At 42.8% G+C, this 144,179-nt stretch overlaps 1 protein-coding gene and 1 pseudogene across 2 annotated transcripts; one reads left to right on the top strand and one right to left on the bottom strand.

The window, feature by feature from the left end:
* The first annotated feature begins 54,918 nt into the window (after positions 1-54,918).
* LOC147430363 (casein kinase II subunit beta-1 pseudogene) lies at positions 54,919-58,045 on the top strand (annotated as a pseudogene). Its single transcript, XR_015185784.1, has 2 exons — positions 54,919-55,331; positions 55,564-58,045. The product of XR_015185784.1 is annotated as a casein kinase II subunit beta-1 pseudogene (transcript).
* A 1,141-nt stretch (positions 58,046-59,186) lies between these two features.
* Positions 59,187-134,809, bottom strand: LOC147430362 (U-box domain-containing protein 43-like). The gene is made up of 3 exons (XM_086494831.1): positions 133,340-134,809; positions 61,107-61,401; positions 59,187-61,008 (listed from the first exon to the last, which is right to left on the bottom strand). Exons 1-3 carry the CDS (start codon positions 134,648-134,650, stop codon positions 59,426-59,428), a joined length of 3,189 nt encoding a protein of 1,062 aa, XP_086350957.1. The 5' UTR covers positions 134,651-134,809; the 3' UTR covers positions 59,187-59,425.
* Positions 134,810-144,179: the final 9,370 nt, after the last annotated feature.

The raw sequence follows: 144,179 nt of genomic DNA, 5'->3' as shown, positions 1-144,179 counted from the left end.
TATGGTGATACTCCCTACGTCTGGGCTGTAAGAAGCTCTCTCATTGTGGTGTGTGGACACTTGGTTGCACAAATGGGAGTTTTAGACGCTTCTACTTTTAGCCTAACAAGATACCCTAATATCTTGCCACGCTGGCTCTCCCACATGCAGGTTGGCCCTATCACGTCAGAGAGGGGGAATGGGGGAACACATTTGCAACACAAATAGATGCCCTATAGCCCAGGATATACACAACACCGCAATCCACTTGGAAAACACCTTCAAACAACACACTCCCACAAGAAAACCTATGTTTTCACACAAACTGACACACAACTACTCGGATAGAGCAAACTTGATAGGGTACATCTAGATGACCTCGGGGATACACCCATATGCATCGAGTGAAGAAAACGGCCACCACCAAGTACCATAACAAAACTACCAAAGTCAAAGTGCCAAGTGTTGAAATGGTGTCAAACAGCTCAAAAAAAGGCCAAGTAAGAGCTAAGTATTACTTACTAGGACTATAGGACAAGTGTAGGTTATGAAAAAGCTAACTAGGGAAAAATTTTCATGGGTAGATAATAATTGTGATTATTATCTCTAGGGCTAAATTGGGCACCAGCTTGGATTTTTTCACTTTAGCACCCTTCCATATGTTGCATTATAGCCAAAAATCCATGTGCTGCACAAAATATACCTGTTCATTGACTTCAGGGCCAAAAAACACACTCACTTTGCACAAAGCCAAAATTTGACATAAGAAAACACCCATGAGTCCAAAAATATAGAAAATCACATTCAAGGCATGGTGACATGATGGCCAAACACCAGTAACAACAAAATAACAAAAAACCCAAAATTTCATACCTAGATATAATCTTCGGTGCAAAAAGGGACTTGACTTGGCAAATTTTGGTCACCATCAACTCAATCACCCTCTTGCAAAACCACACACCAAATTTCAAGCCAAATGGACATCTCAAGAATTTGCATCACCACTTTGTCATTTCCAAAAGCCTTCTAGTCAAAAACTGGCCAAAATGTGGTGTTTTTGCATCCCAATATCTCCAAAAGTTGAATCCTAGCAACTTCCAATGCCCTTTGATGCAAGTGCATAGCCAAAACCCAAAGATGAAGCAAGAATCATAGTCAAGATAACAATCACAATTATTATCTATCTATGAAAATTTTGCCTGAAATGTCTTTTTTGTGCTTACACTTTGTTTTTATAGCTTCTAGTAATATTATTTTGGCTTTCAACTTGGAATTGATCAGTCACAATTCAATTGAGGCAAAGTGCAGTAATTTGACTTTGAAATGTACGTAATTGCACATTCTTGCCTGATTGCACCCAGGTTCAATGCAAAGCTCGCCAAAAGCAAACAATGAAGCAACGACTGTAGGAGCTAACCCCCCTTCTAGCTACAAGAGGAGTCTATAGGGGTAGCTAAGAAGACTTATGTGAGAGAAGATCTCCTAGAGAAGCACCATGTTGCTATATTTCATGGAAAGTTCGGGACAATAAATGGAAAAGCTATGGAGATGCAAATGATGTCGAGGACGATGTGGCAAAGGAGCCAACTTTGATAGAAGCACATAGATGGCTAGCACTACTAGCTTACTAATATGAGATGGCACCATGTGTAGTTGATCTACAAAGAGCATATGAACTTCAGATCTCTATCCAAGAAGATGGTATAGCTATGCTCTCCGACTCAGCCGCCGCCAGGCAGTAGACATCTAAATCACCAAGGAAACCATTGCCAAATCTTTGAAGCTGGCCACAAGGGTGAATCCATGCGATCAAAAGAGAAGAAGAGGTTGGGCATATTCACTAGAAACATGGCACTGCTCCTTTTTTCGATATGATGCATATTTAGCTATAAATCTGGGCCATCTATTCCATCAACACTTCCACTTTTTTGCAAAGAAGCCCAATCGTTGCTATATCACCCCCAACCATACAGTGGCATCAGTTTTTACAATAGCCCTAAAAACCAAGCTACCTACACCACTCAATCATGCTGCCCAGTACGTGCTCAACACACTTAAATGTACCAAGAAAATCACATGCGATCCATACTTGGGACCCCCAAAAGTTCTTACCCACCGCATAGCCTACCATGTGGTGGGGATGGCAAACAATCCACCACTTGCCCCCAACCAACACACCTGACTTATCACCGGAGTTAGAAATGCAGAGGAAGAGGAAGAAGAACAAGAGGTGCCAACACCAAGACCAAGACGATCTACAAGGTGGAAGGTACTACCTTCTGAAGAGGATAGTGAGGAAAGCAACCAGGGGCCGATGGAAGACTCTGAAGAGGATAAACCTACTGAAAGTGCCTCTAAGCCCTCATACATTGAGGAAGAGAAAAAAAAGGAAAGCTAAAGGCAAGCCAAAAGCAAGAGAACCCGCTACCAAACGAAGAAAGATACCAACACAAGTTATCATTGAGGATCCATCACAAAGGGCAACATGGCTAGAAAGGGAAAAAGAAGCCTTTGAGAGGGAAAGAGGCCTTGCAAGGGATTTTAAAGAGTTCTAGAAGCCAAAGCTAGCCAAGGTGCGAAGTAAGAACCCATTGTACCAATCTGAGCAAGATCCTTTGACTGAACTTGAACACATTTGCGGCCAAGAAGAAAAGGAATGCCAAGAAGGAAGAGCTGAAACCTCCGATGTCCCCTCTCTTCTACCAGAAGTGTAATAAATTACCACACTCCCTTCACCCATCCCGAAGGAGCAAGTACATGAAAAAGCACCTATAGAGAAGGTCCAGAGACCGAACCAGCTATTTGAGAAGGAAACACAAATAAAGAGGCAACTGTAGAAGCACAAAAGGATGACAAAATGGAAGTAGAGATAGTAATTGTAGCACATCCTCCTGAGGATTTACAAACAATTTTAGAACAGACATAGAAAGAAGTTGAAGTAGAGACAAGTACAAGGTTGATAACAGAATAATCCATGGAAGTAACTACCAAAGTTGAAGTCGGAGAGAAAGCAGAAGGTTTCACGTCTAGAACGGTGGACTTAGAAGATGTTGAGGAGTATACGCAATATGTTGATCAAGGAAAAGCTGAAAAATGAAGCGTATCATTGCCATAAGCAAGTTCAACATACTGAAATCACTCAACAGATATTGGAAAAGTGCATACAAGTGGCATATGCATTTTTAGAAGGATACAAAGCTCTCCATGAGACTTTGCAAGTGAAAATTCAAAGACTCCAAGAGTTGAGCACTAAGCAGCTTACAGAACTCTCTCAAATGACAAGATTACTAGAGCAATTGGTAGATGCAAGAGAAGGCCATGAAAAGAAAATCAAGGAATTAGATACCACTATCCTTGATACTAACACACATGCCCAATGGTTGCAAATGCAACTTGATGTCGCTAACATGCAAGTGGCACAAGTAGAGGCTTAACTTAAAGGTCAAAGTGAGATGCTAAACAATCCCAAAGAAAGTCCCACAATACTCACACTCTAAGGTTCAGACCTTGCCTATCAAGCTATGGAAAAGCAGTGCAAGGATCTAGAGACAGAACTGAAACTGGAGCGGATACAAAGAAGAGAGTTATCACTCAGCTTCATGAACAAAGAATAAGACTATCAAAAGCAGATAGCTAAACTTGAAGTCGATCTCTGATTCTTGCAAAGCATAGATCCGACAGAGGCTTCCACATCTATCTTAGAAGAGGAAACCATAGATCTAGTGTCTGAAGGACCATTGTACAATTTCACTGTGGAATCTGACAAATAATTAAAGGCTCAAATAGTTCAAGAAACAACGGACATCTGGAAAGAGGCAATGGAGAGGGAAGAAACAATTCTACATTCTGCCAATGTAGCCTAGCTCACATCTCAACAAATCATAGCTACTTAGCATCAACAGTCTCTACCATATCCTTTGATTAAATATGAAGTGCTCAAGTCTCTACCATATCCTTTGATTAAATATGAAGTGCTCAAGATTAAGGATATACTGTTCAAGGATCAAAGTGCTAACACTATGGATCCACATCCATTGTGGAGGAAGACCTGGCTCAAGAAGCATCCTAGGTATACAAACATGTATACTCAAGCTCCGCTTGAGATCCATTTTGGTCCAATGCCTAGAATCAAAATCTGGGGAAGCCATCAGTAAATTTTGAAGAAACATCCTACTTGGCTCAATAATCCTAGGCTTGCTCCACCCAAAGGCTAGACAACTACAAACTATGTGTGTTGAAGATGCTCAATGAAGATTTGGACAAGTGCATACCATATTTGGCATGTATAATGTTCATCAAGATTACCAAAATGATCCTTACGTGTATACAAACTTTTCATCATGTACAACAAAGTGATGCACCATGGATGGCGTTCTTAGAGGGCAACCAAGGATTATGCTGGACAACTACAAACTATGTGTGCTGAAGATGCTCTGTAAGGTTTCCAGTTTCTGAAACCTTAAAAATTGTACAAAGATTGTAAAATTAAATTAAAAACCACTGTTGAATGATTCAATCATGGTTGATATTGGTATTTTTGGAATCATAAGCAGAGCTTTACTATGGTTATTAGTAATTTTCAAAATCAGAATCCGATAAAAACTGGAGAAGTTACGGGCCCTGAAAGGTTTCACTAGGAATTCATTTAATGAATAAAAATTGGATGGTTTCAGTAATTATTATTAACGAAGACTTTCTTATCATAAGGTTCTAGAATTAACTCATATTCCAATTTTCATCATTAGAAATCAGTAAAATCAACCAAAATCGATTCTGGAAGCTGTGGGGGCAGTGTGGAGCTGAGGGGAACCTACTAGAGACTGAAATAGCAGCATTTGGTGCCATCTTGAAGTTGGGGGCCTGCTTGGGGTGTCAAAACCTGCCAGGAACAGCCCGGGGCCTAGAAAAACTTTAAAAAGACCCCCTTTCCTTCATAAAAATTTAGGCTCGGAGCCTCGACACACTCTCTCTCATCTAGAGAGACCGCTACACAGAAATCACTAGAGATCAAGCTCTAGTTGATTAAATTAAACGGTAATTAGCCTAATCCTTCTTAATTAGCAAACCTAGGTTAACCTATTTTCTTAATAAATTAATGTTAATCCTATGTATACTAAAAAATACTCTCTTAATTAAATATTCTTTGTTGATTGTTGTAATTAAGCTTGGGGATATTAAGCTAATTTATTATTATATCATATTAGAGCTGAAATTATCCAAATTAACCCCATAAATTAATGGGAAATATACTAATTAAGTTTAGATTAAGTTGAGATAATTATTAGAGCTGCATTAGATAGTCATTAAGCTAGGAAAATTATCTTATAATTTCTTGAGTAATTTTTATAATTAATTAAGTAGAATTACACAGTTTTTTAGAGAAAATAAAGGGGAAAATAATCAAATTGATTCAAAATGCTTTGACTTATTTATTAGAGGTTAATTACATGCTAGGAAACTCGTGATAATTATTTTAATCTCAGATAGTTAATTTACCTAATTACTATAGCAAAATTACTATGTTTTTAGGACAAAGTAAAAGAGGGAAATTAGAAAATTGATTCAAAATGCTTTGAGTTATTTTTCAAAGGTTAATTACATATTAGGAAACCCGTGATAATTATGTTAAGCTCAGATAATTAGTTTACCTAATTACTTTAGCAAAATTACTCTATTCTTAGGACAAATTAAAAGGGGGAAATTATCAAATTCATTGAAAATGCTTTGAGTTATTTATTACACGTTACTTATATGTTAGGAAACCTGTGATAGTTATGTTAAGCTGAGATAATTAATTTACCTAATTACTTTAGCAGAATTACTCTGTTTTTAGGACATATTAAAAGGGAGAAATTAGCAAATTGATTTTAAATGCTTTGAATTATTTATCAGAGGCTAATCACACCTTAGAAAATCTATGATAATTATTTTAAGCTCAAATAATTAGTTTATCTAATTATCTCATTAAAATTATATTAATTTTAGAGGAAAATAAAAGAGGGAAAATGGTAAATTAATCCAAAAACCTTTAATATAATTATCAAAGGTAGAACATACCTTGAGGAATCCATGATAAATATCCCAACCTCAGAGAAATAGTTTAAATATTTATCTTCAATAAAAGTAACCGATTTTGCGTATAAAATAGAGAAAGGAAATTAGTAAATGAATTTATCTAATTACCAAATAAATACCTGAGGTCCAAAATCACTATTGAAGGGTGGAAAAATTACCTGAACATAAATAGTTGGTATAACAAATTACTATCAGCAAAATTTTGCCTAAATTAGACCGTAAGTATAGGAGGGAAAGGTTATAAATCAAATTTATGAAAATTCCAAGAGATAGAACATATCCAATTACAAATTAGGGTGAGTAATCCATTAGCCGATAGAAATTTATAATTTACTAAGGCTAAAATGAAATATAGACTAAGGATAAACCTAGTTAAAGGGCTTTCCTGATTAAATGGTAAGTATGGGAACTATCAAGGATACCTACTTACTCCAAAACTCCTTATTTTTGGGTAAAAAGGAAAAAAAAAGAGAGATTACTCAATTAAACTTCTAATCGATTAAGTCTTTTTATAAGGCTGCTGACATGGCTCCAAAGAGAACCAGGGGAAATTTTCTTACTAAGGAAGAGGATGTTAGCAACAAAAGAAATAAAGCCACTAATGACCATCAGGCTGTGCCTAGCCATAGGTAAGTGACCTATTTTTCCTCTCAGCAACACCATTTTGCTAAGGTGTATAAGGCAATGTACATTGGTGTTTTTTCCCACGACTAGCCAAAAATGCATTAAATTCATGAGACATATACTCCCCTCCTCAATCAGACGGAGGGTGCTCATAGTACATTTCGATATATTTTCAGCCATAGCCAGAAATTTTTTGAAGCACATAAAAACTTCGGACTTTGCTTTAAGTGGAAATACCCATGCATGTCTGAAGTAATCATCATTGAAATTCACGAAGTAAAGGTAATTGCCCAAGGACGAAGTTTGCATGGGCCCACAAAAATCATTATGCACAAGCTGCAATCTGCATGTGGTCCTAACTGAACCATCCTTTGGAAACTTTGAACGCTGCATCTTATCCAAAATACAGCCTTCACAAACATGTTTGACGAGTGCTTCAAGAGGCGGCAAAAAAGCAACCATATCAGATTTCTGCAAACACAGTAAAGTGGAAAAATTCAGATGTCCAAAACATGCATGCCACAGTTTTGCATCTGAAACAGCCCTTGAATCTGCAACTGCATTTGCAAAATTTGTCCACACTTGTCATACAGCCATGGCACAACCTGCGCATCCTTTATATCCCAACGAGCTTGTTCTGCCGTAGGCAAAACAACTAATAGCAGCAATCCTTGTAGCAAGACCTGCAACATCCTCAACATTTCCTACATCATCAGAACCAGGACATACATCAATGCCCTGGAGAACATGTTGCATCATGTAAGCCCACATAGGGTAATTGTCCCCATCCAATCTGTCCTCAGTAGCAAACATCTTGAACAAATCTGTGTCGTTGTCAGCCATGGAAAATGCCTGCACTTGATGTGAAAACGTCTCAAAATGAGGAGAAACTGAGTGAGACCAGCACATGCGATATAGCCCAACCCGCAGTAGACTGTATGGGACCTGTTATGTAGTAATTAGCAATGACAAAAAATTTGCACAAAATGATGAAATTGCCTGTACAGACTTGCATGTAGTGGAAATGGAGGTCAAAATGAGCCCGAATCAAAAATTTGAGCAGACTAAGCTCTACGAGCTTTCCCAAATTTTTGTCAACCTGCGAACGCTCGCCAAAGCTCACACAAATCGGAGGAAGTGAGCAGGCGTGTGCTGGAGCTGCTGGCGACTAAGCCCGAGAGGACGCAACCTGCTCTGATACCAATTGTTGGAGCTAGGGTTGCAGAGAAACGCCCATAGCTCAAGGCACACAATAGAGAGTGTGTTACTTAGTGTACAATGAAAAGATAGTTAGCCCTAGAGTTATGGGCGTATATATAATGCACGGGGGGAAAAACCTCCTAAAGAGGGAAAAAATGCCTCAGCAGTCCTAGTGTGTTCACACACATCAGTACCACATGTATATGGTAACATGCCTGTTGGAGCATACTTGACAAAGGGTCAAGAAATGTAGATATTATGACTTTAAGTCTCTGGTTTCCTAAGTGCTAATAAGAAATTCATTCATACATTCAAAGTGATATACCTTGGTTTGGTAATTCTTCTTTGATTGATCTTTAAGGTAATCCCAAGTTGTTGTGTTTGGATTGACAATATTATCATCACAATGATCCACCCACTAATGCTTGGCCATCTTTTCAAGTTTGAACCTTACAATGATAGCCTTGTTCTCGACATATGAATGAGCCAAATCAAATTAATCACCCATACATTCAATTTAATCCTCAAGAACCTTGTCTGCATCTTTGCCTTGTCTGCTAAAGTTCTCGGGTTGTGACTTGCAAATCATAGCATTGATTTCATGTTCAATGATAGTCGGGTGAGGTGTAATTGGGATATTTTCATTAATAGCCACTCCCTTTCCTCTAGGAGGCATGATTGATTACTACATCATGTCAAATTCAAAAGTCTATATTCAGTAATCTATATGAAAAGTAAATGGTTGACAATATACTACATTAATCTCCGTGCACTATAGGTCAAAAGGATAGGCGGGAGGGAAAAACTTTAAACCGAAATTTTCTAAGGAATCAATAGTCATTTATGCCTAGTCGAAAGACAAGATCTAGTTGTGAGGCATCAAAAGTTAGTGATACTATCGTGAAAACCTCCTATCCTTTTGCTAAAATAATCAAAGTCACCTTAGGAGCCATTGCTAACTACAAAACAAGTATTCATAAATCCTTTACACAATTGTCTAAAGTCTAATCAACTCATTGAAATTCAGTACTATGCAAATTCTCACAAGAAGACAATTCAAGTAGGTATCACCAATCAATATCACTCATAAACGCTCATGAGTATAGTATTCTTTTTCAAACACCATGCATGAATGCATGCATGATGCATGACTAACCAGACTAGTATCAAGTTTTAGGATATCTTCATAACCTTAGGCTCTAATACAAGGTGAGAGATACCCCTCCTAGGGATCTATGCAAAAATTACACAATTTACACTTTTAGACAATTTCAATATACATCAAGGTTGTGAAAGTGTTTGCATAGGGAAGGAGTTCTCAATGCCCGACCTAGCATGGAGTTTAAGCCATGAGTCGGATTGCATGTAGAGGTACCTAGCAACTAGTGATACCCCTAAATGTGTATGAATGAAAGCATACTTAAAAAGTGACCAAGTGGAGGGTGAATATATGTGTACACCGCATTGTGGAAAGAGAGAGAGAGAGAGAGAGAGAGAGAGAGAGAGAGAGAGAGAGAGAGAGAGAGAGAGAGAGAGAGAAAGAGAGAGAGAGGGAGGAGTGAGGGTGAAGTAGAGTGCATAAAAACATAGCAGTACATGCATGCACATGAGACATCCACATCTTGACACATGGGCTCAATGATGAAATAATCTTTCGGCCAATTGAGATGACACTATTCACGAGTACTCTTGGAGCCTCCAAGAAGAGGCAACCACTTCAAAAGCCATCCAAAACATAGAGGACTACATAGATAGAATCATTGAGGTAAAGATAGGGAATGTGTTGAACATGATAGAAACTCTTGGAGTGTAAGAATGTTCTATTTGCAAAAAATACCATCTGTTCATAGCATCTCTCTCTCTCTCTCTCTCTCTCTCTCTCTCTCTCTCTCTCTCTCTCTCTTTGTGTGTGTGTGTGTATTCCACCACTCTCAATTAATATTTTTCTATAAATTTTGCCTAGTACCAAACAAGTGTCCGCTAAGAATGCTTGCCAAAAAATGGCCTACAATTTAGAAGAGTATAGATTTGATTATATTCTTGGGTTTAATTCTCATCAAGCCACTAATCTTTGATCTTTTGATTAATTAAGAAATAGGCGTGACTAGTCTTTCTCATAATTTTATTTAACAATAAGGACCTAGATTAATCTCTTGATCACTGTCAATGGATTACATTTATATTACATTAAAGTGATTGATTGGTGTCTTGATTAATTGGATTAAGCATTGGGTCCTTAGCAAATTTTATGTGTGTACAGAGTTGCATTGTTCCTACCTCGCATCACACTTTGGATTTCATGAAATCTCCATTTTCTTGCATTATTCATTTCATCTCAAAGCGTCTGCAAACACCTTTCATTTGAGCCCTCAACTCTACAATTTGGGTTTCATTAGACTCTCCCCAAATCCTTAGTATAATAAGGTATGTATGCACCCATAGTCAAACCAAGTTCAACGATGACAAAAATGTCTTTACCCCATGTGGAATCTCCTAAGGACTTGTGGATAGCTCACCAATTATAGGGCGTGATTCTAATGTATTGGGCTCCATACTTGTGGAGCTTTTGAAAAGGGCATCTCAGGCATATGCGAGTCAGGTGGTCAAATTTATCTTATGAATAGGTTGGGTCCTACAGAGGAATTTCACATGAGCTATAAGAAGCATCCTTTTTTAAGCTTGGAGTTGGACTTCAAATTATTCCAATTGGGTTTACTAAATGGTCAAGTACAACAATGAGTAGTCGCACGGCCTTCCATCTTTGAGGCTTAGCACCTAGTGCAATTTCTTGGTATAAGGAGGGATTCTCCAACAAGGTTGGTGCCATTTCTTGAAAATAGGGGGTTTCCCAAAGGAAATTTATAGCAGAGAATAAAACTCTCACATGTACAAGGGAGAAGCCCCACACACAATGGCATTTTAAGTGTGCCTTGACAAGAAAGGATCAAAGCAACATTATCTAGTCTCTTCAAGGCTCACCAAAGGGGTTTCAAGAAAAGAGCATAATCTCTCTCTCTCTCTCTCTCTCTCTCTCTCTCTCTCTCTCTCTCTCTCTCTCTCTCTCTCTCTCTCTCTCTCTCTCTCTCTCTCTTTTTGATGTTATAAGGTTGAGTTGTCCTTTCTTCTTGAAATTGCTACTACTAAGTCTACTTTCAAACTTGGATGGTGGGTGTCCCTTTCTACCACAATGAATACAAATTTGTTTTTGTAGCAATCTTTGGAGAAGTGTCTAGGCTTGCCACAAACATAACACTTCTTTTTGTTCATTGAACTAAATTATGATTCAAGTGATGTAGATGAAGATGCAACTAAACATCCTCCACTTGAACCTGGCTTCTTTAATTGCTTTCTCTCTTCCTTTTGTAGTGAGCTCACAACATAGGGTTGAGTGGAAAAAAATGTTGAGTGATTACAGTGACAGTGATGTGCTGTAGAGGATATGAGTGATCTGTGGCCTCTTAATCAAGTATATTTCTAGGACATCTTGATAACTTGGTCCTAGGTGATTCATTATTCAAGGGGAAGCAACTTTAGTCTATGTGATACGATGATCTAGTGAGACTTCTTTTGTAGCATGTGTGGCATAGTTTGTGTGACTCTATTAGCATGTGGGACATTACAATCTCTATGAAATTTGTTCACTAGTCCAAAGCCCAAGGGGAGGTTTGTTGAGCATGTGGTCTTTGGCTTATACACCACCATGTGTTGTATATCCTCTTTAGTCCTATCATCAGTCTATGTGGAACATTCCAAGTCACCTTTATTTGATGTATGTGGAGTGTGTACACTTTCAAACGAGTTGTACTAGCTTCCAACCCTATACATGAGCTTCATGGGTCAACCTCCCTTTAAAGGGGCTGATTTGGGGAGATTTTTAGGCCATGGACCCACACACTTGTACTACACCTTTTTCCTTCTATTTAAGTACCCTACTCTTGTGCACACTTCGTGTGTGACTTTTAGTATCAATAATCTAGATTGTTTCATCTTGATGATCTCTTGTGTGTTGTGTCATTGATTATTTCTCTAATTGTTATGAATGCTTCACTAGTTCACTAATTAGGCCTCCATAAATATAAAAATTTGTATGAACATCACAAGCTAGATAATAAGTCAAAGGTTATGATGAGAGCTACACCTATTACAACTATGCCAAGGTTTCAGCATGCCTATAGTCTATAGATGACACCTTTCTGTCCCACATTTAAGAGGCATGACTACCATCCATAAATTACTCAATATAGTATGAGACATGACTAATAGCTTGTCTTGTGATAAATACCTGACTAATTGGGTCCACCATTCCATAGACATAGTTAAAATTAGATACAAGTCTCTCACTTTCAACACCACACTCACCCATTCCTCTCATTTTCTAGTTACTATGACATTCCTACCACATTTTTTTACATATACAATGAGAGAGTAGGCTTTATTAAGTTCCCACAGGGTTTCATTCATATAACCCTTCAAGCATCACCCAAACACTTCTTTCACAAACAAAGTCTAACAAAAACAGCACTAACTTTTAAACAATGAATTATTTGCTATCATAAATTCTCCACTACTTGCATATTTTCTCTATCCCCAACAAAGTCTTTTTAAAGTTTTTCTAATTGCAAAACAGACATTCTACTGAGAACCCCGCGGGGTTAAACACGTTTCCAGAGGAATAGTTTCTATGAAAAAGCAACATTGTAATTATGTTGAAGATGTGCAATAAGAATCATGATTATGTCAAGATAGTATGGTGTGGTTTAGATCAATTATCATTACATTGGTGGCCCAGATTTATTTTTATTGAATAAATTAGACCTAGAATTGGATGGTTAAGGGGTAAGAGTTGATCAATAAAGGAAAAAGCAAAGCTAGGCTTGTTTTTAGAGAGAGAGAATTGTGTTTCTAAGATTATGGCTAGATTTTTGGGGGGAAATTAGGCACCTCGTTTTTTGCTTGGCTCCCACTCCTCATGAGGGAAACCTATATAAGGAGCATGTGTGCTCTCACACAGGTACATACAATTACTTATGAACACAATAAAACTCTACTAACTACTTACCAAAGGTGAAGCAAGCTCACCATGATCATTTCTGTTTTCTACATACAATCTCTCACTCGTCATACATGAGAAGAAGAAGCTCTCTCTCTTCTACTTCTCTTCTCATTTCGTGGTGATTTCACTATTCATAGTGTAAACCTCTACATAGCTCTCATCAACGTCGTCGTTCTCCTGTGGCAATGAAAATAGCCTTCCACAAACCAAAACTATGCTTTGGATTATGATAAGAAGCTCTACACTCCATTGACATCACCTCCTTTTCTCTACTTTCAATTTCATTCCGTGCATGGAAACTACACTCTTGATTGGTGCTTTTGTGTGTATGCGGGCATGTATAGGCTTTCCAAAAGTGTATATTATTGATTCATACTTCTCTAATCATGTTTAGCATGATTATGTATATGTATGGCATGTATACACTCACAAAGGCACGTAAAAAGCATGCTCTTCTCTTCAGTCATGTATACGATAGGGACACTATTGATCGTATCTCCCCCACTGCTATGAATTTGGTCAAACCCTTTGAGTTGATTATGGATCACATTGTTTAGATCTTTTTATCTCACATGGTTCATGTCAACTTTTCACTTATGTGAAGAGTTGTGTCAATATATAGCCTATTGTTTTTCTATACTTGATCAGAATTTGGACCTTAGGCTCCTTGATGGGCTACCATATGTCCTCATTGAATGGAGGATCCCACTAGAGCAAGTCAAGACCTTGATTAGGTATGCTAAAATAATTATCTAGACCACCATTATCATGTCATGGGTGTGAGTTATTAATTGCTTTGTGTACAGGATTGCCCACACATATAGTGTGCTACCAAGGTACCCAAAGAAGTCATGAGTTTGACATGACATTCATGTATGTTTTATGGTTTCTTTTGGTGATTTGATTCCACTTGTTTTCTGTTCATAAAGATATGTGTTGATGTATGGTTACCTACACTGATGTATGGTTTTTTTTTTTCCATAAAATGGCTTTCTTTTTGCATCATAGTTGTTGAGATGAGCTTCATACCTACAAAGTGATGTGATAAGGTGATAGTGTCTCTTATAGGGTTGACCTTGATGCATTATTTTGACATCAAACACGCTTTTGTGTGTGTTATATATTCTTCCAAAAGTAGAAAAAAACTATTTTGTACATAGGAAGTTATGGCATATGCTTACCCAAAGTGATGGGGCTGTTTTGTATCATGGTTATGGTTATATGGTGATTTCATATTGTGGAATGGAACCTCAAAAAACATATTTGAATGTCTCATGTGCATATGTGCACTACTTTCCATCCTTCTAGTCAAAACTAGCTCTATATGGAAGAGGGATGAGGTCCACTTATAGTACTTGCATGTGATAAAAAATCATTCAAATTGGTGATTTGAGAAGATTTTTACTTGCTGGTTGGAAAATTTTCATGCATAGAATATTTGGGCTTAATGATCATATGCATATGGTGAGTTTCCTAACAATGGGTGCAGCTAAACTCCAAGTGTGGGAGTTTCTTTCAAAGATGGTTACAAGTTTCTTTCAAACATCATTATAAGTTTATGGTTAAGGACTAAGATTCCCTTGTGGTGATATGGTTGTGTTTTTTGGTTGTGAAAATCAATGTGGATCTTTGATTATTTTTTGGATACAATTGTGCTGCAAAATTTTTGCAGCCATGTGATAGGCTATGGTTTATGGTTTGGTTCTGGTTTATGGTTTGCAAAATTTTTGCAGCCATGTGATAGGCTATGGTTTATGGTTTGGTTCTGGTTTATGGTTTGCAAAATTTTTGCAGCCATGTGATAGGCTATGGTTTATGGTTTGGTTCTGGTTTATGGTTTGTCTTTTGGTCATAGTCAAAGTGAGATGGTATATGTTGTGAGAGCCAAACCTACAGTTTATGGTTCATGCTAAGGGTAGAGGCCCAACATGATTGATTGTCTTGGAAGAAAATGTTTAATGCATATGTGGTTGCATAAAGAGAACTCATGTTTATGTTGATATGTAGATTCATTGAATGACCACCTAGAAACCCACACTACACATCAATAAAGGGGAGACTAGTAGGGTCGTCTCCATTGTGCCCATGCAAGAGGTTGCATAAAGAGAACTCATGTTTATGTTGATATGTAGATTCATGGAATGACCACCTAGCAACCCGCACTACACATCAATAAAGGGGAGACTAACAAGGTCGGCTCTATTGTGTCCCTGTAAGAGGTTGGCTAAGGTGGGAATTTCTAGGGGACTACACTACTAAGTTGACCAAAAAGATTTGTGTCAAGTTTGTACGGCTCAGTTTATGTTTAGGGGGTTTGAACTTGCACCCAACGTGGTTATCGACGAGGCATAGAACCAAAACTTGTTCCATTGGTATCAATATTCTACATTTGTAGTGTGTCATGGGATGGATATGTGTTCTGACTTGCTCCTAAAATAGTGAGATTCTCTCCAAGTTTGTACAAGTCAGGTTATGTTTAGGGGGTTTGAACTAGCACCCAACGTGGTTATTGAAGAGGCATAGAACCAAAACTTGTTCCATTGGTGTCAATGTTTACATTTACAGTGTGTCAGGGCATGGATCTATTCTGACTTGCTCCTAAAAAAGTGAGATTCTCTCTATTTGTAGTAAATGTGGGTGGATGGGTGGAGCAACTAATCCCACATAGGGTCCAATGCTCTTATAAAACCTTTTTTTGTTTGAGGCTATAATGTACTTATTATTTATTGCATAAATTCATGATTCTATGTGTTTCATTTTAGTTGTGACATTGCAATTTCTCTCACATATACTCTTGTGCCGACCTATGCACTCTATTTCACGCTCCATTGTTCTCTCTCTCTCTCTCTCTCTCTCTCTCTCTCTCTCTCTCTCTCTCTCTCTCTCTCTCTCTCTCTCTCTCTCTCTCTCTCTCTCTCTCTCTCTCTCTCTCTCTCTCTCTCTCTAAAAAGACTTCAAAGGGTGGAGAGAAGTAGTTTTGTAGCTCATACACAAGAGATGACTCTTTCGATGCATAGCTTTGAACCACTTTGTTTTGCCACAGGTTCACTACACGATATGGTGTATCTTGCATGTTTACATGTGTTTCTTACATGTTTTCCCAGGTTGACTTGCCTGTCCAAATGACCACAAAAGAATGCATCAATGTATTATACTATACATTTTATTAATTTATTTAAAGCTTGAGTAAATATTTAATACATTTCAAATATTGTATTCTCTCTATATATTAATAAATGTATGAGAATATATTATTTATAAATCAAAATAATATGTATATATATATATTATTTAATATAGAAATATCATTATATTATTTATAACATATACTATATATTATACATTAAATATTATATTCTAGACTATATATAACATATAACTATAGCTATATTTTATCATATATATAGCTATACTATATGTATTTATACTATACTATATATAATTATATAATGTATAGCCACATATATCTATATATAACTATATTATATATATATATATACAGTTATAAATATATAATGTCCTCTCCTTCCCAAGGTGAGAATCCAAAAATTGTAATAGCTAGCAAACCAAACGTTAACAGACATAATATGTGCAAACACCTACCTAACATAGTGCGGCATGAGTTGCATGATGACCATATGCACATATGCACAAACCCAAAGGCATGATGACCATATGCACATATGGCCAAATCCAAACGCAATGGCTGATAGTCTCATCCACATGTAAGGTGTAGTGTGAAAAAGTTTGATCATAGCCAACATTGCCAATCTGTGCCTAATAGTTTCAGCCACATGTAAGGTGTAGCGTGAACAAATTTGATCAAAGCCAACATTACCAACCCATTGTCCCCATTGGCAAAGCAATGAAAAAGCTTGGAATAACACACTAAGGCCTTTGAACATTAAGCTTTTCTTGCGAGCAACTCTCTCTCTCTCTCTCTCTCTCTCTCTCTCTCTCTCTCTCTCTCTCTCTCTCTCTCTCTCTCTCTCTCTCTCTCTCTCTCTCTCTCTCTCTCTCTCTCTCTCTCTCTCTCTGACCAAAGAGAGAGAGGAAAAACAAATTGGATGACACGAGGAGGCCTTTGAACATTCAAGCTTTTGTTGCCAGTGGATCTCTCTCTCTCTCTCTCTCTCTCTCTCTCTCTCTCTCTCTCTCTCTCTCTCTCTCTCTCTCTCTCTCTCTCTCTCTCTCTCTCTCAACACCTGTCAGACACATGCAGTGTTCATTTTATTCTCTAAATCGCAGCAATTTAAGCTTTACTATATGACCAGCCAGACACATGCAAGGTTCTTGTTATTATCTAAACCGCACCAATTAAGCTTTTTTTTTGAACTTGAAAAAACAAAAATAAATATATATATATATATATATCTATATATATATATATATATCTATATATATATATATATCTATATATATATCTATATATATCTATATATATATATATATATATATAGAGAGAGAGAGAGAGAGAGAGAGAGAGAGAAAGAGAAAGATTTTTTAATGATGAGGTGCATCTTATCAATAATAAAATCCCAATTTATAGAAAGTGTCAGATATATATATTTTTTTTTTATTTTTATTTTTAATGATGAGGTGCATCTTACCTATAGTAAAATCCCAATCTGTAGAAAGTTTCAGAGAGAGAGAGAGAGAGAGAGAGAGAGAGAGAGAGAGAGAGAGAGAGAGAGAGAGAGAGAGAGAGAGAGAGGGGGGGGGGGGGGGGGGGAGGGAGAGAGAAAGAGAGAGACAGAGAGGGGGGGGGAGAGAGGATGTCGTCTCTTAAAATGTATGGATTGTGGGATATGCCTAACTTGTGTAGGGCCAAGAAGCTCTCAATTATTTTGACGGAAGCGAAGCGAGGGTGTCTCTCCATATGCAATCACATACGCTTTCATCTTGAAGGCAAGGGACTGTGTGAGGAAGGTTGGAGCTATTTTTAGCAAATGCAAAGAGGGAGAGCATCTCTCCAAATGCAATCACGTACATTTCTCTTACATTTGCACCTTGAAGTCATGTGACATTACACAAGATGTCGGTGGGGTGGTGAGGGCCACATAGGCACCTCCAAAAGTTGTGTGGTTGTGCTAGTATGTTATAGCTATGTAGAAAGTCGGAACAATACCTAGGCTTGAGTTCTGACTGGCGACTAAACTGGTAATTATCAAGCTAGGTACTATAGTAACTACACAATGGACACTTAATCAGAGACTTGATTCGGCAATAGGGCACTAGGGGCCATTACTTCATTTGACAGGGAATGCTTTGTGGACTTTGAGTGACACTATCTTGTTGTGTTCTTGTACTATTTTTCTTATAATCCTAGAGCAACCTTTGGCTCATTGTGGGCTCACTAAACTTTTTCCAATTGTATTGATCTGATCAAAATACAATCTAGTTCCAGTATATGTGTCATTTCCATTTCAGTTACAAATTTCCAATTCCATTCCAGTATTACTGTCTATGTCTAATCTATTGTCTAAAGTCTAAAGTTTGAACTGACAACTAACTCTTAACCTAACATTGGAATGGTTGTCTGAAGAGACCAACTCATTCCGTTTTGGCGATCACGATGGCTGGAAGTGAAGTGCTCTTGAAGAGGGTCGGAGAGTTCGAGTTCTTCATGATGAGTCCTAGAGAGAAGAGGACTTCTACGAGACTTACTGGGAGTTCCGGATCGAGCATCTAATACTAAAACAAAGTCTCGATATGATCTAGTTCAGTCACATGAATACATAATTTGGGTGGAGCTAAGAGATGTAGGTTGAATAAGTATCAAAGACCAGATTAGAGCATAAAGAAAAATGGAGGGATAATGGGAACAAAGATTGATCAATAGTTTGCTCAACAATGGATTGATTTTGCATCTGAGTCTTTTAGGAAATGTTAGTATTGTCATTCCAAATACCACTTGAAGTATATAACATTGTTCTACAAAATATACTAACTAAGCTCCTTTCAAAGGTATCATGCTTGTTGGAATGCATATTGGAACATGTGAAGGAATGGTGACAACAATCTCTCCTCTAGAATATTTGACCACGCAAAAGGTGTGATCATTCTGATGGTGACAATTGTCCATATCTTATTCTTCAAACCTTGGTGGATATCCAGATGGAAGTTCAAAATTAATTAGATGATAACCTACAAATTCAAGCAAAATTTCTTGAATTATTAAAAATTTCTCGTGAAGATGTCAAAATATCCAAATTTTTGGGGGGAAAAAGGGGGGGCAAGAGCTTCCCGATCATCCACGTGCACGTGTATGAGCGAGGGGCTCCTACCCCCTTTTATTTTTCAAAAATTTGGATATTTTGACCTCTTGACCTACTTGAAATATCCAAAAAAAAATTTGGGGGGGGGGGGGGGGGGGGGGGGACAGGGGCAAAAGCCCCTCGATCATCGGTGTGAGCCAAAAATTTGGATATTTCAAGTACGTCAAGAGGTCAAAATTTCCAAGTTTGGGCCCCTTGATCATCCGTGTGCACACGGATGATCGAGAAGCTCTTGCCCCCCTTTTTTCTCCAAAAATTTGGATATTTCAAGTACATCAAGAGGTCAAAATATCCATTTTTTTGGAAAAATAAAAGGGGGTAGGATCCCCTCGATCATCTGCGTGCACGTAGATGATCAAGATGCTCTTGCCCCCCTTTTTGTTTCCAAAAATTTGGATCTTTTGAGTAGGTGAAAAGGTAAAAATATTTAAATTTGAGTAGGTGAAAAGGTCAAAATATTTAAATTTCTAGAAAATAAAAGGTCTTCATGTACTTGAAGGCACTGCTTGGTACTGCTTGGGTCAACATGTGGCAAATAAAATAAGTTGTGTGCTCTTTTCAATAAGTAACAAGTGAGGGTATATCTCCAAATGCAATCACCCATGCTTGCATATGGACGACACTTCGAATGATGTTTATGTGTGTGTGACCTTTCACATTGGCACACACACAACATTAGTTCACACCACACATGCAACAATGTCGGTTGTTGACTAAGCACCATTGTCATTCTCTTTTTATAGTATATTGAACAAGGCCGCCACTAATTTACCAAAATGGCGGGACCTAGAGAGAGAGACGTCAAGCAAATTAGGTTTTTTAATGCAAGTGCTATATTTGTTGCAAGAATGGCTCCAAAGGAATGTTGAAAATCATGCTTCAAAAAGCCTATAAATTATGTACAACATTCATAGGCAATGCCAATAAACAATGCTAGTACTCAAAAAATAGGCTACTGCATATGATAAGAGTATGTGTAGAGAACACAGTAAGTGAAAGTTTTGAACAAAAAAAGGGGAAGGGGGGGGGGGGGGGGGTGGTGGTGGAGCCCTCCCATCGTTCGTTCATGCACGGACCATGGGAGGGATTCCCCCTTATTTTTTAAAGCTCTCAGAATGCTGTGATTGCAAGTTTTCATAATTAGGCTTTATGGGGTGTGTACACGCAATCACGCAGGCACATGCCCACACACACACATAATAGTTCCTGCATTTTGTGTCAAAAAGAGATGAACATGCAGACCATGCCTTCCACAAGTTGTCCTTCACTTGAGTCCCCTTGCTCCTGAGCTCCTTAAAGTTCCCATCAAGAAAATACTGCCCCATGATGAGGATGGTAAGGCCCATCATAACATGCATAACAAAGAAGGAGAGACGCCACGCAGAGAAGTCAGGAGAGGCAATACTAGGTCCATGAATGAGGTCATAGACAAGCGGCATGATGAGTTGTGTGGCCCCTCCATCCAAATTCCCCCAGCCTGTTGTGATGCCATTCACGGAGCCAACGATCTCAGCATTAAAGAAGGAGCTCATCCAATACTGGCATGACACGAATGTTGTGAGCAAGAAGCCAATGAAGAAGCCAGAGAGAAAAAATCCAATGGATGTGGAGACAATGGCCATGCAAAAGATGACAGAAGTGCAAAGCATGACAATGAAGGCACATCCGTAGCATGGGCCGATCTTGAGCAGACGCAAAGTGATGGATCTTGTTAGAGAGGGAGTCCTTGCGTTGCCAATGTCATGCTTGGTTAGGTTTCAATTTTCATGGATAACAGGCAGAAGTGGGGCGGCAGTGAAGCTGGAGACAAAGCAGATGAAAAAGGAGATCCATGAGAGGTGGAATGTGCACATATCTAGGTCTTTGAAGGACCAAAGCTTGATTTTCTTGGCCTTATTCTCAAAGTCGAGAGGGAGGTTGAATTTGGGCTTAGAGCGGGTGCCATTGGGGTCTTGATCCTGGCTGACGAAGGCAAGTGACACCATGGAGGGAGGCGTCAAGCTCGTCGATAAGACCCTCTAGTATTGCATCATCATGGACATCCGCCCCAACAAGAACTATGAGGTTGAAAAGGAAATGCTTGATCTCTTGCATGGTAAAATTACCATTATGTCACCCGACGCAATGACGATCTGCGTTCTAGAAGTGAAACATTGTGTCCACACTTAGAGCAGCTCAAAGAACACATTGTCCAAATGATGTAGCTACTCAAGGGCCTTATGCAAAGGGGGTGTTCACAATTTGAAGTAATCTCCATATTTTGCAGTAATTTATTTTTGAGAGGTGAATCCTATTTAACCACCAATAGTAAAACCTCTTTGTACATTGTACACCAATTACTATGGAGGCCTCACTTGAAATTATCAAGAACTATTGGATAGAGAATTCTAATTAGTGCCAAATGGAAAGCTAATAATGACAAACCTTTTTTCTATTGCTCAAGATCCCTTTGAGCGTTACAATGCTCTTTTACATGCTGCATCTCCCCCCATGCAACAGCATCAATACAACACACGCCCTCCAGCTAGTCTTCAACTCATGCATTATTGTGATCATGGATCCCTGCAAGTGGAACAATACTTCCTTTGCTATAGCTGAAATTCGCACACTTAAAAATGAGACTTCAAGATTTGAAAGCTCCATATACTTTCACAATCTCTTGGCACACACAACAACAGCTCCATGTTCACATGCATTCCCACACCCCACATCAGAATTGTATAAGTAACACCGCTCCTTGTGAGAAGTTCTAGAACTTGGAACCTAAGCTCTACAAAAAATTGTCACCTTTCATCCCTTTGGTGGATATTAAAATTTCATACTTGTATGTCAGGTACAAAAGTATTGCATCATTTAGCTTCTTTTGCAAAGGCCATGCTTTTTATTGTTGAGAATTAGCTGCTTTTTCAAAGGTCATGCTTTCAATTACTGAGAAGAGGTATCATTTCACTTTTGGGGCCAACGAGATAGATAGTAGTGCTCTAGACATCAAAGACCAGATAAACCAAAAGCATGGCCTAGCTATGTTTCCTAGATCAAGCCTGGAGCAAACCAAAAGAAAGATTTCAACAGGCAACAAGCAGTGTGTTGGAGATGCTTGGCCTCACAACTCCCATGCTATTGGTGAGAGTTGCAATTTATGATCAATTAAAACTCATGATAGATAGTAGGGCTCTGGACATTAAAGACCAGATAAACCAAAAGTGAGGCTTGGCTATGTTTCATAGAGCAGGTTTAGAGCAGACCAAAGAAAGACTTCAATAGGCAACAAGTAGTGTGTTGGAGATGCTTGGCCTCATTGCTCTAAGAGGAACTCAATGCATGGACAGTGTACTCTAGGATATGTGCATGTGACTCTATCTCTGTGTGTGTCCAAAACCGATATTCAATTCAATGACTGTATTATATTCAAGCTACCTTCCAAAAATTATGACTCAAAATTCACAATTTTGTTTGATCCATTGCCCAAGTAAAAGATTAACCACACCATTTTATGTAGATGCAAAGATCCTACCTAGTGATTCTTCCTTTGTAAGTATGAGGGATGAGCCTGTGTCAAAAGGTTGTATGCTGCTAGGTTGAGAGCACTTTCTATGGCAACAAGGTATAGACTATATGAGCGGGAATAGCAACACAAGGGGTTTCCAATTACCATGAATCATTAAACTATTGTTTATTCCTGTATAAGAATACAATTATCCATGATTTTGTGGCGATGAATCGACAACAGAATGGTGAGATGCTTCATGTATGTATCTGTGTGTGTGTGTGTGTGTGTGTGTGTGTGTGTGTGTGTGTGTGTGTGTGTGTGTGTGTGTGTGTGTGTGTGTGTGTGTGTGTGTGTGTGTGTGTGTGTGTGTGTGTGTGTGTGTGTGTGTGTTCAAGAGATGTGTGTTTTTGAGAGCACGTTCTTGTGAATGAGAACATTACCATGCAAGGTCAAATATAGAACCTCAAGGGCATGGTACTCCAGATGCGAGCCATCATGGTTAACATTCAGCAACAAAAGTATACATGCATGCTTTTGTGACATCCAATATAGTTATGACAACCATGTATGTGTGCATGTGTGTGTGTGTGTGTGTGTGTGTGTGTGTGTGTGTGTGTGTGTGTGTGTGTGTGTGTGTGTGTGTGTGTGTGTGTGTGTGTGTGGAGTACAGTACCTTGTGTATATCGGTGTGTAGCTAAAGATCTTCCCAAGGGATTGTGAGTAGCATGATACAAATGTTGGAATTAGGGTTACAGACAAACGCACACAGCTTGGAGAAGACAAAGGAAGCTCAAGGCACATAATAGAGAGTGTGTTACTTAGTGTGCAATGAAAAGATAGATAGCCCTAGAGTGATGGGCATATATACAATGCACCGGGGGAAAAACCTCCTAAAGAGGGAAAAAATGCCCCGACGGTTCTAGCGTGTTCACACACATCACTACCACATGTATATGGTAACAAATCCCCCCTGAAGTGATGCGGTGAATGAGAGCTGGCACATGAGTAAAGGGAAGTGCCATGCCCTGAGGACATGATCAGTCCACAAAGGGGAGTAAGCCTAAACCTTTGCAGAAAGCTTCGAGCTTCTCACAAGAAAATGCCTTTGTGAAAAGATTTGCAAGGTTGTCATGTGTTGGTACATAAGCCAAGATGATCTCTCCTGTTCAGAGCCTCTCCCTGACATAGTGGTAATGCACCTCAATGTGCCTTGTGCGAGCATGAAAAATTGGGTTCCTCGCAACTACCAATGCGCTCTGACTGTCAGTGTAGCTAGTGTTGGCCACTTCATGTCCAACACCCAAATCATCCATAAGGCGTATGAGCCATACACACTCAACCATAGCTGTGAAGATTGCCCTGTACTCAGCCTCACAACTTGAAGTGGCCACAGTAAGTTGCTTCTTGCTCAACCATGATATACATGAACTACCAAGCATGAAACAAAAACCACTAGTGGACACTCGCGTGTCAAAACAACCAACCCAATCTGAGTCCAAAAAGCCTGCAAGTCTGGTGGAAATGACCCCCCCTTGGGATAAAACAAGCCAAGATGTAAAGTGTCACTAAGGTAGCAAAAAATCCTTTTGACATCCTGCCAATGCTTAGACCCTGGGCTATGCATAAATCTGCTGACTTGTGAGACTGCAAACTACATATCCGGCCTCGTGTTGCATACATAAATGAGCCATCCAACCAGCAGCAGTTTGGTAAAGCATGAAATCAGCAGGATTTCCAGCATCATGTAGACTCAACTTCAAACTTGTTTCCATAGGAGTGGCAATAGGTTTGCAATCCTCAAGTCCAAACTAACATAGCAATGTCTCTATATAACTTTTCTGACACAAGGCAATACCACCATCACACTGTTTAAAATGTATACCCAAGTAATGATGCAACAGCCCCAAATATTTCATCTTCAAAGTACCATTCAAATCAGCCTTAAATTCAGCAATATGTACGTCATTGGGACTTGTGATCGGCATATCATCTACATAAAGAACAACAATGAGAAGTACATTACTCTCATGCTTTACATACAATGTGCTTTCTGTTGGACTGAGATGAAATCCTTATTTGACCAAATAAGTGTCATCTTTCTCATACCAAGCACAAGGTGATTGCTTCAACCCATACAAAGCCTTCTTACATCTGCACACTTTGTCCTCTTGTCCTTTCTTGACAAAACCGAGAGGTTGCATTACATAGTAAACTTCCTCAAATATGTCACCATTCAAGAAAGTAGTAACAATGTTTGATTGATGTACATCCCAACCAAAATGAGCTGCCAATGCACATAGATAACGCACAGTAGTCATACGACAAGTGGGAGCAAAAGTCTCTTCATAATCTATGCCTTTTTTATGTGCATAACCCTTTGCAACAAGTTGAGCCTTATGGCGATCAATCTCACCATCTGGCTTGTGTTTCAACTTGTAAACCCACTTCGTACAAATGGCCTTTTTTCCAGGATGCAAATCACATAAAGTCCATGTGTCATTTTCTATAAGTGCATCAAATTTTGATTGCATGGCAGCCATCCAATTTTTTGAATTTTGTGCTTCATCAAAAAACAGAGGTTCATCAACATCATGTAAGCTAGACACAGCCAAAGCATAACAATCCGATGCATAAGATGCATGGTGAGAGCCTGAACGAGTACGACTAGACAAAGGTGCATCCAATTTACTGTCACGCAATGTATGCACTAGCCATTTTGGCATACCTCTAGCGTGCTCATTTTCAGCCCTTTCCTCATCAAGTACATCATGTACATCTACATCAGTAATAGGCTGATCTATAACATTTTTTGAAAACTCCATAGGCTTTACATTTGTCTCATTGGAATTAACATTCGTATTTCCACCATTGAAAAGAGGCAACAAAGTGTCATAAATGTCATGTGAGCTTACATTACTATCTCTAGTACATGACAGCAAGGGCTGAACAGAATCTTCCACAAACACTATATCTCAAGAAACCAAAATATGCTTTGTTTGCGGATGATACAACCTAAAACCTTTGCTTTCAGCACTATAACCAACAAAAATACATTTGATAGCCTTATCATCCAATTCTCTACGTTGTGTTTGTGACACCAAAAGCATATGCCAAATAGCCAAAAACACGCATGTGCTCAATAAAAGGCTTTCTATCATGCCATGCTTCATAAGGAATAATAGACTGCAAAGTTTTTGTAGGACACCTGTTTAGTACATAAGTGGCACGCATGATGGCCTCAAGCCAAAAAGAATGCAGCAAAGCTTGACTTTTGACCATACATCGTGCCATTTCCGTAATTGACCTATTTTTCCTCTCAAAAACACCATTTTGCTAAGGTGTATAAGGCATTGTACATTGGTGCTTTATCCCGCGACTAGACAGAAATGAATTAAATTCATGAGACATATACTCCCCCCCTCAAATGGAACGGAGGGTGCCCATAGTACATTTGGAGACATTTTCAGCCATAGCTAGAAATTTTTTGAAGCACATAAAAATTTTAGACTTCACTTTAAGCGGAAATACCCATGCATGCCTGGAGTAATCATCAATGAAAGTCACGAAGTACAAGTAATTTCCCAAGGACGGAGTTTGCATGGGCCCACAAACATAACTATGCACAAGCTGCAACCTGCATGTGGCCCTAACTGAACCATCCTTTGAAAACTTTGATCGCTGCATCTTACCCAAAAATACAGCCTTCACAGACATGTTTGACAGGTGAGGCGGCAAAGAAGCAACCATATCAGATTTTTGCAAACGCAGCAAACTGGTAAAATTCAAATGATCAAAACGTGCATGCCAAAGTTTTGCATCTGAAATAGCCCTTGAATCTGCAATTTCATTTGGAAAATTTTGTCCACACTTTTCCTACAAAGCGAGCTTATACATGCCACGATCCAAAAGCCTAGATGTAACAATTTCATCCCCAAAACTAAGATCATGAACTGTACATCTGTCATCCACAAATTTGACTACAAGTCCAAGTCTAGCAAGTATAGATATAGACAAAAGATTCTTCTTGATCCAAGGTACATAAAGTGCATCAACAAGTGTGAAAGCACTGCCATTTGCAGCAGTAAGCACAATCTTTCCCACTCCTTGAACCGGACAAGAGGCATTGTTGGCACAACTGACTGAATTCCCATGAGGGACAGATTCGAGAGAGGTGAACAATTCACGATGTGAGGTAATGTGCTTTGTAGCACCACTGTCGAAATACCACACATGTGAATCTACAGCAACTGACATGCATGCATCATGGACAACACGATTGTAAGTGCACTCTACACTAAAAGCCCATTCTACATCAACATCAGCATCACAGTCTCCTTTCGCAAAAGACTCAACAATGGCTGCATTTGTAGTGGAATCAACATTTGCAGTGGAACCACCCTCTTTCTTCTTAGCCTCTTTGGCCTTCAACTTAGGACACTACTTGATCAAGTGATCATTAGCTTTACAATAATGGCAACTCATCTTCTTTTTGCCCTTATCACCAGAATCGCCAGACAAAGTGTTGCCAGCAAAAGCATTGGGAACAGAAGTTTTGCCACTTGCAGCAGAACCATAAGAAGTAGCTGCATTGCTGTTACCACCCTTTCTTTAAGAAGCAATAAAATCATGTTCAACAGCACATTGTCTAGTCTAGTTTTTTCTAGAAAGTGACTCTTGCAACAGCAATGTGCATAATGCATCAAACTTGACAACTGTAGGATTTCCTTGGGTCATAAGTCTCCAACTACTAGCAAAAGTCAGGTAAGAATCTGGTAAGGCATCAAGAACAGTCTGCACAAGGGAGCTGTATGAAATGACTTCACTTGCATAAATAAGTTTCTCATTGATATCCTTGACACCAGCAAGGAAAGTGTCCATATCATCTTCCTCATGCATAATCTTCGACTCCAACTCTCGACTCCAGCTCTTTACGCAATAAAGCAATTTTAGCCTCATTGCGACTTGCATAAAGACCAGTCAAAATATCCCAAGCCTGTTTTGCTGAACAAATGTGAGGAACAATGGTGCACTTCAGAGACAATGCAGTCAATGCATGCGCTTGTGCATCCTTTACATCCCAATGAGATTGTTCTGTCGTAGGCAAAACAACTCTAATAGCAACAAGACCTGCAACATCCTCAACATCACTTGCATCCTCAAAACCAGGACGTACATCAATGCCCTGCACAATATTCTAGACGCCCTTTGATGCAAGAACATATTGCATCATGTAAGCCCACATAGGGTAATTATCCCTATCCAATCTCTCCTCAGCAGCAAACATCTTGAACACATATGTGTTGTTGTCGGCCATTGTAAATGTTGCACCTGATGTGAAAACTGCCCAAAAAGAGGAGAAATGAAGCGAGAACAACACGTGCTATATATCACAAACTGTAGAAGACTGTGAGGCACCTGTTATGCAAAAAACGGCACTGACAAAAATTTTGCACAAAATGACAAAATAGCATGTGCAGTACTGCTTGTAGTGGAAACGGAGGCCGAAATGAGCCCGAATCAAAAATTTGAGCAGACTAAACTCAGTGAGTGAGCTCTCCCAAAAAATTTGTCGACCTGCAAATGCTTGCCAAAGCTCACTGAAATCGAAAAAAATGAGCAAGTGTGTGTTGGAGCTATTGGCGACTAAGCCCGACAGGATGCAACCTGCTATGATACCAATTGTTGGAATTAGGGTTGCAGAGAAACGCACATAGCTTGGAGAAGATGAAGGATGCTCAAGGCACACAATAGAGAGTGTGTTACTTAGTGTGCAATGAAAAGATAGATGGCCCTAGAGTAATGGGCGTATATACAATGCACAGGGAGGGGAAACCTCCTAAAGAGGGAAAAAATGCCTCGGCGGTCCTAGTGTGTTCACACACATCACTACCACATGTATATGATAACAACAAAGATGTTTGCAGAGGCTGAAAATGCCAACGTGTATGCAGCTCGCAAGAGAGAGAGAGAGAGAGAGAGAGAGAGAGAGAGAGAGAGAGAGAGAGAGAGAGAGAGAGAGAGAGAGAGATGGAAGTCGTATATAGCTCAGTAAGGGGGGATCTCCCAAATTCAAGATAGGTAGATGAGTAGGGATGGCACGTTACTTTAAACTTAGGTATAATTCGTCCATTTTTTTTCGCTTGAAGATGGGGCAGATTCACAATTCGGATTCCTTATATAGTCGGGTCTCTTCAACCAAAAAAGGTTTGTATAGGCCTACCCACATAATCACCTGCATGTGTCTATATTCCAGGTGGATAAAAATGTGATAGTAAGTGAATGGGTCATCCTGCATGGGTCTCGATGGGCTAGAGAGAGAGAGAGAGAGAGAGAGAGAGAGATAAGGCCTTGCCCGAACCAGAATAAGAAATTGCTAAGGATATGATTTTTGTTACTTGGCAAGTGACCATGGCTGTAGTGTGTATAAGTTTAAATTGGCTCGGTACAGCAGCTTACACGCAAGGGAACTCCTGTAAAACCTTATATTATTAGGAAAGTGTCCAATTTAACCTTGCCAGAGGATAGCTACTATGTGTGTGTCTAATAATCTAGCCATTGCCTGTCATCTAGATATTGTGTGTGTGTGTAGTTGTTCTATTATAGATAATAAGACATAATTGAACTTATCAAAAGACAGTTGGCTTTAGAACAAAGGAGATGATAATTACAAAACAATTCGATCTTAGAATTAATGTTGTACAATGATTGTAGGAATGAAGCACCATTCCAATATACAATTTAATAAAAGAAATTCCCAAACAATAGGTATGTGTAATCCAGTGTTGGACATCTTGCTAGCTAAAAAAAAAAGATAGAGTCCTTACCTTCATCCATCCAAACAAGACAACAGATATGTTAGCCTTGGATGTGTTTTACACGTATCAATGGACTATAATAGTTGTTATACATGTCCATCTTACAAACTTTTTTTAAAACTTACAAGCTAAGTCCATATTTATGAAAAAATGTTTTCTCTTTTTTACAAAAATCCCAAAGTTTCTAGTAAAGGTGTATCATTTTGATTAGAAGGCCATCACCCCTTCTAATCCAAGGGTCTAAATCCCCCCCTTTTTTTATTTATTTTTATCAGTTTTAATAGTTATGACAGCTCCATCAAATGAAGTTTTTCTTTAAAAAGTTTCATTTATAGTTCTTATCAAGTACTAAGCTTGTTTAAGTATGTTTTTTGGTCAGATACACATCATGGTAAATGGATTCTAAATTATCCCACAATCTATATTCACTTACCATATACTTCTCTTAAGCAATTCAAGTAGCAAGGAGCCTTGATACAAGCCAGGCCTTGAGCCGAATCCATGAAGTTTAAAGAAAAAATATACCATGCTGAACATCAATACCTCAAAGCTACAAAAGGAGTAACTTCCGCCCACGTGAATGCAGAAATTGTAATGTATATCCTAACCTAGTTAATAAATTAAAGACCAAGTATGGCAGCAATGTGCAACCGGGCCCAACACGCCTAAGAACCCGTTTATTTTCTTACATAACAGTGCGCAGTAGGAACAAAAAAGCACCGCTACCTATGTATGTACCCATAGCCAATCAATATCAATGCGCAAAAGGATAGAAAAACACCATCATCCATGTATGTACCCATAGCCAACCAATATAGGAGGCCTATCAAGGCTCCTTATGATAGTGCTAAAAAACCTACGTAAAAACAACAATATCAAGTAAATCGCAAGGCATTTTGATGCTCAGTAAGCCCCCAAAGTATGTTCGGTTACTACCGACAGAGTACTTGACATGCTACGTAAAGTGGCAGCACAATACCCTTAAAAAATTTAATGTTGACGTAGAGCAGTCCTCATAACCCGAAACCAATAGTAATTATGAAGTTTAACAGCAACCCAAAAACCCAGTGGAAGGGTTAAAAAAATCCAAGCCAAAATACCATCACCATATATACTTACCACCCAACAAGGACCTTAACCAGGTTTTGTTTATACAGAGCTAAAAACTCATAAAGAACCACATTATCACAACTAGCTACAGCATCATTATCATGGTGAAATTGCCCCTTAAACCAGTAGATAATGCAAGAAAACCAGTACGTATCATAGACTGCAACATCCTGTTGTTGTCAATCACGGCCCTATTTGCTAAGCCATGTAGTAACAACATAACCCATTATGATCAGATTAGTCAAATGCAGAAATGTAAACCATTCATGTCCCAAAAAGAAACATCATATCATATACTCCTAGCCCAACCAGGTTCCCAACCAAGAGCCGTTTATGTAGAGAAAAAACAATATTGCGAACTATCATACTAAAACATGCTGCATAAAGAAAAACAGTGCATTAGCACCCCCGCCTCCCATTTTTTAAATTAATCTCATCAGTCTGCAAAAACTATATGCAAGGGAAAAGAAGCAAACCTAAGTCACCTGCGTTGCAAGCTCCATTCTTCAAAGTAACACAGCTACTCAATTTTTAATGTAAGCAGAATAACCAACCAAAAGCTAAGTGAGGGGCAGAGATGCACCCTCACCTCTTTAAATAGAGGAAGGAGGATGGTCATCCGATTGGTGTGATGAGCAGAGTGCCATGAATGTAGAGATCCCCACAGCTACAGCAAGGCTGCCAATAGGTAGAACGGGAGAGCTATTCAAGGCGCCTTCACGGCAAGTAATATTATAGGCAGTAAAACCACCTTGCTTTGTTAAAAAACCCTTTTCCCAGAAGGGTTAGTTCCTTCGAAGAAGAACAAGATTAGTTCTACCTCCAATAAATGTTGGACTTTGAGCCCTTTCCTTAGAAGGGAATTTTGATAACCAATTGTGTATGTATATATATATATATATATATATATATATATATATACACACACACACACACACACACACACACACATTAGTCATTGACCTAATATGGTAGTTTCCTCATATGCCACTTATGGCATTAGAATTTGAACCTAGGAGCAAAAACATACCAACGTCACACACACACACACACACACACACACACACACATTGTCCTAAAAAAACAAAAATTACTCCTCTTCGAGAGGAAGTGTCTAGGATTGGGCAGGTACGCACACACACACATACACATACTGAGTTCATTAACAAAACCTAAGTGATAACCCCTATCACTAAAATTTTACCATGGACTCGGGGCCTAAATAAGTTTTTCTCTACCAGGTCAAATTTATTACTTCTTATAATTTTAAAAAAAATTGTGAATTAGTACGATAAATACCTGTTAAAATACATAAACAGCTATTAAATGGTTTGACTTCGTGGTTTTTGAAGTGTTGGCCTTACACATGGCTTTGGAGAATTTGCATAGGAGCAATACCCTATTAAGGGGAGATTCATTTAAATTTAAAAGTATATCGTGTTTCTCTGTTGAGCCAGGTCTAACGATTGGTGCTGAGTTGATAACTGCCCTTGGAACGACTTGCAATAGCTTTTGCATATTGCGTGCGTGCGCACACACACACACACACACACACACACACACACACACACACACACTACTGGCACCACTTAAACCTGCGATGGTATTAGCCTGGGCCAAACTGCAACATTCAGACCGTAGCAAAACTGAATTTGGCTATCCATCTCTCTCACGTTCTCTCTCTCTCTCTCTCTCTCTCTCTCTCTCTCTCTCTCTCTCTCTCTCTCACACACACACACACACACACACACACACACACACACACACACACACACACACACACACACACACACACTGTATGCTATGTGCTATATTAGAGCAGTCATCAGCACTTGGATCCTCATATACACACACATTGTATGCTATGTGCTATATTAGAGCAGTCATCACACACATTGTTCTCTCTCTCTCTCACACACTATATGATATGTGCTATATTAGAGCAGTCATCATCACTTGGATCCTCATACACACACACACACTGTATGCTATGTGCTATATTAGAGCAGTCATCACACACACTGTTCTCTCTCTCACACACACACTGTATGCTATGTGCTATATTAGAGCAGTCATCAGCACTTGGATCCTCATACACACTCCATGCTCTTCCACACTCAATTTGTGTGTTGTTGCATGTTGCGCTAGTGCTATAAGCAGTCTACCCCTTAGTGAATGCTTCAGTTGTGGCTTTACAAAGTATATATACCAGTTTCGTACAAACTCAAATCATTCTTTGCAACAATCTGTTGCACAACTGTCTACACTCGCAAAGTTGTAGTTTTCGTCAATTTTTTAGGGGTTTTCTCCTAAAAATTTAGAGCTTGCACTGCCAAATTAAGCACCTTGTCATCCCTTGCCAAAGAAAGTCACTAAGAAAACCACTAAAGGTCTTGATGCCTTGTGAGAAAGCAATCAATCTTGGACCCCAAAAAATAAAAAACATTCTTCACGCCAACTCCCACGCAGAGAATTGGTTGGATATAAAATCGTGGCTTCCTCTTCCTCCCAGGTGGACAGCTTAGTCTTGTTTATTATTCTCATTCTTTGAGATTCAAGTACATTTCTCACTAATCTAAACAACACGAGCTTACAATAGATGACCTGTAACTTTTTTTCACTTATTAAATAATAATGTGCATCTAGAGTGGGAAGATAAGAAAGCATCGGCTCTATTCATGGCATGTTTTTAAACTATATTAGTTGGCTTTCTTCAAAATCAGCTAAAGTCCTTGCTCTACATGAATATTTTCACTAAATAAATAATACTATGCTTCTAGAGTGGAAAGAAAGCGGCGTGTTTTATGAAATTTTCAAGGTTATCTTTCTTCAAACTCAGCGAAATACCTTGCTCTACATGCATTATTTCCCTAACCATGAGGGAATATGCTTCTAGAGTGATAAGAAAGCGGCGTGTTTTATGAAATTTTCAAGGTTATCTTTCTTCAAACTCAGCTAAATACCTTGCTCTACATGCATTATTTCCCTAACCATGAGGGAATATGTTGTTCCCTGCTTTGTTATTGGCTAAATATTGGAATGGTAAAAATCTTTCTTTGCTATTTGTTCTTAAAAACCTCATTTAATACATTCTAGAGGTTTTATTCCTTGAGAAAAATGTGCTCTAGCTTGTATATTGAACAGATTTGAATGCATGTATAAAAGAAACATGGATGACAACTGTTGGGGTCCATCATATACCTGCATTCCATGTCTAAACAAAAATATTGATGATTTTTTTGTTTGCATGATGGCTGTAGGTAAGAATTCCAACTTCTTTTATCAGTGAATTCAAATGTTGTTTGACCAAATTGTGTAGGGAAACTTCTACTGCTACTATTTCATTTTCACTTCTTAGATGTAATAACAAATTTCTCTTTCAAATGTACATATGTTTAATGGAAAAAAATGTATGTACTCACTTTTATTATTCTTTGTCATTTCGCTTTTTGAATTTATGATTCAAATTGTGAATAAGATATATAGTTTAATACTCCAACACACACACATACGCACAAGGGCATAAATTGATATGGCAATTTATGACCAAGAGAATGACAAAGATACATAAAAATAGATTATTAGGTTTTGACCTAGTTGTCTAATTGGGATACATGCATACAGTCATAATATCTTTCGATTGACCGGTTTAAAGGTTGTATGTATTACCATCTTAAATTTTTCGTTCACTTTTTGTCAGGTATGTCAACACTACGAGTACATTGCTTGCATTCATATCCTTAATTCCCCAAAAATCATAGAAACTATCAATAAAAATTTGAGAATGGCTCGTGCCAAATTGTACAAACATACACTTAAACGTCCTTTGTAGTACCTATGGAAAGATACAGACCTTTCCTTGCTAGAGCTGTAAAAAGAAATTAAAGTTTTGGTTGTATTTCCTTCTTATTTTCTTTTCTAATTTATGTTAACTCTCTATTTTCAGGCTGACTCCTTTGCCATCAGGATGGAATTCCCTGTCGAGCTCACTTCTTCTAATGCTAAAAAACTATATGTTTTACGGTGCATTGAGGATGAAACTGCATCTAAACTTATTATTGGTTCAACAAATTTAGAGAATTTTTCCCATGGTTCTTTACTGCAACTTCTTTCTTTTAACGAATGGATCAAGCTCTTGGAAGCTCTAGTTGTGCGGTCTTAACCCGGCCTTCATTACTTCCCCAGCTACTCCTTTTGTCAATGTGACAAATAGTATCTTTAGTCACAATCCGATGGTGCTTAAAGCAGTTAAACATTTTCAACATGACGTATGTTCGCTTAGTGAGTCCACTCTTCTGAAAATGGTTCCTAAAGTGTCAAAATGTTTCCCATTTCTTCCTCCAAAACAAGTCAAGGTAGAAGGGGCTAGTGTGGACAATCAACTTTGGACCCTTCCCAACCAAGGTTTTTTGGCGTCTATCTCACTTGAATCTTGGATTTTCTTAGCCAACTTTCATACTGCCTGCATGGATGAATGTAGGGTTCATATTTTTAAAGGCACTCAATTCTTGGATAAAGGAGAATTAATCAATGCTCCTTTTGCCATGAATTTTTTGGATTCTGCCAAATGCTCAACTAATACTAGGATCTACAAAACGCACAAAGGGTATTATGGATTTCTCTAAGCCAAATGCAGACTACTATTCAGATTATATCTGGAATATTTACAGGCCTTATATCAAATGTGTCTGCAAGTTCCTATACAACAAAGCGGCATGCGAGTCAAGCATCATTTGGTTTGATCATGCAATCTGATACATTCTTAATAACTTGGAATCATTATTCTCAGACAAAGCTGCAGAGTTTCACTTATCATTGATAGGTTCGTGGCTGGGTAGACAAGCTCGTAACTTGGTTTTAGCTCATATCGTGTTCATTCACTTCCACTATATGATGCTTGAAGTTCTCAAAGAGCTGAAAGAAGATGAACCTGGAACTTTTCTGACATACTATGGCAATTACAAAGGAGTGAAGACTCTTCTCGGTCTGCTTAAGCCCAATATGGAGGAAAAATCTACCCCATCCCTAAAAAGACCTATTTCTTTAACCAATACTCCTAATTCGTTCACTTGTTTTTTGACTCCCTCTATTACTTCTAGTTCTAACTTTGGCAGAGGTAAAATTAAAAGCTATACCAATAGAGGGAGAGCCAATAATATTCCTGGAAAACATCTTCTTGATATGTGATTGTAACATTTTTAGGTTACTACCAATCTGTCAGGCAAGAAGATCTTGAATAAAAAGGAGGCTCAAAACCAGATTTTTGTGCATTGTATTTTTGTTAACAAAATTCTAGAATTGTACCCACCTAAATCTATTTTTATGGATATCTTTCATCAATATTTTGGTAATACTTCACTACGTAGTTCTATTATGTTCGGTTGAAAAGACACATATCCACTAAAAAATAAGTTTTACAATACTGACTTCTTAAGATTACACGTCGCTCCTACCTGTAATTGCACTAATTTTACAGAGAATACGTCACATTTTGATAAATTTGGCTCACACATTTGTACTTCAAACTTAGACATTTGCGAGGATCATGAGATTTGTGCATTAGTGATGAACAAAGGATTAAATCATATTCCCCTCCCACCACTTAATCCTCACTTAGCTTTTGCCGCCCTTCTTAACTGCTTAATCGACTTGGTTAATAAACTCCAACAGGAGTCTGAGGTGATCCATACCCTCTCTCAACTACTTTTTCATGACTTTTTGAAGAAAGTAATAAAATTGAACCCACAATGGCTTAGTACGGACACTACTTGGTATACTTTCTCACAAAAATCAGAGATCTAGCATCTAAATTCTTTATTATGGGACTAGACAAGGCTTGAAATACAACTTCAATTCTCTGTAAACAACTGGTGCATTTAGCTGCTCTTGAAAGATTAAATGGAGAGGAATTCTCCATTTCTTCTCTTAACTCTATTGATACTGGAAATCTTCTTTTATCTCAACTTCAAAAAATAGGTTACAATCCTGAGAACAGAAAACTACTTGTACTTTTTTCCACTTACAAAGCACATAAGCATAAATTTAGATGGATCTCGGATGCCTCCAATGGAATCTATACGAAAATTATAGAATGAATGACCAAATGTCTTAATTTAATCTTAATTGAACTAGAACTTCATTGTGTAGCTAAACAAAAAATCACTCACGAGTTTCTCGGGTTCAATTACAATCCATTTTGGATAATTAAGAATAGAACGACCTATTTTTAAACCTCCCAAAACATATTACACATGTCTATACAACAGACATTGCACAGTGCTACAAAAACATTCCCATTATTGGACCATATGGTTTACTCTCTATCTTAGAAGAACTGATAGATATTGCCTTTAAAAATAGAGCAGAAAAACCATTACTTTGCTATTTCCCTTTTCAAAGAACCAACATGGGTTAAAAAGTATGCGCACACTTCCCCTCTTCACTTTGACCAAATAGAATTAATAATTCACCTCCATCAGCTACTTAACAATAGCTTTATCCAACTTGGTACAAACTGTTTTAAACAAAAAGGGATTCCTATGGTATTATCATGCTCTCCAGTACTTTGTAATCTTTACTTTGCATATTTTGAATATAAATCGTATATCAAACAATTACATAACTCTGTGACATAGAAAATACTCACACAATTTATACAAACTGCAAGAAATATGGATAATATCCTCATCTTAAACTATAATTTTTTTTAAGAACATCTTAGTAACATTTACCCCTTAGTTGTGCTTAAAATAGAAAATACTTATGACACATGTATTTCATTGAAGAGAGGACCCTTTACGACTATTACAATCTATCTTACGATTAAAATCACGTTATTAGAACCATATACAAAGGAGTTTACAACAAGATATAGTTGGAAAAGAGATAAATTTCAATTTACTACTATTAAATTTATCAAAGAAAAAAGTAATCGCCCGTATAAAAATGCGATTAACACTTGCTTAGGAACTCTCTACCTTATTATGTACTCTTCCAGTGATTCCTTCATAGCATTTGAAGAAATCTCTAAATTGGTAAACAAATTTATGCACAATGGGTTTCTAAAGCCTAAAAAAATGAATACCATTATTCAGTCTCTCAATAAAAAATTAATGGCCTGGAACTAAAGCCAACACAAATACTATCATCACTATGATGAGGTAGTAGGCCCCACTCTATGGATCTAGTGCCTAATAGAGTGAGTGTGCCTAGGTTTGAGCGGGAACACACACACACACATTAGTCATTGACTAATATGGTAGTTGCCTCATATGCCACTTATGGCGTTAGAATTTGAGCCTAGTAGCAAAAAAATACAAACATCACACACACACACACACACACACACACACACACACACACACACACACATTGTCCTCACAAAAACAAAATTACTCCTCTTTGAGAGGAAGTGCCTGGGATTCAACAGGTACGCACACACGCACACGCACACACATACTGAGTTCATTAACAAAACTTAAGTGATAACCCCCTATCACTAAAATTTTACTATGGACTCGGGGCCTAAATAAGTTTTTCACTACCATGTCACATTTATTACTTCTCTCCACTTCTTATAATTTAAAAATGATTGTGAATTATGATAAATAGCTGTTAAAATACAATAAACAATTATTAAATTGCTTGACTCTGTGGTTTTTCCAAGTGTTGGCCTTACACATGGCTTTGGACGTTTTGCATAGGAACAATACCCTATTAAGGAGAGATTCATTTAAATTTTAAAGTATATCGTGCTGCATTGTTGAGCCAAGTTTGACGGCTGGTGCTGACTTGATAATCGCCCTTGGAACGACTTGCAACAGCTTTTGCATATTGCACGCGCACACACACAAACACCTACTGGCGTGCACACACACATACACACACACTCACACTCACACACACCTACTGGCGATGCTTAGACCTGCAATGGTATTAGCCTAGCAAAACTGCAACATTCGGATTGTAGCAAAACTGAATTTTGATCGGCATCTCTCTTACGTTCTCTCTTTCTCACGCGCGCACACACACACACACACACTGTATGCTTTATGCTATATAAGAGCAGTCGACAACACTTGGATCCTCATACACACTCCATGCTCTTCCACACTCAATTTGTGTTCTGCTGCATGTTGCGCTAGCGCTATAAGCAGCCTACCACTTAGTGAATGCTTCAGCTCCGGCTTCACAAAGTATCTATACCAATTTCATACAAACTCAAATCATTCTTTGCAAAAATCTCTTGCACAACGTTCTGCACTCGCGGAGTTGTAGTTTTCGTCAATTTTTTAGGGGTTTCCTCCTAAAAATTTAGAGCTTGCAACACTGCCAAATTAAACACCTTGTCATCCCTTGCCAAACAAAGTCTTTAAGAAAACCACTAAAGGTCTTGACGCCTTGCGGGAAAGCAATCGATCTTGGACCCCGAAAAATATAAAACATTCTTCACGCCAACTCTCTGGCAGAGAATCGGTTGGATATTGAAGTCGTGGCTTCCTCTTCCTCCCAGGTGGACAGCTTAGTCTTGTTTATTATATTCATTCTTTGAGATTCAAGTACATTTCTCTAATTGGACAAACACTGTATTGTTAATATATTTTTTTAACAAGATTTGTAGTATGTTATTACCAATTTATCTAAACAGCACGAGCTTACAATAGCTGACGTGTAACTATTTTTCATTAAATAAATACTACTATGCATCTACAGTGGAAAGATAAGAAAGCATCGACTCTGTTCAAGACATGTGTTTAAACTATATTAGCTGTCTTTCTTCAAACTCAACTAAAGTCCTTGCTCTACATGAATATTTTCACTAAATAAATAATACTATGCTTCTAGAGTGGAAAGATAAGAAAGCATCGACTCTGTTCATGGCGTGTTTTTTGAAATTTTAAAACTATACTGGTTATCTTTCTTCAAGCTCAACTAAATACTTGCTCTACATGCAATATTTTCCTAACCATGAGGGAATATGTTGTTCCCTGCTCTATCATTGGCTAAATATTGGAATGGTAAAAATATTTTTCTGTTATTTATTCTAAAAAACCTTATTTAATACATTCTAGAGGTTTTATTCCTTGAGCAAAATGTGCTCTATCTTGAATATTGAACATATTTGAACGCATGAATAAATATTTAAACATATTTGGACATGGATGACAACTGTCGGTTCCGTCCTATACCTGATTTTATTGTTTGCATGATGGCTGCAGTTAAGGATTTCGACTACTTTTAACATTGAATTCAAATGCTGTTCGACCAAATTCTGCAGGTAAACTTTTACTGCTACTATTTCATTTTTACTTCTTAGATGTAATAAAACATCAAAATTCTATTTCAAATGTACATATGTTTAATGGACAAAAATGTATGTCCTCACTTTTATTCTTCTTTGTCATTTTTCCTTTTAAATTTATGATTTAAATTGTGAATAAGATATAATGTTTAATACTCCAACACACACATACATATATAGATATATATACACACTTATATCTATGTGTGTGTATGTATACACACACACACACACACATAGATATACATACATACATATATATGCACACACACACATAGATATATACATGCATATATATGTATGTGTGTGCGTGTGTGTGCATATATATATATATATATATATATATATATATATATATATATATATATATATATATATATATATATATATATATATATATATATATGTATGTATGTATGTATGTATGTATGTATGTATGTATGTATGTATGTATGTATGTATGTATGTATGTATATATATATATATATATATATATATATGTATGTATGTATGTATGTATATGTATATATATATATATATATGTGTGTGTGTGTGTGTGTGTGTGTGTGTAACCCTATTTTTTTAAGGTTTACCTAGTAATGAAGAACCTGGTGTAGTTTTCTGAAGCATGGGAAAAACATTTCCAAATCAAAATTGTGTAGAATTTTCAGTATAAAAATCCTAAAAATTAATTTCAAACTTAATAAATACTAAGATAATTATCCTAGGTCTTAATTAAATCCATAATCATGGGATAATTACAACAAATCATAATTAAATGATTTATTTATTTTTTTCTTTAAAAAGTGTGATTTAAAGCTAAATTTGGGTGTATATATTTATTTATTTATTTATTTATTTATTTATGTGTGTGTGTATACATATACATATACATATATATCTACACACACACACACACACACACACACACACACATATATATATATATATATATATATGTATGTATGTATGTATGTATATGTATATACACACACACACACACACACACACACACACACACACACATATATATATATATATATATATATATATATATATATATATATATATATATATATATATGTCTGTGTGTGTATGTGTATATGTATATGTGTGTGTTCCAATAACAACATAACATATACACCAAAGAATCTTTTCAGATTGCAAAACACACTAGAAACTATATCAATGAAAAGGAGGTATAATTCTCATTCATAGTACAGAACAGTCTTTATACACAAGTGTTGAAATCAAGAGCCGAAAGATATAATAGTCCGCAATGTATATATATATATATATATATATGTATGTCTGTATATCTATGTTTGTGTGTGTGTATGTATATGTGTGTGTGTGTGTTCCAATAACAACATAACATATACACCAAAGAATCCTTTCAAATTGCAAAAAACACTAGAAACTATGTCAATGAAAAGGAGGTATAATTCCCATTCATAGTACAAAACAGTCTTTATACACAAGTGCTCAAATAATAGTCCGCATCTTCAAGCCAAGGAACTTTGAAAACCATAGTTGAGAAGGTAACCTTCACCTGCACCCATGGAAACAACACAACATTTAGTTAGCATTGGTACCGTATGCAGGTGATGCATGGGTATCCCGCATGTTATAGATGTCACCGAACTAAATTTCTTTCAAAGATAAATAATAAGAAAGGTCAAGCTAATCAAATATTCAAAGATGAAATCATTTACAAGGGGGGGAAAACACATGAAGCCCCTTCTGCTTTACAAGCTCTCATGAGATAAAGTTCAACAGAAGAAGCTATTCAAGTGCCTCTACCGGCATATGTATGAGGAATACTCACAACCATCAAACAGTTTGGACAGTAGTCCATTTCAATGCCAAAAGTCACCTGAGATTGAGTTAGAGCAGTCAACTCACAATAGCCTGCTTATCCTTTCGGTTTGTCATAGATCCGACACACTGTCCCTTTGCAAGTAAAATCCTCACGGTCCTAATGTACAGACACTTCTCCCAAATACACACACCACCAATGCTAAGTGAGCATGTAAAGCTCACCTTTTTATAGGGTTTGGAGCAAGTGGCCACCTTCCTTCTTAGCCGTATGGCGGGCCCGGCTTCAAGAGGGGGATGGTGTAACAGCGCAGCCATGTACACACACACACACACACACACACACACAGAGCACTAATGAGTGCAATATCATAGACCTATCAGGAGGATCCACCTCGGTATTAAGCAGAAGACGATATCATTTACAGAGCTGGGTAAACCGCCCATGACCCATTTAGTATCTAAGGGGTAGGTACCATTAAGGTACTACCTTACAAAAATTACATAGTAAATTTAAGCAAGTTATTCACTAAGGTACTCGCAGGAGAATAGTCTAGTAGTACCAGTTTGTACCAGTACCAGTACCAATATATACAGTACCAGTACAAGACCAATACTACCAATCTAGTATAGCAGTATAGGAGTATTAGTACCAGTAGTAGTAGTACCAGTACCAGTACCAGTGCTACCAATCTAGTATAGCAGTATAGGAGTATTAGTACCAGTAGTAGTAGTACCAGTACCAGTACCAGTGCTATCAGTACCAGTACCATTACAACTACTCTGTGTGTGTGTGAGTGTGTGTGTGTGTGTGTGTGTACCCGTCCTATCCCAGGCGCCATACACAATGGGTTGCCAGTAGGCCCATTGTATATGGGCCTACTGCCTTGTGACGTAGATGAGAGTAACAGAAGTTGAGTATGAAGCATTAGCAGAGATGTGCCAAGTCAAAATGTCCTTGAAAAGGGTCAAATCAATCTTATCAACACAATATTTGAATTGTCTTCAAGGAAGACATTACTCCTGTAGGAGTTTTAAGGCTTTGGTAGCCAGTTTCAAAAAAGTATGGTTGTCATGCATTGTCTATCAACGATATATTTTATGTTTTTTCTCCTGATCCCAAAGGAATCCTCATATGTGTAGTTTGTTTAAAAATAACATGTTATTGAAATCATCAAAAGAGAACTTGGCTAACTCCCCCTTGTGAACAAGTGTTAGGGCGGGAATGTTTTCAATGAATTTAGATAACTCTGTCACCCCTTCCTTAGAGTTGTTGACAAGTTGGGCAAGGGTATGGACACATTTATCAAATGGCATGGTTTGAACCAAAGAGTTGGCTAGATCAGTTGAAGCCCCTGCTATCAATTCAGATGCCATAGGGTCCTGAAAGCATCTAAGTACTTGAACCGATGCTTTAGAAAGAGGCACCGTAAAAAGTTACTTAGAGAGATATACCACCAAAGTCCATAAAAAGTTACTTAGAGAGATATACCACCAAAGGTAAGAACCGGTAGCCTCTTCAGCCTTCAAACGACCAGGAGAACCTATAAGGGCCGTGTGAAGAGAGCCCCATCCCTCAAGGAATAGTCCCGAGGTAAAATTATCTAGGATAGACATCAAGGGATTAAAATATATTAACTAGGTCTTTGGATAGTATCAATATTATTCTTGGTGTTAAGTGGGTCTGTGTTCCAATAACAATATAACATATACACCAAAGAATCCTTTCAGATTACAAAAGACACTAGAAACTATGTCAATGAAAAGGAGGTATAATTCCCATTCATAGTACAGAACAGTCTTTATACACAAGTGTTGAAATCAAGAGCCAAAAGATATAATAGTCCGCATCTTCAAGCCAAGGAACTTTGAAAACCATAGTAAAGGTAACCCTCACTTGCACCCATGTAAACAACATAAAATTTAGTTAGCATTGGTGTCGTATACAGGTGATGCAAGGGTATCCCACATCTTATAGATGTCACTAGACTTCTTTCAAAGATAAATAAGAAGAAAGGTCAAGTTAAGCATATATTCAAAGATGAAATCGTTCACAAGGGAAAAAAAACACATGAAACCCTTTGTGCTTTACAAGCTCTCATGAGATAAAGTTCAACAGAAGAAGCTATTCAAGTGCCTCTACCGGCATATGCATGAGAAATACTCACAACCATCAATCAGTTTGGACAGCAACCCATTTCAATGCCAAAAGTCACCTGAGATTGAGTTGCAGCAATCAACTGCACAATCGCCTGCTTATCCTTGCCGTTTGCATAGATCCGACACTTAACACTACCCCTTTGCATATAAAATCCTCACAATCTTAATGTTCAGACACTTCTCCTAGATACACACACCACCAATTCTAAGTGAGCATGTAAAGCTCACCTTTTTATAGGGTTTGGAGAAAGTGGCCACGTTCCGCCTTAGCTGTATGGCGCGCTTGGCTTCAAGAGGAGGATGGTGTAACAGCGCCGCCATGTACAGAGAGAGAAAGAGGGGGAAGAGAGAGAGAGAGAGAGAGAGAGAGAGAGAGAGAGAGAGCACTTAAGAGCGCAGTATCGCATACATGTGAAGATGGAGCCACCTCGGTATTAAGCAGAAGACGGCATCATTTACAGAGCCGGGTAAACCGTCCATAACCCATTTAGTTTCTAAAGGGTAGGTACCATTAAGGTACTACCTTACAAAAATTACGTAGTGAATTTGGGCGAGTTATTCAGTAAGGTACCCCAGGCCAACATTCCCAGCAAAAATATACTAGGGAAATAGCAACACGCTATAAGTAGCTATATGTGTGTGTGCACGTACCAGTACCAATAGGTACCATTATATACATTACACTCCACTATTACTAGTACTAGTATAGCAATATAGTAGTTTAGCAATACCAGTACCAATAGTGTATAGTGTCAGTGTCAATATCAGTAAAACAGTATAGTCTCATAGTACGAGTAAGTACTAGTACCAATACAAGTATATATAGGACCAGTATAGTCTAGTAGTACCAGTAAATACCAGTATATACAGTACCAGTACAACACCAGTACTACCAGTCTAGTGTAGTAGTATAGCAATATCAGTACTAATAGTAGTAGTACTAGTACCAGTGCTATCAGTACCAGTACCAGTACAACTACTCTGTGTGTGTGTGTACGTGTGTACGTGTACCCGTCCTATCCCAGGCTCCATACACAATGGGTTGGAAGTGGGCCCATTGTGTGTGGACCTACTGCCTTGTGAAGTAGATGAGAGTAACAAAAGTCGAGTATGAAGAATTAGCAGAGATGTGCCAAGTCAAAATGTCCTTGAAGAGGGTCAAATCAGTCTTATCAACACAGTATCTAAGATTGTCTTTAAGGAAGACATTACTCCTCTAGAGTTTTAAGGCTTTGGCAGCCAATTTGAAAAAAGTATGGTTGTCATTCATAGTCTATCAAATGATATATTTTATGCTTTTGCTCCTGATCCCAAAGGAATCTCATATATGTAGTTTCTTTAAAAGTAACTTGTTCCTGAAATCATCAAAAGAGAACTTGGCTCTCTCCTTTGTGAGCGAGTGTCAGGGCGGAAATGTTTTCAATCGGAACTCAGATAACTTTGCCACCCCTTCCTTAGAGTTGTTGACAAGTTGGGCAAGGGTATGGACACATTTATCAAACGACATGGTTTGAACCAAAGAGTTGGCTAGATCAGTTGAAGCCCCTGCTATCAATTCAAATGCCATAGGGTCATAAATGCATCTAAGTACCTAAAGCGATGCTTTAGAAAGAGGCATAGTAGGAAGCTATGTCCCTTGAGATAGTGCTAAGTTTTGCAAAGTCAATAAAAAGTTACTTAGAGAAATATACCACCAAAGGTAAGAATTGGTAGCCTCTTTATCCTTCACCCGACCAGGCAAACCTATAAGGGCCATGTGAAGAGAGCCCCATTCCTCAAGGAACAGTCCAAGGTAAAATTATTTAGGAAAAACATCGAGAGATTAAAATATATTAACTAGATCTTCGAATAGTATCACTAGTATTCTTGGTGTTAGGTGTGTGTGTGTGTTCCAATAACAATATAACATATACACCAAAGAATCCTTTCAGATTACAAAAGACAACAAAAACTATGTCAATGAAAAGGAGGTATAATTCTCATTCATAGTACAAAACAGTCTTTATACACAAGTACTAAAATCAAGAGACAGAAGACATAAAGTCCGCATCTTCAAGCTAAGGAACTTTGAAAACCATAGTTGAGAAGGTAACCCTCACCTGCACCCATGGAAACAACACAACATTTAGTTAGCATCGATACCGTATGCAGGTGATGCATGGGTATCCCGCATGTTATAGATGTCACCGACCTAGATTGCTTTCAAAGATAAATAATAAGAAAGGTCAAGCTAATCAAATATTTAGAGATAAAATCATTTACAAGGGGGGAAAAACACATGAATCCCCTTCTGCTTTACAAGCTCTCATGAGATAAAGTTCAGCAGAAGAAGCCATTAAAGTGCCTCTATCGGCATATGCATGAAAAATACTCACAACCATCAAACAATTAGGACAGGAGACCATTTCAATGCCAAAATGCACCTGAGATTGAGTTGGAGCAATCAACTCCACAATAGTCTACTTATCCTTGCCATTTGCCATAGATCCGACACTTAACACTACCCTTTTGCAGGTAAAATCCCCATAGTCCTAATGTACAGACACTTCTCCCAAATACACACACCACCAATGCTAAGTGAGAATGTAAAGCTCACCTTTTTATAGGGTTTGGAGTGGGTGACCACCTTCCTTCTTAGCCGTATGGCATGCCCGGCTTCAAGAGGGGGATGGTGTAACAACATCGCCATGTCCAGAGAGAGAGAGAGAGAGAGAGAGAGAGAGAGAGAACACTTAAAATAGCAATATCGTAGACCTATCAAGAGGGAGCCACCTCGCTATTAAGCAGAAGAGGACATCATTTACAGAGCCGAGTAAATTGCCCATAACCCATTTAGTATCTAAGGGGTAGGTACCATTAAGGTACTACCTTACAAAAATTACATAGTGAATTGAAGCGAATTATCCACTAAGGGACCCCAGGCCAACAATCCCAACAGAATAGTCTAGTAGTACTAGTAAGTATCAGTACCAGTACAACACTAGTACTACCAGTCTAGTATAGCACTATAGCAGTATCAATACCAGTTCCAGTATCAGTATTGTGTGTGTGTGTGTGTGTGTGTGTGTGTGTGCGCGCGCGCGCGTGCGTACCCGTCCTATCCCAGGCGCTATACACAATGGGTTGGCCAGTAGGCCCATTGTGTATGGGCCTACTGCCTTGTGAAGTGGATGAGAGTAACAAAAGTCGAGTATGAAGAATTAGCAGAGGACTGCCAAGTCAAAATGTCCTTGAAGAGGGTCAAATCAGTCTTATCAACACAGTATCCGATATTGTCTTCAAGGAAGACATTACTCGTGTAGGAGTTTTAAAGCTTTGGCAGCCAGTTTGAAAAAAGTATGGTTGTCATTCATAGTCTATCAACGACATATTTTATGCTTTTGATCCTGATCCCAAAGAAATCCTCATATGTGTAGTTTCTTTTAAAGTAACATGTTCCTGAAATCATCAAAAGAGAACTTGACTAACTCCCCTTTGTGAGCAAGTGTCAGGGCGGGAATGTTTTCAATGAATTCACATAACTCTGCCACCCCTTCCTTAGAGTTATTGACAAGTTGGGCAAGGGTATGGACACATTTATCAAACGACATGGTTTGAACCAAAGAGTTGGCTAGATCAGTTGAAGCCCCTTCTATCAGTTCAAATGCCATAGGGTCATGAATGCATCTAAGTACCTGAAGCGATCCTTTAGAAAGAGGCACCGTAGGAAGCTCTATCCTTTGAGATAGTGCTAAGTTTTGTAAAGTACATAAAAAGTTACTTAGAGGAATATACCACCAAAGATAAGAACTCGTAGCCTCTTCAACCTTCAACCGACCAAGCGAACCTTTAAGGGCCATGTGAAGAGAGCCCAATCCCTCAAGGAACAGTCCAAGGTAAAATTATCTAGGACAAACATCGAGGGATTAAATATAATAAAAACTAGGTCTTTGAATAGTATCACTGCTATTCTTGGTGTTATGTGTGTGTGTGTGTGTGTGTTTCAATAACAATATAACATATACACCAAAGAATCCTTTCAGATTACAAAAGACACTAGAAATAATGCTAATGAAAAGGACGTATTATTCCCATTCATAGTACAGAACAGTCTTTATAAACAAGTGCTGAAATCAAGAGCTAGAAGATATAATAGTCCGTATCTCCAAGCCAAAGAACTTTGAAAACCATAGTTGAGAAGGTAACCCTCACTTGCACCCATGGAAACAACACAACATTTAGTTAGCATTGGTACCATATGCAGGTGTTGCATGGGTATCCCACATGTTATAGATGTCACCCAACTAGATTTCTTTCAAAGATAAATAATAAGAAAGGCCAAGCTAATCATATAATCAGAGATGAAATCATTTACAAGAGGAAAAAACAAATGAAGCCCCTTGTGCTTTATAAGCTCTCATGAGATAAAGTTCAACAAAAGAAACTATTTAAGTGCCTCTCCAGCATATGCATGAGGAATACTCACAACCATCAAACAGTTTGGATAGCAGTCCATTTCAATGCCAAAAGTTACATGAGATTGAGTTGGAGGAGTCAACTCCACAATAGCCTGCTTATCCTTGCTGTTTCCCATAGCTCCGACACTTAACACTACCCCTTTGCAGGTAAAATCCTCACAGTCCTAATGTACAGACACTTCTCCCAAATACACACACCTTTTTATAGGGTTTGGAGCAAGTGACCACCTTCCTTCTTAGCCGTATGTCGGGCCCGGCTTCAAGAGGGAGATTGTGTAAGAGCGCCGCCATGTACAGAGAGAGAAAGAGGGGGAAGAGAGAGAGAGAGAGAGAGAGAGAGAGAGAGAGAGAGAGAGAGCACTTAAGAGCGCAGTATCGTAGACCTATCAGGAGGGAGCCGCCTCCCTATTAAGTAGAAGATGACATCGTTTACAGAGCCGGGTAAACCAACCAGAACCCATTTAGTATCTAAGGGGTAGGCACCATTAAGGTACTACCTTACAAAAAGTACGTAGTGAATTTAAGCGAGTTATTCACTAAGGTACCCTGAGCCACCAATCCCAGCAAAATAGTCTAGTAGTACCAGTAAGTACCAATACCAGTATGTACAGTATTAGTACAACACCAATACTACCAGTGTAGTATAGCAGTATAGCAATATCAGTACCAGTAGTAGTAGTACCAGTACCATTACCATTACCATTACTCTGTGTGTATGTGTGTGTGTGTGTACCCACCCTATCCCAGGCGCCATACACAATGGCTTGACAGTAGACCCATTGTGTATGGGCCTACTGCCTTGTGAAGTAGATGAGAGTAACAAAAGTCGAGTATGAAGCATTAGCAGAGGAATGCCAAAATAAAATGTCCTTGAAGAGGGTCAAATCAGTCTTATCAAAACAGTATGTGATATTGTCTTCAAGGAAGACATTACTCCTCTAGAGTTTTAAGGCTTTGGCAGCCAGTTTGAAAAAAGTATGGTTGTCATGCATAATCTATCAACGATATATTTTGCGCTTTTGCTCCTCATCCCAAAGGAATCCTCATATGTGTAGTTTGTTCAAAAGTAGCTTGTTCCTAAAATCATCAAAAAAGAACTTGGCTAACTCCCCTTTGTGAGTAAGTGTCAAGGCGAGAATGTTTTCAATGACTTCAGATAACTCTGTCACCCCTTCCTTAGAGTTGTTGACAAGTTGGGCAAGGGTATGGACACATTTATCAAACGACATGGTTTGAACCAAAGAGTTGGCTAAACAGCTGAAGCCCCTGCTATCAGTTCAGATGCCATAGGGTCATGAATGCATCTAAGCACCTGAAGCGATGCTTTAGAAGCTCTATCTCTTGAGATAGTTCTAAGTTCTGCAAAGTCCATAAAAAGTTACTTAGAGAAATATACCACCAAAGGTAAGAACTGGTAGCCTCTTCAGCCTTCAACCAACCAGGCAAACCTATAAGGGCCCTGGGAAGAGAACCCCATTCCTCAAGGAATATTCCATGGTAAAATTATCTAAGACAGACATTTAGTAATTAGAATATAGCAACTAGGTTTTTGAATAATATCACTACTATTCTTGGTGTTAGGGGTAGGGGTGTGTGTGTGTGTGTGTGTGTGTGTGTGTGTGTGTGTGTGTGTGTTCTCCAATAACAATATAACATATACACCAAAGAATCCTTTCAGATTACAAAAGACACTAGAAATTATGTCAATAAAAAGGAGGTATAATTCCCATTCATAGTACAGCACAATCTTTATACACACGTGTTGAAATCAAGAGACAGAAGATATAATAGTCCGCACCTTCAAGCCAAGGAACTTTGAAAAACATAGTTGAGAAGATAACCCTCACCTACACCCATGGAAACAACACAACATTTAGTTAGCACTGGTACCGTATGCAGGTGATGCATGGGTATCCCACATGTTCCCAACTAGATTGCTTTCAAAGATAAATAACAAGAAAGGCCAAGCTAATCATATCTTCAGAGATTAAATCATTTACAAGCGAACGAAAACACATTGAAGCCCCTTGTGCTTTACAAGTTCTCATGAGGTAAAGTTTAGCAGAAGAAGCTATTCAAGTGCCTCTACCGGCATATGCATGAGGAATACTCACAACCATCAAACAGTTTAGACAGCAGTCCATTTCAATGCCAAAAGTCACTTGAGATTGAGTTGGAGCAGTCAACTCTACAATAGCCTGCTTATCCTTGCCGTTTGCCATAAATCCGACACTTAACACTACCCCTTTGCAGGTAAAATCCTCACAATCCCAATGTATAGACAGTCCTCCCAAATACACACACCACCAATGCTAAGTGAGCATGTAAAGCTCACCTTTCTATAGGGTTTGGAGCAAGTGGCCACCTTCCTTCTTAGCCGTATGGCAGGCCCGGCTTCAAGGGGGGGATGGTGTAACAACGTCGCCATGTACAGAGAGAAAAAGAGGGGAGAGAGAGAGAGACAGAGAGAGAGAGAGAGAGAGAAAGAGAGAGCACTTAAGAGCGCAATATCACAGACCTGTCAAGAGGGAGCCACCTCGCTATTAAGCAGAAGACGACATCATTTACAGAGCCGAGTAAACCGCCCATAACCCATTTAGTATCTAAGGGGTAGGTACCATTAAGGTACTACCTTACAAAAATTACGTAGTGAATTTAAGCGTGTTATTCACTAAGATACCCTAGGCCAACAGTCCCAGTAGAAATATACTAGGGAAATAGCAACACGCTATAAACAGCCATATGTATGTGTATGTGTATGTGTATGTGTGTGTGTGTGTGCGCGCGCGCGTACGTGCGCGTACTAGTATCAGTACCACTATATACAGTACGAGTACAACTCCAGTATTATCAGTACTAGTATAGCAGTATAGCAATATCCGTACAAGTAGTGTATAGTGTTAGTATCAGTACTAGTATAGTCTAGTAGTACCAGTAAGTAAGAGTATATACAGGACCAGTACAACGCCAGTACTACCAATCTAGTATAGCAGTATCAATACTAGTATACCAGTACTAGTGCTACGTGTACTTGTACCAGTACTCTTGTGTGTGTGTGTGTGTGTGTGTGTGTGTGTGTGTGTGTGTGTGTGTGTGTGTGTGTGTGTGTGTGTGTGTGAGAGAGAGAGAGAGAGAGAGAGAGAGAGAGTTTTGGTTGTGTATCCACCTCCTTTGCCCAAGCTTTAGCTATGGTTGGCGTTGTAGTAGAGTGTAATAAGAAGCCCAAATTCTTCCCCAAACAAGGCCATTATCAGCTATGGCCAAGAAGACACCATAGCCAAAGCCATTGAGCTCTTAGAGGCCTTTCAACCGCCCAAATGGCTGCTCCCCTTAAAGAAAATAGTGGATGCCAGGTGGGTTGAGGAGGTCTTCCCGAAGAGGATGAAGGACATCCATAGTGTGAAGACCAAGAACTTGGGCATGTGGCTGCATGTAAATCGTATAAATGAGATCTATGTGACGAGGATAGTCAAACAATATCACATTTAAGAGCATCATGGACCTCTTGCACTCCTTCCCCACTACTCACTCCATGATTGCTTCCATGGCATCTGATCTGCTCCTGCATCCATGCTACACAACTAAATAAACTTCCATGACTGCACCTACTCCCCTACTCCTTCCCTACCTTGCTGATCTCCATGCTACCCTTTGTGCAAGCCAAGCATGCATCCATACACCCACAACCTTCACTCCTCGCCCTGGTAGTGCTTCTTCAAGCTTATTCAAACATACCCTTTCTTCAAGCAAGGCATGGCTATCAATATGCATTGAGAAGAAGGTGCATTGGTGGTAGGTTCTCAAGCAGTAGGTACACATCTAGACTTTGTGTGTTGTCATCTATCTCTACTTAATTACCTTGGCTGAATGTTGGGATGGGCAGCACACCATCAAAACTACTAAGTTATGTGTTTCACACAGCTAGGTGAGGATCGATCTCTCTCTCTCTCTCTCTCTCTCTCTCTCTCTCTCTCTCTCTCTCTCTCTCTCTCTCTCTCTCTCTCTCTCTGTGCGTACACAATCAATTAGTGGTTACATTACTGTCCAAATTCTAGCAACCTGTATATTTATGTATGTGGGATACTTTACATAAACAACTCTCTCTCTCTCTCTCTCTCTCTCTCTCTCTCTCTCTCTCTCTCTCTCTCGTGTACAGCCATCGCCTCTCAATGGTGAGTATTGGTTCCTATGAAGCTCTTAGCGTCAGATTGCACCGTAGTGGTATCACTACCATTGGCATTGTACGCTACCATTTGCCTGAATGGAGGCCACGACAAAGATACCTAGCAATCCTCGACCCTCCCCTTTAAGTGCCACGCGGTCCCAAAGCATGGGATCAATGTTCCCAATTGAAAGGCGGGATGGCGATCGATCTGGATCGTTGAGCGATTAAATCTAAACTCGGGATCCCGAGTTTAGATTTCCAAAAACTATCTCGAGAGGTCAACCACATGGACCTGTGGAGATCTAATCTCGGGACGCCTCGCTTCCCCAGCCAGGTTTTGAACCCTCACCATCAACTTGAGGAACACACACCTTGACCAACATGCCCGCGTTTGATTTTGCACAAGAGCCATTGATCCCATGGTTAGGACCCCATGGCACTTAAAGTTGAGGGTCCTCGACCTTCTTATGTCCTTGCCGAAAAGCGTTCATGCCCCTTCCACCCTTCATCCAACTTCCTCAGGAAGCTATTGAAGAAAGAGATTAGTGCAAGCGAAAATCGTGCTTTTAACTGCACCAAAAGTTTCCCAATTTTCAGCTTCGGGTAGGAAGCATACCTAATGCACATTGTTGACTATAACCGACATCATATTTTCTTGAGGCATTTATATGCTTCGGGCAGTTTCGCACAAGCGGGGGTGCTACCCTCGCGACTAATTGACACCCCCCCTGCCAGGTGGGATCTACGGTCCCTATTGATTGGGAGGGTGGGATCGGTTTTGCACCGTCCGATGGCAGTTTAATCCCCAAGTGATCACCATGTCATCACAATTAAAGTGAACCCCAAGTAAATTTGATGTGAACATCAAGTGATCCCCATGTGAATCCCAATCAACATGTGATCACCTTGTGACCCCACCCATTACCAAGTGATTACAGTGTGACCCCGACTATCCCAAAGTGATTGCAATGTGACCCCATCCATCCCAAAGTGATCTCCAAGTGAACACCATGTGATCCCCACCCCGTAATGTTTGCTATATGAGTATGTTCACACCTCCATTTCAAGTGGCATGCGATAGCATAATGGGAGAGTTATGGCCTTCGGTTGTGTAAGTGGTGGGTTCGAGTCACAGGGATCAATTGACTTGAATCTTTTTATTTTTGAGAATAAATGAAAAATGAACGGTCCACATCATTCGAAGATGGTGGACCGTAGATCCCACCTGACAAGGGGGGTGTCAAATAGTCCCAAGGGGGTGCTACCCCAGCCTACTTTCTTCAACAAACTAGACCCAATTTTCTCAACTCTGCCGATTTCGGCAGAGTTGGAAAAACGTTCTTCTACCCCAGCCGCGTTGAAGAACCACGCACAAAAGTGCCGGCAACAGTTCCATGCGAAGACAAAAAAGCTGACGACGTGGCTAGGGTTCCACCCCGCCATGCAAACGCGCCCTTCCTTATGCGATGGTGCTGATGCTGTGTGTGTGTGTGTGTGTGTGTGTGTGTGTGTGTGTGTGTGTGTGTGTGTGTGTGAGAGAGAGAGAGAGAGAGAGAGAGAGCGAGATCCACTATAGCTTAGTATATAACCAAGCACTATGCTAGCACTGTGCTCGGTCGGTCGGCCGTCTTTTTGCAGGAAGAGTTTGATACATATGACCCAAAGGAACCTGGTTTCTTCAACTCAATGTTTTGTAGAGACAAGAGCGATGAATCCGAGATGTCGTCTCTTGAAATGCACTGATTGTGGGATATGCCCAACTTGGGCAGGGCCAAAGAGCTTGGGCGTTTTTCAGTGGATGCGAAGCGAGGGTGTCTCTCACTTCGCAAGGAGAAGAAGGTGCATTGGTAGTACGTTCTCAAGCAGTAAGTACACATCTAGACTTTGTGTGTCTACTATCTCTACTTAGGCTGGGTTCATACTGAACCGGCGGAAGAAACAAGCTTTCCAAAATCTTCCGTCGCCTAGTGTGAACATTGTGGAGGAGGAAAAGTGAAAAAGTGAAGGGGGCCGAGAGAGGCCATCAACTCTTCCGAGGGGGGGGGGGGGGGGGGGGGGGGGGGGGGGGAAGAAAAATGGAGGGCCCGGCGGAAGAGTGCCTCAAACTCCAACCACTTAAATTTCGCCATGGAGGATTGACTTCCCTTTCCATTTTTCTTCCGCCGCCTAGTCTGAACCCACCCTTGGCTGAATGTTGGGATGGGCAGCACACCATCGAAACTACTAAGTTCATCGTCTCTCTCTCTCTCTCTCTCTCTCTCTCTCTCTCACACACACACACACACACACACACACACACACACACACACAATCAATTGGTGGTTACATCACTGTAGCAATATTTGTGTCCGTGGGATACGTCATATAAACAACTAGAGTTCTCTCTCTCTCTCTCTCTCTCTCTCTGTGTGTGTGTGTGTGTGTGTGTGTGTGTGTGTGCGCGTGTGCGGTAGTTCTCTCTCTCTCTCTGTGTGTGTGTGTGAGTGTGTGTGCGCGCGTGTGCGCCTCTCTCAATGGTGAGGATTGGTTCCTATGAAGCTCTCAGCGTCAGATTGCACCGTAGTGGTATCACTAGCTTTGGCATTGTACGCTACCATTTGCCTAAATAATGGAGGCCACGACAAAGATACCCAGCAGTCCTCGACCTTCTTCCAGCAGACATGTCCTTGCTGAAAAGTGTTCATGCCCCTTCCACCCTTCATCCAACTGCCTCAGGAAGCTGTTGAAGGGAGAGATTAGTGCAAGCAAAAATCGTGCCTTTAACTGCACCAATGCACAGGAGAAGTTTCACAATTTTCAGCTTCAGGTAGGAAGCATACCTGATGCACGTTTTGACTATAACTTTGAGTGATAAGTAAGAAAACGAGACATCAGATTTTCTTGAGGCATTTAAAGGCTTCCTTATGCGATGGTGCTAATGCTTCAAGTGTTAGAGAGAGAGAGAGAGAGAGAGAGAGAGAGAGAGAGATCAACTATAGCTTAGTATATCCAAGCACTATGCTAGCACTGTGCTCAGTCGGTTTGGGGTCTTTTTGCAGGAAGAGTTTGATACATATGACCCAAAGGAAACTGGTTTCTTCAGCTCAATTTTTTGTAGACGATGGCGAAGAATCAGAGACTGAGCGAAAAATCAGGTGTTAGTGGATCAGATGGCGAGGACACTTCCTGGGTTTCTTGGTTTTGCGGTTTGAGAGGGAAAGAGTTCTTTTGTGAGGTCGATGACGAGTACATTCATGATGATTTCAATTTAAGTGGAGTAAGCAGCCAGGTCCCTTATCATGAGTATGCACTGGATTTGATACTGGATGCAGAGTTCCAGAATGTTGACATGTTAACTGATGACCAGAATGAGATGGTGGAATGGGTTCTTGAAATGTTGTATGGGTTAATCCATGTGCGCTATATTCTGACAAGCAGAGACTTAAATGCAATGTTAGAAAAATACAAAAACATGGATTTTGGCAGATGCCCAAGAGTCTATTGTGCCAATCAGCCTTGCTTAAATGTGGGGCAGTCCGATATTCTGCACCCCACTTCAGTAAAGATCTATTGCCCAAATTGTAAGGATATGTATTAACCACAATCAAAGTATCAAGGCTCGCTTTGGGACAGCTTTCCAAAGTGAGAAGCCATTATCCGCGAAGCCAGACTTGCCAGCAGAACAAGAGACGAAAATGGCCCTTTGAAATCGCAGCAAAGGCGCCATCCCAATGGAGAGGAAGATGATATCCACACCATCAGCAATGGCAGATTTGAAGGTAGCAAGGAGGTCAGAGTCGAAGCAACCAGTGGCCATCAGATTTGTACATGGAAAGATGGGAGTGGGAGGAGATGCCGAGTCGAAGCCATTGGCGAGGCCAGTGAGGTTGACGTTGGGTACTCCAAAGCCTGCATATGTGGAGAATGTGTGAGTGCCATGGCCTTCAGGGTCCTGGGGGTATTTAAATTGGATGATGGGGCCAGCATTGGCCTTGAAGAAGGTGTGGGCGCCAATGAGCTTGCGGTTGTAGTGAACAAAGGGTGACGTCAAATGAGGAATACCTCTCACAGGTATCTTTCCAACGAGAAGAAATGGGTGAGAAGCTGTTATCGGCAAAGCCAGAGTTGCTAGCAAAACAAGAGATTAAACTGACCTTTGAAATAGCAGCAAAGGCGCCCTCGCAACTTAGAAGGAGATGACGTCCACACCATCAGCAATGGAAGATTCGAAGGCAGTAAGCAGTAAGGAGGTCGACGCGGCCAGCGAGATTGGCATTGGGCACTCCAGAGCCTGCAGCTATGGAGTAAGTGTGGGTGCCATGGCCTTAAAAGTCTCGGGGGGGATTTAAAGTCAATTGTTTCGTTGATGGGGCCAGCATTGGCCTCATCGCTCTTGAAGAAGGTATGGGCTCCAATGAGCTTGCGGTTGCAGTAACAGAGGGGTCAAATGAGGAATCTCTCTCACAGGTACCTTTCCAACGAGAAGAAATGGGTGAGACGCTATCATCGGCAAAGCAAGAGTTGCCAACAGAACAAGTGACGAAATTGTCCTTTTGAAATAGCAGCAAAGGCACCATCGCAACGGAGAGGGAGATGACGTCCACACCATCACCAATGGCAGATTCAAAGGAAACAAGGAGGTGGCCAAGGAGCTCTCTGCATTTGAAGAGGATGCGAAGCGAGGGTGTCTCTCGGGATGCAATCACATACACTCTGGGCTGTTTTCAGCTGATGCAAAGCGAGGGTCTCTCTCCAGACGCAATCTTGTCTCAAAGAGTGTATTGATTGTAGGATATGTCCAACGAGGAGCTGTGGACTGTTTTCAGCGGATGCGACGTTGTTAACTGGCACTGCCTTGTCAAATGTGGTGCACTTCATAAAGCACAAAAAGTGCTTGATGAGCTTCTGTCCGGGATGTTATCTCTTGAAATGCACTGATTGCGGGATATGCCCAACTTGGGCAGGGCCAAAGAGCTCTGGGCGTTTTTCGGTAGATGCGAAGAGAGAGGGTGTCTCTCGAGATACAATCACATACGCTCTGGGCTGTTTTCAGCTAATGCAAAGTGAGGGTGTCTCTCTAGATATGCAATGTTGTTTGAAGGAGTGCATTGATTGCAGGATATGTCCTAAATTGTTAGGTCAGGAAGAGAGAGAGAGAGAGAGAGAGAGAGAGAGAGAGGTGTTTTCAGCAGATTGCAGAGAGACGGCATCTCTCCAAATACAATCTGTACACTTGCACCTTGAAGGAATGTGGCAGTACACGAGATGCTGATGGGCCAAAGAATTCACAATAATATTGTTAGTCATGATTGCGCTTGGCCTTCCGGGCTTGCCATGTGCTACACCACTCCTCTCGACCGCATTGCTCTTGCTACCAAGTCTGCCAACTGCCCCCATGGTCCTGCCTGCATTTCACCCCAGCTAAGTCTTCTGCCCTTGCTCGCCTGCATGGTCGCCACTTCTATCTTTCACCTCTTAGTCGATTGAAGCATCTGTCAATGGACACATATTTAAATGTGTGTAGAATCGGCACTTTATTTATTTTTCATGGAGCTCTAACTTTCTATTCACCTTTAACTACCTTCAAAAGGATGAGAGAGAGAGAGAGAGAGAGAGAGAGAGAGAGTTCTTCCTCGGGAAGGCTCACATATCCCGGTTTGCAGTGTTAATTTCCCAATGAAAATGAACAGCCCTAGTTGTAACTTTTTTGGACCTCAATTTTCAAGGTTTAAAAAAAAGTACGCTTTCTAGTAAACCAAAAAAAGAAGCAGCAGCTTTTGCAGATACTTATACTAAAATTTATGAATTTTTGCCAGTTTGCTTCAAGGCAAGCTTGGAAGTTAGCCGAGATTTTGCAATTTAGCCAGTTAAAAATACAGACAAAGCACGAGTAGCATAAAAAAGTGAGAGCAACAGAGCATCTCTTGATAACTTGTAATTAGACGGGTGCCAAGAGGGCAAGAAAACCCTAGAATGTTTATTTAAAAAAATATTAATTCTTTTTTGTTCTTGAGTGAACAATAAGTACATAAAATGCAAGTGGTGTGAAGCGAAGAAATACCTCTTCAAAGATGCACAACTAAGCATAGATCTGCGCTTATAAGCGAACCAAGGTCAGATACATAAGTGGAATCAGGGGTTCCCGATTAAATTAAAATTTATGAATTTTTCCCGGTTTGCTTCAAGGCAAGCTTGGAAGTTAGCCGAGATTTTGCAATTTTAGCAAGTTAAAAATACAGACAAAGCGCGAGTAGCATAAAAAAGTGAGAGCAACAGAGCATCTCTTGATCTTGATAATTTGTAATTAGAAGGGTGCCAAGAGGGCAAGAAAACCCTAGAATGTTTACTTTAAAAAATATTAATTCTTTTTTGTTCTCGAGTGAACAATAAGTACATAAAATGAAAGTGGTGTGAAGCGAAGAAATACATCTTCAAAGATGCACAACTAAGCATAGATCTGCACTTATAAGCGAACCAAGGTCAGATACATAAGTGGAATCAGGGGTTCCCGATTAAATTAAAATTTATGAATTTTTCCCAGTTTGCTTCAAGGCAAGCTTGGAAGTTAGCCGAGATTTTGCAATTTTAGCAAGTTAAAAATACAGACAAAGCACGAGTAGCATAAAAAAGTGAGAGCAACAGAGCATCTCTTGATAACTTGTAATTAGAAGGGTGCCAAGAGGGCAAGAAAACCCTAGAATGTTTATTAAAAAAATTATTAATTATTTTTTGTTCGAGTGAACAATAAGTACATAAAATGCAAGTGGGTGAAGCGAAGAAATACCTCTTCAAAGATGCACAACTAAGCATAGATCTGCACTTATAAGTGAACCAAGGTCAGATACATACGTGGAATCAGGATTCCCCGATTAAATTACATCTGTGGCGCCTCTCGTGCAAATGAAAAAGAAAAGCGTGGGTCTAGGAAGTGGTGACGGATGCAACACCGAAGTAATTGGATTGACTATGGAGGAGCTCAAGGTGGCGCAGGAGGCGGCCCGCCAGTTGCTTGAGGGGGGGAGGACCCCGTTGTGCAAGTGTGATGATGTGCATCTGCGCGCGCGCTGCGTACTGTGTGCGATACCGCGGAATAGAGAACAACTTCTCGCAAAGGTGGGCCGCTTTCTCCTGCACCTGCGCCGTGCTACTGCCCATCAGCCCGATTATGGCGCTCCACGCCCCTGCGCGCTCCAAGGCGCTGCACCCTTCTTCCACATCCACATCACCTTGCTCCACCAGAGTCGCCAACGCCATCAGCGCCGCCGCCTGCTCTGCGGCGCCCCCCTCACCGCTCACGACCTCTGCCAACGCCCCCACCGCATCCGCCTCTACCAGGCAGAACGTGCGCTCCACATTGCACTGCCCCCTGTGCACCTGGCACCACGACGTTCCCTTCCCCTTCCCCTTCCCCTTCCCCTTCCCCTTCCTCCCCCACCCCCCCGCCAGACCGCATGCCCACATTCCCGCTGCCGACGATGACGGCCTCGCCTCATCCACTGCTTGGCTCAGCTGCCCCGACATCTTGGAGAAGTTGCACAGCGCCCTTCCCGCCCGTTCCTTGCTCACGGCCCCGCCCGATCGCAGCAGCCCCACATACGTCTCAATTACACCTGCCTTTGCTAGCGTTGCCTGTATGGCCAGGTCTGGAATTGTAAAGCGCAGCAAGGCCCCTGCGGCCGCCTCCACCACCGCTTCATTCCTGTGATTTTTAAACAGGCTGATTAGGGCATGCAGCAGGTCTGCTTCCGACAACATGAGCCTTGTAATGTCCGCATCCTTAGTGGGAAGAGAGGCTACAAATGAAGTGGCGGCCAATAGCTCCGGTTCGCGCTGGTTGTCAAGTTTGATCAGGTTGGCGAGCCCGTGCATCGCAGCAGGATTGGAGCGTGTGGCACGCGCAGCCTCGTCTCGCGAAGAGCATGCCAGACAGGCCAGCAGTTCCAAGCAAGGGCAACGAAGGGGGAGGAGCTCCAGCGAAGAGCCGATTGCATCGAATAGGCGCAGCAAACAAGTGAACGCGTCATTGCCTTCCATTTTGCGACAGGCCTCGCCATTGCCACAAGCTAGAGCCAGAAGGCCCTGTAACATACACACCTGCACCTGCACAGGCATGGGAGGACCCAAGAGCTCCAGCAGGATGCGGACTGCATCCTCCAGCTCTTCTTCGTCGCTCATTGGGAAATCGTCGGGAGAAGCCCACAGATTGGCCAACGTGGCGGCACTTCCTCGCTTGGTAGCCTCTGAGTGGCGCACTCCCCTCATGATGGTGAGTAGCGTCCCCACAACACCACCCAAGCTACGCAAGCCTTGCCTAGCGGCAGCCACACAAGACAGATTCTCCAGCGCCATCACCGCTGCTTCGCGCTCTTCCTCTCTGCTGCTTTCTGCCATAGTGGCCAGGGTCCTCAACGTTTCCTCCGTGGCTGCCACACACTTGCTGGAGTCTGGCATATGCAGCCGACCTAGCGTCCTCGCCATTAGCACCTTGGAGGCAATGTCCTCTCCTGCTCATCATCGCATCAGTAACAGTCATCGGTTTGTACATGCTATAATAAGCTGCACGTAAGCAGCCATATAAATTATGCAATAATGCAGGACTTACCATGGTTGAGTCGTTCTATGAGGGGCTTCATTATGTTGGCCTCCGCCATAATCACAACATTCTCATCCGATTTAGGAAGATTCTCCAGAATGGCCTCAACATGGTGGGCGCACTGTTCATCTTGAATTAGCGTAACTAAGAAGAGCACCGCACTTGGGGCATGGCTGATTTTGTGAGCTATCTCTTGGTTGCCCGACAAAGTACGCATGAGCTGCACACATTGGGCAGCTTCGTCATTTTGTCGCGCCAAGCATTTCACGATGATGTCAATCACCTTCTCGTTCACCATCAGTTGCTGAAAATCCCCCAAGCTAAATTAGATATTATTAAGCCTCAGAATTATATATCAATCAGGAGCACATGATGCATGAATGTGTTGGCGATAAACAAATAATTGTTTTAATTTTAATGTAAACCTTAAATAAATATAGAAAATAAGCCTGAAAAGGCACAGCCGCTCAATCCAAAAAGGGAGAGAGTGCTTTGTAACAAACACAGCGTTTCAAAAAAAGAATCGTGTCTCTTCGCGTCTACCTGCTTCACCCTTCTCTGTGCAAGAAACAATGATAAGTAACATCGTGCCTAACTGTCTGATGTCCTCTGAATACACATACAAATAAATCTGTAGTCGTCTACATGGTATCTATCGCTGACAGCTACTAATCCTGTGAACCTGTAGCCCTCTCACTTCTTGCTGCAGATTGTGCCTCTTGACTTGATCCAGACTTGTCAAGAAGCCATGGCCGCAGCATCTACTTCCTCATCTATGTCTAAGCTTTATCACATTGAAAAGCTTGGAGGCAGTAACTACCTTCCCTGGAGTCTGCGCATAAACATGCTCCTTGAGAAAGCTGGTAATTGGGGTGTGACAGAGGGTACTGAACCTGATCCCGCTAAACAACCTGTTGCTGCTGGTGCACAACCACCTACTGACCCAGAGAAAGCTGCCTGGAAGAAGAAAGACCTTGAGGCCCGAACGGAGATCATCACCTTGGAGATCGGCAACTACAACTAGTTCGGACACTGGAAACTGCCTCCAAGATCTGGACACTACTTCAAACACAGTACCAAGTAACTAACGTTGTTTCCCATGTCTTTCTTCACAAGCAGCTAAATGACATACACATGAGCAGTTATCCCAATACAGAGGCCTTTCTTGAAGCATGGCAATCAGCAAATGATAACCCCCTAATTGCAGGATTACACCTCCCCGAGGAGGTTCAAGTAAATATATTGCTTGCTGCTTTACCTGATGCTTGGCAATCTTTTGTTTCACAGCATTCAAACACACGTAACCTGAAACTTAATTCACTGCTTTCAAATATCAGACAGGAGGATCAAATTCGACGAAGGGGCCAAAGCATAAACACATCTTCAATTAATCCTACCACAGTCCTTGTCACGAGGACGTGGCAACTGTTAACTATGTCACAAGGACGTGGCAATTGCTAACCTTAGTTGTTGGTTTCTTTCCAATGATTCTTGTTTTATTTTTGAGACCCTCTTTTTGAAGTTGCAAATGGTTGGACATTGTATGGCCAATGTGAACGGTAGTTTCACCCGCGGACGCGAAGTTGGTCGGCATTGGAATTCGTATGGTAAGACGATGTCTAGGCTCAGTTCAAGGTCATGTAGGTCCCCCCGTCACACTTAGCAAGTTGGTGGATACTAGGAAGTGAACTCAATAAAGGCACATAGTCAAGGTGGGATCACCAAAGGAAAGTATCCAACAGTTGGGCCACATTGCACTTTTGGATGCGGTCCCAATGAGGATAGATGGTCAGATGACCAGTGGGAGCCCAACGGAAGCATCTCCTAAAAATTAGGGAACTGCTATTTTGGGCCGTGAAATGTATTCGCGTCATTACCTTCGGTATGACCAGGGGAACACTTTACAACTCTAGCGCGAAGTCTGAAGATTTTTAGGCAGTAACCCCAAAACGGGCAAAAGCTTGTAATCGCGCCAAGTGGCACAATTTCATGGACTTGCGACAGACATGAAAAATGAGCCCTCCTCTCTCTAAATTCAGCGCCAAATTTTCTGTAAGAGCTATGGAGTGCTTTATTTCCACTCAATGTACAGTGTGGTGCTAGGAGTGATGCCCTGCACACTACACACTGCTCTCTCTCCCCCCTACGTGCAGTTATGTGATGCCCCACAAGAGAGCTCTTCACACAGCTGTGTGGTTTCATGCTTTTGTGCTGAGGCAAGAGCCTCCTTGAGCAGGAACAGGGGTAGCTAACTGCTACTCCAAAGCAAGCACCGGTGAGGGTCATAACCTCACCGTACAAGTGCGATTTCAGCGCTGTGTATGCACTGTAAATTGACTGTTTTTCAGCCATACGGACGCAAGAACCATTGGGAACAGTGCCCCACTGGCATAGGACAGTTCGGAAACTGTTTAGAGCTGAGAACAGGGGAAAAACCAGTAAATACAGCGTGCTGAATTTACTGTTTTAGGACAGGAATTAGAAGGTTTACGCCAGTGGAAGTGAGTTCCAGCAGGGGAATTGGTTTCGCCCAAGTTTTGGGGCTGTTATGCTGCCGAAATTTGGCCAAAACAAGTGGTATCTAGCTAGATATAGATAAAGGATTCCCAAGACTCTACTTTGTAATTTACCCTTTCAAAGTATAAAGAAAAACCGAATGGGGCGCCAATTTTGGGGTGTAACAGACTTGAACACTCCAAGTCAAGAATTAACCGCGACAGCACCAAATAACCACTTCAAAACAATTCACAGATCACAATAGATTTGCATTGGCCCGGCGGAGTTCCGTGCCTAAAGATATTGGCCCCAAAAACTAGCGCCCCTTTCGGTATTTCTTTTTATATTAATCAGATCAAAGTACAAGAGTGTGGCTAGGGTTTCACTCTCAGACTCTGCGTCCAGATCCTCTGAGAAGTGAAGCCCTCTCCACATATTTAAAGGTACAAGGGATGCCCAAAAGCAAAGCCCCAAAAGCTTTTAAAATAAAAAGCATAAGAGCTCAAAAGATTTTCTCTCTCAAGTTCTCCTTTTCTTTGTTAAAAAACAAGCATTCTCTTCAAAAGCGAAATTTGCGTCGCTCATCATTTTATTAAAAAAAAAAATTTTAAAATTCAGCCTCCGCGATTTCCAGAAATTAGGGTTTCATGTCACAAAGTGATGACGTGGTGGACAGCAGAAACCCTAATTTCTGTCAAAAACCCTGAAATTTTTGCAAACTCTAGTTTCTGCCAAAAACCCTAATTTTCGAAAATCGCGGAGGCTAAAAATAAAATAATAATAATAATGATGATGATGATGAGCGACGCGAATCTTGCTTTTTCTCCATGCCATGAAAAAGAGAGAGAACTTGTTTTTTTTTTAAACGAGACTCTCTAAGAGAGAGAGAGAACTGATGCTTTTTATTTTTAAAAGCTTTTGGGGCTCTGCTTTTGGGCATCCCTTGTATCTTTAAATAAGTGGTGAGGACTTCACTTCTCAGAGCATCTGGACGCAGAGTCTGAGAGTGAAACCCTAGCCACTCTCTTGTACTTTGATCTGATTAATATAAAAAGAAATACCGAAAGGGACGCCAGTCTTTGGGGCCAATATCTCTAGGCACGGAACTCCGCCGGGCCAATGCAAATCTATTGTGATCTATGAATTGTTTTGAAGTGGTTATTTGGTGTTGTCGCGATTGATTCTTGACTTGGAGTGTCCAAGTCTGTTACAGTGGTATCAGAGCACGGCCGATTTCTCTTCTACGGGAAAACCGATCCCCGAAATTTTTTTCCGCGGCACCTATGGCTTCAGGCAATGATCAGTCGACTCCCTCTGCATCTGGAGATGCGGGCTGGGATCACAACGAAGATTCCGGCACGGAGTATGGCTCGCCTAGGCCTACTCCAACGGAGCAGCGAGAGATGGAGCGTCGAAAATTGATTGATGATGCAACAAAGATGATGCTCAATTTTGCCAAGGACCCGAAGATGGCAAAATATATGGACATAACCTCTTTGGAAGAGGTATAGATGGAGTGGCAAAGAACCACAACACCACTCCCGAAACCCGCTCTAAAGAAACCTTCTGCCTCCAAGAAATATACGGAGAAGGAACTGGAGATCGTGGTTGATGCACGGATTGCTCAGCTTTTCGACATGCAAAAGAAAGGCAAAAAGCACGGCAAAAAGCAGAAGAAAGGCACTGACTTCCCCGGATATTTGGGTCGTCAGTCGACTTTTGACAAGGCAAAGAAACGGAAGAAGCGTGTTCGATTTGAAGGAGTACCCAGTTCTTCTTCTTCTTCTTCTTCTTCTTCTTCTTCTTCTTCTTCATCTGACAGTTCTTCTAGCTCTTCAGGTTCGAGCGAAGAAGACAGAGAAGGTAAAAAGCGAAGAAAGAAACAAAGCTTCGGAAAGGGCAAGAAAAAGGCAAAGGAGGCTACATCTCGCCCAAAGACTGACAGTTCTACTGAGGACTTGTCTACAGACAGCTCAGATTTCGATGACGGAAACTTTTATGCGAACAAAAAGATTTTTTACAAAGCCAACCAGTATGACTTTCTCGAAGATAAAAGCAAGAAAGTCCGAGAGTTTAAGGAAGGTGACCACGGTGACCACTCGATCAAGTTTGATACTTTTTCAGGATACTCAGATGCTTCGAAGGCTTTGTCTTTTATACAGCAGTTTGACATCGCTCTCGCGGGAGGACACTATTCAAAGCACTCCAAGATTCGGAGAGCTGCCTCTTACTTTAAGGGATGCTCGTACTTGGTGGTCCACGCTTCTTTTAAACAAGACTGCGCCAGTTAAATGGCTGAAATTTAAGAAGCTTTTTATTTCTTCTTGGTTGACGCATGAATATGAATGAGATACACAAGCTGCTTGGAACCATCTTCGGATGACCAAGAAAGATACAATCAATGCTTACTGTGAAAGATTATGGAGCTCTTTTCTACCCGCCTCTTCATTCAAGAAGATCTCGTTCAGAGAACAGATTGAGCGGTTTACCTTGGGTCTACCTACAGAGATCCGAGATCACTGCTTGGAATAGAAGTCAACTTCTATTTAGGAGTTGATGAGTCATGTGAAGCGCGGCTTTGCCATTCACTCTGGCAGTTTGACCTACCCCACAGATAAGGCCATGACACAACGAGCCGAACAGACTTCTGGGAATGAAAGTAGAAAGAAAAAGAGCAACCCAGAGAACAAGGATGCACGACCCAAGCTTACTCCTGAGGAGAGAGCTCGCTTCATCAGAGAGGGGAAGTGCTTTGGATGCGGGGAACATGGACATATCTCCGCGAAGTGCCCTAAGAAGGCACAGAAAGAACAGAATGATAAAGACGACGACAAGCCTGAGAGTTTGAGAGCAGATGAGGAATGTGGCAAAAAAGGCAGCTAGAAAAGCAGAACTGGTACCACATGGCGTGGGACTTGCACCGAATCAAATGAATGAAAGTACAAACTTTGCCGCTTTTTGGGGCAAAGTGAAGGATCATGAAGCTCTTTTGAAGGAGCCAAGGCCAACTTCTTTTCACTTGGAATTGGCGGCTCGATTTGGAATTACGCCCGACAGACTGACGCCACAGGCGGAGGTAGTTCGACTGGCACCCGGATGGGATGTTGCCATTACACCGAGCATTGGCAAACTTTGTTTGCAATGACAGGGGTGTTCAAGGCACGCGAGTGAGGTTCTACTCAGGATCCCTTGGTACCACAAGAACTACGCCGTGGTTGACTACCGGGCCGAGAAAGCGACTTTGATAAATGAAGGGCTTAGAGATTGTACTTGATGAACTTCAGTTTCTTACTCATTCTTTTGGGAGAGAACTGAACGATGGATAAAGGTTGAATATGTTTTGACCTGATCTAAAGAACGCCAAGATTTTTCTCCACACTCATGCCGATTGCTTTTCAGAGGGCCTGAAGATCATACCATTGATCTGATATCTGGAAGCACGTCACCAAACCGGCCACCCTATCGTGTGAGCCGAGCACAGAATGAAAAGATTATGAACCAGTGAAAGACCTCTTGGAAAAGGGTAGTGTCCAGCCTGACTGAATGCCACTGTCCACCTTTTACGGGTCACCGCGGCATTGCTACCACCATGAAAGGGGTAGAGAGATACTTCTTTTGGCCGTGACTCAAATAGGACGTGGAAGAGTTGTGCGCACTATGCGAGAAGGTCAAGTTTGACAGGCATAAGACACCGGGATTGTTACACCCTTTTACCCATACCCACCCGCCCCTGGGAAAGTATTGAAATGGATTTCATTTTTGATCTCTCGAGAACGCAGAATGATCACGATGATTTTCCGATTACATGACACGTCTGAGACGATTGTCTCAGACAGAGACCCCAGATTTATGAGTTTGTTTTGGAAGGCAATTTGGGAGAACATTGGCACGCAGTTGCAGTTCTCGTCATTGTTCCACTTGCAGACTGACGGGCAATCTGAGATTGCCAATTCAGTGGTTTTAGATTTATTGAAGTCTTGTATCTCGGATCAGAAGACTCAATGGGAAAAGAACTTACCTTTGGTGGAATTTGCCTACAATAACACGATACACTCTTCGACGAAGAAGACGCCATGTGAGATTGTTGAAAGTGCTGCGAAGGTTCTATCCTTCCTGAGCACGAAAGATTAGATATTTGAAGCGAATGAATATTCGCGAGATTTGGATACGGCTATTGCCAAGGTTCGTGTCACGAGGACGTGGCAGTTATTAACCATGTCACAGAGATGTGGCAACTGCTAACCTTGGTTGTTGGTTTCTTTCCAATGGGGTTTATTTTATTTATTTTGAGACCCTCTTTTTGAAGTAGCAAACGGTCGGACATTGTATGGCCAATGTGAACGGTAGATTCACCCGCAGACGGGAAGTGGTCGGCACTGGAATTCGTATGGTAAGAGGATGTCTAGGCTCAGAGCAAGATCATATAGGTCCCCCCGTCGCACTTAGCAAGTTGGTGGATACTAGGAAGTGAACTCAATTAAGGCATAAAGTCAAGGTGGGACTACCAACAAAAAGTATCCGACAGTTGGGCCACATTGCATTTTTGGATGCGGTCCCAATGAGGATAGATGGTCAGAAGACCAGTGGGAGCCCAACGGAAGCATCTCCTAAAATTTAGGGAACTGCTATTTTGGGCCACGAAATGTGTTCGCGTCATTACCTTCGGTATGACTAGGGGAACACTTTACAACTCTACCGCGAAGTCAACTGACGCACCAGTTGAGATATTTTTAGCAGGGAAAGCCCAAACTCGGAAACTGGGCGACGTGTCAGCTTGTGAGCGATTCTGCCACTCTGGGAGGCAAAAACGAGCTGCATATCAACAAAGGGGGCGCCATTTTCAGCCACAGGCGGATTGCAACAGGTACAGAAGCTATGGAATGCTTACCTTGCCCTCTATGCACAGTATGGTGACGGGAGTGATGCCCCGCACGCTACATACTGCTCTCTTTCTCCCCTACGTGCAGTTATGTGATGCCCCACAAGAGGGCTACTCATTTGACTGATGTACAGTTGTGTGGGTTCATGCTTTTGTGCTGAGGCAAGAGCCTCCTTGAGCAGGAACAGGGGTAGCTAACTGCTGCTCCAAAGCAGGCACTGGTGAGGGTCATAACCTCACCGTACAGGTGCAAAATCAGCGCTGTGTATGCGCTGTAATTTGACTGTTTTTCAGCCATACGGACGCCAGGATCATTGGGAATCGTGCCCCACTGGCAAAGGACAGTTAGGGGACTGTTTGGGGCTGAAAACAGGGCAAAAACCAGTAAATACAGCGTGCTGAATTTACTGTTTTTGGACAGGAATCAGAGGGTATACGACAGTGCAAGCGAGTTCCAGCAGGGGAATTGGTTTCGCGCAAGTTTTGGGGCTGTTATGCTGCCGAAATTTGGCCAAATCAAATGGTATCTAGGTGGATACACGTGAAGGATTCCCAGGACCTTACCTTGTAATTTACCCTCCTAAAGAATAAAGAAATACCGAAAGGGGCGCCAATTTTGGGGCCTACAGGTTGTCGGCGTCTGCTCGGAGAATTCTAGCTTCCGAGCCGTGTGTGTGATCAAGTGTTAACTCCCGTCGCAGGTTCTCTTTGCAAAGTGCTCTGTGTGTGTGTTTAAAGTAAAGAATTTCGGGTGAAAGCCAACGCCTACCGCCCTACGGGCCGGTTTCATGGTTCCATTGCCGGGACTTCAATCACTTTTTCCTCAAAGAGTGAGCCTGGATTGTTCAGGGTAAAGACACACAGTGCAAGAACGCGGGGATTACACTATGGCCGACAAGGGGAAGGGAATTATGGAAGAGGGTTCCTCTCCAAAGGACAGGCAGGAGATTCCTATGGTTTTTGAGATTGGCGAGAGCTCACGGCCACGTCAGTCTGTACCTCCTGTCAACGTGAATGTCCCTCCAGTAGTCCAGGGCTTTATGACAGGGCAACTTGAGGATGATGCGTTTAAGACTCAGTTAGTTGCCGCGGTGAATGTCTTTTCGCAGCTGGTGCAGAATCCGAGGTTTATGGAATTCTTGCAACCGCCACCAGTGCAACAGCAAAATAGGCAACCTACGCCGCGTACGGAGCTTGTTGAAGCTCAAGCCCAGGTACTTCATGAGGCGCAGGAGGAAAGGGAACACTCGCATGTTGCGGAGTCGGGGGCTCCAAAGCAGGTTCCTCCCGTGCTTGAACAAGTGGCTAGAACTCCTATTCCACAAGTTATGCCAGTTCAGCCCGCCACCTTTCAGAGCCAGCATGCTGTCTTGAATGGACAGGGAGCTGGATACCAGGCTATGCACTCAGTTTTTCCACCACCCACGGTACATCCTGGGTATTTCGGGGGTGGATCAATGTTCCAAAGTATGGCTGGTTATGCGTCTGGAAGTCAGCCGTACATGCTAGGAACAGTGTTTGGGGGTATGCAAGGCATCATGCCAAACCCCATGTATGGTACTATCGGCATGCAGCAAGGTTTCCACGGCAACCAGGGCCAGTTTGGGGTGCCACAGGCTCATTTTGGCATGGCTGGTTTTTCTGGACAGCAGCCAGATATCGCACCTCTGACGCAAAATGTGAATGGCCAACACGTGCCGATCATGCCTAGTACACTGCCCATGTTGCAGACCATCCAGTATGACAACTTGGGGGCACTAGAGAAGCCGAAGGCTTACAAAGAAGGTGGTGCAGCGGTAAAGTTCAGTACCTTCAGTGGTTTCGAGGATAAGACAAAGGCACTCACTTTCCTCCAGCAGTTTGATACAGCTTATGCGGGAGGGAATTTTATAGAGGCCTCGAAGGTCAGGAAAGCTGCCACTTTCTTAAAGGACAATGCGCTTACATGGTGGACGACATTGTTAATGCAAGGACAGGCACCCGCCACTTGGGTTTACTTCAAGCAAATGTTTGCATCTGCTTGGCTATCAAATGAATTTGAAGCCGATGTCCTGACAGATTGGCACCAGCTTACGGCAGCTTCGTGCAAGAGCTTGCTGGAGTACAATAGGAGGTTTTGTAAAGCATTACTCTCAGTGACCTCCTACAGATTTGTGCCATTGACAGAGCAGATAGAGAAGTATTGTTGTGGGCTGCCTAAAGGGCTTCGCGATTACTGTACAAAGAATAGAGTGGCTACCCTTACTCAGCTTATGGAAGTTGCGAACACTGGTCTTGCCTTGTTGAAAGGAGAGGACAGTGGATTTCCGAGCAGTGATAAAGGAGGGCAGCAAAAGAAAAATTCAGCGAAGAAGCCCTTTGTGAAAACGGCTCCTGATGCGTCACAGGGGTCAGAACAGGCCACCAAAGACAAGGATTCAGCCGGGACTTCTGGAGCGCAGGCAAAGAAACAGAAAAGGAAGCCTTTTGTGCGCAAGTCGCTCGAGGAAAAGAAGGTCCTAATGGCTGAGAACAAATGCTTTATATGCGAGCAGCCTGGTCATATTTCTATAAATTGTCCACAAAGGAAAAGGCCAGCTGACTCAGAGGATAAAGAAGACCAGAAAGGCAAGAAGCCTAAACCCACGGCAGGTTTAGTGCCAGACATGGTGGGTGACAAGCCCAGCACAGATGCCAGTGAGTTATGCAGGGCATGGGGTAAAGTTAGAGATCAGACGGCACTCATCTTCTTTGATCCAGGTGCCAAAGCCAACTTTATCTCACCAGAGTTAGCTATGAAGCTCGGCATCAAAGCTGAAGAAATGGGGTACACAGCAGAGGCAGGGTTGGCATGTCCTGGCCACTCAGAGTGTGTTACTCCCATCATTGGAAAACTGCGTCTGCATATTCAGTCGTATGTGGACACTGAAGAGTTTTACATCATGCCGCTGGAAGGTTGTGACGCCTTGTTGGGGATCCCGTGGATGTTCCGAGTGCATGGAGTCTTGGATGCCTACAACAAAAAGATCACTGTACAGCATAGGGGCAAAACTCACATCTTGGATGTAAAGCTTAAAGGAGAGTCAGTCCCTATTGTATCTGCTTCTGCTATCACTTCTGTAATAAAGAATCATCTTTCTGTGTACTTGATTTTTGCACGTGATGTCTCAGATAGGGATCAGTCAAATTTATCTGTGTTAGATAAAGAAAGGTCAGCATTTTTGCAAAAGTTTAGTGACTGTTTTTCTGATTCATTACCGTCGCAATTACCGCCAGAGAGACCTGAGGACCATCGGATAGATTTGGTGCCAGGGTGTAGCCCACCAAATAGACCTCCCTACAGGGTTAGTGCGGCGCAACAGAAAGAGATTATGGGCCAGGTTGAGGAGTTATTAGAGAAGGGGCTGATTCAGCCTAGTTCTTCACCCTTTTGCTCCCCAGTGCTCCTAGTGCAGAAGAAGGATGGCTCATGGCGCATGTGTATTGATTACCGTGCGTTGAATAAGAATACCATCAAGAATAGGTTTCCTATTCCTCGCATTGATGATATTCTCTATCGTTTAGAGGGTGCTGCAATTTTCAGCAGGATAGACCTGAAGAATGGGTACCATCAGATTCGTATAAGCCCAGAGGATGTGCACAAGACTGCGTTTAGAACGACATTTGGTCTTTATGAGTTTCTAGTGATGCCGTTTGGGCTAACAAATGCTCCTGCCACGTTCAACAGAATGATGGACCGGATTTTCCGCTCGCATCAACAGTTTGTTGGAACATTCTTCGATGACATGATTGTGTATTCGAAGAATGAAGAGGAGCATAGGCGTCACTTGACCATTGTGTTCGAAGAGCTGCGCAGTCACAGGTTACTTGTCAATCCTAAGAAAAGTGAATTCTTCTTGGAAGAGATCCACTTTCTGGGCCACATAGTCTCAAAGGATGGTGTTAGAATGGATCCCGCAAAGGTCGAAGCTATCAAGACATGGCCAGGCTTGAAGACTGTGCACGATGTCAGAAGCTTCTTGGGATTGTGTTCCTACTATAGAAGGTTTATCAGAAATTTTGCAGAGATAGCATCGCCTCTTCACGCATTGCAAAAGAAAGAGGTCACTTTCAGATGGACCCAAAAAGAGATTTCGGCTTTTAGTCTCTTAAAGGAAAAGTTGACTTCAGATCCAGTTATTGTTTTGCCAGATCTTAGGAAGTCATTTGTGGTCCAGTGTGACGCGTGTGGCAGTAGCATCGGAGCAGTGCTAATGCAAGATGGACAGGTAGTAGCATATGAAAGCCGAATTTTGCAAGGGCCAGAGAGGACTATGCAAGTCTATGAGAAAGAGCTCTTGGCCGTGATTCATGCGCTTTCTAGTTGGAAGCACTACCTCTTAGGTGCTGATTTTGTTGTCCAAACAGATCATCAGACCTTGCGATACTTCTTGACACAGTCAAAGTTATCCGAAAAGCATATGCGATGGGCGGACATTCTTGCCATGTTCCACTTCCAGATTATGCATGTGGAAGGCAAGAAGAATGTTGTGGCTGATGTGTTATCAAGAAAGCCACAAATTTCAGCTGTGTCAATTCCTTATCATCATGAGTTAGATGACATGAAGGAACAGTATACTGTTGATGAAGATTTTGCAAGGATCTTTGAACAGTTACAAGAGGGGCAACATCACGAGCACTACCTCCTCAGAGACGGTTTTATGATGATCCATGGCAGACTTTGTGTCACGAGGCCACTGCGACATAAGGTCATGGAAGAGAGTCATGTCCCACCGTATGCAGGGCATCGTGGCATTGATGCAACAGTTAAAGCGGTAGAGACGTTCTTCTATTGGCCTACCTTGAGGAGAGATGTGGATGCCTTTGTGCGAGCATGCATAGTTTGCCAAAAGGTCAAGTTTGACAGGCAAAAGGCACCAGGGTTGTTACAACCACTGCCGATTCCGAATAAGCCATGGGAAAGCATTGCTATGGACTTTATCTTTGATCTTCCAAGAACGCCAACAGGGAATGATGGTATATGGACCATTATCTGCAGGTTCAGCAAGCACGCCCATTTTATCCCTGTCAGGAAGAAGATAAAATCTGATCAGATGGCACGCTTGTTCATGTACAATGTGTTCAAGTACCATGGTATGCCACAATCGATTATCAGTGATCGTGATCCTCGCATGACCAGTTTGTTCTGGAGAGGATTGTTTGAGAACATGGGTACTACGCTCAAGTTCTCGTCTTCGTTTCATCCACAAACTGATGGACAGTCAGAAGAGGCCAATTCTACTGTCTTAGATCTGCTGAAATGCTATGTGTCAGATAATAAGGGCAAGTGGGAACAGTATTTGCCTATGCTTGAGTATGCGTACAATAATACGGTGCATTCGTCTACTAGCAAAGCACCTTTTGAAATTGTTGAAGGCGGCAAAAAGGTTCCTCCCATTTTGCACACAAAGGACAAGATCTTTGAGGCAGATCGATATGTTGAGAACATGGATGAGATGTATAAGAAGATTAAAGTTGCCTTGGAGAAGACTCAGGCAAAACAGAAAAAGGCTGTTGATCGTCACCGTCGTGAATTACTACTATCACCTGGTGATTGGGTTTTCTTAAGGTTCGAAAAGGCAAGGTTAAAGAAGATGAAGGGCAAGGAACGGCTGTTTCCTAAGCTCAGCATGCGTTACTATGGGCCTTTTCAAGTGCTTGACAAGATCAGCGATGTGGCTTACAGACTGAAATTGCCTGATGCGTGGAAGATTCATAATGCGTTTCACGTGAGTCTTCTAAGACCCTTCGTGGGTGATGTGCCAGAAGATATGCCAGTTGAGGATCAGCCAGAAGTTGAGGAACTTGATGAGATCCTGGTACCTGAGCAAGTTTTGGCACATAAGGACAGAAAAGTTAAAGGACAAGTTGCAAGACGCTATTTGGTGAAGTTCAAGAACTATCCGCCTATGGATGCAAAGTGGATGGAAGAGCATGAACTGTCAGAGTCACCAAATGTATTGCAGCTTTACCTTGAAGCCTTTGGGTTACAGCCTACTTATGCCCCAACCCAACGTGTGCAAAGGAGGGGTAATGATAGAGCTAGTACATCGAATGTACATATGAATTCAGTGCCATAGATAGAAATGGCAAAAGTATGAAGGCCTCATTAAGTCATTTGTATCTATGTATGTTACGACCTTTCTTGCGGATACATGCGATGATAAAAGAGTGTTGATAGCACAAGATCATCAGTGGCGTGTATTTATGGTATGCAATCGAGGACGTTTGCGATTTCAAGAGGGGGGTATGTCACGAGGACGTAGCAGTTATTAACCATGTCACAGAGATGTGGCAACTGCTAACCTTGGTTGTTGGTTTCTTTCCAATGGGGTTTATTTTATTTATTTTGAGACCCTCTTTTTGAAGTAGCAAACGGTCGGACATTGTATGGCCAATGTGAACGGTAGATTCACCCGCAGACGGGAAGTGGTCGGCACTGGAATTCGTATGGTAAGAGGATGTCTAGGCTCAGAGCAAGATCATATAGGTCCCCCCGTCGCACTTAGCAAGTTGGTGGATACTAGGAAGTGAACTCAATTAAGGCATAAAGTCAAGGTGGGACTACCAACAAAAAGTATCCGACAGTTGGGCCACATTGCATTTTTGGATGCGGTCCCAATGAGGATAGATGGTCAGAAGACCAGTGGGAGCCCAACGGAAGCATCTCCTAAAATTTAGGGAACTGCTATTTTGGGCCACGAAATGTGTTCGCGTCATTACCTTCAGTATGACTAGGGGAACACTTTACAACTCTACCGCGAAGTCAACTGACGCACCAGTTGAGATATTTTTAGCAGGGAAAGCCCAAACTCGGAAACTGGGCGACGTGTCAGCTTGTGAGCGATTCTGCCACTCTGGGAGGCAAAAACGAGCTGCATATCAACAAAGGGGGCGCCATTTTCAGCCACAGGCGGATTGCAACAGGTACAGAAGCTATGGAATGCTTACCTTGCCCTCTATGCACAGTATGGTGACGGGAGTGATGCCCCGCACGCTACATATGTCACCAGCGTGTGACTACTATCTATCCTTTTTGTTGATTTCTTTCTTATTATCTATTTACTTTCACTTTTTGGAAACACCCCTCGGGAAATCTAACTGCCCTGCATTGCATAGCTAGTGTGGAACTGTCCAGAGGGAGTCCAGGCCTGAGGGCAAGAGAGCACTAAGGTTGGACAAGGACTATGGTTAGCCAAGTGGGGTCATTGACTAGCCAAAGTGGAATCCTTTGCTACAGAGGCTACATTTCAGTTTTGGATGTGGCCGCAGTGTACAAAGAGGGTCGGATGACCTAGAAAGATACAATGGCAGCATCTCCTAAAATTTAGGGAACTGCTATTTTGGGACCTGAAAATGTCTTCGCGTCATTACGTGCAGTTTGACATGGGGATCATTTTGTTACTCTGTGGCCAAGTCAACAGAGGCTGCAGGTGAGATATTTTTAGACCCGAGGGTCTAAAGCGGGAAAATGCACAAATGAGTGACACTTGGCACTCTGAGGCCAGTTTACTACTTATAGAGAAGGCAAAAACGTGATTTATAGCTGGGAGGCTCATTTTGCAAGTCTCTGTCACAGGTTAAGAGCTATGGAGTGCTTGCTTTCCCTCTTATGCACAGTGCGGTGCCAGGAGTGATGCCCTGCACGCTACGCACTGCCCTCTCTCTCCCCTTTGGCAGTATGTTATGCCCCTCTAGTGGGCTCTTCATTTGACCAATGTACAGTTGTGTGGGTTCATGCGCGATTGCCGAGGCAAGAGCCTCTTGCACAGGTACTGGATTAGCTAGCGGCTAATCCCCCCGCAGGTACAGGTGAATTCGGAGAGGTTTCACGCCAGAAATCTCGTCCGATTCAAAGGGCAAGTAGCCCTACAGGTGCGGGAGCTCGAGGACTTGCTAGGGATGCGACCGGCACGCGAAACGGAGCCCGAAACAGTGAATTACAGCCTGCTGTGTATTTTTGCAGGTTTAGGGTTTTGGCCCTAAACGGACCCTAATACCCCCAGGAGGTTCGGGGACGCAAGGGGACCGCTGTACAGGCGATCTGGCGCATTTTCAGGGCTGAAAACAGAGAATTCAGCGTGCTGCAGATTCTCGCCAGGTTTTGCAAAGTGCCCGTATGCGTCGGGAAAGTCAGTCAATGCGTGGGAATACTGACCGTGAAAGGTTCTAGTACAGTTATGCTGCCGAAATCGGGCTGGAACAGTGGAAATTCAGCCGAGTTTGTGCGGGGCAGCTTGTAGGAACCACAGCGTTTATTCCCTCTTTTGAACAATAAAGAAATACCGAAAGGGGCGCCTAAGTTAGGGGCCAATCTGGTGTCTGTCCACTCATACAGGTGCAATCTAGCAGCCTGTATCCCTCTCCCCTTTGTTGTGTCTTGAAAGTACAGGTAAAATAGACGACTAATAATGGGTGAAAGCTAAATCAAGGTTTAAAGTAAAGTCTACCGCCCTTTTTGGATTGAACAGGCCGGTTTCATGGTTCCATCGACGGGATTTGATCACTTTTTCCCATAAAAGTGAGCCTTGGTCAGTTTTTGGGCTTGAAGACACAGGGGATCATAGACCAGACACAGGGAATTGTAATTATGGCTGACAGACCAGATGATGTGACTGAAGAGGTTTCCTCTTCACAGGGTCAACAGACACATGAAGTGGGTGAGTCCTCAAGACCACCACAGACTGATGATGATATATTCAGGACCCAGTTGGCTACTGCTGTGGCTATGTTCACACAAGTAATGCAGAACCCGAGGTTTTTAGCCTTTCTGCAACCTCCTGTTCCGTCTCAGCAAGTTAGGTCACTGGATCATATTCAAAAGCTTGTTAAGGCTCGAGCACAGGTGATTCATACCGCACAGTCAATGGAAACACCTGTACACTTGACGGAGAACATGCAGTCTCCACAACCTGTGCCTAAGGTGCAAGAACAGGTGGCTGAGATGCCAGTTTTTCAAGCTGTACCAATTCAGCCCGCCACCTTTCAGCAGCCCATAGCTGGTTCTAATGGGCAGGGAAGCAACTTACAGGCTATGCAACAGGTCTTCCCACCACCTTCAGTACACCCTGGCTATTTTGGAGGTGGATCGGTATTTCAGAGCATGGCTGGTCATGCACCTGGAAATCAGTTTTATACGCCAGGAACAGTGTTCGGGGGTGCTCAAACGATGATGCCTAACCCCATGTACAGTGTCATGGGTATGCAACCAGGGTTTCAGAGCACTCAGGGCCAATTTGGGATGCCACAGGCAAATTTTGGTATGGCTGGAATTACAAATCAACAGCCAAATATGGCATTTCCAGGTCAAGTTAATAGCGGCCAAGGAACACAGATGAACCTTAATAGTGTTCCCATGTTTCAGTCACTTCCATATGACAATTTAACGCCGCTGGAGAGGCCAACTCCGTACAAAGAAGGTGGCAAAGGAGTGTCATTCACGACCTTTACAGGGTTTGATGACAGGAAGAAGGCTCTTTCATTCCTCCAGCAGTTTGATAAGGCCTATGCAGGGGGAAACTTTACAGAGGCTTCAAAGGTCCGCAAGGCAGCCACTTTCTTGACAGGGAATGCGGGACAATGGTGGACAACTTTATTGCTTCAAGGGCAAGCTCCGTCCACATGGATTTATTTCAAGCAGATTTTTGCAGCAGCATGGTTATCTGATGACTTTGAAGCAGATGTCATGACAGAATGGCACCAACTAAATGCTGCCACTTGCAGAAATCTGGATGATTACAATCGGAAGTTTTGGAAAGCTCTACTTCCAGTAACTTCCTATAGGTTTGTGCCATTGACAGAACAGATTGAAAAATACTGTTGTGGCCTACCTAAAGGATTGAGAAAGTACTGTACGAAGACAAAAGTCACTACTTTGACGCAGCTCATCGAGGTAGCAAACACTGGCAATGGTTTGCTCAAGGGAGAAGATTGTGAATTTAACACTGGCGTCAAGGCAGGATCAGGCAAGAAAAATTCAGCCAAGAAGCACGTTCCCAATGAGGCTCCTAAAGGGACTCAGGAGTCGGCCAACGCAGGGAAAGACAAAGCTACGGCTGAATCAGAAAAAGGACCAGCAAAGAAATGGAAAAGACGTTTTCCTCGCAAGTCAGAAGAGCAAAAGAAGGTCCTGAGGACAGAGAACAAATGCTTTATATGTGAGCAGCCTGGCCACATTGCTTACAACTGTCCTACAAAGAAAAGGCCAGCTGATTCTGAAGACAAGGAGGACAGGAAGGGAAAGAAGCCCATGGCTGGTCTAGTGCCAGATATGGTGGGCGACAAGCCAAATTCAGATGCAAGTGAGCTTTGCAGAGCATGGGGAAAGGTTAGGGATCAAACAGTGCTTATCTTCTTTGATCCAGGTGCCAAAGCCAACTTTATTTCCCCAGAATTGGCTTCAAAGTTGGGAATCAGACCTGAAGAGATGGGGTATACAGCAGAGGCAGGTTTGGCATGTCCTGGCCATACAGAGGCTGTGACACCCATCATTGGAAGGTTGCGTCTACATATCCAGTCCTATGTAGATGCTGAAGAATTTTACATCATGCCACTGGACGGATGTTATGTGTTGTTAGGTATTCCTTGGTTGTTTCGTGTACAGGGAATCTTGGATGCCTACAACAAAAAGATCACTGTACAGAGCAGGGGAAAGACTCACATTTTGGATGTAAAGCTTAAAGGAGAGTCTATTCCTACTGTATCAGCTTCTGCTATTACTTCTGTAATGAAAAAGCATCTTTCTGCGTACTTGGTTTTTGCACGTGAAGTGTCAGATTGTGATGAATCAAATTTATCTGTGCTAGATAAAGAAAGGTCAATGTTTTTACAACAGTATAGTGACTGTTTTTCCGATTCATTACCGTCTCAATTACCGCCAGAGAGACCCGAGGACCATGCGATAGATTTGGTGCCAAGCAGTAGCCCACCAAATAAGCCTCCGTACAGGGTTAGTGCGGCTCAGCAGAAAGAGATAATGGGCCAAGTACAGGAGCTGTTAGAAAAGGGGCTGATTCAGCCCAGTTCATCTCCATTCTGTTCTCCAGTGTTGTTGGTGCAGAAAAAGGATGGCTCATGGCGTATGTGCATCGACTACCGTGCACTGAACAAGAATACCATCAAGAATAGGTTCCCTATACCTAGAATTGATGATATTATGGACAAATTAGAAGGAGCAGCTATGTTTAGCAGGATAGATCTAAAGAGTGGGTACCATCAGATCCGCATTAGATCAGAGGATGTGCACAAGACTGCTTTTAGAACAACGTTTGGCCTTTACGAATTTTTAGTGATGCCCTTTGGTCTCACAAATGCTCCTGCTACGTTCAATAGGATGATGGACAGAATTTTCCGTCCACACCAGCAGTTTGTTGGTACATTCTTTGATGACATGATAGTCTACTCAAAGAATGAAGAGGAGCATAGGCATCACTTGGCCATTGTGTTCAAAGAGCTACGCAGTCATAGGTTGCTCATCAATGCAAAGAAAAGTGAGTTTTTTCTGGAAGAGATTCACTTTCTCGGACACATTGTCTCAAAGGATGGTGTCAGAATGGATCCTGCAAAAGTTGAAGCGATCAAGTCATGGCCAAATTTGAAGACGGTGCATGATGTCCGAAGCTTTTTGGGACTATGCTCCTATTACAGAAGGTTTATCCGAAATTTCGCTGAAATTGCTTCACCTTTACATGCTCTTCAAAAGAAGGCAGTCACCTTTAGATGGACACAGAAAGAGATTTCAGCTTTTAATCTCTTAAAGGAAAAGATGACTTCAGATCCAATCATTGTGTTGCCAAATCTTAGGAAGTCATTTGTGGTCCAGTGTGATGCCTGCGGTAGTAGCATTGGTGCAGTGCTAATGCAAGATGGCAGGGTAGTAGCCTATGAGAGCAGAATTTTGCAAGGGCCAGAGATGACCATGCAGGTCTATGAGAAAGAGTTACTGGCTGTGATTCATGCGCTCTTAAGTTGGAAACACTACCTGCTAGGTGCAGATTTCGTTGTCCAAACGGACCATCAGACCTTGCGATACTTCTTGACACAGACAAAGTTATCTGAAAAGCATATGCGATGGGCAAATATCTTGTCCATGTTCCATTTTCAGATTGTGCATGTGGAAGGCAAGAAGAACGTTGTGGCTGATGCCTTGTCTAGGAAGCCACAAATTTCAGCTGTGTCAATTCCTTATCATCATGAACTTGATGATATGAGAGAACAGTATGCAAATGATGAAGATTTTGCAAGGGTCTTCGAGCAACTAATGGATGGACAACGTCATGAACACTATCTTCTTAAAGACGGGTTCATGATGATGCATGGCAGATTGTGTGTCACAAAGCCATTGCGACGCAAAGTTATGGAAGAGAGTCATGTCCCACCGTATGCAGGGCATCGTGGTATCGATGCTACAGTTAAAGCGGTTGAGACATTCTTCTATTGGCCTACATTGAGAAGGGATGTGGATGCCTTTGTGCGAGAATGCCTAATATGCCAAAAGGTCAAGTTTGACAGGCAAAAGGCACCAGGGTTATTGCAACCACTACCTATTCCAGATAAACCATGGGAAAGTATTGCTATGGATTTTATCTTTGATCTTCCAAGAACGCAGACAGGAAATGATGGTATTTGGACCATTATTTGCAGATTCAGCAAACAGGCTCATTTTATTCCTGTCAGGAAGAAGATAAAGCCAGATCAGATGGCACGCTTGTTTATGAGCAATATTTTCAAGTATCATGGCATGCCACAGTCGATTATTAGCGACCGTGATCCACGCATGACTAGTTTGTTCTGGAGAGGCTTGTTTGAGAATATGGGCACCACGCTCAAATTCTCTTCGTCATTTCATCCTCAAACAGATGGGCAGTCAGAAGAGGCAAATTCTACTGTCCTAGATCTGCTGAAGTGCTATGTGTCAGAGCATAAAGGAAGGTGGGAGCAGTATTTGCCATTGGTGGAGTATGCATACAATAATACAGTGCATTCATCAACTGGCAAGGCACCCTTTGAGATAGTTGAAGGTGGCAAGAAAGTTCCTCCCATACTGCATACAAAGGACAAGATATTTGAAGCAGATAAGTATGTTCAAGACATGGATGAAATGTACAAGAAGGTCAAAGTGGCCTTAGAAAGGACTCAGGCAAAGCAAAAGAAAGCAGCTGATCGTCACCGTCGTGAAGTGGTATATTCACTTGGTGATTGGGTGCTTTTACGCTTTGAAAAGGCAAGGTTAAAGAAGATGAAGGGCAAGGAAAGAGTGTTTCCAAAGCTCAGCATGCGTTACTATGGGCCTTTTCAAGTGTGCGACATAATCAGTGATGTTGCATATAGGCTGAAATTGCCTGACAGTTGGAAGATTCACAATGCGTTTCATGTGAGTCTTCTCAGACCCTATGTGGGTGATGTGCCAGAAGATATGCCAGCTGAAGATCAGCCGGAAGTCGAGGAACTTGACGAGATCTTGGTCCCTGAACAGATTTTGGCACACAAAGAAAGGAAAGTGAAAGGCAAGGTTGCTAGGCGTTACTTGGTAAAGTTCAGAAACTATCCACCAATGGATGCTAAGTGGATGGAAGAAGGTGGAACTTGCAGAGTCACCAATTGTGTTATCACTTTACCTGGAAGCCTTCGATTTGCAACCTACTTTGACCCCTTGAGTTTCAAAGCTAAGTGGATTGTCAGTGTGGCAATGGCTTCTGAAACAAATGATGTACATGGTATTTAAAGTGAGCTCGAATGAAATACCTGTTACATGAATGTTAGAGCTGTACAGATTGTCAGTTTGGCAATTGCTCTTATGGAATGTCCAAAAGTTTGGTTAGTGCTATAGAAGTGAGTATTTCTTGTCAGTTTGTCAAGGATACAGTGATTGCTTCTATTGAAGAGTACATGTGTAACTGCATTCTTAAACTGTCGGTTTGGGTATGCTCGAAAGTGTTACGGGATCCAACGTGTACTATAAGACAGTGGCAAAATGTGCAGCTACCATTTTGTCATTGGAAAGTCAGTGACTCAAAGCAATGGCAGAGTGCGAAGCTACCACTATGTCATTGGGACATGGTTCACACGCAGGCAATACATGAGTCGACGAGGTGTTGAATACACCAGGGTTGACAATGAGCATGTATGTGTCGTACATGTGTCGACAGGTGTTAAATACATCAGTGTTGACTAGGAGCATGAACGACATAGATGCAAACGAGGACGTTTGAGATTTCAAGAGGGGGGTATGTCACCAGCGTGTGACTACTATCTATCCTTTTTGTTGATTTCTTTCTTATTATCTATTTACTTTCACTTTTTGGAAACACCCCTCGGGAAATCTAACTGCCCTGCATTGCATAGCTAGTGTGGAACTGTCCAGAGGGAGTCCAGGCCTGAGGGCAAGAGAGCACTAAGGTTGGACAAGGACTATGGTTAGCCAAGTGGGGTCATTGACTAGCCAAAGTGGAATCCTTTGCTACAGAGGCTACATTTCAGTTTTGGATGTGGCCGCAGTGTACAAAGAGGGTCGGATGACCTAGAAAGATACAATGGCAGCATCTCCTAAAATTTAGGGAACTGCTATTTTGGGACCTGAAAATGTCTTCGCGTCATTACGTGCAGTTTGACATGGGGATCATTTTGTTACTCTGTGGCCAAGTCAACAGAGGCTGCAGGTGAGATATTTTTAGACCCGAGGGTCTAAAGCGGGAAAATGCACAAATGAGTGACACTTGGCACTCTGAGGCCAGTTTACTACTTATAGAGAAGGCAAAAACGTGATTTATAGCTGGGAGGCTCATTTTGCAAGTCTCTGTCACAGGTTAAGAGCTATGGAGTGCTTGCTTTCCCTCTTATGCACAGTGCGGTGCCAGGAGTGATGCCCTGCACGCTACGCACTGCCCTCTCTCTCCCCTTTGGCAGTATGTTATGCCCCTCTAGTGGGCTCTTCATTTGACCAATGTACAGTTGTGTGGGTTCATGCGCGATTGCCGAGGCAAGAGCCTCTTGCACAGGTACTGGATTAGCTAGCGGCTAATCCCCCCGCAGGTACAGGTGAATTCGGAGAGGTTTCACGCCAGAAATCTCGTCCGATTCAAAGGGCAAGTAGCCCTACAGGTGCGGGAGCTCGAGGACTTGCTAGGGATGCGACCGGCACGCGAAACGGAGCCCGAAACAGTGAATTACAGCCTGCTGTGTATTTTTGCAGGTTTAGGGTTTTGGCCCTAAACGGACCCTAATACCCCCAGGAGGTTCGGGGACGCAAGGGGACCGCTGTACAGGCGATCTGGCGCATTTTCAGGGCTGAAAACAGAGAATTCAGCGTGCTGCAGATTCTCGCCAGGTTTTGCAAAGTGCCCGTATGCGTCGGGAAAGTCAGTCAATGCGTGGGAATACTGACCGTGAAAGGTTCTAGTACAGTTATGCTGCCGAAATCGGGCTGGAACAGTGGAAATTCAGCCGAGTTTGTGCGGGGCAGCTTGTAGGAACCACAGCGTTTATTCCCTCTTTTGAACAATAAAGAAATACCGAAAGGGGCGCCTAAGTTAGGGGCCAATCTGGTGTCTGTCCACTCATACAGGTGCAATCTAGCAGCCTGTATCCCTCTCCCCTTTGTTGTGTCTTGAAAGTACAGGTAAAATAGACGACTAATAATGGGTGAAAGCTAAATCAAGGTTTAAAGTAAAGTCTACCGCCCTTTTTGGATTGAACAGGCCGGTTTCAACATACTGCTCTCTTTCTCCCCTACGTGCAGTTATGTGATGCCCCACAAGAGGGCTACTCATTTGACTGATGTACAGTTGTGTGGGTTCATGCTTTTGTGCTGAGGCAAGAGCCTCCTTGAGCAGGAACAGGGGTAGCTAACTGCTGCTCCAAAGCAGGCACTGGTGAGGGTCATAACCTCACCGTACAGGTGCAAAATCAGCGCTGTGTATGCGCTGTAATTTGACTGTTTTTCAGCCATACGGACGCCAGGATCATTGGGAATCGTGCCCCACTGGCAAAGGACAGTTAGGGGACTGTTTGGGGCTGAAAACAGGGCAAAAACCAGTAAATACAGCGTGCTGAATTTACTGTTTTTGGACAGGAATCAGAGGGTATACGACAGTGCAAGCGAGTTCCAGCAGGGGAATTGGTTTCGCGCAAGTTTTGGGGCTGTTATGCTGCCGAAATTTGGCCAAGAATAATTCTTGAACTTAACCAAGAACCGCCTTCAGACTTAACCAAGAACCGCCTTCAGACCTTACCCTTATTCTTCGTATCCTTATGTGCCAAAATCTGTTCAGGAACAAGGATCTCCTCGTTTTCTTCCACTTCGGGTTGCTCATCAGGCTCCCCATCATCAGGCACATCACCTTTAAAAGGTTTCAAGAGACTCACATGAAATGCATTGTGAATCCTCCAAGTATCTGGCAGTTTCAGTCAGAAGGAGACTTCATTTATCTTTTCAGTAATCTGGAAAGGGCCGTAGTATCGCATACTAAGCTTTGGAAAAAGACTCTCCTTTCCCTTTTTCTTTCTTGGCGTGCCTTCTCAAAACGTAAGAGCACTCAATCATCCTCCTTCAATTTCATGTCGCGACGATGGCAATCCGCTGCCTTTTTCTGTCGTTCTTGAGACTTCTGCAAAGTCTCGCGAACCTTGGCAAAAGCCGTATCCAGCGTATATTTATCCGCTTCAAAGATCTTATCTTTCGTGCTCAGGAAGGGTGGAACCTTCGCAGCACCTTCAACAATCTCAAATGGCGCCTTCCCCGTCGACGAGTGTATCGTGTTATTGTAGGCAAATTCCACCAAAGGTAAATATCTTTCCCATTGAGTCTTCTGATCTGAGATATAAGACTTCAATAAATTTAGAACCATTGAATTGGCAATCTCGGATTTCCCGTCAGTCTGTGGGTGGAACGATGACGAGAACTGCAACCGCATGCAAATATTCTCCCAAATTGTCTTCCAAAACAAACTCGTAAATCTGGGGTCTCTGTCGGAGACAATTGTCTCAAGCATGCCATGTAATCTGAAAATCTGGGCCACAAACAGTCTCGCTAAGCGGTCCGGCTTGACTGTTTTCTTCACTGGAATGAAATGAGCCTGTTTGCTAAATCTATCAATAACAGTCCAGATACCATAGTGACCACTCGGTGTTCTCGGGAGATCAAAAATGAAATCCATCGCTATACTTTCCTAGGGGCGGGTGGGTATGGGTAAAGGCTGTAACAATCCCTGTGATTTATGCTTGTCAAACTTGACCTTCTGGCATACCAAGCAACTGCGCACAAACTCTTCAACATCTTTCTTGAGTCTCGGCCAAAAGAAATATCTCTCTACCCCTTTCATGGTGGTAGCAATGCCGCGGTGACCCGTAAAAGGTGGACAGTGGCATTCAGTCATAACCTTCTCCCTCAACGGCTGTGTAACGCACAACATAGTCTTTTTCATCAAGTAGCCTTCCCGAAGGGAGTATCCAGCTACTGTCTCCCCATCCCGTAGCCGTGTGAAAATATCTCCAAAACAACATTGGAGAGCAATACGGTGAAGTACTAGGCTGGACAAGACCCTTTTCCAAGAGGTCTTTCACTTGGTTCATAATCTCTTCATTCTGTGCTCTGCTCACACGGTAGGGTGGCCGGTTCGGTGGTGTACTACCAGGTGTCAGATCAATGGTATGATCTTCAGGACGAGCAGGTGGTAACTCTCCTGGCAGGCCTTCTGAGAAGCAATCGGCGTGAGAGTGTAGAAAATCTTGGTGTTCTTTATCAAGTTTAGACATATTTGTCCTATCATCATCACTCAACTCTTTCATAAAGATCGAGTAGACAAACAGACTGGATTTCATTAATTTTGAAATGGTCGAAGCCGATACAATAGGGACTCGCCCTTCAGTTTAATAGCAAGTACAATTGTTCTGCCCTTTTCTGTAGTCAAAGTCGCTTTTCTCGCCCGATAATCGACCACGGCATTGTTCTTGTGGTACCAAGGAATCCCTAAGAGAATATCACAACCATCCAAAGGCATTATGAAGAAGTCCTCATGCCCCAAATACCCCTGACAATGCAACCAAAGTTTGCCAATGACAAGTGTAATGGCTACGTCCCTGCCGGGTGCCGCTAGAACTGCCTCTGCAAGTGGTCCCATCTGATCGGGAGTAATCTCAAGCCGCGCCGCCAATTCCGGTGAAATGAAGTTGGCCTTGGCTCCTCCATCAAAGAAAATCAGGGCCTCTTGATCTTTCACTTTGCCCCAAGCTCGGCAAAGTTATGTACTCTCATCCATGGTATCGGGATCAATACCCACACAATCTAGAACCAGTCATGTTTTCATCTTGCCTTTTCGTACACGGTCCTCAGCTGCTCTCGAACTCTCAGGCCTTTCGTCGTCCTTGTCATTCTGTTCTTTCTGTGCCTTTTTTGGGCACTTCGCGCAAATATGTCCAGTTTCCCCGCATCCAAAGCACTTCCCCTCCCTGATCTGGCGAGTCCGCTCCTGAGGAGTAAGTCTGGGTCGTGCATTCTTTTTCTCTGGGTTGCTCTTTCTTTTTCTACTTTCATTCCCAGAAGTCTGTCCGGTTCGTTGTGTCGTGACCTCATCTATGGGGTAGGTCAGACTGCCAGAGTGAATTGCAAAGCCCCGCTTCGCATGACTCATCAACTCCTGAATAGAAGCTGACTTCTGTTCCAAGCAGTGGTCTCGGATCTCTGTAGGTAGACCCAATGTAAACTGCTCAATTTGTTCTCTGAACGAGATTTTCTTGAATGAATAGGCAGGTAGAAAAGAGTTCCAGAATCTTTCACAATAAGAATTCACTGTATCGCTCTTGGTCATCCGAAGATGGTTCCAAGCAGCTCGTATATCTCGCTCAAACTCTTGAGTCAACCAAGAAGAAGTAAAAAGCCTCTTGGATTTCAGCCATGTAACTAGCACAGTCTTGCTTAATAGAAGCGTGGACCACCAAGTGCGAGCATTCCCCTTAAAATAAGAGGCAGCTCTCCGAATCTTGGAGTGCTCTGAATAGCGTCCTCCCGCGAAAGCGATGTCAAACTATTGTATAAAAGACACAGCCTTCGAAGCATCGGAGTATCCCGAAAAAGTATCAAACTTAAGTGCTTGGCCACCTTCCTTAAACTCTCGGACTTTCTTGCTTTTATCTTCGAGAAAGTCATACTGGTTTGCTTTGTAAAGATTCTTCTTGTTCGCATAAAAGTTCCCGTTGTCAGAGTCTGAACTGTCCGTAGACGAGTCCTTCACAAAGTGATGACGTGGCGGACAGCAGAAACCCTAATTTTTGCCAGAAACCCTTAAATTCCTACAAACCCTAATTTCTGCCAAAAACCCTAATTTCCGAAAATCGCAGAGGCTGAAAAAAAAAAAATTGAAAGGATGAGCGACGCGAATTTTGCTTTTTTTTATATAAAAAAAGAAAAGACTCTCTAAAGAGAGAGAGGACTACTGCTTTTGATTTAAAAAGCTTTTGGGGCTCTGCTTTTGGGCATCCCTTGTACCTTGAAATATGTGGAGAGGGCTTCACTTCTCAGAGCATCTGGACGCAGAGTCTGAGAGTGAAACCCTAGCCACTCTCTTGTACTTTGATTTGATTAATATAAAAAGAAATACCGAAAGGGGCGCCAGTCTTTGGGGCCAATATCTCTAGGCACGGAACTCCGCCGGGCCAGTGCAAATCTATTGTGATCTGTGAATTGTTTTGAAGTGGTTATTTGGTGCTGTCGCGATGGATTCTTGACTTGGAGTGTCCAAGTCTGTTACAATGGTATCAGAGCACGGTCAATTTCTCTTCTACAGGAATTCCGATCCCCGAATTTTTTTTTCCGCGGCACCTATTGCTTCAGGCAATGATTAGTCGACTCCCTCTGCATCTGGAGATGCGGGCTGGGATCACAACGAAGATTCAGACAGAGAGTATGGCCCGCCTCGGCGTGCAGGCGGAGCAAAGAGAGATGGAGCGTCGTCAATTGATTGGCGATGCAACAAAGATGATGCTCAATTTTGCCAAGGACCCAAAGATGGCAAAATATATGAACCAGACCTCTTTGGAAGAGGTACAGATGGAGTGGCAAAGAGCCACAACACCACTCCCGAAACCCGCTCTCAAGAAATCTTCTGCCTCCAAGAAAATATACGGAGAAGGAACTGGAGAACGTGGTTGATGCACGGATTGCTCAGCTTTTTGACGCGCAAAAAAAAGCTAAAAAGCACCGCAAAAAAAAAAAAAAAAAGCAGAAGAAAAGCGCTGACTTCCCGGGATATTTGGGTCGTCAATCGACTTTTGACAAGGCAAAGAAATAGAAGAAGCGTGTTCGATTTGAAGGAGTACCCAGTTCTTCTTCTTCTTCTGACAGTTCTTCTAGCTCTTCAGATTCGAGCGAAGAAGACAGAAAAGGTAAAAAGCGAAGCAAGAAACAAAGCTTCGGAAAGGGCAAGAAAAAGGCAAAGAAGGCTACATCTCGCCCAGAGACTGACAGTTCTACTGAGGACTCGTCTACAGACAGCTCAGATTCCAATGATGGAAACTTTTATGCGAACAAGAAGAATTTTTTACAAAGCCAACCAGTATGACTTTCTCGAAGATGAAAGCAAGAAAGTCCGAGAGTTTAAGGAAGGTGGCCACTCGATCAAGTTTGATACTTTTTCAGGATACTCAGATGCTTCGAAGGCTTTGTCTTTTATACAGCAGTTTGACATCGCTTTCGCGGGAGGACGCTATTCAGAGCACTCCAAGATTCGGAGAGCTGCCTCTTATTTTAAGGGGAATGCTCGCACTTGGTTGTCCACGCTTCTTTTAAACAAGATTGCGCCAATTAAATAGCTGAAATTTAAGAAGCTTTTTATTTCTTCTTGGTTGACGCAAGAATATGAACGAGATGTACGAGCTGCTTGGAACCATCTTCGGATGACCAAGAAAGATACAATTAATGCTTATTGTGAAAGATTCTGGAGCTCTTTTCTACCAGCCTCTTCATTCAAGAAGATCTCGTTCAGAGAACAGATTGAGCGGTTTACCTTGGGTCTACCTACAGAGATCCGAGATCATTGCTTGGAACAGAAGTCAGCTTCTATTCAGGAGTTGATGAGTCATGCGAAGCGGGGCTTTGCCATTCACTCTGGCAGTCTCACCTACCCCACAGATGAGGCCATGACACAACGAGCCGAACAGACTTCTGGGAATGAAAGTAGAAAGAAAAAACAGCAACCCAGAGAAAAAAGGATGCACGACCCAAGATTACTCCTGAGGAGAGCGCTCGCTTCATCAGAGAGGGGAAGTGCTTTGGATGCGGGGAACCAGGACATATCTCCGCGAAGTGCCCTAATAAGGCACAGAAAGAACAGAATGATAAAGACGATGACAGGTCTGAGAGTTCGAGAGCAGTTGAGGAATGTGGCAAAAAAGCCAGATAGAAAAGCAGAACTGGTACCACATGGTGTGGGACTTGCACCGAATCTAATGAATGAAAGTACAAACTTTGCCGCTTTTGGGGCAAAGTGAAGGATCAGGAAGCTCTTTTGAAGGAGCAAAGGCCAACTTCTTTTCACTTGGAATTGGCGGCTCGATATGAAATTACACCCAACAGACTGACGCCACACGCGGAGGTAGTTCGATTGGCGCCCGGATGGGATGTTCCCATTACACCAAGCATTGGCAAACTTTGTTTGCAATGACAGGGGTGTTCAAGGAACGCGAGTGACGTTCTACTCGGGATCCCTTGGTACCACAAGAACTACGCCGTGCTTCACTACCGGGCCGAGAAAGCGACTTTGATAAATGAAGGGCTTAGAGATTGTACTTGATGAACTTCAGTTTCTTACTCATTCTTTTGGGAGAGAACTGAACGCTGGATAAAGGTTGAATATGTTTTGACCTGATCAAAAGAACGCCAAGATTTTTCTCCACACTCATGCCGATTGCTTTTCAGAGGACCTGAAGATCGACCATTGATCTGATCCCCGGAAGCACCCCACCGAATCGGCCACCCTACCGTGTCAGCCGCGCACAGAATGAAGAGATTATGAACCAAGTGAAAGACCTCTTGGAAAAGGGTCTTGTCCAGCCTAGTACTTCACTGTATTGCTCTCCAATGTTGTTCGTTTTGAAGAAACACGGGTCTTGGAGAATGTGCATCGATTATAGCACTCTCAACGAAATCACCATCAAGAACAGATTTCCGATTCCTAGGATCGATGACATACTCGACAGGTTACAGGGATCCTCGTGCTTTAGCAGGATTGACTTGAAGATTGGATATCATCGGATTAGGATAGCGCCAGAAGATGTCTACAAGACAACTTTTCGGACGACTTTTGGGTTATTTGAGTTTTTGGTGATGCCTTTTGGTTTAACCAATGCTCCTGCGACATTTAACCGGATGATGGACAGGATTTTTCGAGAGTACAAGCTATTTGTTGGCACTTTCTTTGACGACATCATTGTTTTCTCCAAGAATCAGGCAGAACACAGAGATCATCTGCTTCAAATCTTTCAGGCATTACGAGATCACAGGTTAGTGATTAATGCAAAGAAAAGTGAATTTTTCCTACCAGAGATACATTTTTTGGGACACATTGTGTCAGCAGCACGAGTGCAAATGGACTTGGCCAAAATAGAGACTATCCGTGATTGGCCCGATTTGAGGAATGTCCATGAAGTTAGAAGCTTCTTGGGACTGTGTTCGTACTACAGGCGGTTCATACGAAAGTTTGCAGAGGTTGCTTCCCCTTTGCATATCTTGACACAGAAAGGAGTACCTTTTTCGTGGGGACCCACAGAGGTGACTGCCTTTTAGACATTGAAAGAGAAATTGACTACAGGACCTATTTTGACTTTGCCGGACTTGCAGAAGTCATTCAAAGTATTTTGTGATGCTTGTGGTCATAGTTTGGGTGCGGTCTTGATGCAAGAAGGCAATGTCATAGCTTACGAGAGCAGTTTGTTCTCTAGGCCGGAGATGACAGCACAGATCTATGAGAAAGAGCTTTTGGCGGTTATCCATACTCTTACTCAGTGGCGGCATTACCTACTCGGAGCGGATTTTACTTTCTTTACAGACTATCAGAGTTTGCGCTACTTCTTGTCACAGAAGCAACTTTTAGAAAAGCAGATGCGGTGGGCGAACATCTTGTCAAACAGTTCCACTTCCAGATTGTCCATGTGCAGGGACAGAAGAATGTGGTGGCAAATGCTTTGTCTCGGAAACCGTTGGTTCTGGCTGTTTCCGCAATACATCATAGAAGCTTCGAGGATATGGTCGATCAGTATGCCACAGATATAGATTTTGCAGATATTTTCATACGGATACGGGATGGGGAGACAGTAGCTGGATACTCCCTTCGGGAAGGCTACTTGATGAAAAAGACTATGTTGTGCGTTACACAGCCGTTGAGGGAGAAGGTTATGACTGAATGCCACTGTCCACCTTTTACGGGTCACCGCGGCATTGCTACCACCATGAAGGCGGTAGAGAGATACTTCTTTGGGCCGAGACTCAAAAAGGATGTGGAAGAGTTTGTGCGCAGTTGCTTGGTATGCCAGAAGGTCAAGTTTGACAGGCATAAGGCACAGGGATTGTTACAGCCTTTACCCATACCCACCCACCCCTGGGAAAGTATTGCAATGGATTTCATTTTTGATCTCTCGAGAACACAGAAAGATCACGATGATTTTCCGATTACATGGCACGTCTGAGACGATTGTCTCCGACAGAGACCCCAGATTTATGAGTTTGTTTTGGAAGGCAATTTGGGAGAACATTGGCACGCAGTTGCAGTTCTCGTCATCGTTCCACTTGCAGACTGACGGGCAATTTGAGATTGCCAATTCAATGATTTTAGATTTATTGAAGTCTTGTATCTCAGATCAGAAGACTCAATGGAAAAAGAACTTACCTTTGGTGGAATTTGCCTACAATAACACGATACACTCTTCGACGAGGAAGACGCCATGTGAGATTGTTGAAAGTGCTGCGAAGGTTCCATCCTTCCTGAGCATGAAGATTAGATATTTGAAGCGGATGAATATTCGCGAGATTTGGATACGGCTTTTGCCAAGGTTCGCGAGACTTTGCAGGAGTCTCAAGAACGACAGAAAAAGGCAACGGATCGCCATCGTCGCGACTTGAAACTGAAGGAGGATGCTTGGGTGCTCTTACTTTTGAGAAGGCATGCCTAAGAAAGAAAATGGGAAAGGAGAGGCCTTTTTCAAAGCTTAGTATGCGATATTACGGACCTTTCCAGATCACTGACAAGATAAATGACGTCTCCTTCCGATTGGAACTGCCAGATACTTGGAGGATTCATAATGCATTGCATGTGAGTCTCTTGAACCCTGTTAAGGGTGATGTGCTTGATGATGGGGAGCCTGATGAGCAACCCGAAGTGGAAGAAAACGAGGAGATCCTTGTTCCTGAACAGATTTTGGCACATAACGATACGAAAGAAAGGTAAACTCCGAAGGCGGTTCTTGGTTTAGTTCAAGAACTTTCCTACATTTGATGCGAAGTGGATGGAGGAGGAGGACCTAGCAGATACTCCTCGGATTGTGAAACTTTACCTCGATGTTTTGGTTTAGCATAGTCTACTCCAAACGGAACCCCAAAACTCAGCTTGGCCGAAGATCTGGTGCAGTGGGATGCACAAGAGGGGAGTTACTCCGCTCCTTTGTCAACAGATGCCTTGATTTTGATACTAAAGTCACTGATGTCTCTTTGAGCTTCAAGGATACTGAGAGCTGACAATATTCTGCTGGATGACTTTATGAAATGGAATTCCTGATAATGATACTGATTTGTTCTTGACTTCTTGTGAGTGCAGGAACTGATAGCCGAAATGACTGCAGCATTTTGGTCTGATTGATCTCGAATAGACATGGTTGCAATAGGGGTTAGTCAATCGGACAGCGATGAGGTCCCGATTGGACCTAGATGTGATTGCTAGCTACATTGCGCTGTCGATTTTGTACATGTGCTAGATGTGTGTTCCTAGTACGTAGGTACTAACAGTTAGTGTCTGCTAAGACGGTTTATGGCTTTTGTCGGTTTTGCAGGCGTAATCGCGGTCGATTACAATGCTTTCAAGAGGGGGGTATGTCACAAAGTGATGACGTGGCGGACAGCAGAAACCCTAAAATTCTTGCAAACCCTAATTTCTGCCAAAACCCTAATTTCCGGAAATCACGGAGGCTGGAAAAAAGAAATTTTGAAATGATGAGCTCTTATGCTTTTTATTTTAAAAACTTTTGGGGCTCTACTTTTGGGTATGCCTTGTACCTTTAAATATGTGGAGAGGGCTTCACTTCTCAGAGCATCTGGACGCAGAGTCTGAGAGTGAAACCCTAGCCACTCTCTTGTACTTTGATTTGATTAATATAAAAAGAAATACCGAAAGGGGCGCCAGTCTTTGGGGCCAATATCTCTAGGCACAGAACTCCGCCGAGCCAGTGCAAATCTATTGTGATCTGTGAATTGTTTTGAAGTGGTTATTTGGTGCTGTCGCGATTGATTCTTGACTTGGAGTGTCCAAGTCTGTTACACCTCTGTAGAAGTGTCACTCACTGGACGAGACTTAGACTTCCTTGCCTTTTTCATGCCCTTTATGAAGCGTTGTTTCTTGCTTCGCTTTTTTCTTTTCCTGTCTTCTTCGCTCGAGTCTGAAGAGCTAGAAGAACTGTCAGAAGAAGAAGAAGAAGAACTGGGTAGGTCTTCAAACTTGACGCGCTTATTCAGTTTCTTTGCCTTGTCGAATGTCGACCGACGACCAAAATATCCCGGGAAGTCAGTGCCTTTCTTCTGCTTTTTGCCGTGCTTTTTGTCCTTCTTTTGCACGTCGAAAAGCTGAGCAATCCGTGCATCAACCACGTTCTCCAGTTCCTTCTCCGTATATTTCTTAGAGGCAGAAGATTTCTTGAGAGCGCGTTTCGGGAGTGGTGTTGTGGTTCTCTGCCACTCTATCTGTACCTCTTCCAAAGAGGTCTGGTTCATATATTTTGCCATCTTCGGGTCCTTGGCAAAATTGAGCATCATCTTTGTTGCATCATCAATCAATTTTCAACGCTCCATCTCTCACTGCCCCGCTGGAGTAGGCCTAGGCGGGCCATGCTCCGTGCCGGAATCTCCGTTGTGATCCCTGTCCGCATCTCCACATGCAAAGGGAGTCGACTGATCATTGCCTGAAGCCATAGGTGCCGCAGAAAAAAAATTCGGGGATCGGATTTCCCGTAGAAGAGAAATCCGCGGTGCTCTGATACCACTGTAACAGACTTGGACACTCCGAGTCAAGAATCAACCGCGACAGCGCCAAATAACCACTTCAAAACAATTCACAGATCACAATAGATTTGCACTCGCCCGGCGGAGTTCCGTGCCTAGAGATATTGGCCCCAAAGACTGGCGCCCCTATCGGGATTTCTTTTTATATTAATCATATCAAAGTACAAGAGTGTGGCTAGGGTTTCACTCTCAGACTCTGCGTCCAGATCCTCTGAGGAGTGAAGCCCTCTCCACATATTTAAAGGTACAAGGGATGCCCAAATGCAGAGCCCCAAAAGCTTTTAAAATAAAAAGCATAAGAGCTCAAAAGCCCTTCTCTCTCAAGTTCTCCTTTTTTTTGTTTAAAAAAAAGCATTCTCTTCAAAAGCGAAATTCGCGTCGCTCATCATTTATTAAAAAAAAAAATTCAGCCTCCGCAATTTCCGGAAATTAGGGTTTCTAGCAGAAATTAGGGTTTTCAAGAATTTTAGGGTTTTTGGTAGAAATTAGGGTTTCTGCTATCCGCTACGTCATCACTTTGTGGCATGGGGCCTACAAGTTGTCGGCATCTGCTCGAAGCATTCTAGCTTCCGAGCCATGTGTGTGCTTAAGTGTTAATTCCCGTTCGCAGGTTTCCTTTGCACGTTCTCTCTGTGTGTGTCTAAAGTAAAGAATTTCGGGTGAGAGCCAAAGCCTACCGCCCCACGGGCCGGTTTCAAGGTTCCATTGCTGGGATATCAATCACTTTTTCCTCAAAGCGTGAGCCTCGGTTGTTTTGGGTAAAGACACAGAGTATAGGAACGCGAGATTACACTATAGCCAACAAAGGGAAGGGCATTATGGAAAAGGGTGCCTCTTTGAGGACAGGCAGGAAACTCCTATGGTCTTTGAGATTGGCAAGAGCTCACGACCACCTCAGACTGTACCTCCTGTTGATGTGAATGTCCCTCGAGTAGTACAGAGCTTTATGACTAGGCAACTTGAGGATGATGCGTTCAGGACTCAGTTAGTTGCCGCGGTGAATGTCTTTTCGCAACTGGTGCAGAATCCAAGGTTTATGGAGTTCTTGCAAGCGCCACCAGTGCAACAACAAAATAGGCAACCTACACCGCGTACAGAGCTTGTTAAGGCTCAAGCCCAAGTACTTCATGCGACTCAGCAGGATAGGGAACACTCGCATGTTGCGGAGTCAGGGGCTCCAAAACAGGTTCCTCCCGTGCTTGAACAGGTGGCTAGAACGCCTATTCCATAGGTTATGCCAATTCAGCCCGCCACCTTTCAGAGCCCGCATGCTATCTTGAATGGACAGGGAACTGGTTACCAGGCAATGCATCCAGTTTTTCCACCACCCACGGTGCATCATGGGTATTTCGGGGGTGGGTCAGTGTTCCAAGGTTATGCGCCTGGAAGTCAGCCGTACATGCCAGGAACACTGTTTGGGGGTATGCAAGGCATGATGCTAAACCCCATGTATGGTAGCATCGGTATGCAACAAGGTTTTCAGTGCAACCAGGGCCAGTTTGGGGTGCCACAGGGTCATTTTGGCATGGCTGGTCTTTCTGGACAGCAGTCAAATATGGCACCTCTGACGCAAAATGTTAATGGCCAAGATGTGCCGATCATGCCTACTACAGTGCCCATGTTGCAGACCATTCCTTATGACAATTTTGGGGCACTAGAGAAGCCGAAAGCTTACCAAGAAGGTGGTGCAGTTGTAAAGTTCAGCACTCTCAATGGCTTCGAGGATAAGGCAAAGGCTCTCACTTTCCTCCAGTAGTTTGATACAGCTTATGCAAGAGGGAATTTTAAAGAGGCCTCTAAAGTCAAGAAAGCTGCCACTTTCTTAAAGGACAATGTGCTTACATGGTGGACGACATTGTTAATGCAAGGACAGGCACCCGCCACTTGGGTTTACTTCAAGCAAATGTTTGCATCTGCTTGGCAGTCGAATGAATTTGAAGCCAACGTCATGACAGATTGGCACCAACTTACTTCGGCTACATGCAAGAGCTTGTTGGAGTACAATCGGAGGTTTTGTAAAGCGTTACTCTCAGTGACCTCCTACAGATTTGTGTCATTGACAGAGCAGATAGAGAAATATTATTGTGGGCTGCTTGAAGGGCTTCGAAACTATTGTACCAAGAATAGAGTGGCTACCCTCACCCAGCTCATGGAAGTTGCTAACACTGGTCTTGCCTTGTTGAAAGTAGAGGACAGTGGATTTCCAAGCAACGAGAAAGGAGGGCAGCAAAAGAAAAATTCAGCGAAGAAGCCCTTTGTGAAAACAGCTCCTGAAGCGTCACACGGGTCAGAAAAGGCAACCAAAGACAAGGATTCAGCCGGGACTTCTGGAGCGCAGGCAAAGAAACAGAAAAGGAAGCCTTTTGTGCGCAAGTTGCTCGAGAAAAAGGTCCTAATGGCTGAAAATAAATGTTTTATGTGCGAGCAGCCTGGTCACTTTGCTACCAATTGTCCAAAAAGGAAAAGACCAACTGACTCAGATGATAAAGAGGACTAGAAAGGCAAGAAGCCTAAACCCACGGCAGGTTTGGTGCCAGACATGGTGGATGATAAGCCTAGTACAGATGCCAATGAGTTATGCAGGGCATGGGGTAAAGTTAGGGATCAGACGGCACTCATCTTCTGTGATCCAGGTGCCAAAGCCAACTTTATCTCACCTCAAACTTAGCTATGAAGCTAGGCATCAAAGCTAAAGAGATGTGGTACACAGCACAGGCAGGGTTGGCATGTCCTGGCCACTCAAAGTGTGTTACTCCCATTATTGGAGAGTTGCGTCTGCATATTCAGTCGTATGTGGACACATAAGAATTTTATATCATGCCATTGGAAGGGTGCGATGCGCCACTCGGAATTCCGTGGATGTTTAGAGTGCATGGTGTGCTAGATGCCTTCGGCAAGACGATCACCCTTCAGCATAGGGGCAAAACTCATGTTTTGGATGTAAAGCTCAAAGGGGAGTCTGTCCCTATTGTATCTGCTTCTGCTATCACTTCTGTAATAAAGAATCATCTTTCTGTGTACTTGATTTTTGCACGTGATGTCTTAGATAATTTTCAGTCAAATTTATCTGTGTTAGATAAAGAAAGTCAACATTCTTGCGAGAGTTTAGTGACTGTTTTTCTGATTCATTGCCGTCGCAATTGCCGCCACCAAATAGACCTCCCTACAAGGTTAGCACGGCACAGCAGAAAGAGATAATGGGCCAGGTTGAGGAGTTATTAGAGAAGGGGCTGATTCAGCCTAGTTCTTCACCCTTTTGCTCCCCAGTGCTCCTAGTGCAGAAGAAGGATGGCTCATGGCGCATGTGTATTGATTACCGTGCATTGAATAAGAATACCATCAAGAATAGGTTTCCTATTCCTAGAATTGATGATATTCTTGATCGTTTAGAGGGTACTGCAATTTTCAGCAGGATAGACCTTAAGAGTGCGTACCATCAGATTCGTATAAGGCTAGAGGATGTACACAAGACTGCGTTTAGAACGACATTTAATCTTTACGAGTTTCTAGTGATGTCGTTTGGGCTAACAAATGCTCTTGCCACATTCAACAGAATGATGGACCGGATTTTTCGCTCGTATCAACAGTTTGTTGGAACGTTCTTCGATGACATGATAGTCTATTCGAAGAATGAAGAGGAGCATAGGCGTCACTTGACCATTGTGTTCGAAGAATTGCGCAGTCACAAGCTACTTGTCAATCCTAAGAAAAGTGAATTCTTCCTGGAAGAGATCCACTTTCTTGGCCACATAGTCTCAAAGGATGGTGTCAGAATGGATCCCGCAAAGGTTGAAGCTATCAAAACATGGCCAAACTTGAAGACAGTCGTACACGATGTCAGAAGCTTCTTGGGATTGTGTTCCTACTATAGAAGTTTTATCAAGAATTTTGCAGAGATGGCATCACCTCTTCACGCTTTGCAAAAGAAAGAGGTCACTTTCAGATGGACCCAAAAAGAGATTTCAGCTTTTAGTCTCCTAGAGGAAAAGTTGACTTCAGATCCAGTATTGTTTTGTCGGATCTCAGGAAGTCATTTGTAGTCCAGTGTGGCGCGTGTGGCAGTAGCATCGGAGCAGTGCTAATGCAAGATGGACGGGTACTAGCTTATGAAAGCCGAATTTTGCAAGGGCCAAAGAGGACTATGCAAGTCCTATGAGAAAGACCTCTTGGCCGTGATTCATGCGCTTTCTAGCTAGAAGCACTACCTCTTAGGTGCTCATTTTGTTGTCTAAACAAATCATCAGACCTTGCGATACCTCTTGACACAGTCAAAGTTATCCGAAAAGCATATGCAATGGGCAAAGATTCTTTCTATGTTCCACTTCAAGATTATGCATGTGGAAGGCAAGAAGAATGTTGTGGCTGATGCGTTATCAAGGAAGCCACAAATTTCAGCTGTGTCAATTCCTTATCATCATGAGTTAGATGACATGAAGGAACAGTATGTTACTGATGAAGATTTTGCAAGGATCTTTGAACAATTGCAAGAGGGGCAACATCATGAGCACTACCTCCTCATAGATGGTTTTATGATGATGCATGGCAGACTTTGTGTCACTAGGCCATTGCGACATAAGATCATGGAAGAGAGTCATCTCCCACCGTATGCAGGGCATCGTGGTATTGATGCAACAATTAAAGCGATAGAGACATTCTTCTATTGGCCTACCTTGAGGAGAGATGTGGATGCTTTGTGCGAGCATGCGTGATTTGCCAAAAGGTCAAGTTTGACAGGCAAAAGGTACCAGGGATATTACAACCACTGCCGATTCCGGATAAGCCATGGGAAAGCATTGCTATGGACTTTATCTTTGATCTTCCAAGACGCCAACAGGGAATGATGGTATATGGACCATTATCTGCAGGTTCAGCAAGCAGGTCCATTTTATCCCCATCAAGAAGAAGATAAAATCTAATCAGATGGCACGCTTGTTTATGTACAATGTGTTTAAGTACCATGATATGCCACAATCGATTGTCAATGATCCTGATCCTCGCAGGACAAGTTTGTTTTAGAGAGGATTGTTTGAGAACAATGGCACTACGCTCAAGTTCTCGTCTTCATTTCATCCACACACTGATGGACGGTCAAAAGAGGCTAATTCTACTGTCCTAGATCTGCTGAAATGTTATGTGTCAGATAATAAGGGCAAGTGGGAACAGTATTTGCCTATGTTTAAATATGCGTACAATAATACGGTGCATTCGTCGATTGGCAAAACACCTTTTGAAATTGTTGAAGGCGGCAAAAAAGTTCTTACCATTTTGCATACAAAGGACAAGATCTTTGAGGCAGATCGATATGTTGAGAACATGGATGAAATGTATAAGAAAATTAAATTTGCCTTGGAGAAGACTCGGGCAAAGCAGAAAAAGGCTGATGATCATCACCGTCGTGAATTGTTGTCATCGCCTGGTGATTGGGTACTGTTAAGGTTCGAAAAAGCAAGGTTAAAGAAGATGAAGGGCAAGGAACGATGGTTTCCTAAGCTCAGTATGCGTTACTTTTTTTGTTTTGTTTTAGGAGTCAGGTAAGGCACTCCCGGCCGCTCTCCTCATACACCGGAAAAGTGCACAAGAAGAACGACCAGAACTATGCACCCAAAATCCTAAGACAGACGCTTTTGTCACTAGTTTCCTTTGGACTGCGAGAGGCCAGGATTATCTACACTCTTAGAGCCATGACCCATGCCCTTGAGAAACCCATTTCGCTAACTTGATATGGCGTGACAGCGACCAAGTACCTATGTTCAGAGGCCCAGGTACTGCGGGACTTGCTTCGGTCTTCCCTTTGGAGTTGCCTCCCCCAGGTAACTTATCGTTCACCTCACTAAATTGCATTTGTGACCCCACGGTTTTCCCCTAGGAAATGCCATACCCGCTTGGAAGGGCGTCGGCTCACAGGTGGCATCCACTAAGGTTGGCAGTGTCTCCTTTTTGCACCTCCCAACCCCTTTTAGATAAAGTTGACCCCCCCAGGGGGGGAAAGGCACTTGGGCGCTCTTGTAGCTCGTTTGGCTTCGCTTGGGGAGAATTACGTCATTTCTCTCAGAAGGGATCGGATTCAAAATAACAGCATAGGAAGGGGAGTATTATCTCCCCATCCGCCTATGCAGAGCACCCAAGTACCGGGGTACAACTTCACCGAGGAACTTCGCCACAGGCACGTACCCTGCGGTTCCACCCCTCGAGTGCCGATCACGGCGTACCCAGAAGGGCATCCGCTTCCTGCGAGCCTCCCCACCAAGGAGGATAACGGTCCTTCCTTCAGGGTCCAACAACGGGTCGAGAGCGTTGAAGGTGGAGTTGAATCGATTTAGCCATCTCCCCCTAGAATTATCAACCGCTGAACAGTTCATCAGCAAATGCGAAAGCGAACGACCTCTAACTGGGAGCACAGCGAGCAAATGTTGTGTACGCGCATATAACTATTAGCCAGTTTGAGCCAACCTACTCTCGCGAGAGCGAGCATTCTCTCCTCTTTCCTATTCACTATCGTGCTCCTATTGAGCTACAGCAGGTATCCACGAGTTTGTTCAAAGCCGACCGTCTTATAGGGCTCCAACGCCAGGCACAAATGTCTCTCGTCCCACTTGTCCCATGCGTGGTAGCGAATTGAGCTAAAGTCAGCAGCTAGGATATACTTATTCATCCAATTCTGGGTTCTTGTCGTCCAAGTCCACTTCTTGAACGGTTGGTTCTTAGGCTTCTTGTTTACCAAGCAACCTATCCAGGTAGATAAAACCGAACGGTACTTGTCAAAAGCCCTTGCTCGTTGTCCCCCACAAAAGGCAGGTACGGGTGGTGGGATCACCAAAGGAAAGTATCCGACAGTTGGGCCACATTGCACTTTTGGATGCGGTCCCAATGAGGAGATGGTCAGATGACCAGTGGGAGCCCAACGGAAGCATCTCCTAAAAATTAGGGAATTGTTATTTCGGGCCGTGAAATGTGTTTGCGTCATTACCTTCGGTATTGTCACAAGACGCGCACCACGTGCCAATAGAAAAGAACAGACTGGACAGAATTTTAGCACTTCAATAACAATTGAACTGAGAGAGAGAGAGAGAGAGAGACGACACGCGACACGAAGTGGCGGAATTCCACCCTAGAGAGTATTGGCCCCAAAACTTGACGCCCCTTTCGGTATTTCTTTATATTGCATCAACATAGTACAAGCCGGTAGCACTTCAATAACAATTGAACTGAGAGAGAGAGAGAGAGAGAGAGAGACGACACGCGACACGAAGTGGCGGAATTCCACCCTAGAGAGTATTGGCCCCAAAACTTGACGCCCCTTTCGGTATTTCTTTATATTGCATCAACATAGTACAAGCCGGTACTCCAGACTCTACACCTTCTCCAGGAAGCATGCCAGAGAATGAGCCCTAACCTCATATTTAAAGGCCCTTGGCTTGAAAAGCACTTACAGTGAAAAGCCTTAAAACTCAAAAGCTTATGGTCCCAAAAGCAATGCCAAAAGCTGCCAACGTAATTTACGGAAATCCGTACAACCTACCACGTCATCAACCAACACAAAACACGGAAATCTGTACAATCTGCCACGTCATCATGCCAACCCAATTTTCGAAAATCTGTCGTACAGCTTTTCATGTGTATGTAGGTCTTGCTTTATTTTAATCTTTATGTCACTTGGGGCCGCATCGCACGGGTCCCCATAAGTTGGGAGGACTTCTTTTGTTACTTGTTCTTCTTAGGGTTTAGGCCCCTCGGCCGGTAGCTTCGTTCTTCAGTAGGTCGACACGTCAACAGTTTGTTACATCTCTCCTTCTTGAAAGGGAGTAATCGTCCGTGATTACAACATATCTGCAAAACAACTCAAGTTGGCTCAAAAAAAATTCCAAGGGACATTCCGAGGGACAATTCAGTTTGCTCTTTTTGTTAAGGAGTTAGCTTCTCCTTTCGGCTCTTTTGATCAAGGAGTTAGCTTCTCCTTTCGTCCAGATCGGAACTCTTGATATTCCGGCGTAGTAAAATTGCCATCACACCCAGACCGTAATGATCTTCCATGGGTGTCCTGATGCACTAAAATTACATACCCAGGCAATCTCATCCAATTAGGAATATTCAGTAATTGACACATCACAATGCAACACAAATGCTTACATATATATGTTACAAGACATAGAAACATAAAGTCGTCGATGAACACTCCTCTCCGCAAATAACCATCTAGGTCCGGGCCATGAGCTGTTCAACGACTCCCTCATCACTCCTCCCGCAAATAACCTAAAAAGGTCCGAGCCATGAGATATAGAGGCCAAACGCCCCCCAGACCGTAGCCTGCGTCGTTTGGAGGTGCTGAGGGTAACCACTGCTCAGACTTCTTAATACTCCCCCCGTAAATAACCACAAGGGTCGGGCCATGAGTAAAAACAACACTTTTCAATCATTCAATACTCCCCCCGCAAATAACCACAAGGATCCGGGCCATGAGTATGAACGAGCATTCTCAAACATCAATTATCACTACTCCACCGGGAGTAAAATCACCAATTATTGAAACTAGTATTAAAACCAGAGTCAAACATTTCAAATCGGCACCAAGACAAGTTCAAAACAAATACCATCCATTTCAAACAAATTCCAAACAAGATCACCAGACAAGTTCTCAAACAGATTTCAAACTTAAAAAGCAATCTCGACATCAGTCAAGCTCGAAAAGTCGACTGACTTTCCCCACTTGAGAGGCATAACATAACTGCTCGTAGGGGAGAAAGAGAGTAGTGCGTAGCGTGCAGGGTATCACTCCTGGCACCGCACTATACATAAGAGGGAAAGGAAGCACTCCATAGCTCTTGCACCTGTTGCAATCCGCCCAACTGCTGAAAATGCGCCCCCTTTCTCTTGTAGGCTCGCCCCAACTCTCCCAGAGAGGCAGAAATGCTCACAGAGTGACACCTCGCCCAATTTCCGACTTTGGCCAACTTGGCTAAAAATATCTCCATTGATGCGTCAGTTGACTTGGCAGCAGAGCAATAAAATGTTCCCCTTGTCATTCCAGAGCTAATGACGCGAACACATTTTCAGGTCCAAAATAGCAATTCCCTAAATTTTAGGAGATGCTTCCATGGCACTCAACACTGGTCATCTGACCATCAATCACCACTGGAACCACATCGAAAAATGCAATGTCGGCCAGCTATCAGGTGATTGACACTTGTAGCCCCACCGTGGCTAACCTTAGTCCAATTGCCCAACTTCAATGCTCACTAGCCGTTCGGCCTAGACTCTCACTATCCGCCTCACACCATGCAACTCGGGCATTGGCATTTCCAGAGGGGTGCTTTAAAACAAGTCAAATAAAATTCCCACAAAAAGTAAAGTTGCCACAGACTCGTGACATAGCCCCCTCTTGAAATCGCGAACGTCCTCGTTTGCATGAATATCAATCCATTAGTGTGTACAGCACTTCATGGACACCATGTCACGGCTTCAACCTTTTCATGTGCACACATCTGGTCGACATGGTACGAGACATACATGCTCGTAGTTAACACTTTTGTGTAATCAACAATGGTTAACTCATGTATTGTCTACCTGTGAGTCTGTTTCATTGACATAGTGGATAGCTTTCACACTGTGCCACTGGCTTTAATAGAGTCCCTAACTTTTAGTACACTATGAATGCTTTCAAGCATAATAAACCAACAGTCTAAAAATGCGTCAACATGTACTCATTAGAAGCAATTGTTGTACTCTCGAAAACTGACAAGACATACTTACTTCTATAGCACTGAACAGATTTTTGGACAAAACTTTTATTCCCCAAGGGCAATTGCCAAGTAGGGTACACCTCTATTGCACTAAATCCATAGATGCTGTCACAAAGTGATGATGTGGCTACCGACAGCAGAAACCCTAATTTCTGCCAAAAACCCTAAAATTCCTGCAAACCCTAATTTTACAGAAACCCTAATTTCTGAAACCCTAACCCTAACTGCTGGCCGAAACCCTAAGTGGCTGGAAACCCTAAAAGCAGGCGCCAGTGCCACGTGGCAACAATGTACGGACTTCCAGGTTTTTCGGGACTGAAAAAGCATCAGCATGAGCGACGCAAATTCAGCTGAGAGAGAGAGAAAGATGGATTTGCTTTATTTTACAAAAGCCACACAGAGAGAGTTTGAGAGAGAGAATCTCTGCTTTTGATTTTTAAGCTTTTGGGCCTTGTAACCTTTAGATACACGGTTTAGGACTCACTTCTCAGAGCATCTAGACGCAGAGTCTGAGAGTGAAACCCTAACCGCTCTCTTGTACTTTGATGATTGATTAATACACTAAAAAATACCGAAAGGGGCGCCAATCTTTGGGCCCAATATCTCTAGGCACGGAACTCCGGCGGGCCAGTGCAAATCTATTGTGATCTGTGAATTGTTTTGAAGTGGTTATTTGGTGCTGTCGCGATTGATTCTTGCCTTGGAGTGTCCAAGTCTGTTACGGATATTTGAGAAGTGCTAGCTCCTTGATCACCCCCCTCTAGCGCAGGTCTCTTTCCTTTTGACCTTTGCTCTTCTTGAGTTGGAGAATATGTAGGTGATAAACCAAAGGCTTCAAGGTATAGTTGCAATACATTTGGTGACTCTAACAGTTCACTCTCTTCCATCCACTTTGCATCCATAGGTGGATAGTTCTTGAACTTCACCAAATATCGCCTTATAACCTTGCCTTTGACTTTTCTTTCCTTGTGTGCCATGATCTGTTCTGGGACCAAAATTTCATCAAGCTCTTCAACTTCTGGCTGCTCTTCAACTGGCATATCCTCTGGCACATCACCAATAAATGGTCTGAGAAGACTCACATGAAAAGCATTGTGAATCTTCCAGTTCTCAAGCAATTTCAGCCTATAAGTGACGTCACTGATCTTCTCTCTTACTTGAAAAGGCCCATAGTAACAAATACTAAGCTTTGTAAAGAGACTTTCTTTACCTTTTCGCTTCTTTAAGCGTGCCTTTTCAAACCGCAACAGTTCCCAATCACCAAGTGAAATCAGCAATTCACGACAATGGAGATCAATAGCTTTCTTTTGCTTTGCCTGTGTCCTTTCAAGGGCATGCTTTATCTTCTAGTACATTTCATCCATATTCTGTACATATTGATATGCCTGAAAGATATTTTCCTTGTTATGCAAAATGGGAGGAACTTTCACATGACCTTCGACAATTTCAAAAGGTGCTTTGCCTGTTGAAGAATGCACTGTATTATTGTACGCATATTCAACCAACGGCAAATACTGCTCCCACTTCGCCTTGTGCTCTGACACACAGCACTTAAGCAGATCCAGGACAGTAGAATTTGCCTCTTCTGACTGCCCATCTGTCTGTGGATGAAACGAGGATGAGAACTTAAGCGTAGTGCCCATATTCTCAAATATGCCTTTCCAAAATAGACTTGTCATCCGTGGGTCACGGTCACTTACAATCGACTATGGCATACCATGGTACTTAAAAATATTGTACATAAAGAAACGTGCCATCTGATCTGGTTTTATCTTCTTCCTGACATGAATGAAATGAGCTTACTTGTTGAATCTGCAAATAATGGTCCAGATTTCATCATTTCCTGTCTGTGTTCTGGGAAGATCAAAGATAAAATCCATAGCTATGCTTTCCCATGGTTTATCTGGAATCGACAATGGCTGTAACATCCCTGGTGCCTTTTGCCTGTCAAACTTGACCTTTTGGCAAATCACGCATGCTCGCACAAAAGCATCCACATCTCTCCTAAAGGTAGGCCAATAAAAGAACGTCTCAACCGCTGTCACTGTAGCATCTATACCACGATACCCTGCATACGGTGGGACATTAACTCTCTACCATGACCTTATGTCGCAATGGCCTAGTGACACAGAGTCTGCCATGCATCATCATAAAACCATCTCTGAGGAGGTAGTGCTCGTGACATTGTCCTTCCTGTAACTGTTTGAAGATCCTTCCAAAATCTTTGTCATTCGTATACTATTCCTTCATGTCATCAAGCTCATGATGATAAGGAATTGACACAGCTAAAATTTGTGGCTTTTTTGATAACGCATCAGCCACAACATTCTTCTTGCCTTCCATATGCACAATCTGGAAGTGAAACATGGAAAGAATGTTTGCCCATCGCATATGGTTTTCCAATAGCTTTGACTGTCTCACAAAGTATTGCAAGGTCTGATGATCTGTTTGGACAACAAAATCAACACCTAGCAGATAGTGTTTCCAACTTAAGAGCGCATGAATCACAGCCAATAACTCTTTTTTATAGACCTGCATGGTCATCTCTGGCCCTTGCAAGATTCTTCTCTCATAGGCTACTACCCTGCCATCTTGCATTAGCACTGCACCATGTCTGGCTGCTGTCCAGAAAAACCAGCCATGCCAAAATTGACTTGTGGCACCCTAAACTGGCCCTGGTTGCTCTGATAGCCTTGCTGCATGCCAATGTTACCATACATGGGGTTTGGCCTCATGCCATGCATACCCCAAAACACTGTTCCAGGCATGTACTGCTGGTTTCCAGGCGCATAACCAGCCATACTTTGAAACACGGATCCACCCCCGAAATACCCAGGATGTACCGTGGGTGGTGGAAAAACCTGATGCATTGCCAAGAGACTGGTTCCCTGTCCATTCAATGCAACATTTTGACCCTGAAAGGTGGCGGGCTGAACTGGCAAAACCTGTGGAATAGGGATCCTCACTACCTGTTCATGGACGGGAGGGACCTGTCTAGGAGCCTGACGTGACTCCGCAACATGTGAATGCTCCCTATCCTGCTCAATCGCATGGAGGACCTGGACTTGAGCCTCAACGGGCTCTGTAGGCTGAGGGCATTCCCTTGCCTGCTGTAACTTTAATGGTGCTTGCAGATAATCCATAAACCTGGGATTCTGCACCAACTGAGTGAAGACATTCACAGCAGCAACTAATTGTGTCCTGAAAGCATCCTCTTCAAAGTGCCCAGTCATGAACCCTTGAACCTGTTCTCGTTGTGCATTCACACGAACAAAAGGCGTAGACAGTGGCGGTCGTGAACTCTCGCCAACTTCATGCTGTAAAGGAATAGCCTGTCTACCCTGGGAAGAGGAACCCTCTTCTCTAGCATCGTCTGTCCTGTCAGCCATAGTGTAATTCCAAGTTCCTGTGCTTTGTGTCTTCGCCGCAAACCAACCAAGGCTCACTTCTTGAGGAAAAAGTGATCTTGTCCCGGCGACGGAACCATGAAACCGGCCCGTAGGGCGGTAGACGTTAGCTTTCACCCGATTCTTTAACACTTGACTATACGACACAAAGCAATGACTTAAAAGGAACCTGTAACTGGGAATGGGATTACACTTCAAAACAAAAGCACGGCCAGGAAGCTAGAATGCTCCCAAGCAGACAGCGACACCTGTAGGCCCCAAAGGTTGGCACCCCTTTCGGTATTTCTTTATTCTTTAACAGAGGGAATAAAACCTGTGATTTCCTACAAGCTGCCCCGTACAATCTGGGCTGAATTCCATCTGTTCTGGCCCGATTCCGGCAACATAACTGTACTAGGACGCTTCATAGTCAGTATCCCCACGCAATAGATGACTTTCCCGACGCATATGGTCACTTTGCAAAACCTGGCGAGAATCTGCAGCACACTGAATTCTCTATTTTTTTCGCCGAAAATGCGCCAGATCACCTCTACAACGGTCCCTTCGCGTCCCCGAACTTCCTGGGGGTATTAGAGACCGTTTAGGACCAAAACCCTAAACCTGCAAAAATACACAGCAGGCTGTAATTCCCTGTTTCAGGCTCCGTTTCGCGTGCCGGTCGCATCCATAGCAAGTCCTCGAGCTCCCACACCTGTAGGGCTACTTGCCCTTTGAATCGGACGAGATTTCGCACGTGAAACCTCTCCGAATTCACCTGTACCTGCGGGGGATTAGCCACTAGCTAATCCAGTACCTGTGCAAGAAGCTCTTGCCTCGGCAATCGCACATAAACCCACACAACTGTACATTGGTCAAATGAGAAGCCCACTTGAGGGGCATAACATAACTGCTCGTAGGGGAGAGAGAGAGCAGTGCGTAGCGTGCAGGGTATCACTCCTGGCACCGCACTATACATAAGAGGGAAAGGAAGCACTCCATAGCTCTTGCACCTGTTGCAATCTGCCTAACTACTGAAAAATGCGCCCCCTTTCTCTTGTAGGCTCGCCCCAGCTCTCCCAGAGTGGCAGAACTGCTCACAGAGTGACACCTCGCCTAGTTTCCGACTTTGGCCAACTTGACTAAAAATATCTCGATTGGTGCGTCAGTTGACTTGGCAGCAGAGTAATAAAATGTTCCCCTTGTCATTCCAGAGCTAATGACGCCAACACATTTTCAGGTCCAAAATAGCAGTTCCCTAAATTTTAAGAGATGCTTCCATGGCACTCACACTGGTCATCTGACAATCAATCACCACTGGAACCACATCGAAAAATGCAATGTCGGCCAGCTATCAGGTGATTTACACTCGTAGCCCCACCGTGGCTAACCTAAGTCCAATTGCCCAACTTCAATGCTCACTGGCCGTCCGGCCTAGACTCACTAATCGCCTCACACCATGCAACTCGGGCATTGGCATTTCCCGAGGAGTGCTTTAAAACAAGTCAAATAAAGTTCCCCCAAAAAGAAATCAACAAGTAAAGTTGCCACAGGCTCGTTCCCAACAAAAGTCACTTAATAAATAAGTGAAAAATGTCAAAAATAGGAAAAATAGGTTTAATGCATTGGAAAATTCCCCTGATGGATTCTGATGGGGATGCTTATGATCATGTTCTGTGCAACCGGAGGATATGCATCTAATCTAAGTGACTGGTCATGCACGGTCTGCGAACAGACTCACAAAAGTGCCAGATCACTTCATATTCTAGACTGACTTGACTGACTGAACCCTGGTCATGTTGTAGCTTGTCCACAGACTAGACACATAAGGTTGGATGTGTCATGTGACATCCCCTCCTTTTCAAAGTGAGGTATTGGTACCGAACTGTATGGCGTCGAGGGAGATCGCCAATAACATCCGAAATCCTCGAAAGGACTCTTCATCGGCCCATTCTGAGGGGTGGGTCGTGCAATACTTGAACTTCATAAAGGTCTGCAACGCTTGCTTCTTTGGGCCGCGCCGAAAGCGACACAAAGTCATATGTGGCTCCTTCAATGCTTCAACTTCGTCAGTCCATAGTCATGCGTCTACCTTCTTCAAGAATCCTCGAGGATGAAAATTCCTGAAACCACTTCCAACACAAAAACATGAACATACCCATTCCATGTAAAGTGATTGGAAAAATACTATTCCTTCGAAAAAACTGTGTATGCAATGCAAATGAACAAAGTGACAGAGTGCCAAACCGTTTACCACACACACGCAAACAATGAGATTGAATCTTGTCTTTCTGATCTAAATCCATCAACTGTGGCAATTCACAATGGAAATGCCGATGCTTGATGCTCAATCCTTCTTGTGCTCTTTCTGATATTGTGTCATGCCAAGGAAGAGACATGGAATGTGAATTCCTTGAATGCATATGCACTTTTTAGCTTTTCATGAGAAATCCGCATACATTCGTGCTCATTCATGAGACAATCGTGCTCATACAATATGGCATGCCTATGAAAAGGGATCACATAAAAACGCTGACTAAAATATAGGAAATCATCACTAATAAAACACTCGAACAATGCGTGTTGACAAATCATTCGAACACAAAGTACTTCCTGTGAGGGTTCTTTGGACCTAGGATCGAGAGCCAAGATCGGTTCTTCGTGAGGGATCGAAACTTCCTAAGGGGATTCTTTGGACCTCGACTCGAGAGCCAAAATCGGTTCTTCGTGATGGATCGAATCTGCAACGAGATTAGCTTCACTAGAAAAAGTATCAACTAAACCATCATCCTTGTGAACAATCACATCGTGATCATACAAATCATCATGCTCGTGAGAAATCACATCTTGATCATGCTTATCATTGTCATGCAATTCATCATGCTTGTCATTATCATGCAATTCATCATGCTTGTCATTATCAGTCAATTCATGTGTGTCATGCGTTGGAGAAGAAGAGAGGGAAAGAGTCCTTTTTCCGAATCTCTTGCATCAACCTTGATGAATTTCACCGTGCGACGAGGATCTGTTGCGGGAAGGTGAGATCTGCGAGGTTCTGGACTTGTTCTGCGATGTCTAAGTGTTGAAAACTGAAAACGTTGGTGCTTGTGTTGGTTCCGTAGCGATAGATCTGCAAAACGCTGAAATGCCTGGCAGATGCAAAAACGCTAGGGCTGAAAATCTGACTTGCGGTGGAAATTTGCTAACGCTAGGACTGATTTGCTGTTGCTGTGCAAATCTACTAACGCTAGGAGTCTTCTGCTTCTTGCTGTTGCCAATGCAAAAACGCTAGCTGATCTGGTCCAAAAACGCAAGCCTTCTGCTGTGATGCAAAAACGCTAGGCCTCTTGGGGGTTCTGCTGAGAAGTTGCTTGTTCAGCGTGTGCTCTTGCTGCCTCTTCTTCCAAAAAGTGCTAACTGTGGTTTGCTTATATATTATCTTAGCAAAATTGCCCTACCTAGTTCCCAACAAAAGTCACTTAATAAATAAGTAAAAAGTGTCAAAAATAGGGAAAATAGGTTTAATGCACTGGAAAATTCCCCTGATGGATCCTGATGGGGATGCTTATGATCATGCTGTGTGCAACCGGAGGATATGCATCTAATCTAAGTGACTTGTCATGCACGGTCTGCGAACAGACTCACACAGATCACTTACCATTCTAGACTGACTTGACTGACTAAACCTTGGTCATGCTGTAGCTTGTCCACGGACACATAGGGTTGGATGTGTCACGTGACACTACCGCCCCACTGGCCAGTTTCAGTCCCCCTCACAATGCTTGCCGGTGGTACTTGCCCATACTCCCGCTTCCATCCTCGTTATCCCAGCTTGCGTCAATCGCAATTACTCCATCAACCTGTGACACAATTCAATCCTCCCTTCTCTTCAAGGCAAAACCATAACAGATCACATCCTTTTTTTCAGCCATCTCGCTTTCGAAATCTCGTGCCCCTCTACATCTAACGTCACTGTACCTACATGCACCTTCTGTCATCATAGAGGTCACACTAAGCGACAATGTCACACTAAAAGAAGGCAACAACACCCCTCTCAAAGTCAACGCTCAAATGCCAATCTTACTCACTTAACTGATGGTATGAGTAATGATCTTTCTACCATGCATCTTTATGCTGCTATAGCGAATCCTCCCCCCGACGCCGATACTTGGTACCTTGATACGGGTGCACACACCATATGACAGGCATCCAGACTCGTTATATGATTACCACCAAGTTCTCAGACCTTGGAGGTTCATCTTGGTGATGATTCCCTATATCAAGCCAGCGAAAAGGGATCACTGCACTTAAAATTACCCATTGGGGATACAACCATTATTCCCAATGTACTATGTCCCTAGATTGGCCAAGAATCTGATCTCAATCAATGAGCTAACCATTGTGTCATAAAGACACCTTCTACTTCAAGTGTTCCAACACATCTGATATGCCCAAAGAAAGGGCGATTGTATCCTCTTGGTCTTGAAGTAATTCAACCTCATATGGCAGCTTATGCAGCTATCAGCTATCAGGCCTAGTGAAGAGGATACTTTGAGATGGCATTACCGTCTGGGCCATCCACACATTCAAGCGATGAGAACACTACAAACTTGATCCTAAGCTGAGTCACCTTTCCTTGTGTGAAGCCTGTATCTTTGGTAGGATGACACGAAGCAGATTTCCAAAATCCAAGAGTAAGACCAAAGACCTCCTGGAACTAGTCCATTATGATCTTTGTGGCATAGTCACAAGGGACGCCTCAAGGGACGGGGAACGGGGGGTGGGGGACCGGGCTCCAATGGATTTTTACGGTAAAGTGGGGACGGGAAGCCCAAAAATGGGCGTCCCTTGTGACTATGCTTTGTGGGCCAATGCCAACTGGTCCATGTACATTCTTACCTTCATTGATGATTGGTCCAAGTACACCATGCTGTACTTTCTCAAAAACAAATCTGAGGTGCTTAGTCATTTTCAGCACTAGTGAAAACTTTTGTAGAGAAACAACCTAACAAGACAATCAAGAGTATTCGCACAAATAATGGAGGGGAGTACATCTCTAATGCTTTCACAGCATTTTGTAGGAGTGAGGGCATCTTTCATCAGTTCATGGTTCCTTATACACCACAACAAAAGGCTGAGGATAGATTTCGAGCGCTCCTCCAGTGTGGCAGGAGGGCGTCCGTTGCCACCTCAGCAGCTTTGCTAGCGTGGCTAAAAGCGGTACCTGCAGCGGATTTCTGAATGCCCATGCTGTTTCATACGACCTCCGGAAACGGGCGCTCCTAGCTTTTTAGTACATACGACCTCGAAAAGCCTGCAACCTCATTCCGACGCACTACCGTGCACCCACTTTGGAGGCCCATTCTTCCTTTAGTCTTTAAACTTTTTGGGTTTTAAGGTCAAAATTTGAAGCGGGCCTACCAGTGTTCAATTTCACAAACATACAAAATTCCTTAAGGGTAGATTCAAAGAGGAAATTTTGCAAAATAATGGGCATTTTTAGCAATTTAACTCTATTTTAAAAAAAAAATTCAAGCGAATTTTCTCCTTCTCGTCCTCCCTAAACTGGACAATTTTGTTTTTCAATTGGCTCTAAATTGAGGCACACTTTTTCCGAACACAGGGCCTACCAAAAACATTTTTCCCCACCGAAAAAAATAGGGCTCTCTCGGGCCCTGGAGAAAGGGCTTGCAAAAGATATTTTTCCTAAAAAGTAAGGGCACCCTTCAAAATGTTTTGGTTTTAGGGTCAAAACTAGAAGCATTTACCAATATTTACACTAGAATCGGGACTTGGCAAAAACATTCTTCCTAACCGAAAAAATTAATGACACCTTTCGAACGTTTCCGTTTGTAGGTCAAAATTTGAAGCATGTTACACTAAAACTTGTAAAAAAATTTCATTTTTCTTAAAGGCAAGCTTATAACCTAACGGGGATTTCGTAATTTAGCTTGTTAAAATACACTAGGCCCAAGCCCACATGTGCTTGGTTGGCAAGAAGGGAAGTGTGAAAGCGCGAAGCAGAAGGTACAGGTAGGTGCGCGTCGCAATGTAGTGCAGGATTGGGGCAAGAAGCAGGAGGCAGAGTGCAGCAGAGAGGAAGCGCTAGGGATCGAAGCAGGGAGAGAGAGAGAGCTCACGTTTTTGGGGAAAACTCAATAAGTGAGTTTTGGGTTTTCCCACTTTTATTATAAGTGACTTTAAAAAAATGTGATCAGGTTTTTTGGGGAAAACTCAATAAGTGAGTTTTGGGTTTTCCCACTTTTATTATAAGTGACTTTAGGAAAATGTGGACAAAGTATAAAAACGTACAAAAAGGGGTTATTTAGGCCTTTAACTCCGACAACCTCCTACTTAAAGGCATAAATGACGCCTTTAAGTTAACCAACTCCGACCAGCTGTATGCAATGCTCATGTATAGCCTTAGCAAGACTCTTGGTGAGAACATCTACAGGGTTATCCTGTGTATGGATCTTAGTCAAGGTGACTAGACCATCCTCCAATACCTGTCGTATGAAGTGGTACCGCACATCTATGTGTTTGGTACGCGCATGAAACATGGCATTTTTGGCTAAATACATAGCACTCTGGCTATCACAACCCAACACGGGTCTATGAGCAGGCATGCCAAGTTCTTTTGCAAGTCTGCCCAACCAAATGGCCTCTTTTGAAGCCTCTATGGCTGAAATATATTCAGCCTCAGTAGTACTCAATGCCACAACTTTCTGTAACCTAGAACACCAAGAGACTGCACCACCAACAATGGCAAATACATATCCATTGGTAGATTTCCTCGTATCCATGTCACCTGCCATGTCTGCATCACAATATCCCTGCAACTTTAAGTCACTTTTGCATAACAGATACACTTCGATTGTGTACCTTTCAAATATCTCAGAATGCATTTGATAGCTTCCCAATGCACTTTGCCAAGATTCAATATGTATCGACTAACAACTCCCACTGCATAAGCAATGTCGAGACGAGTGGCAACCATAGCATACATAAGAGAGCCACAAGCTGATGCATAAGGGATTCCCTTCATTGCTTTCAATGCCACCGCATCCTTTGGGCAATCCGCTTTGCTAAGCTTAGTGTATGGAGGTAAAGGTACCCCAAGAGACTTAGCATCAGGCATCAGCTATATTAAATCTGTCAAGTACTTTTGCAATGTACCTTTCTTGAGATAAAAACAGCAATTTCAGTTTTGTATCTCTTTTAATACGCATGCCCAAAATATGCTCTGCATCACCCAAATCCTTTATAGCAAATGCTGAATTTAGCTTACGTTTCAGAGCATCAAGACTAGTCTTATGTTTCCCGGCAAGCAACATGTCACATCAACATAGAGAACAAGTATGATGGGACTACCATCTTCATCCCTCTTCGTATACAAACAATGATCTCATGGCTGCGTTTAAAGCCTTGAGACAGCATAAAAGTGTCAAACTTCTTATACCACTGTCGTGATGATTGTCTCAAACCATACAGAGCCCTTTTCAATTTGCATACAAGTTCCTCACGTGTAGGAACTACAAAACCTTCAGGCTGTTTCATGTATATGTCCTCTGTCACAAAACGGGAGCGTACACGAGCACTTAGAAATCTAAAAAATATAATTCTTTGCAAACATGAGAGAAGGGAGAAGGTCGACACAATATAGGGGACCAAAAGATGGGTTGGTCCCCCCCCCCCCCCCCCCGTTAAGAGTATTCTTTATTCAGGGAGAATTCTTATACAAGCACGAGAACCCGAGGAAACCCCTCCGTTCTGTAATCTTAGACCCGAAGGTCGTGCTTTCCCGTAAAGGGCTTGGGCACAAGGCCATTCCTTCCCGTAAGGGACTTAGGCGCGAAGCCGTACCTTCCCGTAAGGGACTTAGGCGTGAAGCCGTCCTTCCCGTGAGGGGCTTTCCCGTAAGACGGGAGATTCTTGCAAAACAAACCACCCAAAGCAACAATTCTCAATGCGTATCAACACCTTATACCTGTCGCTCCTTGCTCGGAAAAGCGATCTCCGTACTCAGTCGTCACACAAACACCTGCAATTGCCGTCGCCAACCTCTGCTCTAGAATCCCAATGCTAGCTTCCTCTGCTGCTTCCGGCGTGTCCACAACTGGAACGCTAGCTCCTACTTTATAGGGCCTGGCACCCGACGGGAATAGAGCCGAAAAGCAAGACCCTGGCGCCCCCTAGAGAGAGGAGAGAGAGAGATCGCTGATTCAGCCCCCTGCGTAGCTTTTTAGCGCTGGCTTTTTTTTAAGAAGAGCCTTGCTTTATTTTATTAATAAAAGGGCTGGTCACTTAAAAGTGACCGGCCACTTTATAAAATAAAGTGTGTACCTGTTAAAAACTTTAAAAACTCACTCAGTTAGTGAAAACAATGCTACACGAACACATTCCAGGCATCCCCGGGTGCAGGACACGGCACAGATGCAATGCAGACACAGACTCCTCGCGGGAAAACATCTGCCCTCCCGCGAATGTTCCTACTTTTTGTAAAAAGCTTCATTGAACCCATCTTTATTCTTGTGCTTGAGTTCTTACGCGTATTTTCTTACTCAGTTCGGATTTCCTCCTTAGCCTACGGGATGCCCCCTTACTGATGCACCCGTCACCCATCATGTGACGCATCAGGGGCACTCGTAACCCGGCCCTTTCCACCGAACTTACAGAAACTCCTTCGCGATGTTTACCGTCACCCATCAAATGACACATCAGAGTTGTCCGTTCTTGATGGCAGTTCCCGTAGCTACAATCTTTTAACAGTTCTTAGTGCACACAATAAAATTTTAAAAAAAGAGATTAATCATTAAAAATAAGAAAAATAATCCAATTAGCAACATCTCTCTTGCTTCTAAACAGTTGACCTGAACTATAGTGCTTGGACATATACCTCCAGTATCTCGGGATAAGCTGCTAATTCCTCCTGTGTCATCCATTGAGCATCTAGATTCGAATAGTTCTTAAACTTAACCAAATACTTCCATGTTATCTTTCCGGATTTGAGAGGCCGCTCCTGATGACTTACTATCTGCTCCGGTTAGAGTATTTCTTCTGTTTCCTCAGCCTCAGGAGGTTCCTCAGCACTAGGCTGGCTCGGAGGTGGTCGCACATACTGCCGGAGTAAACTGACATGGAAAGCATTATGGATCCTCCAATTAAGCGGTAGCTCTAATCGGAAAGTGACATCATTCACTCGCTCAGTGATCTTAAATGGCCCATAATAACGGGTAGAAAGTTTTACCACCTTCCCCTTATGAGACGCTTGTTTCTTAAGTCTTGCCTTCTCAAACTTGAGTAAGACTAACTGTTCGACTGTTAAGTCTAGATTCCTCCTGTGCTTGTCTGCAGCTTTCTTATGCTTTTCTTGAGAGCGTAGAATAGCTCTCCTAACTTGCCTGTAGGCTGTGTCCAAATCCCGGACAAATGCATCTGCTGCAAAGATCTTATCCTTAGTTAAAAGGATCGGTGGAAGCAAAGGCTTACCATAGAGAATCTCAAAAGGTGCTTGCCCCGTCGATGAGTGTATGGTATTGTTATACGCATACTCGACAAGAGGCAAATATTTCTCCCAGTCAGATTGCCGGTCTGACACGTAAGCTTTTAACATATCCAATACTGTGGAATTGGCTATCTCACTTTGCCCGTCCGTTTGAGGATGGTAGGCAGATGAAAAATTCAGCTTCGTACCAAGATTATCCATCAAGGCACGCCAAAAATTTCAATGTCATGCGAGGATCTCGATCACTCATGATAGACTTAGGCATTCCATGATGCTTAAAGATCTGTGCCAGAAAGACCCTAGCCATATGATCTGCTTTTATCGTTTTCTTGACTGGTATAAAGTGTGCTTGCTTGCTAAACCTATCCACAATGGTCCAGATCGCGTCATTTCCAATCTGAGTTCTAGGGAGGTCCATGATGAAGTCCATGGCAATACTTTCCCAAGGTTCATTAGGCACAGGCAAAGGTTGTAGCAACCCAGGCGTCTTATGCCGATCATACTTCACTTTTTGGCAAACCAAGCATTCCCTGGCATACTTATCAATGTCAACTTTAAGGCTAGGCCAAAAGAAATATCTTTCCATTGCTAAGGTCGTAGGGAGAATCCCCCGATGACCCGCATAAGGCGAAGCGTGTGCTTCATCCATGATCTTCTTTCTTAATGGTTCCGCCACACATATGGCCTGATGGTGATAGAGATAATCGTCCCGAATGGAATAGGGAAACTCATTCTCTCCACGATGTAGCTTTCCCCAAATGGTGGAGAAATCTGGATCATTCGGATACAAATCCGGTAGTGCTTCTAATTCTTGGTGATACACCGAAGTGATAGCGTTCACCCTTGGCCACCTAGACAATGCGTCCGTGACCACATTCTTACTCCCAGCCGTGTGAAGGATCTGGAAGTGAAACATAGACAAAAAGTTTGCCCATCTCATCTGCTTCTCAGATAGTTTCCTTTGCGTAAGAAAATACCGCAAACTCTGGTGATCAGTCTTGATCACAAAATCCGCTCCTAGAAGATAGTGCTTCCAATTGGATAAGGCGTGAATCACAGCCGTGAGTTCCTTTTCGTAGATTGATGCATGCAACTCTGCATCCTTAAGCCGTCTGCTTTCGTAGGCCACTGCATGGCCTTCTTGGTTTAACATTGCTCCAATGCAATCGCCTGAAGCATCGCAGTGAACCTCAAATGGTTTTCTTAAGTCGGGCACTATCAAAATAGGTCCATGGCTTAGCAAGTACTTGAGCCGATCAAAAGCTCCTTGTTGTCTCGATCCCCATCAGAACGGAATCTTCTTCTTTGTCAAGTCATGAAGTGGTTATGCTACATGAGCAAATCCTCGGACAAACCTTCGATAATACGAACATAATCCCAGGAAACTACGTACATCATGTACCATAGTGGGAATAGGCCAATCTTCTACCACTCGGATCTTGGCAGGATCCATACTCACTTGATTGTGAGAGACTATATGGCCGAGATAGTGTATCTCTGAGAGAAAGAACTCGCTCTTCTTTGCATTCACATGCAACTCATGCTTTCGCAATTCTTGAAACACTAGGTCCAAGTGCTTCCGATGTTCCTCTTCTGACTTAGAGAAGATGATGCGACTCAAGACACTTGCACCCTGCAACTTATCAAGTATATCATCAATCCGAGGGATTGGAAAGCGATTCTTGATCGTGATCTTGGCTAAAGACCTATAGTCTATGCACATTCGAAACGTGCCATCTTTCTTCTGCACCAGTAAAACTGGAGAGCAGTAGGGTGAAGCACTGGGCCGTACTAACCCTTTCTCTAGAAGCTCATTAACTTGCTTCAAAATTTCCTCTTGCTGAGCAAGACTCACCCGATAAGGGGGTTGATTGGGAGGCGAGCTACCCGGTATGAGATCTATGCGGTGATCTTCCGGGCGTACCGAAGGGAGTTCATCAGGAAGTGTTTCCGTGAAACAATCTTTGTACTTTTCAATAAATTGAAGACGCTTAATTTCCAGACTAGAGAGAGAGTCCCTACTAGTTTTATCCTTCTCACGTGCAAAAATCAAGTAAGCAGAAACACACTTCTTCATTTCTTTCTTAATGGAGATATGGCTTACAATTGGGAACTGCCAATCTCCTACATCAGCATGAATCTTTATTTTCTTACCCCCATGATCAAAAGTGAGGGTCTTTTCCACATAATCGGGAATAGGTGTCATGTGGAAGTGCCATGGCATACCCAAGATGATATCACATCCCTCGATGGGTGCCATCAAAAATGATTCGCGGTCCTTGTACTCGCCAATCCGAAGATTGAGTTGTCCTTGCACGGGAGTTGCATTGGTTGTCAACCCCTCGAATGCTGATCTGGATGTAACCGGTGTGCCAAGCTAAGCCGGTGTGAGGCACAAACGTTCTGCAGTATCGAGAGAGATGAAGTTATCCGTGGATCCTGGATCATAAAGAATCAGTACTCGCTAGTTGTTCAAAGACCCCCAACCCTTCAGAAGCTGACGCTTCCCTTTCTCACTCTGCCATTGCTTTGAGTCCATAACTTTCCAATGACAAAATGGTAGCGACGCATTTCACCACTGTCTTTTAGTACACGTTGGATCCAGTAACACTTTCGAGCATACCCAAACCGACAGTTTAAGAATGCAGTTACACATGTACCCTTTAATAGAAGCAATTACTCTATTCTTGACAAACTGACAAGAAATAATCACTTCTATAGCACTAACCAAACCTTTGGACATTTTATAAGAGCAATTGCCAAACTGACAATCTGTAAAGCTCTAACATTCATGTAACATGCACTTCATTTGAGCTCACTGTAAGTAACATGTACATCATTTCTTTCAGAAGCCATTGTCACACTGACAATCCATGTAGCTCTGAATCTCAAGGGGTCAAGGTAGGTTGCAAACCAAGGTTTTAAGTTCCCATACTTTTAGTGACTTTGCAAGTTCACTTTTTTCCATCCACTTGACATCCAGAGGTGAATAGCTTTTGAACTTTACCAAACAGCACCTTGCAACCTTGCCTTTTCTTTTCTTTCTTTATGTGCCAAAATCTGTTCCGGGACCAAGATCTCGTCAAGTTCCTCGACTTCCGGCTGATCTTCAGCTGTCATATCTTCTGGCACATCACCCACATAGGGTCTGAGAAGACTCGCGTGAAACGCATTGTGAATCTTCCAATTCTCAGGCAATTTCAGCCTTTATGTAATATCACTGATTTGCATACTGAGCATCGAAAACAATCTTTCTCTGCTCTTCATCTTGATCTTTGGAGATTAACCTGTGATCTACCCTTATGCTGTCACTTTTATTGGGCTGAGAATTCTCTTTTTGACCCAATTTTGGTAGCATAACTGTAGTAGAAACCTTCACAACCAAAAATCCACATATCCAAGTGATTATCCACGCATAATAGAGCACTTTCGCAAACCTGTCCTGGAAATTCAGCACACTGAATTCTCTGTTTTTAGCTCCTAAAATGCTCCAGATCACTTGTATTACTGTCCTCTAGCTTCCCCGAAGCTCTTGGGACAAAAAGGCATCAAATAGGGTTAAAACTCTAAATCTGCAGAAAAATACAGCAAGCTGTATTTTCTTCTTTCGGGCTTTGTTTTGCGTGCCAATCGCACCAATTCGTAGCCTTTAATCTTCTGCATCAGTAGGACTACTTGCCCTTTGATTTACACGAGATTTCTCGCAAGAAATCTTGTTAAATCATCCTGTACCTGTTTTGAATTAGCCTTTAGCTAATTCGGTACCTGTATGAAATCATTCCAAGTGGAAGGAGTCTGTCCTTGTAACAACATTGTATTCCACCCCTAACTTGCATTTTTTTTCTAGAAAAGTGGCAGCTTTCTTGACTTTAAATGCTCCTTCCAACAAATGCTTTGTCAAACTGTTCGAGGAAAGAGAAAACCTTTGTCCTCTCATCAAAGCAATTGAATGTGTCAATGGACTCACTGATCATCTTCTTTGTATGGCTTTAGCTTATCCATCGACTCTAAATTGTCAAAAGAGACAGTTTGCATAATGGGTACACCTGTGGGAGCCATCTGTACTCCCTGGCCAGTAACATGTTGATGTCCAGGTGTCATATTCACTGATGGGATTGAAAAACCAGCCATACCCAAGTTGCCTTGTGACACCCCAAACTGACCTTGTGTGCCCTGAAATCCTGGGTGCAAACCAATGTTTGCATACATGGGGTTGGGCACCATGCCTTGCATACCCCTAAACACTTCCTGGCATGCCAAAACTGCCTTGAACTTGATGTGCTATTGATGAAGATTGTATGAACTCCATAAATCTTGGATTCTCCATCAATTGCTTGAACATGGTCACAGCAGTAACAACCTGCAAAGCTTTCTCTGCTTGGCTGAACTCTCACCAATTTCATATGCAATTGGAATAGGCTGTCTATCCTCTGAAGAGGAACCCTCTTCCTTGTTGCCATCCATCCTGTATCCAAAGAAAGACTCGTAGCCTTTCTCACCTGTATCCAAAGAAAGACTCTCGTAGCCTTTCTCACCTGTAAATCCAAAGAAAGACTCGTAGCCTTTCTCACCTGTATCCAAAGAAAGATCCTCGTAGCCTTTCTCACCTGTAAATCCACTCGATTTACTTTCAAATTCTCTGTGTTTTCAAGGTCATCCCAAACTCTCTATGTCTTTAACCCAAACTGACCAAGGCCCACTTTTTGAGGAAAAAGTGATTTAATCCCGTCGATGGAACCATGTAACCGGCCTGTTAACTTCAAAAAGGGCGGTAGACTTTACTTCAAACCTTGATTTAGCTTTCACCCATTATTAGTCGTCTATTCTACCTGTGCTATAATGACACAAGAGAGGGGAATGGGATACAGATGCTAGAATGCACCTATATGTGAGTCAGACACCAGATTGGCCCCTAAATTAGGCGCCCCTTTCGGTATTTCTTTGCCCTGCACAATCTTGGCTGAATTTCAACTGTTTTGGCCTGATTTCGGCAGCATATGAAACCGGCCTGTTCAATCCAAAAAGGGCGGTAGACTTTACTTCAAACCTTGATTTAGCTTTCACCCATTATTAGTCGTCTATTTTACCTGTACTTTCAAGACACAACAAAGGGGAGAGGGATACAGGCTGCTAGATTGCACCTGTATGAGTAGACGGACACCAGATTGGCCCCTAGCTTAGGCGCCCCTTTCGGTATTTCTTTATTCTTTAAAAGAGGGAATTTTCTTTATTCAAATTAAGGTAGACGATCCGACCACTTCGCACAAGCTTTCACATAGCTGTCCAAACCTGGCGAGGGCTGAAAACGCAGGTTTTCGACCTGATTTTGGCAGCATAACGGTGCAAAAACCCCTGTAGGTCAAAAGCACCTGTCTAGGACGGATTCCCTCGCTATCTGGAAGCTTTCTAGTGAGCTGTCACAGAATTTCACCGGGCTGTAATTCCCTGTTTTTCACTGTTGGGTGCCCAAAAGCCTGTACACGCATCCCAAGGCTCTCACGAGGCTCCCCCGGTGTTCCCTTGCAGTTTAGGTGCGAAACCCTAAACCTGCAAAAAAACACAGCAGGCTGTAATTCGCTGTTTCGGATTGTTTTTAGCGGAGCAAACACGCCTACGGGTGTCCCAAGGGCTCCCGCACGCAATGGGACGGACAGTTCCCCTGTGAATTGGACGAGTTTTCACGCGAGAAAACTCTCCGAACTTGCAATCTTTCGCGATGGAACTGTGCGTACCTGTGGGGGATTAGCAATTAGCTAATCCGGTTCCTGTTCAGAAGGCTCTTGCCTTGGCAAACGCGCATAAACCCCCAGAACTGTACATGTTTATCTGAGTAGCCCAACTAGTGGGGCATTACCATATGTGCCAAAGGGGGGAGAGAGATGCACGAGAGCAAATCATCGCGCTACATGAGACAGAGGAGAAGGCAAGCTTTCCATTAAAGCTGTAGACCTGCACCCACTACTCACACACACTGTAGGTCACTTATGATCAAAAATCAGCCTCCTCTCTCAAATTGGGCGCCCCCCTCTTCATGCTGGAAGTGGCAAAACTGCCTGGAGCCGCCATGTGTCCAGTTTGCCCCTTTTGAGTTAATTCTCTAGTTCCCATTGACTTATAAAGTTATAAGTGACTTTCCGAGTGGCCCAGACTTCATTTGGCGCACACAGGCTTCCATACTCATCAGAATTCAGTGCTAACTGGCCCGACCAGTCCCAGACTGACCGACCCAGACTCCCGCTGTGAGAAACCTATTCGGCCGCAGTCGTTTCACACTAGCCATGCAATGTCCACTTGCATCTTTTCAAGGGTCCCGAGGAAAACAAGTAAAAATAAAAATAAATAAAAATATCTAGTACTTATTTACGGATGGCAACAGGAAAAATACACCTCCTGGTGACACACCCCACCCTTGAAATACTGCAAGCGACCTCGCTTGCATGCCAATAATACATGCAGTATCTCCTGATATCACATATATTCTATGATGGGAATCCAAGATATACATGCTTCCGGAAATGTAGCGTTGGACGATTAAACAATCCCACCAACCTGGCTACGACACATATATCAAGCATAGAAGTCTTCTAGTGTACTCTCAAGCACAAACTTCTCTAGCTAAATTTTGTATGGAAAGAGTAGATACAATTGCTTAACTACTCTCTTGAGCATCATGAACCATGCTCTTGCCTTGCTCCAGAAAAGGCTACATCAAGTCACTGTTGGTTCCATCTGAAAGGCTTCAAGATACAATTGCAATAGCTAAGGTGAATCAACCAATTCAGACTCTTCCATCCATTTGGCATCCAACGATGGATAGTTCTTGAACTTCACCAAATAGCGTCTTGCAACCTTTCCTCTAACCTTTCTTTCTTTATGTGCCAATATCTGTTCAGGAACAAGGATTTCATCCAATTCTTCCACTTCGGGTTGTTCCTCATCAAGCATATTCTCTGGCACATCACCAACAAAGGGTCTTAGAAGGCTGACATGAAAAGCATTATGTATTTTCCAGCCTTCTGGTAGCTTTAACCTGTAAGCTACATCGCTGATCTTTTCTGAAATCTGAAAAGGACCATAATATCGCATACTGAGCTTAGGAAACAAGCGTTCCTTGCCTTTCCTTTTCCTTAACCTGGCCTTTTCAAAACGCAAAAGCACCCAATCACCAAGTGAAAATACAAGTTCACGACGGTGACGATCAGCAGCTTTCTTTTGCTTAGCCTGAGTCTTCTCAAGAGCAATCTTTATCTTCCTGTATGTTTCATCCATATCTTGCACATACTTGTCTGCCTCAAAAATCTTGTCCTTAGTCTGCAAAATGGACGGGACTTTCTTCCCTCCTTCCACTATCTCAAATGGTGCCTTACCTGTTGATGTATGCAAAGTGTTATTGTAAGCATATTCAACCAATGGAAGATGGTGTTCCCAAGTTGAATTATGCTCTGACACATAACATTTGAGCAGGTCCAGGACAGTAGAATTTGCCTCTTCTAACTGCCCATCAGTTTGCGGATGAAACGAAGAAGAGAACTTTAGCGTAGTGCCCATGTTCTCAAACAATGCCTTCCAGAAAAGACTCGTCATACGTGGATCCCTATCTCTGACAATTGACTGAGGCATCCCGTGATATTTAAAGATATTGCTCATGAATATCTTGACCATGTGTTCTGGCTTTATCTTCTTCCTCACAGGAATGAAATGGGCCTGCTTACTGAACCTACAAATAATAGTCCAAATCCCATCATTGCCTGTTTGCGTTCTTGGAAGATCAAAGATAAAGTCCATTGCTATGCTTTCCCATGGCCTATCTGGGATCGGCAATGGCTGCAACAATCCCATTTGCTTTTGTCTGTCAAATTTGACTTTTTGGCATACTAAGCATGATCTTACAAATGTGTCAACATCTTGACGCAAAGCTGGCCAATAGAAGAATGCCTCAACCCCTTTCACTGTCGCATCAATTCCACGATGCCCAGCATAAGGTGGAGCATGACTTTCCATCAAAATCTTTGGCCGTAACTGTTTAGTAACGCATAATTTTCCATGCATCATGAGAAAGTCATTCTTAAGCATATAGTGCTCGTGATGTTGCCCATCAACAAGCTGGTCATAGATCCTTGCAAAATCTGAATCTTCAGCATATTGTGTCTTCATTTCGTCTAGATCACAATGGTACGGAATTGACACTGCTGAAATTTGGGGCTTTCGTGACAACGCATCAGCCACCACATTCTTTTTCCCTTGCACATGCACAATCTGAAAATGGAACATTGACAAGATGTTTGCCCATCGCATGTGCTTCTCAGACAACTTCGTCTGTGTGAGAAAATATCGCAAGGTTTGATGATCCGTTTGGACAACAAAATCAGCCCCTAGCAGATAGTGTTTCCAACTAGTGAGAGCATGAATTACTGCCAGCAATTCTTTCTCATAGACTTGCAAGTTCCTTTCAGTCTTCAAAAGAATTCTGCTCTCATATGCGACTACTCGGCCATTTTGCATTAGAATTGCACCAAGACTATGGCCACACGCATCACACTGAACCACAAAAGGTTTCGAAAGATCTGGCAAAATGATTACCGGATCTGAAGTCAGCTTCTCTTTCAAGTGTTTGAACGCTAAAATTTCCTTAGCTGTCCACTTGAAAGTAACTCCTTTTCCTTGTAGTGCATGGAGTGGAGAAGCAATCTCAGCAAAATTTCGGATGAACCTCCTGTAGTAGGAACATAAGCTTAGAAAGCTTCGAATGTCATGTACGGATTTCAAGTCTGGCCATGACCTAATTGCTTCCACTTTAGCGGGATCCATGCGTACCCCATCCTTTGAAACAATGTGCCCAAGGAAGTGAATTTCTTGCAAAAAGAATTCACTCTTCTTCGCATTAATGAGTAGCCTGTTCTTACGTAACTCATTGAAAACTGCAGTCAAGTGATCCCTATGCTCCTCTTCAGACTTCAAATAGACAATCATGTCGTCAAAGAAGGTACCCACGAAGTTTCTATGTGGTCTAAAAATTATGTCCATCATTCTATTAAACGTGGCCGGAGCATTTGTGAGACCAAATGGCATAACAAGAAACTCATAGAGACCAAATGTTGTCCTGAACGCAATCTTATGGACATCTTCTGGCCTAATGCGTATCTGATGATACCCACTCTTTAGGTCTATTCTTGTAAACAATGACGCTCCCTCAAGCCGATCAAGAATGTCATCTATCCTCGGTATGGGGAACCTGTTCTTGATGGTATTCTTATTCAAGGCGCGATAGTCAATGCACATGCGCCATGAACCATCCTTCTTCTGCACTAAGAGTACAGGCGAACAAAAAGGGGATGAACTGGGCTGAATCAGCCCCTTCTCTAAAAGCTCGTTGACCTGACTCATAATCTCTTTCTGCTGGGCTGCACTAACCCTGTATGGTGGTCTATTCGGTGGACTAGAACCTGGCACAAGATCTATAGTATGATCCTCACGTCTCTCAGGAGGTAACTCCCCTGGCAAAGAGTCTGAAAAACAATCACTGAAACCACTCAAAAAAGTTGACCTGTCTTTATCTAAGGTAGACAAATTAGATACAACTTGAGGTACTTCTTTTGCAAAGATCAAGTACGCAAAAAGATGATTCTTTATTACAGATGAAATAGCAAAAGCAAAAACAACTGGAACAGACTCGCCTTTAAGCTTTACATCAAGGACATGAGTCTTTCCTCTATGTACAAGGGTAATCTTTTTGTTGTAAGTATCCACCATAGCATGCAACCCGTAACACCATGGGATACCCAGTAACACATCACAGCCCTCAAGTGGCATAATATGAAATTCTTCCGCATCCACATAGCTCTGAATGTGCAGACAAAGCTTTCCCAAAATGGGAATAATGGGCTCTAAATGACCTGGGCATGCCAAACCCGCTTCCCCTGTCATACCCATCTCCTCTGCACGAATGCCAAACTTTGATGCCAATTCTGGTGATATGAAATTTGCACGGGCTTCTGGATCAAAGAAAACCAGCACTGTCTGGTCTCTAACTTTGCCCCAAGCTTTGCACAACTCCGTGGCATCTGTGTTTGGCTGGTCTCCAACCAAATCTGGAACAAGTCCTGCACTTGGCTTTGGCTTCTTCCCTTTATGGTCTGACTTGTCATCCTTATCCTGTGACTTCTTCTGTGGGCATTCATTTGCAAAATGTCCTTCCTGTTCACAAATGTAGCATTTCTTGGCCTCCCTAAGAGCTTTCCTTTCTTGAAAAGTTTTGCCAGAAAAATGCCTTTTTTGTCCTTGTCCTGGTTCCGAAGAAGATTTAGACTGCTTCTTGGACGTATCAGCTTCTTCAGTGGAGGGCTTCTTTGCAGGAGATTCAGAAGGCTTTGCTGCAACATTGCCCTTGGCTGAAAACTGTTTGCCCTGGGCCCCTTTCTTGTGGCTATTAAATCCATCGGAATCTCCCTTCGACAGATTGTTGGCCACTCTTGCATTCTCTATCAATTGAAACATATTCATGACAGTAGTCTTTGTGCAGTAGTCCCTGATTTTCTTGGGCAATCCGCAACAGTACTTCTCAATTTGTTTTGACAAAGGCACAAACCTGTAAGAGGTGACTGGCAACAGTGCGGCCCAAAACCGTTTATTGTACTCTTCTAGATTCGCACACTGTTTAGCATTCAACTCGTGCCATTCTGTCATCACATCCACTTCAAAAGTGTTTGTCAACCATGCAGGCGCAAAAAGTTGTTTGAATTGAACCCACGTTGTAGATGGTGGTCAAATGGTAGTCTTCAATGATGGTCAGGAGACCGATAGGGACGCCATGGAAGCATCTCCTAAAATTTAGGGAACTGCTATTTTTGACCGGAAAATGTGTTCGCGTCATTAGCTCTGGAATGACAAGGGGAACATTCTATTGCTCTGCTGCCAAGTCAACTGACGCACCAGTTGAGATATTTTTAGCAGGGAAAGCCCAAACTTAGAAACTGGGCGACGTGTCAGCCTGTGAGCGATTCTGCCACTCTGGGAGGCAAAAACGAGCTGCATATCAACAAAGGGGGCGCCATTTTCAGCCTCAGGTGGATTGTAGCAGGTACAGAAGCTATGGAATGCTTACCTTGCCCTCTATGCACAGTATGGTGACGGGAGTGATGCCCCGCACGCTACATACTGCTCTCTTTCTCCCCTACGTACATTATGTTATGCCCCACTAGTGGGCTTCTCATTTGACCTATCTACAGTTCTGGGGGTTTATGCGCGTTTGCCAAGGCAAGAGCCTTCTGAACAGGAACCGGATTAGCCAATTGCTAATCCCCCACAGGTACGCACAATTCCATCACGAAAGATTGCGAGTTTGGAGAGTTTTCTCGCGTGAAAACTCGTCCAATTCACAGGGGAACTGTCCCATTGCGTGCGGGAGCCCTTGGGACACGCGTAGGCATGTTCGCTCCACTAAAAACGATCCGAAACAGGGAATTACAGCCTGCTCTGTTTTTCAGCAGGTTTAGGGTTTCGCACCTAAACTGCAAGGGAACATCGGGGGAGCCTCGTGAGAGCCTTGGGATGCGTGTACAAGCTTTTGGGCTCCCGGCAGTGAAAAACAGAGAATTACAGCCCGCTGAATTTCTGTGACAGCTCACCAGAAAGCTTCCAGATATCGAGGGAATCCGTCCTAGACAGGTGTTTTTCACCTCCAGGGGTTTTTGCGCCATTATGCTGTCGAAATCCGGTCGAAACCCTGCGTTTTCAGCCCTCGCCAGGTTTGGACAGCTTTGTGAAAGCTTGTGCTAAGTGGTCGGATCGTCTACCTTAATTTGAATAAAGAAATACCGAAAGGGGCGCCAATCTTTGGGGCCTACAGGGTGTCGGTCTCGTGTGCGCAGTGACATTCTAGTCGCTGGACGCAACAGTGTTCTCTTCCCTTCTCAGTGCTCTGTGTAAAGTTAACAGGTAATTGAAATAGTACCGCCCTCTACATTGTATAGGCCGGTTATATGGTTCCATTGCGTGGGTTAATTTACTGGCCCCTTTCAACTTATAAAGTTGCAATGACTTTCCGAGTGGTCCAGACTTCATTTGGCGCACACAGGCTTCCATACTCATCAGAATTCAGTGCTAACTGGCCCGACCAGTCCCAGACTGACCGACCCAGACTCCCGCTGTGAGAAACCTATTCGGCCGCAGCCGTTTCACACTGGCCATGCAATGTCCACTTGCATCTTTTCAAGGGTCTCGAGGAAAACAAGTAAAAATAAAAATAAATAAAAATATCTAGTACTTATTTACGGAAGGCAACAGGAAAAATACACCTCCTGGTGACAGAAGGAACTGCCTTGTGCCCAAGCCCTTTACGGGAAAGCACGACCTTCGGGTCTAAGATTACAGAACGGAGGGGTTTCCTCGGGTTCTCGTGCTTGTATAAGAATTCTCCCTGAATAAAGAATACTCTTAACGGGGGGGGACCAGCCTATCTTCTGGTCCCCAATACTGTGTCGATCTTCTCCCTTCTCTCATGTTTGCAAAGAATTATATTTTTCAGATTTCTAAGTGCTCGTGTACGCTCCCGTTTTGTGACAGTGGTATCAGAGCTCGGACTCCTCTCTTTCTCTGCAAAGAAGGACGATTCCGGGAAGAACGGTAAGAACCATGTCGGGCCAAGGGAGAAGCGTTGAAGAGGAGCTTCAACAGGTGCAAGCTCAGCTTGCGGATTTGCAACAAATCTTACTATTGCCAGATGTCCAAAAACTCTTAGGCGGAATGAAGAAAACGAATGGAACCGATGCAGCCGGGGCATCCACACCACGCTGTTGGCGTGAGACCACAGGAGGAAAGAGAAGAAGAACGTGCCGAGGTGCACAAAGGATCTTCGGATCGGAATGATTGGCCTACTCCAAGGAAAGGCCAGGAAAAAGCGCTCTCTTTGTTAGACGAGAGCAAGGACATCTCTATCTCATCTCCATCTTACTCTCCTGATTATACTTCTACTTCTCGATCGTCTCGTCAGAAGAAGGAAGCCGCTACTACTACTACCCTACATCAACCTAAAGATAAGCCATGATTCAAGAAGCATGGTCGCAAGTCTCAACATCGCATGAGAGTCTTCAAATCGGGCGACAAGGACATCAAGTTCGAAACCTACAACGAACGGAGAGATATCTCCAAAGCGCTGTCCTTCATCAGACAGTTTGAAGTCGCCTTTACCAATGGGCACTTCACAGAAAGATCCAAATTGCGCCATGTGAGGATGCACCTCAAGGAAACGGCAAGTAATTGGTGGTTAGCCAAGATTCTGGAAGGTTCTCAGGCCAGAACTTGGGAGAGATTCAAATCTGAATTTTATGAACAGTTTCTTCCGTCTGACTTCGAGCAGGACATACGGAAGGAATGGGATTGGCTTGCCCAGAAGGAACATGAAAGAGTAACGACTTATGTGGACAAGTATTGGTCGGTTCTTCTGAAGGTCACTCCCTTCGTGAAGATTGCCGACGAGGAAAAGAAACGAAAGTTCGAAGCGGGTCTCCAACCGCAGCTTCGAAAGAGTATGAAGGTGTATCCGCATGACACTCTTCAGAGGATGATGGAGTCAGCAATCATTGTTGAGGATTTGCACTCAACTGGGACGCCCAGAAAAATGGAGCATAGCACTTACCGTGCGAGACAAAGAGGGGTCTACGATGACCAAGGGGGCCAAGGAAGAAAACGTCCTCCATCTAGGGACTATGATCATTCTAAGAAGCCAGAGGGCAATGGCAAGCGAACTAAGTATCTCTCTCCTACTCAACTTCAAACCTTCAGAGAGGAAGGAAGATGCTTCTACTGTGGCGAGAAAGGACATATGAAACCGGATTGCCCGTTAAAGCAGCAACGGCAAGAACACGTCCCTACGAGGCAAGATAAAGCAAGGAAGGAACCCGCTCCACCAAGCTCGAACTCTATTCCAGATGTTCAAGGAAGCTTCCACTATGTCATTGGGACAGGGTTCACACGCAGGCAATACATGTGTCGACGAGGTGTTGAATCAGGGTTGACAATGAGCATGTATATGTCGTGCATGTGTCGACAAGTGTTGAATACACCCGAGTGTTGACTGTAAGCATGTACGACATAGGTGCAAACGAGGACGTTTGAGATTTCAAGAGGGGGGTATGTCACCAGCCAGTGGCAATTCCATTTTTGTTTATTTTCTCTTTCTTTGGGGAATTACGTTTGTTTTACCTTTTGGAAACACCCCTTTGGAAATCTAACTGCCCTGCATTGCATAGCCAGTGTGGAACTCTTCAGAGAGAGTCCAAGCCTAAGGGCTAAAGAGCACTAAGGTTGGACAAGGACTATGGTTAGCCAAAGTGGGGTCATTGGCCAGCCAAAGCGGAATCCTTTGCTAATAGGCTACATTTCAGTTCTAGGTGTGGCTGCAGTGTACAAAGAGGGTTATATGACCTAGAAGAATATAATGGCAGAAACTCCTAAATTTTAGGGATTGCTATTTTTGGACGGCAAAATGTCTTCGCGTCATTACATGCAGTTTGACATGGGGATCATTTTGTTACTCTGTGGCCAAGTCAACAGAGGCTGCAGGTGAGATATTTTTAGACCCGAGGGTCTAAAGCGGGAAAATGCACAAATGAGTGACACTTGGCACTCTGAGGCCAGTTTACTACTTAAAGAGAAGGCAAAAACGTGATTTTCAGCTATGAGCTCGTTTTTGAGTGCTGTCACAGGTGGGAGAGCTTCAATGGAGTGCTGGCTTATCCTCTATGTACAGTGAGGTGTAGGATGTCATGACCTGCACACCTCTCACTGCTCTCTCTCTCCCCTATTCTTTATGGTTATGCCCCTCTAGTGGGCTTTTCATTTGACCAATGTACAGTTGTGTGGGTTCATGCGCGATTGCCGAGGCAAGAGCCTCTTGCACAGGTACTAGATTAGCTAGCGGCTAATCCCCCGCAGGTATAGGTGATTCGGAGAGGTTTCACGTACGAAATCTCGTCCGATTCAAAGGGCAAGTAGCCCTACAGGTGCGGGAGCTCGAGGACTTGCTACGGATGCGACCGGCACGCGAAACGGAGCCCGAAACAGTGAATTACAGCCTGCTGTGTATTTTTGCAGGTTTAGGGTTTTGGCCCTAAACGGACCCTAATACCCCAAGGAAGTTCGAGGACGCAAGGGGACCGCTGTACAGGTGATCTGGCGCATTTTCGGGGCAGAAAACAGAGAATTCAGCGTGCTGCAGATTCTCGCTAGGTTTTGCAAAGTGTCCGTATGCGTCGGGAAAGTCATCCAATGCATGGGAATACTGACTGTGAAGGGTCCTAGTACAATTATGCTACCGAAATCAGGCCAAAACAGTTGAAATTCAGCCAAGATTGTGCAGGGCAGCTTGTAGGGAAGCACAGCTTTTATTCCCTCTGTTATAAAAAAAAAAAATTACCGAAAGGGGCGCCTAATTTAGGGGCCAATCGGGTGTCTGACTCGCATACAGATGCATTCTAGCATTTGTATCCCATTCCCCTCTCTTGTGTCATTATAGCACAGGTAGAATAGACGACTAATAATGGGTGAAAGCTAAATCAAGGTTTGAAGTAAAGTCTACCGCCCTTTTTGAAGTTATCAGGCCGGTTACAGTTACAGCTGACATCTTTACCAAAAGCCTTAGAGCATCGCAGCATTTTAAGTGTGCACAATCTCTAGGAATGGAGTTTCCACAATGATCAATTATCTATTTATGGGGGGGTGTTGGCGATAAACAAATAATTGTTTTTATTATAATGTAAACCTTAAATGAATATAGAAAATAAGCCCGAAAAGGCACAGCCTCTCAATCCAAAAAGGGAGAGAACGCTTTGTAACAAACACATCTGTTTGTGTCTACCTGCTTCACCCTTCTCTGTGCAAGAAACAATGATAAGTAACATCGTGCTCTTAACTGTCTAATGTCCTCTGAATACACATGCACATAAATCTGTAGTTGTCTACAAAATGAAGTACATACCTGGCACTCCTCATTGTCAGCCAACAATCCCAACAAGGACCATGCATGCACACGCACTTCCGAATCTCCAGACTCAGCTAAGTGCACCAGAAGCGGCACCACGCTCTTGGAAGCAACCTTGTACTTGCAAAGGCTGTCCTCTTCGCAAAGGGCTTGGAGGTCTACAAGAGACTTCAATTGCTGCTCTTTCACAGGGGAACGCATCAAATCTGAGGCCACATCCAGCCTAATGCTATTGTTTCTGTCTTTCCACTCAGCAATGGACTGCTTGAGCGCAATATTGGATTTCATGTTGGTGTTTGCCAACTCTACCCCGGTGGGGCACCTGGTGTGACCATCTACAAACCATCTTTCAATGGCATGCCGTTCATAGGTCTGGCCTGATGCGATTTGAACGGGATCTTTCATCACATCTTTTGTAATGGGGCAGATGAAAGACTGCAACGGTAGCACCAGGGTATCCCTCACAGCAGGTGCACCGCCATGACTGCTGGATTTCAAGCGATCAGGCATTTTGTCTGAATTCTCCTGTGTGGAGTTGGGCAAACGCAGGATGTTGGCAGTGGATATCGATAAATTAGCAGCCATGGCTTTTTCCAGCAAAACAATAAACTGCTGTAGATACAAGGTATGAGCCATTCCGCGCCTCCTGATCTCTGCTACATCCTTCTCCAGCTTCAGCTTCCTGACTTCGTTTTCAAAGCCCTCACTGTCCAGGGAGCTAAAGCCCAGCGCTTCTGCAATCTGCCTGGCCAGCTTGACAGTAAGAGCAGGATCAGTGACGATGGAGTCGAGTACACCCTGTTCAAGAGAATCGTGAAGGCTCTGCTCCTTGGGACCCAGCTTCGTGGCGCCCGACTCCTCCAGCACTCGGATCTCGTCTGAGCATCGCAGTTTCAGAGACGCTGACCAGATCATGTCATCGTTACTACAGAAGGATTCCAGTGTCGCTTTGAAGCGGGTATACATTTGCTTAAGCTGACAGAGCAGATCTGGGCAGCACATGAGCAGGTAGAGGGAGCTCCTACCTGAGAAGGTTTGCACTAGCTGTTCTGCTGTCCTCAGCAGACAATCCATGTTGTTCATGCTGGTGATCAGCAAGCCTGCACCCCGTATCTCTGCCTCCCGCTGCATCTCTTTCACAAGAGCAGCCAGTTCGTAAAGATGGGAAGCGAAAGGGGCGAGAAGAAGGTGTGCCATGTGTATTTTAGTGGCGCACACATTGCTAGCTTGCAGCGCCAGTGACTCCAGGCGTTTGCTAGTTTCAGATGCCCAACTGCTCGACGCATTCCGATCGATTTCCACGGCCATGGGTCTGCACAGCTCCAACCCACGGAAAGCGGGTTAAACAATCTTCAGCTCCTATGTTGCCAATGGGCATCTATAAAGGGGGAGGGGATTCCGGCTTCCCCCCCCCCCCACACACGCGTCAAAACAGGAGATCAATCCGGCAGTGTCGCCTGCAGGTCCGGGAAACACGGTGACGCAGGGAGAGAGAGAGAGAGAGAAAGAGAGAGAGAGAGAAGCCGCCGGTCACACTAGTTTGGTATTACATAACATAAACTAGAGTGCTTTGTTAGCTGCATTCACATCGAATCGAGATTGAGCAAAGTATTGGGTGCGAACTAAGAGCCGCATACTAGAAAACTATTAATGCCATTTTAACACTTCTCAAATGAAAAAAAATAGACAAGTTCTATTATTTGATGCTATTAATTATGTCTAAGATATTTATTAACGAAGAGGGAGAGACATCAAAATGAAGGAGAGAGAGAGAGAGAGAGAGTTTTCATCAAAGTGTGTTAGATCTTTTTACCTAAGAGTGTGTTTGGGATACCGATCATAGTGTTTCAGAAGTGTACCTTGCAGAAAGGGGATATCATTGTGGTGTTTCAAAGGTGTACCATGCAAAAAACCACAAGGAGGGTTAGAGTTTTGTCAAGCTCAATATTCGTAATCATACAAGACGTCAATGTTATTAATTGTTTGTTGTTCCATTTTCATGTTTTTTTTTTGTAAAAAGAAAACATGCAAGACTCTTTGCATGGGGGAGTTTGCACAGTCCTCCCCAATTTTTATGATACAAGAGAACGAGCCATTCCCACGACAGCGTGCAATTTTCAACACGTTCATTAACTATGTTTTCAGTATCAAAAATCAAAAAGTGGTAATGCTTATTCACCGTGCGATTGAATGTCTATTGTCGATGCACACATGTTGCATTCAATCTTCCACTGCTCGAAACAAACATGACAGTGGATGCGGAGTGGACATTGCAAAGATTGAAGTTGTGTCACCAAGCTTTGGTATGGAAGAGCCGAGAGGGCTCTTTTACAATGTTAGAGAGCCATTTTGAGCGCAATAGGTGTATACTAAAGACGGGGTGACCAAGGCCAAAGGCTGAAGTTGCATCACCAAAGCTTTGGTATGGAAGAGTTGAGAGGCTCTTTTGTAGTAATAGGGGACAAGTATGAGCGCAGTAGGCGCATATGATATCTTCAGCCCTTCCACTTACAACAGCTATGTCCTTGCTACTTTCGAGAACCATTCTTAATCCTCATGCATTCAATTTTTTGTGTCATCTCTGATATGCCAGCATTTGCATAAGAGTCACTCATTAACACATGTTGCAACAGCTTTGTGTGCTTTCGTAAAAGGGCACCACATTTGGCATACATTTTGAGCCAAAGAATTTACAAGCACATGTTTCCAAGAGCCTTTATAATCAGCTATCCATGTAGTGAGCACACTCAGAAAGGAGATTGCCGTAGGGGTGCTGCCCTTGTGTTGCATCCCAACAAAAACCGCTCAGAGGTTCCTCTTGATGGGCATATCCTCTTATAAGAGCACTCCAAGAGACTTCGTTTAGCAAGAAACTTTAATTTGCATCCGATTTCCTTGCATCTGTGATATGAGCATCTCCTGCACTTAATATGTTGCAAGAGAAGTTGAAAATAGCCTAGAGCTTTCTGGCCCTGCTCTTGTTGTGTGTGTCTCGCGACCAGTGCATTCCAATGCTTTGCATCTGGTAAAAACAACTTAGAGCTTTCTAGACCTGCTCTTATTGCACACATCCCGCAATTAGTGCACTGCAAGAGGCGACATCCCGGACAGGAAGCTCCTCAAGTACTTTTTGTGCTTTCTCAAGCGCACCACATTTGGCATACACATCGACCAAGGTAGTGCCAAGCACGCCACCTTTTGTCATCAGCATCCCTGACTAACAATATCAGTCTGAATTTATGTGTCCATATCAACATCTTGCTTAGATCCACATGCCTTCAAGATGCATGCATAGGTGATTGCATCTGTTGAAAATAGACTAGAGTTTTCTCATGTGACTAACAATATCAGTCTGAATTTATGTGTCCATATCAACATCTTGCTTAGATCCACATGCCTTCAAGATGCATGCATAGGTGATTGCATCTGTTGAAAATAGACTAGAGTTTTCTCATGTGGCAAATCTTGCAATCAGTGCATTCCAAAAGTCCACACTCCAGACTCTCATGCTGCTCTTGTTGCACACATCTTGCAATCAGTGCATTCCAAGAGGCGACCTTCCAGATAGGAAGCTCCTCAAGCACTTTTTGTGCCTTCTCAAGCGCACCATATTTGGCATGCATATCGACCAAGAAAGATCCAAACACGACATCTTTTTCAACAGCCTTTGGTGCTACTCTTGTTGTGCACATCTTGCAACTGGCCCTGCTCCTATTGTGCATATCTCATGATCAGTGCATTCCAATGCTTTGCATCCACTGAAAACAACCTAGAGCTTTATGGCCTACTCCTGTTGTGCACATCCCCTAATCAATAAATTCCAAGAGGCAACATGAAGCTCCTCGAGCACTTTTTGTGTTTTCTCAAGTGCATCACATTTGGCATACATATCGACCAAGACAGATCCAAGCACGATGTCTTTTTTCAACAGCCTCTGGCACTGCTCTTGTTGCACCGCACATCCCGCAAAACAGGCAATGGTCCTATTTTGCGTATCTCGCGACCATTGCATTCCAATGCTTTGCATTCGTTGAGAACATCCTAGAGCTTCATGGGCTTGCTCTTGTTGTGCACACCCCCCAATCAATGCATTACAAGAGGCAACATGAAGCTTCTCAAGCACTTTTTGTGCTTTTTGAAGTGCAACACATTTGGCATAAATATCGACCAAGACAGTGCCAAGCACGACATCTTTTTTTCAACAGCCTTTGGCGTTGCTCTTGTTGGGAACATCCCGCAACAAGCCCTGCTCTGGTTCTTGCGTATCTTGCGATCGTTTCATTCCAATGCTTTGCATCGGCTAAAAACACCCCAGAGCTTCCTGGCCCTACTCTTGTTGCGCACATCTCCCAATCAATGCATTCCAATAGGCGAAATTCCAGATAGGAAGCTCATCACGCAATTTTTGTGCTTCTCAAGCACACCACATTTGCCATACATATCAACCAAAGCACCACCAAGAACAACATCTTTCTCCAACCCTTGACTAAGCAAGCTAGATGTAAAGGTCTTGCGTAAGCTGAAAATAGCACAATCCTCATCGAGAACGCTCTATGCTAACATACATTTGATAGAGATATCGAGCAACGCATTGGCAAGCACAACATGATTCTCTAGCAGGCTGTGAGTAGCAAGCTCATCATGAATTATGTGACCCATGTAAAGGTCTTGGATAAGGCCACAAGCCTTTAAGGTGCATAGATGATTGCAATGGAGAAAGGCCTTCCATTCATAGATTGTTAAAAACAGCCTCGAGCTATCAATGCATACCTGCAAGAACTTTATGTGCTTTTGTAAAGGCACCAAATTTGGCATATATATCAACCTTGGCTTTGCATCTTGGTGGAATATCCCTCATCATCGCTATCACAAACCACGTTAGGCATAACTTGTAACCAACACACTGCAAGAGACAACATCCAAGAAAGGATGTATGTCAAGAACCTTATGTGCTTACACAAAGGCACCATAGGCAGCATACGTATCAATCAAAGGTGGAATCCATTTACAAAAAAGCCATGTCATAAAAACTAATATCTAACCAACCCAAATGATTTTCTCATATTAAACTGATCACTTAATGTGGGAGAATAAACGGGAACAAGGGTTAAGATATAGACATGTGCTTATAGATCTATCTCAACACGGGGCCAATTGTAAAGGAGCCCAAATGAGAGATGGTCTATCAAAGAGCAAGGCTAACCAATGGAGCATAAGACCTTAGGGTTAGCTTCCTTGAAGACCTCCAATAATATGTGTAAAAGTCCTTTGACCTTAGGTAAGCTAGGGTTGAGCTTGAGGCGCTTAGCTTGAAGCGCAGGAACCCGATCCAGCTCAAGGTGCTTGTCCTGCTTGTCATGCTTGATGACTAAGGTGCTTGAGGTGCTTGATGATTGAGGTGCTTGAGATGCTTGAGGTGCTTAATGATTGAGATGCTTCAGGTGCTTGAGATGTTAGGGTTGCACTTGAGGTGAGAACCCAGCCCAAGCTTAAAGTGCTTAAGGGCCAAGCTTGTGGTGGGAACTAGGCCTATGCATGAGGGGTTGAGGTGTCAAAAAGTCAAAGATTCAATCCCTACAAGGAGAGGGAGAGCCCTACATGAGGGGGGATGAGAAAGAACACCCACACACTCACACAAGGCATGCATGGTGCAAAGAAAGCAAAAGGGACACTTGTCAAGTTCCTCCTCATGTTGCCCTCATTGTGTGCCTGAAGCCTATTGGTTGGCCACCCAAGGGGTCCAATGATAATTTAGGGGATTTAATTAATTGATTTTTCATTTATCAAGTCCTCTCTCTCAAAGGGGAAAGGGGGACACTTGTCTCAAGGCTACCCTTGCTGCTTGTAATGCCTCCTGCTTATGATTGGCTAGGCCTGGAGGGGTCCAATGAGCTTCAAGCATGAGCTACAAGGGGGGGTCGACCCAAGCAAGCTAGGGGGTTTCTTAGGGGGTATACTCACCCACACACACTCACAAACACTCTCATTAGGTGCTAGGCAAGGTGCAAGACCTCCCTCTCCTTCTCCAAGCAAGTAGAGGTGGAGAGCCTACACCAACACTCTTGGATATGGAGTGCAAATCCAACCAAGAGCCATGCTTCAATGCTTAAGCTTGCCATCTCCTTCTTCTTCATTACTATGCTATTATGTATGCTAGCAACAAGAGTTATGATAAGTGAGGAACTAATTCTTTCTCCTACGAAATGTTTCTTCTTCCTCTTCCCTACCCTCATTCCCTGCTAGCTCTCTCCACCTTTGAAGGTGTTTGAGGTCTTGGGTTGGGATAGTTAATGATTTCTACAAAGTGCATATTATGCTTATTGCAAGAAGGCTAATGGTTTATTGCAGGTAGATTAGTTACTTAATGCAAGTAGATTAGTTGTATTGCAAGGTAGATTAATTGTTGCTTTAGGCACAAGTTGATGCATAAAAGTATACATCTTCATGCACTCAAATGATTTAGGGAACACAAAGACTAAGATGTTCACAAGTTCTTGATTGTTTTCAAGCTAAGATTGATTGTTGATATTATGCAAAAGCTTGGTGTATGAAGCTTCCATCTCCATATTGCCAAAGAGGTCGCAAGGAACACAAAGATTGTATTGTACCAAGTCTCTCTTAATGAGAGAATCTATAATACAAATGCCTTTTGGAGGGGGGACCGGCTCCACATAAATCCGATCCTCAACTGTTGTCATATTCTCTAAACTCTCTCTCTCTCTTGCAAAAGTATTGCTCATGCCTAGTTAATTAAGTGTTATGATTGAGTTGCTACTACCAATTAAGTTCACCCTCTATGCTCTCAAAGTTGCTCACTCTAATTCTCTTAATTCCGCTATTCTCTAAGTTCATAGGCCATTTACATTACATTGGTATCAGAGCATTTGGTTTCTCTTTTCTTGCTTAAGAAGAGAGGTCCTTAAGTAGCCTATAAATGGTTGATGTTGTTAATTATATTAGGGTAAGTGGAACTGGGATCTATTATCGATTTTGTTGAGCCCACTATGTGGGATATGGTGCACACCTCGGGAGCTTTGGACTTAATAATAGAGTCTTTTTAGACTTGCCTATGGCTTTACCATTATTGAGCCATAAGAAGTCCGAAAGGAGCTAACCCTCGGCAACTCTGCTATGTTAGACCTACTCCTCTACTCTCTATAATTAACCACTTTGAGACGTGGGTGTAGATACTTAAGAGCCGATTTTCAAAGTCTAAGAAGAGTGGCAACTAAGGTTTTGAATTGCCAAAGCATATATTAACTACATACATAAATTTTGTTAACATGACTGACAATAATCAAGAGAGTAGAACGAACATTGATAACTTTGATTTTGCACATGAAGGTGCTAATGATGATGCTCCCATGTTTATCAATTGTCTTATTTCTAAGCTGCACCAACAAGCTATGGGAAACCCATCCCTACAAGGTGAAGTTTTCCAACAACTTCATAGTTATGGGATTCTCCAAACTCCCCCAAAAGAGAGAGCACCTGAGAAGTCTCTTCGAGAGATTTCCAAGAGAGGGCTCTCTACGGTGAGAGTAGAGGAGAACCCATACAAAGCGCTTAAATGTTTACTAGCGGGCTTACCTCCATCCAATAAGAGAGGTGAAGTCTCTACTATGAGCCTTCACCAAGGGAAGGAGAAAGAAGTGAGTCTCCCAATATTTTTGAAGATGTGGCTCCAAGAAGACGGCAGCCTCAACGATCTCCAACTCCCCCCAAGAGGGAAAGATTTCTGCAAACTCATCCTCCTCGTTATCACAAAAAGGAAGAGAAGTACCAAAAGAAGGAAAAGGAGAGAAAGAGGTCACACTCTTCTCCATCTTCATCACCTTCCTCATATTCCAATGAAGGTAGCGGCCCTTCTCTCAAAGAGCCCAAAAGGAAAGGCCATCGCAAGTCCTATCCGGTATGAAGAAGGTCCAAGAAGCTGAAGAAGTTCAAGGAGGGAGGAAAGGACACCACTTTTCTTACCTATGATGGAACCTTTGGTGCTACGGACAAGATCTTGGCCTTCATCCAACAGTTTGATGTGGCCTTTGGTGATGAGGACTTCATGGAGTCCTCTAAACTCCGTCAGGTATCTATGCATTTTCAGAGCTCCGCTCGTCAATGGTGGGCTAGCCTACGAGCTCAAAGGAAACCTCCAAGGGCATGGAAGGCGTTAAGAGCCTCCATCATGAAACAATTTCTGGCAAGCAACACTAAAGACAATGTCCTCACAGAATGGCAAAGCTTGAAACTCTCTCCCTACGAGTCTATCCAGAAGTATGTAGATAAGTTTTGGGATTTACTTCTCAAAGCCACTGTCTACAAAAAGATAGGCTTTGAGGAGCAAAAGCAACAATTTTGTGCGGGTCTTTCTGAAGAGATGGCCAAGTATATTAACTCACAAAGGCCTAATACCATATCGGCGATCATACACCATACTATGGTCGCCTCTCAAATCAATTTCCAACAAAGGGTTAAGAGAAACTCTAAGCCCATGGAAGTGAAGGATCAAAATGAGCCTAGAGGGAGGAATAATACTCAAACTTCCTCCAAAGGCAACTCTAGCAACATTGATAACAAAGCTAAGGAGAAAGGAGTCTACAAAGGTAAGAATAGACTCTCTCCAACAGAGCTAGAGTGTTATCGTAAGAATAACAAATGCTACAAGTGTGGACAGCAAGGGCATGTCTATCGTGCTTGTCCCCAAAGAAATGCACGCAACGAGCCGCCATGAGTTTCTATGCTGGAAACTCCAAAAGAGAATGCTCATAGCAAAAGGGTTTTGTTTTTCCTATGCTAGGAGATATGTACATACATGTTTATGAGTCAGGTAGCATCCTATCCCTTGTAAATATGCATGCTTTTCACAAGTTAATGAAAATCTATATTCTCATATACATGATTTTTGCTAGAAAGTCTGTAAATGAATTTAATGTTTCAACCAGTAACAATAAAAATGACGGGAATCAAGAGGAATTAGAATTGTCTACATTCCTAAATGGATTCCAAAATGTTTTATTGATGATACCCCCATGAGCTATCTCCACAATGAGGGGACAATGATCATGCAATGGAGCTTTTACCACGAAGCTCACTGCCTAATAAGCCTCCTTATTGAATTTTATAAGCTCCACAAGAGGAGTTCAAAAGGAAATAGCATGAACTGGTAAGTTTTGAGAAAGATTAGGCTTTCTTCTAACCAAAAGAAAAGTGAATTTTTCAATAGATTCAATAATTAGGTCACATTATCTCTAAAGGTGGTATTTGTATGGATCCACAAAAGGTAGAGGTAATAAAAAGATGGCCTAATCCAAGGAGTCTACATGGGTTGTGAAGCTCTAAAGGTACGAGTGCATACTAGAGATGCTTCATAGAAAAAATTCATGCTTATAGCAGGTCCAATACATGACTTAACAAAAAAGAACGTTAAGTGTACATGGACTACAAAGAGAGAAAAATACTTTTGAAAAGTTCAAAGAGAAACTTATCTCTCAACTTATGCTTACACTACGGGATCTCTGATTCAAAGACTCAAATCCAATGAGCGAATGCTGGACATATACAAAAGGAACTACCAGCTGTTTTACATGCCGTTGACACATGGAAGTACTTCTTGCGGACTCCATCCATGATACAAACCAAGCTCTTCGACAATCAAATGAGGTGGGCAAATTTCTTTTTGCAATTTAAATTTTACATTGCTCACATTGCTGGCAAGCACAAACATGTAGCCGATGCACTTTCCCGATGGCCAAGGGTAGATAGGGTATCAATAGCAACTTACAATGAACTATGTTTTATGATAGTTAAATATGCTTCTAACCCACGCTTTAGGGATATAATAATAGCCTTTACAAATGGAAGAAAAAGAACCACTCACGTTTGAGGATGGTTATCTTCCATACCTCAATAGGCTATATCTTCCTCACTTCCCATGCTCCTCCCATATGCGGGGCAAAGAGGGATTCGAATTTATTCTTTTAGGAATAAAAGCATACTTGTATTGGCTTACCAAGAAACAAGAACATACAAGAGTATGTTTCAAAATGTATGGTATACCAAAAGATGAAGTATGATAGAAGGACCATGGCTTGCCCACATCTAATTGTGTCGGATAGAAATCCTACCGTGACCACTAATTTTTGATAGAGGCTCTATCAAAACTAGAGTAACCCTCTTATGTTGGCCTACTATTCCAACGGATGGCCAAAAGGAAAATCACAAAACTAATGATCCTTGATCTACTAAAAGCCTGTGATTCGAAGTAGATCAATGCTCAAAATGGGAGAAGTACTTACCCTAACAATAGTATGTCTCTACTAACATGAACATACTTCTAAGGATAAAGTACCTTTCGAAGCTAATGACGGAAGATCCAAAAGTCCCTTGTAGCTTAAGGTACTTGGGAAGATCTTCATTGCAAAGGACTATAGCCGAGATCAAAACAATTTTTTTGTAGAAGATTAAACAGGCTATATTCATCTATTAGCTAGGCAAAAGAGGCTCCTGCCATTAGGCACAAAAGAGCCTTATCCTTTAAAGAAAAAGAAGAAAAAGTTGGGTCTTACTAAAAAAAACTTCCCCAAGGCTCATCTAAGGCAAATTACACACAAAAATCCTACGGGCCATTAAAGGTATTATGCTAGGTCAGCACAAAGATACTATGGCCCCTTCTAAAATTTCAAGGCCATTCATCAGATGGCTTATCAATTAAAGTTGCCCAACTACTGGCTCATATATATCATTTTTCATGAGAGCCTATTCGAGCCTTATCAAGGAGATTCACCAATAGAGTCTATAAATGAAGACCCACCGGAGATTAAGGATGAAGCAAACGAGCTTC

This window comes from Adiantum capillus-veneris, chromosome 22 (genome assembly GCF_014529385.1).
Source record: "Adiantum capillus-veneris isolate H3 chromosome 22, ASM1452938v2, whole genome shotgun sequence".
NCBI lineage: Eukaryota > Viridiplantae > Streptophyta > Polypodiopsida > Polypodiales > Pteridaceae > Adiantum > Adiantum capillus-veneris.
This window is presented reverse-complemented; position numbering and strand designations above follow the sequence as displayed.

Coding starts and splice junctions, on each gene's coding strand:
- LOC147430362 (XM_086494831.1), bottom strand. CDS start 134,650: ATGGCCGTGGAAATCGATCGGAATGCGTCGAGCAGTTGGGCATCTGAA. Junction 61,402..133,339: donor CTGACAATGAGGAGTGCCAG/GTATGTACTTCA, acceptor GGGGATTTTCAG/CAACTGATGGTGAACGAGAA. Junction 61,009..61,106: donor CATAGAACGACTCAACCATG/GTAAGTCCTGCA, acceptor GATGATGAGCAG/GAGAGGACATTGCCTCCAAG.